This window comes from Leucopleurus acutus (genome assembly GCF_964270905.1).
Source record: "Leucopleurus acutus genome assembly, chromosome: 12".
In the NCBI taxonomy this organism is placed as follows: Eukaryota; Metazoa; Chordata; class Mammalia; order Artiodactyla; family Delphinidae; genus Leucopleurus; species Leucopleurus acutus.
The window spans coordinates 70,495,428-70,639,606 of NC_139154.1; positions in this window are offsets into that span (position 1 = coordinate 70,495,428).

Here is a 144,179-nt window from a genome sequence, read left to right on the forward strand (position 1 = left end):
CTGGTTAACAAGAATAAGAAAACAGAAAAGGAACTGCTTCATAGGGCTCAGAGCATTGTTTAGAAAAATACTGGAGTTTTGCTTTATAAGGAAGCTCTTAGTAGAATTAAATAAGACCCTTAACAGTTATTTGATGTCTAGATATACAAGGAAGTACATAACAAACTTAACTCAATAAAAATGAAACAGAAGTAATTTACCTCTCATTTTATTTGATAAGTAAACAGAGTAAGATATTATTTGAGTATTGCTGCCATGGAAGTTGAGACATTTATGGTTAGAGGAGACCAAAGGATTACTCTATTTCTTAATTTGTTATTATAATATTCTCTGTACAAATGAGTTCATGAATTATAATTTTATTTAGACGTTTTATTCTGCTTTCTACATTGTTTCTGCTGCAATAATTTCTTTTGTTTTTTTCCAACTTCTTTATTGGTGTCTGTCTTTTATCATGGAGGCTTTCCTCAAAATTTCAAGTTCTCCTTGGCTTTTGATTCATTTTTAACAAATTAAGGTACTGAGAAAATTATTGGAAGCTTTTGTCCAGAGACCTTCACTGAGGATCACTGAGTGAGTAACATGGTTTAATTGGTGTATCTCTAAATGACTTTGTACTTTTTTCCTTGGGATTGTAAATTAATTTAAAGAGAAATCTTTCCCTTTTCTTCCAGGTGCTGAGGGGGAGGATACCAGCAATCTGGGGCTGAATTGGAGTGGAGGATGGAGGTCACAGTTCAGTTTGGCTTTTAATATAATCCCCTTACTAAGTGCTTGTTCCCGTCATCTTCTACTGTCTGGTGTTCATGAGCATAGAGTATCTCTCTGGTTCAATGTTCCAGTGGTAAACCTCCAGGCTCCCCTTCACCTGGGATGGGGATTGGGAGGTGAGCAGTAGCCTGGTGGCGTAGGCTTTGAAATAATGTCTGGGACACCTTACTACTCCTGATACAGAATTTAATCCAATACTCCAGTGTTAAATTCCTCCCCTCAAGATACCTTGTGCCTCCAACACTCTCTATGTTGTGTGTTAGCTTGTTTCTTTTATTTTTCTAGGTTAAGTATTCGGGTTTTAATTTTATCCATTCTGTCAATTCAGATTTTATTTATCCATCTTCTAAGATGCTCTCTCTTCTCCCATTCTCTTTATTCGTGTAAGTGTATATCTTTTTTAATTCATCTAATTTCAATTTAGCGAGCTTTGAGAGAGTAGAGGTAAGATGTGTTCAGTTTTCCAACCAGTTTATTAACTGGTCCAATGTGCATTTTTTTTCCATACCACAAACCAATTAACTCAATTCTGACATGATCCACCTGAAGGTTAAGGGCTCAGTCCCATATGACTGCCCCCTGACTTTAGATGCCAGTCACCAAGTCCATGTTGTCACCTCTACTTTTGACCAGCTATAAATTGGAGGTTCCCATGACCCCCTCCTTGGATTTGATTGATTGGTTAGAGTATTTCACAAAACTCAGGAAAAGTTTACTTACTAGATTATTGGTTTATTATAACAGGATTAAACTCAGGAACAGCTAGAAGGAAGAGATGCATAGGACAAATTATGAGGAAAGGCATGCAGAGCTTCCTTGCTCTCTCAGAGCATGCCATAATCCCAAGACCTCTACACGTCCACCAACCTGGAAACTCTCCAAACCTAGTCCTTTTGGGCTTTTATGAAGGCTTCACTACAGAGGCATGATTCATTAGCCATTGGCAATTCATTTAACCTCCAGCTCCTTTCCCCTCCCTGGAGGTCAGGAAGGCGGGACTGAAAGCTCCAACTCTCTAATCACAGGTTTGGTTCCTCTGGCAACCAGACCCATACTTAACATGCTTTCCAAAAGTCACTTTGTTAACATAAACTCAGGTGTGATTAAAAGGAATTTGTTATGAATACCAAGACATCTTTATCACTCTTACCACCTAGGGAGTTCCAAGGGTTTTAGGAGCTCTGTGCCAGAAAGGAGGACAAAGACCAGATACATATTTCTTATTATAAATCACAATATTAAAACTAGAAAGCACCAGGTTGCCCTCCCATTCTTATCTTCTGGCTCCTCACCCATGATTGTCATTCTTAAGTCATTTTCCCAAGCTCACTGAACTCAAACCTTTTTCTATTTCTTAATTTTTGCTCAGCCTCTCTCTCTCATCCTTAACTAGAAGACCTTTTCCCCTTTTGTTAAAGATAAACTGAGGCATATTAAAAATTTTAAGCGTCTATTAGAGCAAAAATCAGTTCAAACCAGGAAGCACCAAACCGAAAGTGGTTAGGAACGTTCTACCTATGGGAGGCAAGACATTTATAGGAAAGATGTGGAAGCAAAGCAAGAAAATTATTTGATTGGCTATAGCTTAAGTGGTTGCCTGGAAGTCTTAGTTGGCTGTTTGTGATTGGTTGTCCTTAGGTTTTGATTTCTTAACATTGAGGCATTTACAGGCTTAGGTTTTGGTTTGCTTAAGTAGGCTCCTAAGGCACCTCAATTTAATACCACCTCCTTGTTCAATTTAACACTTTGAAATGCCTTTTCTTCCCATATAATCAATGTTTTGTCCACACGTCAAAGCCAAACCATATCTGGCATTTTTTGAAGTCATTCATCTGCACATCTTGAATTAATTTCCCCTTCTTTTATGTAGCCCTCAATTGTATTTCTACTATAAAACCAATATTATTCTGTCTTGAAAATGGAACTTGTTCATCTCAGTCATCTCTGTATACTCTGTCTACAGTATAATGTCTATAAATATTGTTTAAATGCATGTTTGTTGAATTAAAGCAAATGTGACTCTAAAACTTTATGAGGTACAGTATTTACTCTGCTTTATTTTTCTTTCTCTTTTTACTTCCTCCTAGGAGCCCAAAGCTTAAGTATTAAGTATCCAGTATTAACACTCAGAACCACATCTCCATTTCTGCTTTTAATAAAATCAAACAAATATTTATTGAGCACTTCCCACTGCATGAAATTAAACTAAGTATTATGTGAAAATGCCTACCTTATGCTTGCTATTCTTTTTGGAGTTGAGAGAGCCATATAATTAGTGTAAAGTTTTGAAACTGCTTTATTCAGCTTTAATGTAGTTAAGGAAACAGACCCCAAAATATGAAACAATATAAAATTCAAAGGAGTATAGAAGAAAGGGCTAGATTGTGGGTTCTGTGAGGGCCCAAACAAAGGAAGAAAATTGTGTGGGTATAATCTTTCCTGGAGAATGGATAAGAATTCCAAAGAAAGAGAAAAAAAAAAGAGTGAAAATTTAAAGTGAAAGAACAGACTTTTTGCAATCTCAGAGAAACTCTAAGATATCATAAGGAGATTGTTCTGAATGGAGCAACAGTAGATCAATTTTAGGGAGCTGTGGAGAATTCAATTGGCTAGGGATATTTGCACTATCACTAGCTTGAAAATAGAGGCATTCATAAAAAAGGAAAAAAAGAACCACTAATCAGAGGGATATGATGATGGATATGACACTTTCGAAAATTTATGTCAAACATCCTGAAGAATGGCTATGTGGGGAGAGAGTAATTGGAAATCAGAATCAGCCCAGGAATTCCAGATCATAGAATCTTAATCCCAGGAATACAATATTGGTGGGATAATCAAGAGCATGAATGAGAGACATATTGTACTGGACAAAGTTCACTACATCTCTGGCTATTTTCAGTTGTTCATTCCAACTAGTTGTTTTGTTTTTCCTGTTAAGGAGCCATGCTCTAGAGTTGCTTGCTGAAATTCTGATGAAGTTGTGTAGGACAGACTCAAAGAGTCCAGTTTAAGGACAGTTGATAGACTCTAATTCTCAAGTGATGAAGGCCTGGGCTAGGTAATAATTCTAAATAAAAAGTGAACGTGCCCTGTCAGGGGTGAAGACACTTCTAGTTTTAGATAAGTATTAGTTAAGAGACAGCATGATGTAATCTCTTGTGCTTAGACTCTATTTTTTTTAAATTTAGTTTCTTACTTTCATTTCTTTTGCCTAATATATTTGATTTCCAAATTAAATGGTATGATTTTTATGTGAAATTTTATCTCATTTACAATATTAAGAATCTGGAGATGCTGGTTCTCATCTTCATATGTCTTATTAACAAGAATAATTAATATTTGGTTTTTTTCCATACCAGGCTATGCCTTATGAATGAGTGATTATTCATCCGATGTGAGGCAGCTTATGTAGGGTTTATCTGAGTAAAGCTTATGTCTCTCACAGGCATGTTGCTTCTCAGATTTCTAGGAGGTCAGATATTTTTCTCTTCTTAAGGCTCTACCTTTTGTTTCCATGAAAATGGTCTGGGAGTTGTGATAGATTTCAACCTGACTTTAACTATCTAAGGGTAGGTCTTTTTGGAGTACAGGTTTTAATGGGAGAATGGTAGTGAAAGAAAGGAAACAAAAAGGGCTGGAGGCTTGGGGAATTGGCAAAGCACCCGAAGAAGAGAGAAAACGAGTATACAAAGTGGAATGATGGAGATATTACTGCCAAAGACCAACTTTCTTCAATTTAAAATTCCATGTAGGTCCAGTCAGAGGTGAATTATGAACCCAGATATTAATCCAGAATAATGGTAGCATTTTTTCAGGTACATCTTCTTGAACCAAAAGATCCACAAGTTGATGGTCTTATCATTAGTTTCCTTTTCTGTCATCCTTGACTTCAATTGGATAATTGTCATATGATACTTCCAGGGGCTATAGGGCTAAAGCACCTCCTGATATCACTGCCTCCCTCAGGGATTCATGGTCAACTCTTTAGTTAAGAATGAGACACTGTGCCAATTATAAAGTTCAAGTAAAGAGTTTCACCTCTAAATGTATTTCAGAAGATGTTTTGATATTTGGAATATAATGTATCCTGAGATGGCTGCTTTTAATGTTTATTCCCCTGCCTTTATCCCTATTCCCTTTATCTTTTATCAGTGAAGGAGTCACACTGTGGAATAAGGATTGTTGGGTTGGAGGTCATAATCAAGTGAACCCTTATACATCTTTAGTTTGGAATTATGTTTCTCTAAATATCGCTATAAGGAAAAAAATCAATGGGTATAAATAGAAAATGCTCAAGTATGAGAAAAATAGACTTTGAGGTGAAGTATTTGAAAAATATGGTTCATAAAGAAAAACATCCAAAAGGCACATAATTCTGCTTCTGGGGACTGAAAAAGATGAGCCATAAAGTGTAATTGCTTTATATTAACAATTTCCATCTTCTTACATTCATAATTGATTTAGCTAATGTAAAAGTTAAGATCTTAATATGATTAGACATTTGTTTGGGTGAACTGGAAAATGTTATATAAAGAAATGATAACACGAGGGTGCCAGAAATGTACCACTTTAGAAAAGGCAGCAAGAGTTATATATTCCAGTGGTGCTGGGTCCCATGGTTCTTAATTTGCATATGAATAATTAATATGCATACCCCAATAATGCCAGCTTCTGAGCATTACATTCAGTATGAATTATGCAGAATCACTTCAAAAATGGCTTTAATAGGCAAGGGAATTACCACCCTCTAAGGTATGTAGAAAATAAAAATCATTTATTTGAAAAATGAAATAAAAAGAGGAGATCTGATTCAAAGCATTCAGGAAAAGGAAACTGTCTTTTTTTAAAACTAATTAATTAATTTGGTTGCATTGGATATTAGTTGCCACAGGCGGGCTCCTTAGTTGTGGCTCACTGGCTCCTTAGTTGTGGCATGTGAACTCCTAGTTGCAGCATGCATGTGGGATCTAGTTCTCTGGATAAACCCAGGCCCCCTGCACTGGGAGCGTGGAGTCTTAACCACTGTGCCACCAGGGAAGTCCCAGGAAAGGAAAGTTTCTAGATCAACTATCGACTACCTTGTTTGTTTATTTTTTTGAATGTGTGCTTTATCTTCTAGGAATTATAAAATTGTGATAGCCTTCAGGAATACAAAGGTGCATATGAGTCCCTGGAAAAAGAACATCACGAAATTACACAAGTACCCAGACTACAGAACAAACAGTAAGTAGTATGGGGCAAACCCTGTGAGTTAGCTCCATAGAAAAGTCACCTGAACTGAAAGAAGAAAGAGAAGTAAGTACCTTGAGGGAGGAGGAAATTCATGGTTTTTTTTAAGCTCTATATCAAAGAATAGAGATAATGATTCAAAATGTGTTTGGAAGATTTGTTGGATAAGAGGATTTATGTACGCTACACTTACAATCATAAAAATGTCAGTATACGCCAAGACTAGGGCTACTTTGTGGCTTGACCAACATGTGGTAAGAGTTTTCCCCTTCTGTTAGGCAGGAATGATTGCCCCTGATCAAGCTGGTCTAGAACTGGGAAAGAGGCATAAGAATGCTCACTGAGGTTCAAATAAGTCATTTCATTTGAGGAGTTTCATGGGACCAATGTCAATGGCATTCATGAACCGCTCATTGCTTTGAAGTTTTAAAGAGATGAGACTCCTTGAATTACCTCACTATTGTTCTTCTATTATTTTACACTTCATTGAGTGGGCTTTGCTGAAACATAGCCCTCTTGGTCTGCAAGAAAATACAGGAACATAGTCCCTAGTTACACAACAATATACATTCTTGCTGGGGCAAAACTGCTAGTTACAAAGAGCTCCAGGGAACTGAGAAAAATCCAGGCGGTCGAGCATAGTGGTTAATTTGGGGGAAGCTCTAGAACCATATTACCTAGATCTAAATTTTGAAACCACAGCCTACTAAGTATCTGACTTTGGACAAATTACTTAAATTCTCTTTACCTTAGTTTCCTCATCGATAAAATGGAAATAATAATACTACCTATCTCCACAGGGTTATTGTAAGGATTGAACGTAAATCACTTAGAATTAAACCAGCACATACTAAATAGCTCTATAAATGTTGGCTAATATTGTGTATCATAAAGATCCAGAGTTTAAACTCTGGGTTCAGACTATTATCTTGATTTCACTTCATACTGGCCATGAGACCTTTCTAACTCTTGGCTGGCTTCCTATTCAAGTAGCATCTACTTCAAAAGTTGTTAGGTATCATGCTTTACAAACTACCCAGTTCTCAATGTGTTAGCAGTTAAAAACACTACCATTGTTATTCTTGACATTTTATATGATTTTTAATAACTATTATAAAATCATGTTTTGATGCATAGACATAATAGCTGTAAGATGTTATTCAGAGTAATAAAAAATATTTAAACATTTTTATCTAATACCTGCAATGTCTTCCCAGCCATGCAGACTTCAAACTCTTTAGAAGACCCAGAAAAGTGACAGGCTACTTTATTATATTTACTAGTGAACTGTACTTATTTTTAGCATGCAGAACTAAATTTTCATATCCTAAAAAATTTCCATCCCGAAGCTTTGTCTGGCATAAACATACAATTGGGAAAATATGCATTTGTATTAATGAACTAAATATGAATATAAAGAGATACTTCAGGAAAAAGTTATTCTACTTACAATAGCTATGTATCTGTTTTGTTGAAAGCAACTATCTAAATATAGTACTTTGGGACTTCCCTGGTGGCACAGTGGTTAAGAATCCACCTGCCAATGCAGGGGACACAGGTTCAATCCCTGGTCCAGGAAGATCCCCCATGCCACAGAGCATCTAAGCGCATGCACCACAACTTACTGAGCCTGCGTGCCACAGCTACTGAAGCCTGCTCACCTAGAGCCTGTGCTCCGCAACAAGAGAAGCCACCACAATGAAAAGCCTGTGCACTGCAATGAAGAGTAGGACCCGCTCGCCATAACTAGAGAAAGCCCGTGTGCAGCAATGAAGACCCAACGCAGCCAAAAATAAAAATAAATAAAATAAATTTATTTTAAAAATATATAGTACTTTGACAGACATGCAGAATGATGAGGTATTCTCTTCTGTCTATTGTAGTAAAGATTGAGCTTAGTTGATCCATTACACTTATGCCTGGATACAGCCTGCCAGAAATAGATCAATTTTAACATATGGAGACAAAATCATATCAAGAATGTGTTCTTCTGAGTTTTATCTGGTAAATTAATGGTAATGGATGAGGTGCCAGTAAATGATTCATAACAAGAAGATCAACCCACTGTATTCTCATCTTGCAAAAAGTTGTAGTAGAGTCAAGAAGAGCTTCAATACAAAAAAGATAGGTAGAGATATGATATAAGATTCCTGGTTGTGCTGTAACCTATACTTCCCTCCTGGATATCTTCACTGTTTTCCTAGGTTATATAATATATTTATCCCCAGTAATTACTATCTAGAGGACACACTATCTAATCATCAGTTAATTAATGGAAGTTAGTGACTGGTCATGGAATCACCTGACAAAATCCAAAATTGATCAATATTTATAGGTATATCAATACTAAGATCACATTTGTTCCCTTCACTAGTATGGACTTTCCTATTGCATTGTCAGAATAATAATGTCAACTCAGCAGCTTCCTTTTTTTAAAATTATTTATTTATTTATTTATTTTTGGCTGTGTTGGGTCTTGGTTGCTGCACGCGGGCTTTCTCTAGTCGCCGCGAGCGGGGGCTACTTTTCGTTGCGGTGCATGGGCTTCTCATCGCGGTGGCTTCTCTTGCTGTGGAGCACGGGCACTAGGCCCGCAGGCTTCAGCAGTTGTGGCTCGTGGGCTCTAGGGCACAGGCTCAGTAGTAGTAGTAGTACTCCAATGAAAAAAAAAAGAACAGGTTTAAAAAAAATTAAGCCTCATGTAATCATTGTATTCAGTTGGTCAATTTCCTAGCTTTTCTGGCTTATTCCCCCACTATTCCAAAATACTGATATTCAAAGGCTTTGTCTTAGGCTTTTCCCTACCTCCCCACCCTCTTTTCTTGATTTTAGTCTAAATTCAGATTATACTTTAAAAATAAATTCTATAGTTTATGTTGGCAAGAAATTAAAATCGGTATATGACATTCAAACTAAAATTAGAGAGAAAATTTTTCTGTAGAGAGACAAACCAGTATTTCAAGAGCCTGGATGCCTAACAATTGCAACTATATATTTCTTCCAATTTGTGAATTCGTATGTCAGAATTATTTTCTAGCAAATCAGCTTCTATAGGAGAAATACTCTCTCTATATAGTATATATATGCTATATCTATATCTAAAGGAGTATCAGGTGTTGATTTTTTTTTTTTTTTTTTTGGGGCTGTGTTGGGTCTTCGTTTCTGTGCGAGGGCTTTCTCTAGTTGCGGCAAGCGGGGTCCACTCTTCATCGCGGTGCGCGGGCCTCTCACTGTCGCGGCCTCTCTTGTTGCGGAGCACAGGCTCCAGATGCTCAGGCTCAGTAGTTGTGGCTCACGGGCCTAGTTGCCCCGTGGCATGTGGGATCTTCCCAGACCAGGGCTCGAACCCGTGTCCCTTGCATTGGCAGGCAGATTCCCAACCACTGCGCCACCAGGGAAGCCCTCAGGTGTTGATTTTAATAAGCAATGTATTAGTTATAAAAGTCAGGAGTAGGTCTCCCCCCGCCTCGGACTTGTTTTCTCTTACACACACACATTATATTTCTTCATTGCAATAAGCAAAGTTTGATTAACTATGGAAAACTTGAGCTCCTGACACTTTATTTACCAAATATCATCAAGAAATGAGATAAAGATCAAAGGTCCAGAGTGAAGTTAGAAAGTTCTCAAATGAGAAACCACACTGAGAGAAAGCTGATCCTCCTACACCATATCTTTCCTGGCCTATTAGGCTCTTAGAATATGTGGAGAGCTGCTAGCACCAGCTGACCAGGGCCTTTTATCTTTATTTAGAGGACAGAGTTCACTGTCTTACGGGGATTATGCAAAGTGGTCTTAACTGCTCAAGAATTCTGAAACGGAATTGAATAAGTCTAGAAATTTAAAGAGAAAAACTATCAGAGCGCATTAAACATTATCTGAGCAATCTTTTCCAAACATGCTTGCATACCTAAACTAAGACTTTGACTATCTCTGAAGATATAAGATATATCTCTGAAGATATAAGGAGGGCAAATACATGTTCTTCTCAGAGCCATTATTTCCTCATTTGTAAAATCAGGAAGAGAACATCTATTTTGTTGGGTGGATTCAGTGAGACAGTATTTATTAAGTACCTGTCCAACAGTAGGGGCTCAAGAAGGGTAGATATAAACTTTAAGATCTTGTAATTGTTTACAATGGAAACATTTAAAATACATTTAAAATACATTTAATACATTTAAAAATGTATTAAATACTTTACTGCCTTCTTAAACCAAATGTGCTGGATGAAACAACTTCCTTGGTCACTTTCTTGCATGTTCTAAGAGGATTGCCACTAAGGTGTTGGAAATTTCTATAGGGCACTTTTCCAACATCTTGGCTCAGAGCTCTGTCCAGAAGTTTTAAGTTGCCAGAAATCTAACTTCCACATAGAGTAACTCTAAATTTCCTTCTTAATGTTGATGACACATTTAGAAATTGATAAGGAAAAACCATTTCCATTCAAAGGCCTAAATAGCAAAATATATTTTATTCGGATAACTCCAGTACAAGGTAAAAAGTGACCTACAATGGGAATAGAGAAACAATCATATAGAAATAATTACAGTCCAAAAAAGAATTCTGAAATCCTGAGTTTTAATAAAAATGTGGATCAACCTGGGAAATAAGAGATAGCCAGGAGCAAGTGATATTGTTTAGCACATGAGGTTAACTGAGAAAAAAATAGAGGTGGGCAAAGCATCTCAGTTAATGGCAGATGATTTCAACCCTTCAGAAAGCCTTTCAGACAAGAAATCCATAGCTAGAGGGACAATGCGTCAGAGGAATTTAAAGCTCATCCTAGACTCAAAGGCTAAAGCCCTCCAAAATATGTATTTTGAGCAAACCTTGGGAAACTGGAAATTTATTAGTTTGGGGAAGAAATTGAAGACAGGTACCCAGACAACATCAGAATTAAGTAAGATATCACACCAGCTAAAACAAATTAACCCTGTAGTCAGGTTTCACATACCTGGCATATACCTGTATGTGATCTCACTGCCTAATGCGGAGATAAGAGAGCCATGAAAAAAGGGGAGCACGGAGTTCACATTTCAGCGGGAGGCCAGAGATAAAAACGTCACAAAGAGTTTGGAGTTTCCCAGTTGTTAAGGAAGAGGTCAGCTGGATTCAGGACAAGGTTAAAGAGAGGACCATTCTCTGTAGATGGCTGCAATAAGTTTACGCTGTCTGATTACCTATCAAGAAAAATGTGTTTATTTTTGGAAGCTGGTGGCAAAATAACTGATACAATTGTAAATAATGGGATATGCCATGCTGATCTAGAGCTTTGTATTAAAGACAACTTGTACTAAAGCAACTTTGTATTAAAAACAACTTGAAGAAACCATTAAAAATAACCACAATTAGCATATATGTTACAACGGGTGCTTGGAGGCGGATGTAGAAGCCAGCAGCAAGCAAATGCTTGATTGGATTTCATGCTGGATGAAGTTAGGGAACAAATGAAATCTTGAATAGGTAAAATGCTCAGGCTACGATTTATAATAATTAGAGAGAAAGCAAGTTCTTGGTGCTTAGATTGTGAGTATTTTCATCTTCTTTAGTCTACAACATGTTTTTCAGTTAGCATAAGTAATTTAAGTTCTCATTGGTATACTCTTCTACATTATTCAGGGAGAGTCTCTATCAACCAACAGTTATTTCGAAAACATTGTTTATGTGCCTAGTGCCAAGATAAATAATACGAAAAGTAAGAGAGAACTGTGAGATACCAACTGCTGCCTTTGAGTAGTGAATAGTCTAGCTGGGGAGTCAAAAATGGTGTTATAAAATTATTGGAGTGCACTGAATGATAGCAAATAAACTCTAGTGTATAACATAAAACGAGAAGGAATATAAGCAGGAGTGCTCAGGGGAGATAAGGGTAGACAAGGAGGGAAACCTACTTACATCGAAGGGGTAGACTTTCACTGGAGTGTTGTCAGCAGAAGTGTTCTAGGAGAAGTTCGTTGGAAATACCAAGTGAAGAGAGGTGACATGTTAAAAAGCCCACAGGCAAAACAGGAATGTAATGAAAATTGAACACTATTATTCTGACAATATGACATCCTGGAAAAGGCAAACCTATGGATATAATAAAAAAGATCAATGGTTTTGGAGGGGTTGGGTGGAGAGATAAATAGGCAGAGCAAAGAGGATTTTTAGGGCAGTGATAATACTCTGTATGATATTATAATGATGGATATGTCATTATACATTTGTCTAAACCAATAGAATGTGCAACAGCAAGAGTGAACCCTAAAGTAAACTATAGACCTTGGGTGATTATAATGTGTTAATGTAGGATCATCCTTTATAAAAAATGTACCATTCTAGTGAATGATGTTGGTAACGAGAGAGGCTGTGCATGTGTAGGGGCAGGGGGTATATGGGAAAATCTCTGAATCTCAATTTTGTCGTAAACCCAAAACTGCTCTAAAAATTAAAGTACTTTTTTTAAAAAGGGTTATATAGGAAAATTGTTCCCATTTTGCTACAAAATCATTAGGGGAAAAAGGGAAAGAGTGAGAGAGGGAGGGAGGGAGAGAGACACACACAGAGAGAGGGAAATTTCAGCTGCTCAACTGAGCAAATGGATTTCAGAAAATGTGTGGCCCTTCTGGTTGAGGAAGGGGGAAAGAGGATGTGTAAATAACTTTTATTTTTCCTCAAGAAGTATGCCCAATGTAAATGACTGCTTCTATATTTGACAATGAAGAAGCATCACATGGTTTCAAAATAGTCATGTGGGTCTGGGATGACCTCGGTTGGGATGAGGAAGGGCTGGTAGTCCTACTTCACATTCTTCCTCTATCACAGAAGCACATAGAGACTTCCTGAAGTCCTGTCAGAGGAGACGAGGAAGATGAATATTGTTCTGCAATCCATGAAAAGTATAAAGGTGAAAAAGAAAAAAAAAAAAACTTATAGTTTCCAGTGCTTTTTTATTTTCCTTTCACTTAATTTAAAGCTGTTACTTATTAGGAAACCATTTAGTGCCCTCCGACTAAATGGAAAATTCAAGCCCGTAGCACCCCAGTAGAGTTTATTGTTCCAAACAAGTAACTGCATCCTTTCAGGGGCTATTTTACTTCTCTGGAATGGAGCCAAGCAAGTTTGCTGTTTTGAGACTTCTTGTAAGGATGGGATTGAGAGGTAGGGGTGGATTGGCTAGACTTTTAGCCTCTGGCTCTTAACAGAGTCCACAATCCATGCTGTGTTCTTTCCTTGAGGACTCACCAGCCTAAATTCCTTTGCTTTCATAAGTTTGAAGCAACATATTAGTGGCATTGCAATGATGTTTTTTCCAGGGGTTTAATGCACTATTAGTTCCATCTCAGATGCCTTTAACTAAATGCATCAGCAAATAATTGTTTTAGAGGATAACCAGTTGTATTGACAACTATTGGGCCAGGCTTTCAACAGATAGAGCATCATTAAATGTGGGGTTTGTAAAGCTACCAGAGTTAGGCTTTGAAAGTGCATATAGTATTCAAGTCTATGACTGATATGGTCTCTTGCTAAGTGGCTTATTATTTCAACTACTCTAGACACAGGGATTAGATCACCTCCTTGGTTATCTAAACCTCTTGGTTTATACCCTCATTATAATGGCATCATCTAGCCCTACCATGGCTAATTTCCTGGGTTTCTGTTTCTCTATTTGCTGCGGGAATTTCTGCTAAAAATTCCGTTTCTTTTGGAAGTGGGGCAGTTATGAATATATTCATCTTGAGACTCTTGTATAAGTGGCTTTTAAGGAAACATAAGAATCAACTCTAAGGAAAAAAACATCTCACTCTGTGCTTATGGCATTTCCAGTGACAACTGTGCTAACATCACCAACAGAGCAATTCTTCTGTTAATAAAGAGCATGACTTGTAAAAGTGCATTCTGATAGATATGCTTTTACTTGAGCTAAAAGATAGAAGTCTAAAGATGGCATCTAGAAAGACGATTGTCACTGCTGTTCTTCCTCCTTTCTGTCCAGGTGGGGCAAGACTTCCCCCGTGACATCCACAGTCCTATAAAGGGAGTGCTCCTGCCTTACTAGAGGCAACCAAGGGCAGCCACACCATGGAGCAGTCTTTTCTTCAGCTGGGCTAGCATGTCAGCAAATCCAGGGTGGTCTATGCTTAAGACAAGGCCAATGTTATCTCCTTTTCAGCAGCTCTTGGCCCACCCTGAGGAGCAAGGAGGTACTCTTAAATCACTATGTCTGTCATTTTGGGGGAAACAATAATAATGATAACAACAGCAATAACAGTGGTAGTAGTAGAAATAGCAATTGTGGGCTTGGGACTGGAGTAACCCTGGCCTTCCAGTTCCACTGGAGGGACATTAGCTGATACTGGAGGCCTTTCTCCCTGACTCACACACAGTCCTCCTCAGGAAAACAGGATAGTCTCATCTGAATGGAGAGTTTGGAAGAAGGAGCTGAGTAGGTATGACTGGGAAGCATGTGAGCTCTCTTCTTCAGAGCCAACCTATTCACAGAACGAATATATTCTGGTTCCAACTCTGCTGTGTGGGAGGAGACTGCCCCTTTTGGGGAGCCATTGGCTGTCCACTGTTCCAAGAGGGACTCAAAATAATTCAGGAACAAAATATTATCATACTTTCTTAGCTGTGAATGTAAAGGCACGTTTTCCAATCACTTTATCAGTAATATTCATATCTCCATCTGAACCTGTGCTTACCTTTTAATTGATTCTGGCCTAAGGAACGGAACAAGGATATTACTTACGGGCATCTATAAACTTATCAGCGAGAGCATCCAAAACTAATATTTATAGGCCATTCACTGAGTTCTGGGTACCATACTGAATACTCAGTATTTAGCTTAGTGGCTAACCACTCAGACTCTGGAAACAGAAAAGCTGGGTTCAAATCTCATACATCTTGTGTTCTATAACTTGGAAATATTACATAACCTCTTTTTCCTCATTTTTCTCATCTAAAAATTAGAAATTATACTAGCTCTTACTTCACAGGATTATTGTGAAAATTCAATGGATTACATGTCATAAGCTTAGGAAAAGGCCCAGAACATAATACATGCCTAATGATAGTTAACTAACTTTCCTTACTACAATCCAGCAAAGTAGCTATTTAATTTGTCTTAATTTTATAGATGCAGGAACTAAGACTCAGAAAAGTTAAATGTGTTTCTCAGGAAGTGCTCACAGTTGGCCAACGGAAGAGCTAGGATTTGAAACCAGATCTAGCTAACTGTAGTGCTTCGGTTCCAGCCTCTGCATTTTGTTCCCAGAAGGGATATTTATTAAGATAGAACTCTATGAATTAAAAGAAAAGGGGGAGGAGGAAGACAATATCCCTTCCTCTATCTTATTTTTTCATAAAATTTTCCATAAACGTCCACTGTTTCACATTGTAGCAGTCTTCCTTGCATGACCTTTAATCAATATTGTCCTTTCTTAGTATCTGTATACAATCAAATAGCCACAAACATGTTTTAAAAATTGCTCACATTAAGGCTGTTACTAAAGTTATATCTAAACTGTCATTCAGATATTTGTAAAAAGTTTCCATTCTTAAAACAAATATCCTTACCCCTCCTCTCTTCCATCAATTTGAGAAAAATCTTAGGTATATTGAAAGGTATTATTTATAGTTGGAACATTGCAAGTATAGCATTGCTATTTTTTTAAACAACAACCACAAAAAACTGTTAAGTAATTTAATATGTCTCAGTAAGTTCATTTATTGAATTTTCTCTGTACACTCAAAGCCCCCATTTGGGTCAGATTCCTTGGAAATCAGAACATTTTTCTATCCAGTCTTACTTTTTGGTGGAATATTGTTTCCAGTACAGTGGTATGTTTTAAGGCCAAAAATAGTTTTAAATGAAGGGAAATGGCATAGGATTATGGAAAATAGTCTTACCACAGAGGTGATTCTCTCACTATAAACTCACTGTATCCAGTCCTAATTCACAAAGAATGGATTGATCCAATTTACTTTCTTTCAAACTATTGGACTGTAGAGGCAAGAAAGAGAATTATGGAAGGCTAAATGAAGGCAGCAATTTTGTCATCCAGCACTCAGGAAAAAAATCTAGGTGAGGCTGGAAGAAAACATAGGTCTACTTGAATCTGAAGATGACTCTGAGGGACCACAGGGAACCATATACAGACAATATGGTAAACTCAGTTTAAAAAGTAGAGATATTCAACAGCAACCCAGCTGTCCAATCTAGTTGCTTGACCGACCTCTGAGGAGACCTTGACAAGCTGTACATGATTTACTCTCGATCTGGTGTGATTTTTTGCCAGTTTATATACCTGTGCATGTGAGAAACTTCACTTTTCCTATGACATTTCCAATAGTTGCTATATGGTCCTCTTCAATATACAGAAGAATGGGGAGAACAAAGTTGCTTAGCTAAGGAAGAGTTTTGACAGAAAGCAGCAGCTCTCCTAACTCTTGATGCCAGTCTTCACTCGCATGAAGGCTTAAGCCTTTGACTCTGAGGCCGAAAGTAAAAGGTTGTCACCAAGACAGGTGGCTTGTCCAAGCTTATTAAATATGTCTATATCTGACAGTAATTGTTTCTATTATTTATCCTTACCTGAATGATAAGAACTTCTTAATTAGTGACTGAGAAAGTAAACGAGGATTTAATTGACAGAAACAGTGTTCATGGTTTTGCTATAATGAAGTCAGTCATGTAATGAAGCATAAGTCAGTTTATTACTCTACCCAAACACAAACCACTAAATTGTTACAATAGACACTTTCTGAATTTCATCCCTCATCATTATAAACAATGTGGCAAGGCAACAGTCATACTATGTAAGAAATTTCCTTGACGCATTCTTAATTTCAGCTTGTACATTCTTTTAATAAAGTTTTCTACAAGGATAACTCTGAAAAACCTAGATGAATAAGGAGAGGTTGACATTCCTGCTTCTAAAAGGATTATGGTTCATACTTGAGGAAATGCAGCAGGCAAGCCAAGTCATTCTGCGAAGTTATGAAAGACTAAGCCATGTTTATGAGGAAAGCAAGGGAAAAAGTAATAAAACCAAAAAAGAAGCCACAGGAGAAAGAGAAATATTTAAAGAAAAGACTAATTTTGAGGTCTTTTTTTTCTTTTTTCATTCTATGGGGCTTTCCTTTCAATGACAGAATTCTCTACTCTTAACCTTCTTAATAGAAAACAGATTATCTCTGGTAGATTCTTGCAAGCTCTGGTTATATAGCCCTCAGCCCTGCAAGACTTATAATAGGGATAAGAAACATAAACAGTACTCATTTGTCTTTATCTTCATGATTTACTCCTAAGGCTCAGTGGGCATCTGCCCCTGGGCATACCAGCATATGTTTCTAGCTCCCTTTTCCACCTATTGATTGTAATAACCTTGTATCTTATCCTATTCTCTCATCTATATCATAACACAAAATACCATTTTAAATTCTATTATTTCATGAGTGGTTCCTCATCGATATGGCAATATGATTTCTATCCAAATTTATTATTAATTCTTTCTATTAATTTAGTTTACATTTCTGTTGTACCACCACATATACAGGGCATGTATTTTTTTTTTTTTTTTTTTTTGTGGTACGCGGGCCTCTCACTGCTGTGGCCTCTCCCGTTGCAGAGCACAGGCTCCAGACGCGCAGGCTCAGCGGCCATGGCTCACGGGCCCAGCCGCTCCGTGGCATGTGGGATCTTCCCGGACTGGGGCGTGAACCCATGTCCCCTGCATCAGCAGGCGGACTCTCAACCACAGAGCCACCAGGGAAGCCCCAGGGCATGTATTAGCTGAGCCCATAAAAAGCCTATTAAAAAAGGTGTAGGTTGATTATGTGATATGTGTTCAACAATCTGAAGGTAAGGGCTCACAACTTGTCTGCTTTACAAAGAGTTGATATTTCTCTCATTCTAAGTGCTGCTAATGTGAAGAACAAAATATTTGATGCAATTAAATCTAAAAATATCCAGATGCTTTTCCTAATATGATAGTTTTCAGAATTTTAGATCCAGAGGGCATCTTACAAATTGTAGTCTAGTTAGCTCAGTCTTCTCTTTTTTTTTATATGAAGAGTCTACAAATCAGATATTTAGTGATTTGACCAAGATTGCAAATTTTAGCTGAAGATCCAGAATTAGTACCTCAACCTTCTTAATACATATGGCTAATATAGAACTCTGTCATCTTATAATAATAATATTTCTCTCATATTATAAAACATATTTTTTACAATTTAGAGATTTTAAAATAGTTTGAGAAATAAAGTAAGTCATAAGTTGGAGATAATCACATCTTTCAGATACAAACAACATTTTTGGTCTATATTGCTCTGGTATTTTCCTTATATAAATATATACATATTATAGTTTAGTGTTTTGTCAAGTTGAGTCTTCTTGATCGCATGAAGTGGATTGTCTTGACCGTGACAAAGTTGAATGCAAGAGAAAGACTTTGGCTTATTTTGATGAACCTAAAGTTATTTTACAGAAATATTATTTAAGAATATTTAAATTATATTAAGCCATGTAACTTTTTCTTATGTGGAAGCCCAAAATAATCTGAGCAGGAATGGGAAGGCTTGACCTTCACCCATTGTTCCTTCTCACACTGGGCTTCAAAAACATCTGACTGACTCTAGGGCTCTGGGAACTTGATTTAAAAACCATTACTACGGAGGGGGGCATCTCCAGTTGATGCATGTTGGTGATTCTTTCAGTCCCTGTTCTGGCCCTTTTTATAAAAGTTCCATTCTTTCACTATACCTGCTTTGCATGGAAAGGTGATGCTAAAACCAAGCTTGGCTTGTAACCACAGACAGCTTTCTCTTGTCAAGGATAATGAGGCAGTTTCTCCCACAGGGTGTGTGACAGTTACAGGACAGAAAAAATATAGAGTCTGTGAAAGCAAATCCTTCTTAGATCAAAGCTGGCAAATTCCATAATTTTATCTTATTTTGCCATGACATTCCAATAAGACAAATAAAACAAAATGCAACGTTTCACACTCACTTCTGTCTGATCTTGAAAAGATGTGGCCCTAAAATGTATCATGGGACAAAATTTTAAATTATACTATTGATTCATTATATCTTAAACCAACTGCTTTTAATGGACAGAATCTGCCTTCCATAGGATTATTTAGAATGTTTGCAGAAACTAATAAAAAGCTATTTTAAACAGTAGTTAAAGCTTGCTCTCTTGCTCCCATGTCTAATTGTTACTTTAACATCTTTCCCATGAACCACCAATACCTGATAAATATTATTAAATCCACATGTAATTAAAAGGGAAGCAATATTACAAAGTTAGACCACCAAATTCCTGCATTCTCATGGGCATTAATCAAAGTAAAACTAATAAGACTGATAATATGTAAAAATTAAAATCAACAAACAACTCTATTAGGAATATGTATTCTATAGATTTGAGAGGTAAGTAGAAATATGTAACCAAGGAACCAATCACTCAGTTTAGGTCAACCAGAGAGTATCCATATCTCAGGATCAAAGCATATATTTTCATGTAGCATTTAGATTAGGAAATAAAGGGGAAAAATTGTGTTCTGTAAAGGTTCTGTGGCTGACACATCCTATGTACATATATTATGACTTTCTCCTGGAAGAGTAAACACTTTGCTAACTTTATCTCAAACATAGCCCTAGACCAGAGAGGAAAGATGCCTATCAGATGAAGAAACTAGTCCCTGAAAAGACTCTAGAATATAAACCATGGATATTGAATCCCAATTCATTCTCCATATTTCTTCATACCACCAAAGCCATCTAAACATACTGAATCTAAAGAAAGCAATCTACGAGGACCTTCAAGATGGCAGATGAGTAAGACATGGAGATAACCTTCTTCCCTGCAAATACATCAAAAATACATCTACATGTGGAACAACTACTGAACACCTACTGAACACTGGCAGAAGACCTCAGACTTCCCAAAAGGCAAGAAACTCCCTGGGTACATGGGCAGAGCAAAAGAAAAAAGAAAAAAGAGACAAAAGAATAGAGATGGGGCCCGTACCTTGGGGAGGGAGCTGTGAAGGAGGAAAAGCTTCCATGCACTAGGAAGCCCCTTCACTGGTGGAAATGGGGGTTAGGCAGGGGGGAAGCTTCAAAGCCACAGATGAGAGTGCAGCAACAGAGGAGCAGAGGGCAAAGCGGAGAGATTCCTGCACAGAGTATCGGTGCCAACCAGCACTCATCAGCCTGAGAGGCTTGTCTGCTCACCCACTGGGGCAGGTGGGGGCTGGGAGCTGAGGCTCAGGCTTCGGAGGTCGGATTCCAGGGAGAGGACTGGGGTTGGCTGCATGAACACAGCCTGACAGGGGCTAGTGCACCACAGCTAACCAGGAGCGAGTCCGGGAAAAAGTCTGGAACTGCCTAAGAGTCAAGAGGACATTCATTGTTTCAGAGTGTGCGAGGAGAGGAGTTTCAGAATACTACCTAAACAAGCAGAGACTGGCATGAGCCATTGCTATCAGCATGGACACCAGAGATAAGCATGAGATGCTAAGGCTGCTGCTGCAGCCACCAAGAAGCCTGTGTGCCAGCACAGGTCGCTATCGACACCTCCCCTTCTGAGAGCCTATGACTCTGCCAGGATCCTGTGATCCAGGGACAACTTCCCCTGTAGAACACACAGCGCACCTCAGGCTGTTGTAATGTCATGCTGGCCTCTGCCGCCGCAGGCTCGCCCCTCATTCCATACCCCTCCCTACCCTCGGCCTGAGAGAGCCAGAGCCCCCTAATCAGCTGCTCCTTTAATGGCTGTCTCCTGCCTGGGTGAAGAACAGATGCCAGAGGGCGACCTACATGCAGAGGCGGGGCCAAATCCAAAGCTGAACCCCAGGAGCTGTGTGAACAAAGAAGAGAAAGGGAAATCTCTGCATGTAGCCTCAGGAGCAGCGGATTAAATCCCCACAATCAACTTGATGTACACTGCATCTGTGGAAACCTGAATAGACAACAAATCATTCCAAAATTGAGGCAGTGGACTTTGGGAGCAACTGTAGGCTTGGGGTTTGCTGTATGTGACCTACTAGTTTCTGATTTTTATGTTTATCTTAGTATAGTTTTTAGTGCTTGTTATTATTGGTGGATTTGTTTATTAGTTTGGTTGTTCTCTACTTTTTTAAATTACTTTTTAATTTTTTATATTAATAACATTTTTTTAATTTTAATAACTTTATTTTTATTTATTTATTTTTTTCTCTCTTTTCTTCTGAGCCATGTGGCTGACAGGGCCTTGGTGCTCTGGCCTGGTGTCAGGCCTGAGCCTATGAGGTGGGAGAGCTGAGTTCAGGACATTGGTCCACCTCCTGGCCCCACGTAATATCAACTGGCGAGAGCTCTCCCAGAGATCACCGTCTCAACGCTAAGACCCAGCTCCACTCAACAACCAGTAAGCTCCAGTGCTGGACACCCCATGCCAAACAACTAGCAAGACAGGAACACAACTCCACCATTAGCAGAGAGGCTGCCTAACATCATAATAAGTTCACAGACACCCCCAAAACACACCACTGGACGCAGTCCTGCCCACCAGAAGGACAAGGTCCAGCCTCATTCACCACCAGAACACAGGCACCAGTCCCTTCCACCAGGAAGCCTTCACAACTCACTGAACCAACCTTAGCCACTGGGGGCAGACACCAAAAACAACAGGAATTACGAACATGCAGACTGCAAAAAGGAGACCCCAAACACTGTAAGTTAAGCAAAATGAGAAGACACAGAAAGATGCAGCAGATGAAGGAGCAAGGTAAAAACCCACCAGACCAAACACATGAAGAGGAAATAGGCATGGAGGAATCAGGCTCCCGGAGATCAGACTATACTACAAAGTTACAGTAATCAAGACAGTATGGGAATGGCACAAAAACAGAAATATAGATCAATGGAACAGGATAGAAAGCCCAGAGATAAACCCACGCACATATGGTCACCTTATCTTTGATAAAGGAGGCAAGAATATATAATGGAGAAAAGACAGCCTCTTCAATAAGTGGTGCTGGGAAACTGGACAGCTAGCTACATGTAAAAGAATGAAATTAGAACACTCCTAACACCATACACAAAAATAAACTCAAAATGGATTACAGACCTAAATGTAAGGCCACACACTATAAAACTCTTAGAGAAAAACATAGGCAGTACACTCTATGACATAAATCACAGTAAGATCATTTTTGACCCACATCCTAGAGAATGGGAAATAAAAACAAAAATAAACAAATGGGACCTAATGAAACTTAAAAGCTTTTTCCCAGCAAAGGAAACCATAAACAAGACCAAAAGACAACCCTCAGAATGGGAGAAAATATTTGAAAACGAAGCAACTGACAAAGGATTCATCTCCAAAATATACAAACAGCTCAATATCAAAAAAAACACAACCCAATCCAAAACTGGGCAGAAGACCTAAATAGACATTTCTCCAAAGAAGATATACAGATTGCCAGCAAACACATGAAAGGATGCTCAACATCACTAATCATTAGAGAAATGCAAATCAAAACTACAATGAAGTATCACCTCACACCAGTCAGAATGGCCATCATCAACACTATACAAACAATAATGCTGGAGAGGGTGTGGAGAAAAGGGAACTCTCTTGCACTGTTGGTGGAAATGTAAAATTGATACAGCCACTATGGGGAACAGTATGGAGGTTCTTCAAAAAACTAAAAATAGAACTACCATACGACGTACTAATCCCACTACTGGGCATATACCCTGAGAAAACCATAATTCAAAAAGAGTCATGTACCACAATGTTCATTGCAGCACTATTTACAATAGCCAGGACATGGAAGCAACCTAAGTGTCCATCGACAGATGAATGGATAAAGAAGATGTGGCACATATATACAATGGAATATTACTCAGCCATAAAAAGAAACAAAATTGAGTTATTTGTAGTGAGGTAGATGGACCTAGCATCTGTCATACAGAGTGAAGTAAGTCAGAAAGAGAAAAACAAATACCGTACGCCAACACATATGTATGGAATCTAAAAATAATAATAAAAAAAAGGTTCTGAAGAACCTAGGGGCAGGACAGGAATAAAGATGCAAATGTAGAGAATGGACTTGAGGACACGGGGAGGGGGAAGGGTAAGCTGGGATGAAGTGAGAGAGTAGCATGGACATATGTACACTACCAAATGTAAAATAGATAGCTAGTGGGAAGCAGCCACATGGTACAGGGAAATCAGCTCTGTGCTTTGTGTTCACCTAGAGGGGTGGAATAAGGAGGGTGGGAGGGAGACACAAGAGGGAGGGGATATGGAGATATATGTATATGTATAGCTGATTCCCTTTGTTATACAGCAGAAACTAACACACCATTGTAAAGCAATTATACTCCAATAAAGATGTTTAAAAAAATAAAAATAAAAAAAAGAAAGCTATCTATTCAAAAGCAGCTGGCTCATAATGTCAATGAAAAACCATTTCTCTTTCTAATAATGTTTCTTTAATATTAGAAAATTCTGATTATTCTTGGCAATTTTTTAAAAATATAAAAAATAAGTTACTGGTAATCATGCTCAATAGAATGACTGTGATCAAAATAACAGATAATAAGAATTGTTGGCAAGGATGTGGAGAAATTTGAACTCTCATACACTGCTGGTGGGAACATAAAATGGCGCAAGTGCTTTAGAAAATAATTTGGTAGTTCCTTGAAATGTAAAACAGTGTCACCAGAGGACTCAATAATTCCATTCTGAGATATATACTCAGGAGAAATAAAAACATATTTATAAAATATCTTATACACAAATGTTCATGGCATCATTACTCATAATATCCAAAAAGCAAAATACAATCCAACTATATATCAACTAAAGTGGAATATCCATACAATAGAATATTATTCAGCCATAAAAAGAGATGAAGTACTGATATGTGCTACAACACGAATGAATTTTTAAAACACTACGCTAAGTGAAAGAATTCAGTTACAAAAGAACACATATTATATGAAGCAATTTATATGAAATATCCAGAATAGGAAATTCTATAGAGACAGACAATAGATTAGTGGTTGCCTAGGCCTGGAGGGCTTAGAGGAAAAAAGGAAGTGATAGCTAATGGGTATAGGGTTTCTTCTGAGCCCTAAAATTGATTGTGGTGATGATTGTACAACTCTGAATATATGAAAAACCACTGAACTGCACATTTTAAGTGGATGAATTCTGTGGTATGTAAATTATATCTCATAAAGCTTTTGAAAAAGTAGTTGATGTTATCAAAGTAAATGCCCACTTCTTCCACAAGTTTTAACTTTATGGGAAAACAACAAACTCAGAAGTCATTAACTACATCACTGAAATCAGAGACTCTTTAAATGGACAGTTACATTTTCTTCATATTATCTCTAGTTAATAGCATAACTGGGATTAAAAATCAAAATAATTTTATCAGCCACCTAGATTGCCCCAGAAATTAAGATATTTAGCATCATGAAGACAGAATGGAAAAGAAAACTGAAAGATTGCGTGGGTAGTTTGGTATATTCCAGTGACTAGATCACTTTTATCATAGGAAAGTAACATGACTTTTTGTGGGGAGGAATTTTAACATGGATTTTTGGTTCCAGCCTAACTTCAGAATCTGACATTATATATATCTCATAAGATTTGGAGATTTTTCCTCCCAGAGTTCTCAAAGAAATAAAAAACAATAAGAAGGAGAATAGAGTTATTTTTTTGGATGTCTGGTTAATTTGTTTCTTTATAACCTTTAGACCATCTCCAAGGCTACAAATTTGCAACATAAAGTCCAACTGCTATTTGTGAAAAGATAGGCACATTTCCATCCAGGAATAAAAGTGACTGACATATCTACAGCTTATTGAAAATTTACTTTAAATAACTGGAATATTAGACTTCATTAGCATTTCTACAGGAAGAATGAGCACCACAATCCTTTCAGAAAATATATAGTTATAGGTTGAAACAACAAAGACAACAATTATATGCAGGTTGTTTTCTAAATATTTAAAACCCATAAATACCCTTGCTCAGCATGAATTTGAAAGTTAGAAACAGTCAAAATATATTTTTCTATTGGATTGAATAAAATAAATACATGTAATTGTTGAGAGGTAGTAAGTTTTATACTTAAAAAAAGACTGAGAGATGCAAAAATAAAACCACAGGATTTGAATATCAATTTTTGCCTATATGACCTTGGACAAAGTATTTAATTTTTACCTGTTCTTCACCTGCAAAATTGGATTAGTATTATTATTTACCTTAAAAGCATCTGATAAACTGCCAGATAAAACTAAATAGTCAACATTAAACCCTATATAATGGTCGCTAAAATGAGCAGAGCCTCCATTCAAATTATGCTAACAGTATTGAGACCAGTGTTTGCTTTTCTCTTCATGCCAACAGCAGAGGTATGACATCCAGCTAGAGTAATAAAGATACTCTTAATAGTGTGAGATTAATATGAAATGGCAAGGCTTGCAATATTCATAAAGATATTGGCCAAAGGGTAGATGAACCTCCATCGGAGGTTCAAAAAGATGACATGGCAAAGAGTTCCTTTAACAAGAGATTTAAACTCTATCCAATCCTTGGGGTGCCACTTTGAATGTCAGCTGAGTTATAAAAGGAAGATCTGTGGTTAGAGAGCATGAACCTCGATAAAAGTTAATTTCAAAGTCAAGGTTAGTATTAAATAGAACAACTCAAAATAACATGATGCCTCATACTTGTGTATATTTTTATTAAATAAGAAGTGTCAATATCTTCATTATAGAAGGAAGGCTTTATAAAGCCATAATTTATAAGTTTAATTTAAAAAAATTAACAAAGAAAAAATTATGAAACAAATTCAAAGGTACAAATTATTTCCCTTTTTATAAAATCTTCAAGTACATTTTTGCTGAGGAAAATGTCAAATGATACTTGATAAAAATAGAAACCCTTATATCATCATCAAAATGAAGTGTCAGATCATATTGTAGGGTTATATATTTAGAATAAAATATAGATATATATTACTTGATGTAAAGGTAGAAAAATTTTAAGCAGGAAAACAAAGGGAAAAATCACTTTAAAAAACAAAAATTGCACTATACAGGGCATACTTCATTTTGTTCTACTTCACAGATATTGTATTTTTTACAAAATGAAGGTTTGGGGGAACCATGCATCAAGCAATTCTATTGGTGCCATCTTTCCAACAGCATTTGTTCATTTTGTGTCTCTGTGTCACATTTTGGTAATTCTCAAAATATTTCAAACCCTTTTATTATTATTATATTTGTTATGGTGATCTGTGATCAGTGATTTTTGATGGTACTACTATGACTCGCTGAAGGCTCAGATGATGGCTAGAAGTTTTTAGCAATAAAGTATTTTTTAATTAAAGTATGCACATTGTTTTTTAGGCATAATGCTATTGAACATTTAACAGACTACAGTACAGTGTAAACATGACTTCTATATGCACTGGGAAACCAAAAATATGTGTGACTTGCTTTATTGCAGTGGTCTGGAACTGAACCCACAATATCTTCAAGTACGCTTATAGTAACTTCTATAATTTAAAAAATACCCCATAAAAATTACTAGGCAAATACAAATATGCAGAAAATTATTTCCAACATATGTCACAGAATATGGGTTAATATCGCAAATGTACTGAGCTTTTATGAATCAGTTAATAATAATCAAATAACCAATTATAGAAAATGGTTAAAGAAAAAAGTCACAGAAATAAAATACAAATGGTTAATACATAAAATATTTACTGATCAATAACAAAGTCTTAAACTGAAATGAAATCTGCTGTACAATTAGCAAAGATATATTTTTAAATAAAAATTCATATAATTAAAAATGGTGTGAGGGGCTTCCCTGGTGGCACAGTGGTTGAGAGTCCGCCTGCCAGTGCAGGGGACACAGGTTCGTGTCCCGGTCCGGGAAGATCCCACATGCTGCACAGCGGATAGGCCTGTGAGCCATGGCAGCTGAGCCTGCGCGTCCGGAGCCTGTGCTCCGCAACGGGAGAGGCCACAACAGTGAGAGGCCCGCGTACCGCAAAAAAAAAAAAAAAAAAATGGTGTGAGAAAGTAGTTATGGGCTAAATTTTTTTAACAGCTTTATAGAAATGTAATTCACATTCCATACAATTCACCCATTTAAAGCATGCAATTAAATAGTTTTTAGTATATTCAGAGATATGTGCAACCATCACCACAGTCAGTTTTAGAACATTTTCATCATGTCTAGTACCTTTTAGCTATACCCACATATCTGCTATTCCCATCCCCAAGACTTAATCAACCCTTAAACTTCTTCCTGTCTTTATAAATTTCCCTATTCTGGACTTTTATATGATTGGAATCATGTAGTATGTGGTCTTTTGTGATTGGCTTCTTTCACGTAGCATAATGTTTTCAAGGTTCACCCATTTGTAGCATGTATCAGTACTTCATTCCTTTGTATGCCTGGATAATATTCCGCTGTGTGGGTATACTGCATTTTGTTTACACATTTACCTGTTGCTAAATATTTTTGAATATTGTCTCCTTTAATTCTATATAGAATCCTAAGAGGTTTACCCATTTCAATCACAGGAAAATTGTGGTAACTTATTACATCATATTGGATTAGTAAATGGAGCTCCTTAGATTTCATTGCACACTGTCTGTCTGTAGAGCTTGCAGTCTGTAACTCTATTTTCTGTCACCTAAGCATGTTTATCATAGGTGGACCAATAATTCTACTTCCAGAAATTATTCAGAAGTGAATAATCAGATACAGAAATGTTAATATACATCAATTATTTATTGCATCATTTATTGAAGTGAAAATTTGAGCATGACTTACTGTATAATAGCTGTGGTCTTGTTAAATTATGGTACATCAATACTGTTGAATATTATACAGCTATACAAAATAAATGGAGTTTTCAAAAAAATAATTAATGATATAGAAAAGTGAAGAGACCATAGTCTTAAATGTAAGGAATGATTGTGAAACACTATGTATAGTTATATACAGTAGACATCAATGTTTACATGTTCATCATTTATAAAGTAGGTGTAATATTAATACCAACGTTTTGGGGCTGTTGGGAGGATCGAATGTGTTAATATATGCAATGTCTTTAGAGTAGTATACATGTACATTTATCTAACTGTTAGACACACACACACAAATACCAAAGGATAAATGGACACTCACAAAAATTCTGAGTGGAAATTGTGGGTGATCTTGATATTTTTAAATTTTTCTCTGCTTTATTCCATCTATTCCACAAGAAATAACAAAAGGCTAAAGTGTGTGGAAAGAAATGCCTTAAAATAGTGAAGCAACAAAACAAAGAGAAACATTTTGTTCAATTTTGTTTCCACAAGATTGAGGGGTAGTTTGAGCCTGAGTAACCACTTAGGTTCATCCTGGAATGTGAGGCCTGCAATGTAAAAATCATTCCACCTAGGAATATCTAGCCTATATTCCTAAATGTGAAAAGGGGATTTCTGTTTATAGACCTAGGCCTGTTTTGAAAAGGAGATTACCAAAAAGATCCAAGCGAAAAACAGATGCTTAGCAGTCTTGAAATGAATGGTCGGGTATGTGGCAGGATATTTTTGCCACTGTCAGATGTTTCTTATTAACCCCCCACCTAGATAAGCGCAGTAAGACTGGGGAAGAGCCTGCGAAACTACTTTCTTCCCAGGAGACAGTTTGTTGACATGTCAGTAGGCAGAGGAAAGTTTTCCTAAATCACTCAAACCATTTTCTTTTTAATAGCCCATGCTTAATTAACACTCTTCCTCCCTCAATTTCAAACCAATATAAGACAGCTGTCAAAAGCTGATTTAACTTGCCCTAAGTAATATTTCATTAGAAACTAAAAGCTTTTAGATCACTTTTGCATCCTGCAGACACAGAAGGGAAAAAAAAAAGCCGCGTATCAGCTGACACACCAGCACCATCAAAGGAGGCACTGTAATCATTCAGACTTAGGGGGCCAGATTCCACTTCTTTTTCTAAGTATATTTTTATAGTGTATTCTTCTCTGATTATAACACTAATACAGGTATACAATTCCTTATCTGAAATTCCCCCCCCCAAAAAAGATTAAGTGAATCATCATATGTGAAATCAGTACAGTCCTAAAAAATAAGTGCATGATAAATATTAGTTGAGTTGGAATAAAAATGAGTTCTCATGATTCTATTAATGTACACAATAAATATTTTTGTGTGCTTACTTATTATTGTTCTAGGATTCATCTACTTTGATTCTGTTGTCTAAAACACACTTGGAGAAATACAGGTTTTGTTCAAATTGCTGCTCTGCCATTTAATGACCTGTCCATTCTTTAAGTTCCTCACTTGGCAAGGTGAAGATTTTTAATGCCTACTTCAAAAAGTAGTTGTAAAAATTAAATGGTGTAATGCATTAAAGCACTAAGGGTGGTGCACATACTGCTCAACCATCTTGAGAGTGTTGGTGGCAAGTAGTCAAATGTCCCACCCCACTGCCTTACACAGAGCTGTAGCCATTCAATATCAATTTACTTCCCTTTTACTTTTTCTCACTGACTCATGATCAAAAGTAACATTACTTCCCTGGCCAGTCACTGCATGAGTGCAGGACCCACTAGAAAACCTGAAGGACAAGATGAGAATTAATCAGCTAAACCAATCTCCACCCACCTCCCCACCCAAAACATAACAAAACAAACAAAAAAACCCACATGTATCTTACTGAGAACAATCCATACCTTAATAATGCAAATAGTGAAAATATGAAAAATAATGAAATATAAAGAGACTATGATGGAATGTGTCATGACTACCAGAAAACCCCAAATAGAAACTTCACTGAAGAAATAAAACAATTATTTTTAAAATAGCTACTCTTCTCACTTAACAGGAAAGGAATTTTAAAAGCCTATACTTCCAATAAAGTACTTTTCTCTCCAAGGGAAATGTAAGATTCATAATTACATAATTGTAATTTTTTAAAAAGATACAAATTTATTCTAAGTTAATAATGTTCAAACCCATTAATTTTAAAATGATGAATTTTTATAGTGTTGTTTCTTATTCCTAATGACTGCTTATTTGCCAACTATCATTTTATACTCTAAAACCATAGTCATTGATATTTAAAGAGCCATGACTATATCATCAAATAAAGCACATATTTGCTCAATTACCTGGTAAGCTTGAGTGCACAATGACATTCAATCTAAATCATTAAAGCAAAAGAACAGTAAAGTGATTCCAGCTTTCAAATGTCTTTAAAGTTTGGGTTAGCTATCTGCATGGAAAGAAGCAAAGCCCCAATTTATTTATGGAAATATTGCCCTTGAAAAGGTCAGGGGCCAATCCTGAGGAATCATTTGCTCAACTAGTCCAATAAATTGTTTTCACCCTTTTACTTTCTCGTTCTGACCCACAATGGGACCGGTTCATAAGACAAAAAGGCACTAACAAGCACTGTCTCTACAGCTTTAACAGAAGAGAGACAGGTGACTGAACAGGCAGAAGAGGCGTAATGAGCATTAGCCAAACTCCTCTGTAAGCTGTGCTCTTAGTTTCAAGAATTCTTCTTGAGAGAGAAAGAGGTGCAGTTTTTTGAAAACAAAAATCTCTGGTTTACCTTAGTAGAGGTGGTCTCACCTGATCTCCTGACATTTTGGCATTCGGATTTGCTCATACTTCAGGCATATGATTGCCAGTTGTGTGAAAAATGTATTCTGAATAATTGCAGGGTGTGAAAAACAGCTTCAGTATTTGAAGACTGCTAACAATTTAAGGTGCAAGTTCTCAATTCTTTCATCTAAGAGATCAATATGCAAGATGCTGCCATGTAGTTGTGGCTAAATAATAGCATAAAATAGTGGCTAAATAATAGCATTTTTATTTTATGAATTTGACTTTTATATTAAAACCTCTTCCCAAGTGTTACAGAAGAATTTTGAAGCATGTTGTGAATTTAATGATTCAGGAAGAATTTGAGTGCTTGTTAATATCTAATAGATAAATAAGGGAGTTTAGACATAGAAAAGTTATATAACCAAAGCAACAATATATTCTAAAACTTTTCCTAATGTGAATTTAGAATATTCAGCCCTAACTTGTTTTACTTGAGATCATTAGACTTATTCATAGCATCTAAATTGTTAGGAATTCAGATTAGGTTTAACTGAGTTAACTCCACTTCTAATACTATCCACCACTTCTAATAATGTCCCTTTATCTATAATAACTATAGATAGAAGGAAGGACAAGAAAATGGGCTTAAAGGTCTAGCCAGTTTGAGAAGCCGTTGACTGTGCAAGCAGCATCACTGTGAGTGAAGACTTGCAGATTCCGTAGGAGGAAGACACATGACGGGAGCAGGCTCAAAGATGGAGTCAAAAGATCTTAGCACCATTGAGTCAGTGGGAATGGTCCAGTACCCTGAAGAGTCAAGACAGGTGTTGCTTTCTTGAGATCTGAAAACCTGACCCTAGCAACTTCCATAATTTATTTGTTTGCATCAGTGTTTTAATTTTTATGGGATGGAAGGAATCCCCTACCTTCAACTCCCTGAGCCACATTTTTACTATTCACTGCAAGCATGTGATTACTGTTTTGCCTGATGTTACCAAGTAATAGAGTTCTGAAGTCAGCTACTGGTTGTATCACAGGCAGCAGGGAAAATCTGGGATTGGCTGCTGCTGCCATTTGCAACATCAGCTGATATCAGGGACCAACCAATGTAGATAGACAGAATAACCACAAATAGAATGGTTTAGTAACAACAAAAAATCCTTTTTGCTGAGACATTTACACAGAGAACCAGAACCATTTATTTTCTAGTGTATATATCGCCCTAGCCACTTAGAATGAGCAGATGAGAAGATCTGTTTCTGTAGCTTTATGTGTGAGCTAATTGTTTGAAAGAGATCGTGTAAAGCTGTGATTGCCAAATTTGAATAATTATCAGAATTCAAGTTGATCAATCAGCTATAGTATGAATTACCAATGTTTCAGATGACATGACCCTTTGATAATTTGATCACAGATGAAATTAATCTGGATGGATATAAAAATGCATAGAATATTATATATATCAAACAACCCAATTAAAAAATGGGCAAAGGACCTGAGTAGACATTTTTCCAGAGACATACAAATGGCCAACAGGTATATGAAAAAGTGTTCAACATCACTAATCATCAAGGAAATATAAATCAAAAGGATAATGAGATATCACCTCACATCTGTTAAGATGACTGTTATCAAAAAATAAAAGATGACTATTGCTGAAGATGTGGAGAAAAGAGAACTCTTGTGCACAGCTGGGGAGAATGTAAACTAATATAGCTATTATGAAAAACAGTATGGAGGTTCCTCAAAAAACTGAAAATAGAACTACCTCAGTAGTCCCTCTTTTGGGTATATACTCAAAGGAAATAAAATTATAGGAGATAGCTGTGCTCTCATGTTCATTAAAGCAATATTCACAGTAGCCAAATATGGAAACCACCTAAGTATTCATCAACAGATGAATGGATGAAGAAATTATGATTTTCATATATATATAAAATGTAATTCAGCCTTTAAAAAAGAGATCTTGCCATTTGCAACAGTATGGATGAAACTAGAAGACATGCTAAGTGAAATTAACCAGACACATAAAGAAGAAATCTGCAGGATCCCACTTTTTATGCAGAATCTAAAAAAATTGAATACATAGAAGCAGAAAATAGAAGGGTGTTTACCAGGGGTGGGGGTAGGAATTGGAGATATTGGCCAAGGGGAACAAAGTTGCAGTTATGTAGGATGAATAAGTCTAGACATCTAATATATGGCATGATGACTATAGTTAATATTACTGTATTGAATACTGGAAATATGCTAAGATTTGATTTTACATACACACACAAAATGGTTACTATGTTAGAAGATATGTTAATTAGATTGACCGTAACTATAGTAATCATTTCACTCTGTATATGTATATCAAATCCTCATGTTGTAAATCTAAAATATATACAATTTTTATTTTAAAAAATTTAGACAGGGTTGTATCTCACATCTCTTATTCCTCATTTCACAATCTTCAAATCACAGTCCCCTATTCTGAATAATGTATACTTCCTTTGACATAAAATATATAAGGAATTCCTAGCCCCAGCAGCTATCAAGCTCCTTTGTTGTGTACAGTCCTTACTTGTCTTTCTTATAATTTATTGTTAACCAGTCTTCTGGCTCATATTTCTAACCCATTATTCCTCAATTTGCTTCCCTGGGATTTAGATCCCTACTCACCTAGGCTATTTCTTGATAATTTGTCTGAATTTTTCAATCTAGTCTTCTTAGCTTTGCTTTTACTTTGAAGGAAATTTAAGATTTACTTACTAGATGAAAGAATGGAAAAAGGAGGTTTATCAACAGCACCTTCCCATGATTGGTTTCCATGAGGTTTCCATGCACTTGTTGCAAAACTCAAAATAAGAATGGAGATTTTTAAATAGACTTGGGTGGGAGAACATGAGCTTAGATTTTGCTGATATGTTTCAACTGAACCTTGGAATTTGAAGATAATAAGAGATCAAAAATTTCCTAAGACAGCCTATAGCTTTTACATCTTCCTAATACCATAAATATCTAGTCTGTCAATCAGATGACATGAGCAAATTAGAGAGTGTTACTTAATTCTCTTTTGTTATGATTTTCTCAAAGGCAATTGAAATGGAGATTTATAAAAAAAAATCCTGCTGAAAAGAACTCAAGTACTCTTTAAAGTCTTTGTGCTTAAAATGAAAGAAAATCTCACTAGGGTTTAGGTCAAAAGCTGAAGAACACTTGAAGAGAAATTAAAACAAAGTATTTTTCTTCTTCTTTAAACAAAATAATTGTTAAGCACACAGACACACACACAGATACACAAACACACCTTTTCATTAAGCTTCTGCCTCCTTGTATTCAATATGTGGCCTATTTTTGGCTTTCTGTTATATTTCCTTTATACAGCTCTTTTATTTCTTGATTGTACATTAGGTGAAAACAAAATAAATGCAAATAGCAAGTTATCATGTTACCTCATTTAACAGAATAGTAGAAGGCAACAAAGAATATCAACTGGCACAGAGATGATTTTATAAATCACTCTCAAACACGAAATTCTGGGAATTGTATCTGGATTAAAATCCAGAAGCATTAAGTCTACACCCTGGATAAAAGTTATATATTCCTTTAAATAAGTGGGGTTTGGGGATGTTCTACAGGAACATCTTTTTACTTCTGAAATCAAATATTTCCTTTTCCAAAACACCTTGCTCTTAACCTCATAGTTTCATTTTCAAAGAAGAACATCCTTCTCCCGGTCGCCCAGGATTAAAGCTACAGACTCAGATTTGACTGCTCAGATTTGCAACTTATTTGCCCCTGAATAAGTTGTCAAGTCTAGTCAATTCTACCTATATAATATGACTTTATGCTATCTCCTCCTTTCTATTTGTAATACACTATTTCAGATGCCCCAAGATCCTCAGAATAGTGTGTAAAATCTGACATATAATATTTTTGTTCTTTCAGTCCTGCCTTTCCAACCTATTTAGGGAGCAAATTTCTTTCATCTGGCCCTTTGCTTTTCCTTCTGCCTGAATACCTACCTCTATCTTTTTCCATTTGTCCAGCCCTCATTCACCCCTGAGATGGCAGTATACAAATGCCTCTATGCCGGAAGGTCTTCTGTTTCCACAAATGAAATGACAATCATCATTCCCTCCTCTGAATTCCTAAGCACTTATGTTCTCTTTCCTTCTCTCTCTCTGTCTCTCTCTCTCTCTCATTCTCTACCACCCCTCTCTCTTCCTCTATTATCTATTTTTTCCTAGTAGAATATAACATCCTTCAAGGTAGAAACAATGATCAATTTGACTTCATTTTTTCCATCATCTTCTGGAACGTAAATAGATATTCAATACATTTAGGTAAAAAAAAAAAAGTAACATTTTAGTTACATAACACTTTTTTTAAAATAAATTTATTTGTTTATTTATTTATTTACTTATTTTTGGCTGTGCTGGGTCTTCCCTGCTGCGCGCGAGCTTTCTCTAGTTGCAGCGAGCGGGGGCTACTCTTGGTCGTGGTGCACAGGCTTCTCATTGCAGTGGCTTCTCTTGCTGTGGAGCGTGGGCTCTAGACCGCAGACTTCAGTAGTTGTGGCGCATGGGCTTAGTTGCTCCGCGGCATGTGGGATCTTCCTGGAGCAGAGCTCGAACCCATGTCCCCTGCAGTGGCAGGTGGATTCTTAACCACTGCGCCACCAGGGAATCGCCTAGTTACATAACACTTTAATAGATAAATTGGTCATTGATGCTGTCTAAGTAATAAATAGATCCATATGGGAAGGGAATTAATTAGCATATTCAGATGATGGGATTTTTACCCTATTTTACATTATTGCCATTTACCTAGTCACCTTTGTCATAAATTCTCCTGGCTCTACTACGAATGGATCAGAAAGATGTAAAATCCCTCCTTTGAAAAGGGACATTAAAAGGGATCTGGAGTGGCATAAGATTCAAATAGGGTAAGGTGGCAAGGAAGAAGGCTTATTTCTTGTTTCACAAGTCTAGTCAATATGACAGCCTCACTGATGCATTAAGTTAGCCTGAAACTGCTTTTTCAAGTGCAATGTTATTCACTGTAGACCTTCCAAATCAGTATTCAGGTAGTCTGTTCACACACCTGGTTCACACCTGATGCAACTTTCTTACTCCCTCAGAAATGACCAGCCAACCCGGCAGTGAATTAATAAACTGAAAGTTTCTTTTAACAGATTTTTGCATTCATTTGCAAGTTCAATGAAAACTGAAAAATCAATTACAGAAAAGGAATTTAAACCAAAGTTGAGAGAAAAGGGAAGAATATAAAATGGTGCACTTTTGATTAAATATAACATAAAAGTAGGAGGAATTTTAAAAAGTAAACTCTTCTCACTTGGCAAGAGCTGTTCCTCCGGTAGCATTGCATTCTCAATCAGAGAACTGCCAATGGCTATTTGAAGAAGAAAAACAGGAAAAGGAGCTTTTTAACAAGAAAAAATAATATTTGTCAAGGACAGTTTATTAAGGAATATCATTTCCAGATGAATCCCTTGTACAGAGTAATAAATATGATTTTAAAAATTAAACAGAACCCTTGCAGATAAATATAAGACTTTTCTGTGAAGCCAGACTATCAGGAACAAGAGTTCACCTTCAGTCAAGGATTTGAGCTAGAGGAAAATAAAAGCCATAGAAAGAACATAAAGGCCAGTGATATTCAGTGGCAAACACTGAAACTTTAACTGGAAGTATGTTTATCATATTAATGAATCAATAATGATCTCTGAGTCTTGCTTATATTCATACACCTCTGTGTTAGCATCCTACGCCAGAACTTTCAAATCAGGGAAAATCATAAACTTCGAAAAAGATTTTTATTATCTTGAAAGCCAAGCATCAACCAAGAGACAAGAAGGAAAGGAAAGAGAGAGGGGCGGCGGGGCAGGGGTGGGGAGAGACTGTAAACTCTAGCAGGAACCCAAATGCTCTTTGGCCAAAAAAATAATGGTTTGCTTGCAAAACAGAGAAGGAAGAAACTACAAAGTAATAAGTTATCTGCTGGAAGGACTGAGAGAACTTCAGGTCGAATAAACTTAACCCAGGTGGATGGACAAAATTGTGCCCCTGCCCTGCAGTTCATATGTTGAAGCCCTAACCCCCAATGTGACTGTATTTGGAGATAAGGTCTGTGATGAGGTGATAAAAAGTAAATGAGGTCTTTAAACATGGGGCCCTTATCCAGTAGGATCGGAGGCCTTATAAGAAGAATGTGGTCTCCCTCCCTCCTCTCTCTCTCTGTCTGTCTCCCTCTCTCTGTTTTCTGTCTCTTTCTCTCCTTCCCTCCCTCCCTCCCTCTTCCTCTTTCTCTTCCACTATGTGAGGACACAAGGAAAATGTGGCCATCTGCAAGCCAGGAAGAGAGCTCTCACCAAATTGCCTGGCACCCTGATCTTGGACTTCCCAGCCCCCAGAACTGTGAGAAATAAATTTCTGTTGTTTAAGCCACCCAGTCTATGGTACTCTGTTATGGCATTCCGAGCTGACCAATGTATCCAGATAAATTGTCAACTTGCTGCTAACCATAAGAAGGGAGAAATTAAAGATTCTTCCATCCATCCTTCAATAAATAAATCTTTATCAAGCCTATGTATTGTTAGTCATTGTGCTAGGTGCTAGGGTTTCACTGATAAACCAAAAAGCCAGGTACCCTCTCTTTGGAAGCACAGAGCCTAGTTGGGGAAAAAATATATTATTTTAAAAATCACAGGGCTTCCCTGGTGGTGCAGTGGTTGAGAGTCCGCCTGCCGATGCAGGGGACATGGGTTCGTGCCCCGGTCCGGGAAGATCCCACATGCCGCAGAGCGGCTGAGCCCGTGAGCCATGGCTGCTGAGCCTACGCGTCCGGAGCCTGTGCTCCGCAACGGGAGAGGCCACAACAGTGAGAGGCCCGCGTACCGCAAAAAAAAAATTAAAAAATCACAAAAATATGTAATTACCAACTTTGATAAATGCTTCGAAGAAGAACTGAGGGGAGCTATGGGCAGGAAAAGCAGTCGGGCCTAATCCAGTCTGAGTGGCCAGGGCAGGCTTCTCTGAAGAAGTGACGTTTGAGCCTAGAGGGAAACAGTCAGTGTGAGTTGATGTGGCTGAAGAAAGAGAGAAAGGCAAGAGAGGGCTGGCGCAAAGGGAGAGCTGGCTAAGCTGGGGAAATGGCCCATGCAAAGCCCGCTCGGAGGGAGTGATGCATTTGAGGCTGTTCTGTCATTGCTCATCTTCATGGATTTTATAACTGAGTATTGTGAATCGAAGTATGTGAAATCGACATATATACACTACCAAATGTAAAATAGTTGGCTGGTGGGAAACAGCAGCATAGCACAGGGAGATCGGCTCAGTGCTTTGCAGCGACCTAGAGGGGTGGGATAGGGAGGGTGGGAGGGAGGCTCAAGAGGGAGGAGATATGGGGACATGTGTATGCATATGGCTGATTCGCTTTGTTGTGCAACAGAAACTAACATGGTATTGTGAAGCAGTTATACTCCAATATAGAGCTAAACAACAACAAAAAAAGCTTCTGAGAAAGTAAAAGTGCTTTTTGTGTCAGGAAAAACAAAGTGCCTTCTCTTAATGGGGAAGCAAATAAAAATGATCTTAAATTCATCACACGTATCCTAAGGACTCAAGGATGGTGTGACCTATGAGACAGTCAGTAGCATCTGAAAAGCATGCCAAGTGGACACAAAAACAAAATGGATTCCCTCAAGTTTCATTGCTCTATCTGAGCTTCTTACCCAAAGTGGCCTGTGTTGTTGCCATGGGAACAGATCTCAGCAAGAGAAATCAATGAGTTAAAAATAAGAGTGAGAACAATGATAGCAAACTTGACTTGCCCCAGCATCCAACCTCTCTAGAACATGACTCAGTATTGCTGAGGGGAATGAGAGAAGAAATGAAGGGTCCTCCCCAGAGAGAATCTGCTTGGCCCAACTCTTTCTACTATGCCAGGCTACACAATTAATTGTTACTACCAAGTTAATAAATGAAGCCTTGGAGCATTTCCTTCTCAGGGCCCAATTGGCTGAGATTTCGGGGAGTGGAATGAAGTCATGCAATGATTTCTGTAGTGAATGAGGAAGATTTCGCTAGGAAGAGGTGTCAGGGAAAGCAATGGTCCAAATCTAGTACAGTTTTACACAAAGACAGACATGTGTGATCTTAGGGACCTTTTTATTTTGCCAAATAAAGATTAAAATATAGCTCTGAATATACCACTAAAGCATCATTCATCTTGAGGTTTTATCTATCGATTCAAGTTCAGATTTACCAGTTAGGGATGACATTGAAAGTTGAATTAGTCATTTAAACCTAATGTGAGGTAGTTTCTTAGATTTTTTTTCCTGAGATTTTCATGAGAGTAGGGTAATTTACAGGGCACATGGCTAATGAGGTTTAAAGGTATAAAGTAAAAGAAGGCTGAGGAGGTGTAGATTGTCTTCATGCACTCAATAATTTTGAATATAGGCAGGCCTGATTCCATCCCCCAATATCCTCAGCTTTATCCTCTCCCAGTCCTGACCCTCCTGATGTATTCTTTAAAATCAACTGCAAAGAAGTTTTCGTAGCTGATGCTTTGTTCATAGACCTACTTTGGAACGTTAATTTATTTTCAGGATCAAAACTACAGTTCCCTTTTAAAAAAGTCAAAACAGTCCTTACTGAAGACTCTAGTGCCTCTGAATCTGAAGCATCCAAAGAAAGAAGTGGTCTGGGGACAAATCAAGTTGCAACAGTTTTATTTGCAGTTTATTTATTAAAAGCAAAAAACAGAGGTAAGATGGGGCCCTGTATCTGAAAACGGACACCCAAGAAAGCCGAGACTGAGAGCATGTTCAATAATGCAGAGTAGCAGCAGTGCATGGCAAGTCCATTCCATAGCCCACTCATTTCTGTCTGCACTTCCTAGATTGAAAGAAACGAACATTCCGTCTCAACCCAATGACCAGAAGATATTCACAAAGGCCTCTGCATTAGCATCAATGTATTTAGTACTTGAAAAATAGGTCACTAAGGTAAAGCAAATCAGCAAATGGAATGACATGAAAAACACAGATGAAAAGTGAGAATTTAATGTATTTTGTGCCTGATTTCTTATTAACACTAAAATAATTCACTTCTTGTGAAAAGTCCTCAGCAGCCTACTAATAAGGATTAAGGAGAATCACCTGATCATTTTGCTTGGCTCAGCCCAGATGCCCTTGCATTCAATAAAGCTCTGAATAGCCTTCCCCTGCCCTGTCTTCAGGCAGAAAAAAAATGTGTAAACTAAAATCAAGCAGGCAACTAAGACTTCCCTGCCATCTGGGCTGCTGAGCTTCTCCTATTATCCACTTAGAATCTATTATGAGATATCTAATATTATGAAATATCATCCTTTAAAAGTGATATTTCATTAAGGCCTAGCTAATTCTTATCATACTAGCTATATCTGCACCCTTTAGAAAAATCACTCTGAGCCTCTGACGTTTAGGGTTTTTACCTGAAAAAATGATGTAGATAATGTCTCAGTGTCCTAGAGCTCTCTAATCATGTAAGGGGAACATATTTGTTCAATCATAATAAAAGGCTGACTGCGATGCGATAAGTGCAGAAGCAGCTAACAGTTACAGAGCTATTAGTGGGTTTGCTGCAAAAACCTTGTGAGAGGGTCATCTTATCCTTATTTGACAGATGAGGACAGTGAGGCTCAGAGATATCAAGTGACTTATCCACAGCTGCACAGCTGCTCAGAGGAATAATCAGAACACAATTTGCTTTTATCGATTTCCACAGTCTGTATTCCTAAAGAAGAATAGGGAGCTGCTTAATGGAATTAGAGCTATACTATAAAGCATAAATTTGGATTTAGGCATGCAGAGATGGTTAAAGGAACAGTTTCTAGTATTTCCTCAATTTTAACATGATGGAAAGTGAACTGGCTTTGGAAATAGGAATTCTGCATTCAAGTTTCAGCTTTGCAGCAACCTTTTTCAGGAAAGGTAAAAGACGAGAAAGAAAAATACATTTCATTTCCTTTCATACACCAACAACTAAAGCAGGATATAGGAAACAAATGTTGTGCCAGGCATTGGATGAAGCACTGGAAGGTTCTAGAAAAGATAATATTCAGACAGCCAATTCCTAGAGTTTGGGCTTTAGAATGAAGCAGTATCCACTCACTTGCATTTGGGTCACAGAAAAGAAGGGGATGGTAGGTGGATGGTGTTGAGTCTAGTTTGTGCTCACCCAAGCTTTTTGTGCATTGTGTGATTCTTACTGTCAGAATCTACTCTGAGCCAAGCTTCTAATTTTTTTTTTTTTTTTAATATTTGCCAGTATAGTGTCTCAAATATTTTATGTTGGCTCGTTTTCTTCTTTCTTTGAACAGCAATAAACATTCACTTGCACTAACCCTAAAGAAGATGGTATTAGGGATTAATTTCCAGGAATTGCATATTGAATCCCTCTATGAATATCATTAATATTTGTAGTAATTTCTCTTTTCTTCTCTTTGGCTTCTCTGATTCTGAAAATGTGAAGAAAAACAAGGTTAAGTGAGGTACCAAGCATGGACACTTCCTTTATTTCTTCTCCAGAAAAAGGATTTCTAGGAGAGAAAATAATTTATCCATTAGAAATAGAATTATTATTCTAGAGAGAGTGTGATGAGATTCTGTTTAAACATGCCACCTTTTCCCTTCAAAGAGAGGAAAAGGACTTGATGGCTAGTGAGAGACAAGAAAAAAAAATGAAATTCCCTTTATATTTCCTTTCTAAATAAATTAATTTGGACATAAAAGGGAGATTTCATAGTAACCAGGTAAAAAGAAGACACATAAATTTTATTTTATAACTATGAATGTTCCAGTTCTAAGATAGAATAGACACATGCCGCCCTGTCCCTCCCAGCGAATGCAACTGTCTGCCGACTCTGACGTGCAAATTAGGAAGGGAAATTGAGGAATGAACTGAGAATTCAAATTACAGAAAATCTGGCAGTGAATCTGTATTTCTCTTTTCCTCCTATATTTCTCAGCCTATATTCAAAGGCAGTGCACATCTCAGAACTTTGCACAGAGTGCAGACAGAAAGACCTCCGGGGTAATCCCTTTTCTCTCTGCTCTATGGGGGAGGGGAGACCACAAAGAGCAGGGGAAATTCCCTGTTATTTTTTTTTCCTTTTCTCTTCAGTTCCTGTTATGGGAAGTACACAGCAGAGTGGGGATACTAAATCTCCAGTGTTCTAGCCAAAGGACCAAGAAGGGAGAGGAGGACTTGGACTTAGAACATGTTCATAAAGGAGTAAAGAAGGGGAGGCTTGAGAAAGGGATCCCATAAAATTGTGTATGAACTCATGGGCTCTCTCCTGAGCCCATGTATGCATGGATCTGACCTTAAACAAGTATACTGAAGGCTTGGAGAAAAACCTACAGGGTAGATCACAACCTAGGTCTAAGATTGGCCCCCAGGCTGCATACATGTTGGGACAGATACAAATAGCACTGCAAAGGCTTTGAAAACAACTAACATTGAAATCAATATCCACATAATTCAATTTGAAACTTCTGGCTAAAACCTAACTTGGTTAAGTACTTACCGTAAAAATAACCACTTTATTCTCCACAGGATTTAAACAAGATCTGCATCTCATAGCATAATATTAAACATATTCAGTATACAATCAAAAAGTAATCAAGGTGCAAAGAACCAGAAGTCTGACAAACTCTCAAGGGAAAAGACAATCAACAGAAGCCAGCCCCAAATCTGCCACAATGTTAGACTTAAGAGACAAAGACTTTAAAGCATCTCTCCTAATCATTCTATAAAAGCTAAGGGCAAACAATTCTGAAACAAATGGAAAGACAGAAAGTCTCTGTAGATACATGAGAGGTCTTTTTTAAACAATCATTTTTAGAACTGGAAATTATATAAGTGAAAAAACACAATAAACAAAATAAGAACATTCACTGGATGGGCTCAATGTTAAAACTAACCAGTCAGTGTCCTCAAGATAGAACAATAAAAATAATCTAATCTGATCAACAGAGAAAAAATTTGAAAAACAAAAGATGAACGGCACCTCAGGTACCTGTGGGACAATATAACAAGGTCAAAATTTGGTGTCCTACAGGTGCCAGAAAGGCAGGAGAAAGAGTGTGGGGTAGAAAAATATTGAAGAAATAAAGGTGGAAATCATCCCAAATTGGTAAAAGGTGTAAATTTAGAGATTTGAGAGACTCAGCAAAACCCAACCAGAAAACATTCAAAGAACTGTATATCCAGATGTACAGTAATTAAACTGCTGAAAATCAAAGCTAAAGAAAACCTTAAAAGCAGTCTAAAAAATGACATAGTGTAAAGGAGAACAAGTATTTGAATTATTACTGATTTCTTAGAGGCAACTATAGAGACCAGAAGGTAATGGAACATTTTTAAAGTGCTATGAGAAAAGAATGACAACATAAAATAATATATACTGTGTAAACGTTCCTTAGGATTAAAGACAAAATGAAGGCATCCTTATCTTCAGATGAAGGAAAACTAAGAAAAGTTTTCACCAGCATATCTAATATGAAAGAAATGCTAAAGCAAGTCCTTCAGAAAAAGGAAATGATACAAAAAGGAAACTTGGAAATTTTAGAATGCAGGAAAAGTAACAGAAATTCTAAATATCTGGGTAGATATAATAGATTATCCACCCCCATCTTAAATTCTTTAAAATATACATATCAGCAGAAAACAAAAATTGTATCATTGTGTGGCAGAATGTGTATGAATTACATATATGTAATTCTTTACAACTAGAATTTAAAAGAGTAAAGAGACATATGGTTTTAGGTTATCTACATTCCACTTGAAGAGGTAAATTATTAATTCTAAATAGATTATGAAAAGTTTAATGCCTATTGTAAACCCTAGAGCAGTTGCCCCCTAAATTACACAAAGATATTGTCCAAAAAAGAAAAAACAACAACAAATAAACAATACACCAAACAATGTTACTTTTATGGCACATTACTGTCTTTTAAAAGTAAATAAGTACACACATGCACGGACCTTTGTGCGCCACAAGAATTTTAGGTTGAGGAAAAGTTCTATATCTTGAATATAATGGTGGTTATATGGGTTATTATTCAAAACTCATTGAACTGTACTCTTAAATGGATGCATTTTATCGTATACTAATTATACCTCAATAAAGTTGATTTTACAAATAAAAGCAAGAGTACACACCAAGAAAAAGATAGCTGTGGCTCTAAACAGCACATTAATTTCAGCCACATGAAAAATAACACCTAAAATTATCATTTGTGAATTATTAGTTACTCAAATTTTAGGCATAATTTCATCTATAAATATGTTATAGATTTTAGAAAATAAACACAATAAATTGTTTTGTACTCCCAGTAGAAGCTCCAAAAGTGTTCTTTATCTTCCGTGAGTATGATTTCTTCAGTTAGGAGCGTTAGGTACATTCAAACGTGTTTGAGTGTCTATGAGTTGCGAAACACAATGTTTTGAGCAATCTACAAAGTATTAAAATTGGTGCTTACCTTAAGAAGCCTGCAATTAACTTGAGAGTCATGATATATGCACATTGGACATAAAAATAACAATTAAAATATTAAATAACAAATGAACTGAGTGGTATAGGCAGTAAGTATACAATAGTGTTGTTTAGGACAGTGGTGCCCAACCCCTGGGCCACGGACTGGTACCGGTCTGTGGCCTGTTAGGAACTGGGCCACACAGCAGGAGCTGAGTGGCGGGTATCCAAGTGAAGCTTCACCTGTATTTACAGCCGCTCCCCACTGCTCGCATTACCACCTGAGCTCCGCCTCCTGTCAGATCAGCGGTGGCATTAGATTCTCAGAGGAGCGTGAACCCTACTGTGAACTGCGCATGTGAGGGATCTAGGTTGTGGGCTCCTTATGAGAATCAAATGCCTGATGATCTGAGGTGGAGCTAAGGAGGTGACGCTAGTGCTGGGGAGCTGCTCCAGATACAGATTATCGTTAGCAGAGAGGTTTGACTGCACAGAGACCATAATAAATCAATTGCTTGCAGTCTCATATCAAAACCCTATCAGTGAGTGACAAGCAAAAACAAGCTCAGGGCTCCCACTGATTCTGCATTATGGTGAGTTGTATAATAATTTTATTATATATTACAGTGTAATAGTAATAGAAATAAAGTGCACAATAAATGTAATGCACTTGAATCATCCCGAAACCATCCCCCAACCCCGGTCCGTGGAAAAATTGTCTTTCATGAAACCAGTCCCTGGTGCCAAAAAGGTTGGGGAACCCTGGTTTAGGAAGAAAAAATCAACAATCAGTGAGTTTAGAATGGCGGAACCAGAAAGCTCCATGGAGGTATGTGTATACAGACCAAGTACCAAAGACTACATAGGGTGTTTTCAAGCTCTGGGAACAACTATGACTATGAGTGAGCATACAGAGTTTCCCAAAATGAAAGAAAAGGAAAGGTAGCTCACTTTTAGTTTAGCAAAGGGAATCAAAATGACATTCAATCCAGCTAAACCATATTCCCTGTGCTTAGAAATTGAAACACACATACCGTTAACTAAAGGTGATGACAAAGAGCCAAAATAAATTCAAAAAATTTTTATTAGATTTTATTCTGTTACTTACTTTAGTACCTCAGGGACTGAAAAGAGAGTCTTTTTTTTAGTATTTCCTGGAAAAACAAACAAACCCTGTTTTCTAATGCTACAATGCATAATGCAAAGGATGGAGATTATTTCAGGTTTCTTTTACTCTCGTGCACTACAAAACAATTTCACAATATTAGCAAATGAATAATTTATTTATTGTAAATGTACACACCTGTTCTTAGAGAGATGCTTACACTTTCATTTATTTTGGGAAGAAAGGTTTATAAAATAAATCTCCATGGATATCTATAGACCATAGACTTTTTTATTGTTTTCTTAACTGACAAAATCTCTTCATCCATCAGCTTACTATAAAAAAATAGCATAATATAATATTCCTGGTATGTAAAATTTTTAAAAAGTAATGTAATAAGAATAAGGGGTAAAAACTGTTAAGAACTTCTGAGGAAGGACGTCCTTCCCCCCAAAAAATAGTACCCTTCTTTACCATTTAGTTTCTAAACACATTGAGAAGTAAAACAGAGTGGCATGTTGAGACCAAAATACTACTTCTTTTACTTTAATGCTAAGTTAAAGGTCATAGCTTTGTTCTAAGAACTAAATGGACTCCTAACACCAAACCTCCAAATTAGGCAGACTTATCCATCCAGTGTCTGTCATGGTCAGAAGGAAGAGAAACTACCTCTGAAAAAAAACAACCAACCTGAGTTTCTAGAGAGTAGCTAACTTCAGTGAATTCTAAGAGGAAGAGATAGTAGATCTGAGCTGAGCAAATAAACGGCAGGTCAGCCTATTTTTTCTTCCCAATTTTACCAATCAGATATGTCACTCCACTGCCCCAGGGTTGAGGTCAATAAAGGGACAGTTAGATTCTGAGTTTCTTTTACAGGCAGGAAACCTGAAGAGGGAGGATTAAGTGCTCCCCATAAAATTCTCTCCCTTTTTTCTTCAGAACCCTTTAAACTTTTTCAGAAAGCCTGTAGTCAAGCAGGAGTGCATCCTTTTAGGGAAAGGGGACCAGTGGTCTATCAGGGAAACGTTGACCCAACCTTCATTAGGCTGCCTCTCCATTACCAACCACTGCTCTTTGGGAATCATCCTGGGACCACTGGTAGCTGTTTTAGATTTTGCTAAAATTAATGGGAACAATGCATTATCCAAATCAGCTCCAAGACCACTCTGTACCCAAGAGTAAAAATCCATTTCCTATTCAGTTTGCCATCCCAAATTACAACCAACCACTCTACCCACACAGCATTCCAGAAATTCTTCAGGGGCCTTAAACACATTCAAATAATTAAAATATCCACAATATAGGGACATCTCAATGTGAATAAAAAACACTCTCCCCTTATCAAATTCCAAGGGAGAATGGTTAAATCCTCTTGCAAGTTAAAATCACCAAATATTAATATCCCTTAATATCTGGACTCAAATTATTTTGCCAATTTGAGTATAAAGTCCAAACCTCATCTTTTTCAGCAAAATCTTGGCCATGTGGAATTGAGTTCTTTAAGCATTCTTAGAAAAGGAGTGTTATTCCTTTGGGATCACAAATTGCAATGTCAATTCGCTGATATATTTCAAGCACCCCAATGAATGAACAAGCATATATGACTATTAAGCACTGACCCCACAATCGCCATATTGAGAAAGGAAGCCACACCCAGGCCCTAGAGCCTTTAGGTCCGGCAAAACGCTGTTCCCAGAACCCAGTACTTAGTGTTGAAAAGGCCATAGTGAAGGGAAGTGGAGGGCTTGACACTTTCTGCCTCGCTGAGATGCCAGTCACTGGTCGATGCCAAAATGTCTAGAATCCCAAACCGGGGAACATAAAAATGATTGGAGAGGCCAAACGTCCCCGCAGACAGCTGTCATTGGGAGTGGACCACTGCTGCCACCATGAATGCACGTCCCCGCCGGGGCTCCAACTCGCCACCCCCCACCCGTCAGCAGGAGCCCTACCGCCACTGTGCCTGTCCATGACCTACTACTTGGACCGCGACGCTGTGGCTTTGAAGAGCTTTGCCAGCATTTTCTTCACCAGCCCTATGAGGTGAGAGAACACGCTGAAAAACCGTTGAAACTGTAGATCAAGGAGGTGGCCGAATCTTCCTTCAGGTTAGGGAGGAGCCAGAGCACGGAGACTGGGACGGAGTCCGCCTCACCCTTAGAAACTAGTGTGAATCAGTCACTACTGGAACTGCACAAACTGGCCACCGACAAAAACGACGTCTACACGTGTGACTTGTTGGAGATTCGTGGCCTGAACGAGCGGGTAGGTGAAAGCCAGCAAAGAATTGGGTGGCCTTGTAACCAACCTGCGTGAGACAGAAGCTCCCCCTCCCTGCCACCCTCCAGTCCCTGCTGGTCCTCCTGCCCCCGGTCCAGCCCCTGCCTCCACTCTGGAACGTGGCGTGGCTGCGTCCGTGACAAGTGCACCCTGAAAGACGGTGATATCTAGAGCTAAGCCTAGAGTGGCTTTCCCATAGCCATGGGGTGACCGTCCGTGGTCACCAATGCAGTGCGTGTTTTTCAGGTTTACATTCTCCCTTTCTGTAAGTTGTAGAACATCTACTTATGTTCTGTTATTTGTACCATTCCTTCAAATGAAATAACTTAATACCCCTCCTCCCTCCCCAATGAATGTAGAAAAATCTCCCAGAATGTGATTTATTTTGCCTCTCTCTATATATACATATTTGGGGGAAAGAAGAGCCCATCTTTCCCAAAAATATGCAGTATACATTTCTTAAATTTCTTAATGTCCTCTTAGAGCCACATGACTTTTGAATTCTGGTACTTGAGTAAGTGTGAACTAAATCTATTGACATACTGTTTTTTAATTTATTACTTTTTTTTTTCTGTTCTGTTTTTTTTCCTTTTCAGTTATTGTCACTACCTCTTGTGATTGATACTTAAACCTAGGACTTTCACCATATCTTCACATTTGGCTTAACTGAAAATCACTCTAAGCAAATTACTCTGTATAGAAATTATAGAAGCTTGTACGTAGGAAAGTGGTTATCAAAGTACAGTCCCTGGACCACCAGCATCAGTATCATTGGGAATTTTCTAGAAATGGGATAACAGGAACATCTGAATCAGAAACTTTGAACGTAAAGCCTAACAATCTGTATGCTAACAAGTCCTACAGGTAATTCTGGTGCACGCTCAAGTTTGAGAATCACTGCCCTCTTCTCGGTGGGGTTGACAAACTTTTCTATAAAAAGCCAGTGGACCATATGATCTCACCATGCTACTTAACTCTGGCAATGTGGAGAGAAAGGCATCTTGGACTAATGGGTGTGGCTGTGTCCCAATAAAACTTTATTTATAAAAATAGCTGGCAGCATGATTTGGCCGGTTGAGTATAGTGTGATAACCCTACCCTAGAGGATTAGAAAAGATCAAGACTTCTACCTTGTGTCCCTCAACACACTATCTTTCTTCTACTTTTCAATTCCACATACTTGTGAAACATGTTCTCTTAGGGCACAGGCATGCCACACATAACAATTGCATCATCTTGAAATATATCCACTAATTCCTTGAGAATTATTCATTCTTATGTTTATAAAAAAGCTGCATTAAATATAAAATTAATTCCTCCAACAGCATCTCCTTGGCCATGAATAGATGATAAAATTTGGAGCAGTCATCTGGCAATGCCTATCTGGCTGGCACTAAGACTTTAAACTAGCTTCTGTGAACTATAAATCATAGAACTATAGAAATTTGTCTTCCTTAATGTTTAAATGCAGCAAATATTTTACACCCACCAATACCAAGGAAACATGTAAAGATTCTGTTTTTCCTATAATATAATCTTTTCTATTATGAACAGCCCAGCCTATGAATTAAACTGTAGTCACACACAGCTATTAGAAACCCATCCAGGCCACTTGTAGCATAGCTAAGAAACTTTGCCCAGTCAGTTTTGTGGTTCCCATGTGCCTTTGCTGAGGATACCCATGTGAGCCATGTACTTCTGCTGGGATTCTCTTGCTTTTGTCAGGACTTTTTGTGTCCTTGCTTAAGGCCTGCACAGCTTTATAAAATTAAGCCAGCCATTGTTTTGATGAACAGAAACTTTCATTTTGATTGTTAGCATTTCATCAATTCTTTTTTTCTTTTCCTAGTTATTACTCTCTGCCTTATTTAAGAAACCTTCTTAAGCACATGCCATGAAAGTATTCTCTTATGTTTGCTCCCTGAAGATTAATACTTTTAACTTATTCATTTGGGTCACTGATCCATCCCAAATTAGTGTTTTTGTATGGTGTAAGGTAGACATCACAAGGATATAGATATGTAATTGTTCAAGTATCATTTGTTGAAGAGGCTTTCCTTCCCTTTCCCCATTAAATCATTTTCACACCTTTGCCTAAAATCAATTATCGGATTCATGTAAATTTATTTTTTGCTTCCCCATTCTGTTCCATTTATCTCTTTGTTTATTTTTACATCAGCAATATGCTATCTTAATTAGCATAGTTTTATAATAATTCTTGAAATCAGGTAATGTAGATCCTCTAACTTTGATCTTTATTTTCAAGCTTTTTTTGATTATACAAGTCCTTTGCATTTCAATATATATTTTCAGAATTAGCTTGTCCATTTCTACCAAAAAAAAAAAAAATGGTCTGGGTTTCTGATTGGGATTTAATAATATCTGTAAATCAATTTGGAGAATATTAACTTTTTATCAGTTTTGAGTTTTGGAAACCATAAATGTGGCAAAACTTTTCACTTAGTTACACTTTATTTAATATCTCTTAGAAACAATGTTTTGCAGTTTTCAGTGAAGTTTGCACAACTTAGATTAAATTTATCCTTGCATATTTTATGATTTTCCATGCTGCTGTAAATCATACTGATTCATCATTTTAACTGTTTGTGACTCATATATAAAAAGCCAAATGATCTTTGCATTTTGACATTTATTCCTTAAACTTGTTAAATTCATTTATTAGTTCTAGTAGTTTTCTCTCTCTCTCTTTTTTTTTTTTGGTAGATTACTTAAGATTTTCTGTAGAGACAATCATGTTGTCAGCATATAGAATTGGTTTTATTTCTCCCTTTCTCATCTCTATGCCTTCTATTTATTTTACCTGCCTTTTAATGATGAATAAAAGTGATAGTGGCCAGTCTTTCTTGTTTCCAAATTTTCCAATTTTAAAGTAAAAACTTTAAGGCTTCCCTGGTGGCGCAGTGGTTGAGAGTCCGCCTGCCGATGCAGGGGACACGGGTTCATGCCCCGGTCCGGGAGGATGCCACATGCCGTGGAGAAGCTAGGCCCGTGAGCCGTGGCCGCTGAGCCTGCGCTTCCGAAGCCTGTGCTCTGCAACGGGAGAGGCCACAACAGTGGGAGACCCACGTATTGCAAAAAAAAAAAAACACTTTACATTTTTCACCATTAAATTTGATGTTAAGTCTAAGTTTTCCATAGATGCCTTATTTCATTTTGTGGAAATTCACTTACATTTGTAGTTTGTTGGGAGTTTGTATCATAAAGTGCATCTATTGAGATAATCTTTATATTATGTTAAATAAATACTTCCCTTAGAATAGTTGTGAGGAAAAGAAATTCAGCTTTATTATTTGTCTGCCATATTTTGGTAGGTTTTATTTTTTTCTAAATTGAGTTTTGGGACCTCTTGCATTTAAATGGAACTGGTTGGAAAAATTAAAAGCTTAAGATTTGGAGTAGCCAAAGAAAATTAGAATGAGAAAGCAAAGTAGTGAAATATTGACAGTTTAAATGGAACAAATGACTAATCTTTGAAACAACCTATATTTTCAATGTCAATTGAAGTCACCAATAGTCAGTCATTCCTTCCTTCATTTCCTCAAGAAAAATCTGTCAGATACTTACTACATTTTAGGAATAAATAAATGTATTTGCGCATTCATATACATACACATAGAGAAAAGATTGCCAGAATGTGCATCAAAAGGATAACCAGTAGCTGTCACTAGGTAGTGTGATTGGATATGGCTTATTTTCTTCTCTAAATAATTGTATGTTGTGAATTCTATTCAAAAGGATGTCTCAATTCTTTACAACTTGAAGAAAGTTATTATTTTTAAATTATTCTGAGATGAAGATAATACAGCCTGTGAATCTTAACAATCCTCACCTGTGACAGCAGTTCATCTGGTAAGAGCCTGGCAAATTGCCATGTGCGAATGCATAGTCTCTTCAGTCTCTAGTTCAGTGTTATCAGGAGCATGTTTGTGCTGGAGATTACACAATAGTTTTATTTCAGCTTTATACCATTATATCCATAGTAAATTAAACGTTCAGCATATGACAAAAACAGAATGAAAGGAAGTATACATCTGTTTCTAATGCCCAAGCTCAGTTTCACTACATATTTATCAATAAATGTATTCAATTTTATACATCCCTGAGCCAAATGGACTTTCAGTAGGAAAAAACACAATGCTTATTTACTAATGTCTGACTTTTCTAAACAGATTGTTCTTTATTCCTTAGAGCCCTACTCATCAGTTCAGTCTGTTGGATCGAATGGTAGTATCAGAAGCACCAAAAACATGTGGCAACTATTCATTCCTTCAACAAGGAGTTAATAATTTCCTGGCAATATTCTAAGCATCGTGGATATACTAGTGAACAGCATAGACAAGACTCTTGCTTCCACAGTTACCGTTCTAGTAAAAAGGGGGAGCTAGAAAATAAACAAAGGAGTAAATGGCAGTGTGCTATAAGTGCTAAAAAGAAATAAAGCACTTGCCAGAAAGTACTGTCCACTCAAGATGGGGTGATCAGGAAAGGCATATGTGGTGAAATTTAAGCTCAATGAAAAGATTCAAGCATGGAAAAATCTGGGTGAGGGTATCATGGACGAAAGAAACATTAAGTACATAAGCACTGAGGTGGGAAAGAACTCAGTGTGTCAAGACACAGAACAGCTGGTGAGGTTTTAAAAGATAAAGGACAGGAAAGAACAGGATGAAATGTGTTTTAAGAGTCAGACAAGGGTGGTCCCTAAATGAATTCTGAAATTGCTACAGATCATGACAAATCTCTCATTTCCCTTTCTAGCTTTTAAGATTCTTTAAGGAAGTGATCTCTCTCACACCTTCTAAACGTAAACGTAATGCTAATTCTGGGAATAATTATACAATGGTACAAAAAACAACAAAGCATTATATTAATTCTAAGGTGACTTAGAAATAAAGAGCAAATAATATTTGAGATTCCATATGTTTGTTTCATTTCTCTCCACTCTCAGTTTTAGACTGCACTCTACTGGATCATGAATGTGAGTTTTTGAACTTCTATACCTTCAATTTCCTCATCAGTTAAACGTAGATAGTAATCCCTGTAATAGCAACTGGGCAGCCATGGTGTGAGAGTTTTTAGTGAGATAATGGATGTGAAAGAACTTTAAAGAGCAAGAAGCACTAAGACTAGAGTGAGGAAATGGAATTTAAGTGGAAAACGCTAATCTATAAAAGACCAGCAAAACAGGAACTAGGCTTCGTTCCCTTTCCCATTGTTAGGAGACTGTTCAAGCTATCAGTGAAGTCGCCACATGTATTAGTTTCCTATTGCTGCCACAACAGATTACCACAAGTTTCGTGGCTTAAAACAACGCAACACCAATTTATTTTCTAATAATTCTGGAGGTTAGAAGTCAGAAATGAATCTCACCAAGCTAAAATCACTGCATTGACAGGGCTGCATTCCTTCTGGAGGCCTTAAGGGGGAAGTTATTTCTTTTCCTTTTCCAGCTTGCAGAGGCTGCCTGCCTTCCTTGACTCATGGGGCTATTCCTCCATCTTCAAAGCAAGCAACATTGGGCTGAGTCTTTCCCACGCTACCATCTCTCTGGTATCCTCTCTGCTATTTATAACTGTTCTTATGAGGACATTTGACCCACCCAGATAATCCAGGATCAACTTTCCATCTCAAGATCAGCTGATTAGCAACCTTAATTCTAGCTCCAATACTAATTCCTCCTTGCCCTGTAATCTATTTGCAGTTTTGGGGATAAGGATGTAGATATCTTTGGGGGACCATTATTCTGCATGTCACACCACCCTAGAATGGTTTATTAAGGAATTCTTAACTAGGCAATCATAGATAACATACTGAGGGTTTTAAAGTGGAAGTGAGAGTGTAGCTAGAGTTTTGGTGCTTAAGGCAAGAGAATATTTGTTGTAAGTCTGGCACATTCACACAAGGAAAGACTATGTCTCGAGGTGAAAAGGAAACAGGTCCCCATGGGTTCTAGCTCAATCGATAAAAGAATAGCACAAACCTTCTAGTGCTTAGGCCCTCCTAAGAAAGGACATATAAAGTAAGAATAGAAAAACCTGGATTCCACCAATGAGAGGTTTATGTTTACAGCATTTTCAGTACAAGATTCTTTTAGACAATTGCCCTCTAACTTGTACTCAGTCAAGCTCTTTTGTTTTTGTAAATATCTTATTTAGTCAAGAATCCTTTCAGCTGGCTTTTATTTAATAGTTCATTGAAAGAAAATTATTTTGGACCAAAATATCTACAGTTGCTTTGCCTATGTTAACATGTAGTTATGACAAATAAAAAAATTCTCTAATGACAAACTGTGACAGACCAGGAACTTAAGTGTAGCATATGGTCTATGAATAACTAAAATTTATTAAAATCATCAGCATCAAATATTAATCATGAGCATACTAACCACAGGGCTGTCTATATTAGGCAATGAAGACAAATAATTATGAGATATGGTTTCTGCTCTTAAAGGCCTGACAAGCTCTTTGGGGTGACCAGATCCATACATAAAATGGTAGGTAAAAACTCAGGGCAAAATGCCAAGAGAGTGGTTGAGGCAATGAGTGTTACAGAATTTCAGAGAAGGAAAAAAAAAAAAAATAACTGAAAGAGAGAACATTTATTGCAGGCTTTATGGAGCTTGAATTCAGTTTGTCTTATGCAAGTATAGAGAAGCAAATAGATCATTCCAGACAAGGAGGATACAGTTATAGGAGCAAAGTTGCATAGGTAAAATCATACATGACTTTTCTGACGGACAGTGAGAAATCTATCTTGACTGGCATAGGTGATATGTGTAGAGAATAGAAGGAAGTACTTGAACCTGGACTGCACAAAGCTCTGTATCAAGGTGACTAGGTTGATCCTTAAGCTTAGGCAAGAGGAGAGTTTTCATTAAAGGGATATCAGTGTGAAGAACCAGTTCAGGAAAAAACTAGCAGAATGCATTAGTGATAGAGTACTATTTAGTGCTGTGTCTCTGATTATATCAGTATCCGTATCATTATCTCTATCTCTACTTCTATATCTATACCTGTGTCTGTACCTACAAACAGACATATATTTGTATAATTTTACCTATTTCCCACATTAAATAATAGGCCATTTGGTCCAAAGGATGATGCTGTTTTGTTTTTATGAAGCTGAACCATGGCCACAATGAGGTAATAAAATAAAACATTAGCCTTCAGTGTGTTTGTATATTGTGTAATATTGCTGCAGTTGAAAACTGTAAAAACAATGCCTTCTTAAGCTGACTGCTTTCCTGAAGAAAACAAATACTTCTCCAGTGAATACATTTCAGTGAACACCTGTCTCCTGAGAACAAGCAGAAAAACCATATCCTTAGTACCAGGTTTCAATTGGCTACCTGACACACTCGAATCCTCTGAATTTATGCCCCTGCCATCTTCCTAATGCTGATGCAGTTGTGTGGGTATGTGAATGTGGGTTTTAATACCACAGAAATGCCTTCAGCTCCGGTGGTTTGGCTCCAGAAAAGTAAGGAACATGGCTCAAAGAAATGAATTCAGTAAGAATCAATCTAACACTCAAAGTGGTTGAAAACACACCCTGAAAGTTAATGGATATTGTGAATAAACAAACAGACAATGAAAAAAACTAAAGCATTTCCATTGCCTCTGAGTTTGTCTTTGCCTTCAAATTGGAGGACAATTATTTTTTTCTTACATGTAGTTCCTCTCACCAGTACTGAAAGCAAAATATATACATAAAATTAAAGAAACAGCAAGTGCACTAATGAAAATATTAAAATAAGAGACATTTCATTTCCAGTTCGAAACAGAAGTTCTTATGCTTTGCACTTGTAAATAAAATATAGATTTTTAAATAGTCTACACAGGTTATTTTCTATATGCCTAAAATCAGCAAAATAGACCTGTGGGTTACAGTGAAGATTTCATCAGCTTTCATTTATGAATGAGAAAAACATTCACAAAGAGACTCAATGACTCACCAAGGTCATGCAGTCATTTAATAAAATTATATTAAAACAGGTAAGCACACCAGACTCTGAATTTTAACATATCTCTGTAGGATTACTTTCTCAGTCCCTTTCTAGCCAGGAAATGTTCTAACTTAAACTCACCAAATCTCAGTTTCTTCATATCTAAAGTGGGAATAATACCTAACATAAATTTTGGTGAAGATTTACTGAGGTAATGAATTCAAAGTTTCCAGCACAGTATCAGGCACCTAATGATCCCTCAGTTTATGAAATTTTTTTTTTTTTTTTTTTTTTTGCGGTATGCGGGCCTCTCGCTGCTGTGGCCTCTCCCGTTGCGGAGCACAGGCTCCGGACGCGCAGGCTCAGCGGCCATGGCTCACGGGCCCAGCCGCTCCACGGCATGTGGGATCCTCCCGGACTGGGGCACGAACCCGTGTCCCCTGCATCGGCAGGCGGGCTCTCAACCACTGCGCCACCAGGGAAGCCCCTATGAAAATATTTTGGTTTGCTGTTAAACTGCATAACAAAATACCCCCAATCCAGTAACTTACAACAACAAAAATCACTTTTTATTCCTCAGGCGTCTGTAGGTTGACTGTGATCACCTGGGTGCTTCTGCGTCAGTCTCCCCAAGCTTTGGCTGGTTGGAAAGTCCAAGATTGCTTGCTCGCTCGACTGGCAGGTGATGTTGGTGTGTTAGCTCGGGGCTCTTCCGGGGCCGTCAAGCAGGCCACCTCGGCTCCCTTGCATGTGATCTCTCTGTGTGATCTGGGCTTCTCTCTACATGTTGAGAGAGAAAATATTCACAGTGTACAAAAGCAGAGGCTGAAGATCTCTGAAGTTAAACAAAATCATTTCCTTCTCATTTTATTGGTCAAATAAAGTAATAAGATCAGCCAGTTTCAAGAGGAGGAAAGAATAAACTATACCTCCTACTGAGAGGTGTGGCAAACAATTTATAGTCACTTTTAATTTACCATAGTTCTCCCCCTGGCTACAAATTATTTACATCTTTCCCACAGGCAAAAATACATATGCCCCATAGTCATTGCCTAGGTCTGCCATAAAAAATACCACAAACTGGGTGGCTGAACACAGCAGGAATTTATTGTCTCACAGTAGTTCTTGAGACTAGAAGCAAAAAGTCAAGGTGTCAGCAGGACCATGCTGCCTCTGAAACCTTAGGAGGAGCACCCTTTATTGCCTCTTCTAGCTCTTGGAGTTTGCTAGAAATCCTTGGTGTTCCTTGGCTTGCAGATGCTTCACTATAATCTCCGTCTCAATCATCACATGGACATTTTCCCTCTGTTGTGTCTCTTCATACCAGTTACATTGGATAAGGGCCCACCCACCCTACTCCACTGTGACCTCATCTTAACTAATTTCATTTACAACAACCTTATTTCCAAACAAGGTCATATTTCTGAGGTACTCGTGGTTAGGACTTCAACATATCTTTGGGAGGACACAATACAACCCATAACACACCCCTGCATATAATAAAACATTGCCTCCAATGTCTTATTCCATTTCAGTGTCAGACTCAGGCTCAACATAGAGGATTATATACATCAGGTCCAGATTCCTGTGGTTTGTGTCCTTAGGTGCCATTCCACCAGTATGGTTCTACTCATTCTGAAGACCTGGAAACTAAATGGACATGTTATTCCACCCACACATTCCTAATATATTCAGTGCACAGTAAGAAGATGGGGAAAGGATAACCACACTAGACACTCCTGTTCAAATAAGGGAGGGAAATTCCCTGGCGGTGTAGTGATTAGGACTGCGTGCTTTCGTTGCCAAGGGTCTGGCAGTTCAATCCCTGGTCAGGGAACAAATATCCCACAAGCTGTGTGGGGCAACCAAAAAACAAAAAACAAAAACAAAAATGGGAGGCCCAGAGTAGTCACTAGTTCACATCAATTGGGAAATTAACTGGGCATTTGCCATCATTCTCTCCTGCTTTGGGGACAGGAAATGTTCCTCATTTGGGGTCTGTTTTGTTCACTAAGGGTATTTTTCACTGGTTCTTGGCTCCATCCTCTGTCATGTTTGCAACTGAGTAGGGTTCTCAACGTTTTCCCTTTCATCTTGAATTTTCTCTGTCAGTTTTAATGTAAGCTAATACAATCCCTTTAAAAAGACTGTAGGTTTTCTATAAACGAACTTATGACCCACTCCATGAGGCAAAGGCATTTCTACAAAAAATCTGCTTTGAAACAGCCTCCTCTCTTTAGGAACTATAAATCAGGGTGTTGTGAGACAACATCCATCTGAGTCTTAGAGGCACTTTAGCTGAGAGGGCCTATGAGGCTCTGCCTTAAACATTGCCAAAGTCTTACAGACCCACCCTGGTTTTGATCTTGATCTCATGGCCATATTTTACTGGCACTGCCCTGGATTGGATGTTTGTGCTGAGGATTTTTTTGAGGAACTTGCTGGTTAGAGATACTGTCCTAGAATCTCTATCTTTCCATTACATTCTGACTGAAAATTATATAATTCTTTCCTTTATCTGTCTCCCTGTTCTTATCATAAATAGCTAAAAGAAATCAGTTAGGACTTTTAACATTCTGCTTCAAAATCTTCTTCACTAGATCCAGAGCTTATTAGGTACATTTTCTATCTTCCATGTACCCACATGAAACATTTTTCCATGAAACATTTTTCCATCAGTACATAACTATCTCACTATGCATAAAGAATAGAAAAGTGAATTAATTATCTACTTAATTTGCTATCACAAACTGATATGGGAAAATGATGGGTTTATACTTAATCTAAATGCCCAGCTTTTAAATAAAAAAGATGCCAAGTAAAATTCCTCCTCTATAAACTGATCATGTGATCTGGGTTATTTTCTTTAAATCATCCTTTACTTCCTAATAAAAAATGTTTGAGGATACCGACTGAATGAGGCACTTTCAAGGCCAATAATGCTAATGAGGATATTTCAATTAAAAAACACATGAAACCAAGTATTAATCATGCTATTTCAAGAGTAAAATATTAGGAATAACCCAAATATTAATTAAACTATATCCATTCAAAAACATTTTAGGTAGCCATTTTAAAATTATGGCTCTAAACCTAAGAAATTCTATGAAAATTAGCTATGTTTGGTAAGTTTGAAAAAGATGGAATATAAATTTTTATATTCATTGATTACGGAAATTTTTTAAATCTATGGGAAAATAGATTGGAAAGGATCATAAAATACAGGCAGCAAGGGACTTAACTTGCTTTTTTATTAAAATACGTTTTAATCACATTTATAAGGTAAAATGTATACACAATGAATATGGTGGGTATGAAGGAACACTGTTTTTTTAATTGTTTTTCTTATTTATTTTTAATTTTTATTTTATATTAGAGTATAGTTGATTAACAATGTTGTGTTAGTTTCAGGTGTACAGCAAAGTGATTCAGTTATACATATACAGGTATCTATTCTTTTTCAAATTCTTTTCCCATTTAGGTTATTACAGAGTATTGAGCAGAGTTCCCTGTGCTATACAGTAGGTCCTTGTTGGTCATCTATTTTATATATAGCAGTGTGCACGTGTAAGTCCCAAACTCCCAATATATCCCTCCCCCCGACCCTTCCCCCCAGTAACCATAAGTTTGTTCTCTAAGTCTGTGAGTCAGTTTTTGTTTTTGTTAATAAGTTCATTTGTATCATTATTTTTTTTTAGATTCTGCATACAAGTGATATCATATATTTGTCTTTCTCTGTCTGACTTCACTTAGTATGATAATCTCCAGGTCCAATCATGTTGCTGCAAATGGCATTATTATATTCTTTTTAATGGCTGAGTAATATTCCATTGCATATACATACCACATTTTCTTTTTTTTTTTTTAACATCTTTATTGGGGTATAATTGCTTTATAATGGTGTGTTAGTTTCTGCTTTATAACAAAGTGAATCAGTTATACATATATATATGTTCCCATATCTCTTCCCTCTTGCGTCTCCCTCCCTCCCACCCTCCCTATCCCACCCCTCCAGGTGGTCACAAAGCACCGAGCTGATATCCCTGTGCCATGCGGCTGCTTCCCACTAGCTATCTACCTTACATTTGTTAGTGTATATATGTCCATGCCTCTCTCTCGCCCTGTCACAGCTCTCCCTTCCCCCTCCCCATATCCTCAAGTCCGTTCTCCAGTAAGTCTGTGTCTTTATTCCTGTCTTACCCTTAGGTTCTTCATGACATTTTTTTTTCTTAAATTCCATATATATGTGTTAGCATACGGTATTTGTCTTTTTCTTTCTGACTTACTTCACTCTGTATGACAGATTCTAGGTCTATCCACCTCATTACAAATAGCTCAATTTCGTTTCTTTTTATGGCTGAGTAATATTCCATTGTATATATGTGCCACATCTTCTTTATCCATTCATGCATTATCAGTGGATATTTAAGTTGCTTCCTTGTCTTGGCTATTGTAAACAGTGCTGCAATGAACATTGGGGTGCATGTATCCTTTTGAATCATGTTCTTCTCTAGATATATGCCCAGGAGTGGGATTGCAGGGTCATATGGTAGTCCTATGTTTAGTTTTTTAAGGAACTTCCGTACTGTTCTCGATAGTGGTTGTAGCAATTTACATTCCCTCCAACAGTGTAGGAGGGTTCCCTTTTCTCCACACTGGAACACTGTTATCTTCACCTCTTAAAAGGCACTGCTTCTCATTTATTGCAGTAGCATAAACTTTAAAATATTAAGGATATTAAACTCTATTATAAAACAAAAATTTCAAAGATGGTATGGATTGGAAGAAGGAATTTTAATAGAAAGTTATAAAGAGATTCCATATAAAAATATAATGTGATATATGAAGTATCACAAAATAATGTAAAGGAAACACAGGTAGCTTTTTGTATTAGAGTTAAGAATTTTTAAAGTGCAAAATGTAAGAATTATGTAAATGCAGATATTCAATGAAATAAAGAATGTATTTTGAACTTTTGACAAATTCAATGTAGAATTTATTTTTCAAGTATTTTAGGAATACATCTTTCCCCTACATTTTGCCTGTCACAATATTTGTACTATTTTCTTCTTTATTCTTTATAAATTTGCCATCACTGTAAGGGATTCCAGTATTGTGGGATATAATTTTTCTGGTCTAGAGACATGAACTTAGATAAGCTGACTTAATTGCTTTTCTTCTAACCTGAACTTCATTTTCTTCCTGTTAATGTTTATTCTACACTTAACAACATTTTCTATTTAATTAAAAAAATTAATGTCACCAACAGAGGCTAAGTCAAAATAGATCTGTTTTTGTTGTTGTTGTTTTGGTGTGGCCATTGCTCATAAGTTTTGGGTTTTAATTTTTTTCATTGTTTAAATATTTTTTTTATTAAATCTCAAAAGGCATCAGTTTGTATAATGAGTAATTACAAAATAGACCTTCTTTCTTTGTAGTTTCTAAACTTCCTACAAGGTAGGACTCCGACATTGATAATAAGATTTTTAAAACTTATTAAACAAGAACACCATGGAGTATTGTTCAGTTACTGAATGATTACCAATTATTGCCTAAAAGTTGGATCTGTGCTATGATGACAACTCCATAAAATAATGTATGGGTATAGACAAGATTTTGAAGAAGGTATTTTGAGTATGACTGTTCTTATTCCGGAACTGGCAACCAGTAGTAAGTAACAAGAGGGGATAAATTCCCAACAATCTACAGTTGGGTCTAAATGTTTCTCTCAGAGCCCATTAATAAGTTGCTCAACAGATCTGGTAACCCCAATCACTGCCTAGCCAATTCTTGCCTAGTTTCTTCAAAAATACTGGAAAGCAGAAAGAGAGGAATGGATGGAGTTTTAAGACATATGATCTTCTTGATTAAGAGAATTCCCCCCATCCTAATTGGAAGTACCTGTAAAATGAGAAGGCACACTTTCCACACCTAGGGGGCAGGTCACTGAAGGTAGATTTACAGGCCCACCTTGGAGTTGCTCTTGGCACAGCCATGGGAGTACAGTGATAAACAGTGATAATGCATTGGAAGAACTTGACAGGTGTTCCCAGAAATTTAGGGTCATATATGAAGACAGGGGGTGGAATCTCTTACTCACCTGGAGATTTATAAGGATGGGAGGCTTGAGGGAATAGACTTCTGCCTAGGGCCAATAAGGGATTATAATATAGTGGACCCAGGGAAAAGTGTTCCCCATTTCCCTTGGAGAGCATAGAAGAGGAACTTAGTGACTGCCATGGTTCCATGTAAAGGAGCACTGAGTTTGGGGAGATGAAGGTAATATGGTAGGCGCTGTTGGATGTCCAACAAAATATGCCTCCCATTTGTCCATACCATGAGTTGAGGCTCGAATATGGTTGTCAGATAATGATTGAATTTACTAACTCCCTTTGAAGGTAGCCAGATAACTAAGGTCATGTCAATAAATGTAAGCCAAAGTGATGTGCACTTCTGCCTCACTTCCTTAAGAGGAAATTTCTTAGACTAGTCCTCGATTTGTCCCCTTCTCTGATGGCAGTATGGCAGTGAACATGAACATGTGAACCTTAATCATGTGTTGATGGCATATCAACCTATAGTCTAAATGACTGTTCAGAGCTGATTTGTAACACACACAGTGTTCCATACAGGACCACTGTGCGAGAGGGAAATAAACTTTTGTTTTGTTTGAACTATTAAATTTTAAAGTTTTTTTATTACAGCACTTTTTATCACATATCCTCTCTAATCCAGACAGCATAAACTTTGGGCCAAAGATCTGATAGGATAATCGGACTACCAGCAGGACACAAAGACAACATAACTAGTTATTCAAGTACATATGTACTTTGGTGCTTCTAGCAAAGTGAATCCACCTATGAAAACAAATAACTGAGATACACATATTCTTTATTTTTAATTATTTATTTTTATTATTTATTATTTTATTTTTGGCTGTGTTGGGTCTTCGTTGCTGTGTGTGGGCTTTCTCTAGTTGTGACGAGCGGGGGCTAGAGCGGTGCATGGGCTTCTCACTGCGGTGGCTTCTCTTTTTGCAGAGTATGGGCTCTAGGCGAATGGGCTTCAGTAGTTGTGGTGCACGGGCTCAGTAGTTGTGGCTCATGGTCTCTAGAGCGCAGGCTTAGTAGTTGTGGAGCACAGGCTTAATTGCTCCACAGCATGTGGGATCTTCCCGGACCACGGTTTGAACCCGTGTCCACTGGACCACCAGGGAAGTCCCACACATATTCTTTTGAATAGTGAAATAGTCTTTTGACTCCAGTTGACAAGATTATTGTAAACTATCTGAAACTCTCGACTTGTTTTGCTCCACAAGGTTATGGAGAATTCCAGGAACAGAGTAGGGAGAAGAATGAAAATCTCCAGGGAGGATACCAGTCATTAAACTGAGATTTTGTGTTTGCAGAGCCAAGACGTAGCTATGGGGGAACACCAGCGAGGAACATTAAAGAAACATCAAGCTGACTAATAATAAGAATTTCCACCCAAATCCATCTACCAAATCAGGTGAATCTGCAATAAATATAAACCCACATGCAGTAGTCTCTCTCCAGGGAAATCTAGCATATTCCCACCAGACAGGATTGTTCTGCACAGCAGGCTTTTTACAGGGAAGGATGACAGCTTGTCTGTCTTTGCCTGCTCGGATCAGATCAGAATGTCAGCTATGCTACTAGTCAAGGCTCCGTTTCAGACTAACAGAGGTGCCAATTTGCCAAAAGGAAACATTCTTTCAGCCATACCATCCAAGGACAGGACAGTAAGAATAAGTTCAGACAACACAAATGAGATAGGAAATCTCTCAATATATATATAGGAAACTTTTAAAATCCAAAGTTCCAAAGAAGTATATAATGTCAAGGGTCTTTAGTAACAAGATATCCTGAATAGACATAGTAATTTCTTTAGGAATACTTTGTGTTCTTATTACTTAGAGATAGTGAGCCAGAAATTCAGCTGTAACTAACTTCCTGAAGCCTTACAGGTTTGAAATTGTTTCATACCTTCAGCCAGGAGTCTCTTTTTGTCTAATATAGTAGTAATAATAATAGTAGTAATTATTATGATGTTTGGGAATTAATTGTTATTGAAATGAAGATGGATGGCTCAATTGGTTCTTTATATTATTCACATCCACAGAACGGTTCCTCTCTGTGAGTATCCTGAGAATAATACATTTTAAGTTTTCTAGATTCAACATTTCAATAAAACATTGATATTGTCATATATTGTGTGTCAATACCCAAAAGCCTTGTACTTTTGTTCAATATTTCAGTGAATAAAATTTTAAAAATACAATACAATGCAATACAATACAATACAATACAATAGAATACAATAAAGCTTTCTCTGGAAATCCCTTTCATCTAACTTACATCATGTATCCAGGTAAAATATTCATTTAGGAGGAAACCAAATTACATTGATGTACTTCCAGCAACACTGGTACAAAGTTATTAGATTGTGATTCTATGTAGATTCTTAACTTGTTACAGAGAAGTACACATCCCATATGAACTTGAACTAGCATTACTACTCAGTTTTGAATGTTTTTATTGTGTTTTGTTTTTTGTAATCTTGGATGAGATGTTCATCTTATGCAAGAGCAAACATGACTCTCCTTCAAGTAATAGAAAATCACCCATCATATATATTTTTCTGTAAGTAATATACTATTAAGCAAAACCATTTTTACTAACATTTTGCATCCACTGGGTACTGAGAATTTATCAATTCCCCCCAAAACACTGAGTTGTGTTCTTATTGATTAAGTGAGGATGTGTGTAAAAAGTTACACCTCAAGAAGAGGCCTAGCACACCAAAGATTACATATAAGGAAAACTACATTTCATTCTGGAGAAATATATCAGTATATGTCAATATGCAACACCAAGGTGTTAGCCACAGAAATATTCAGAATGTTATTACATATTTTTTTAAAAATTAGCAATTTTACTAAAAACAGCAAGGAGCAAGATCAGAATTTTTCAAAACTGATTAAAAAAACTTAAGGGGATGATTTGATAATTTATAAGGTTATAATATTTTACATGCATTAATGCTATCCTTAGTTGTATATTTTCTCCTCTGTCATTTGATAATGTTAAAGCATTCAGGGTGAGTGAATGCTCACTAAAATGAAGGAGAAAAAAGAAGAAAAATATAGGCAAAAGCACAACAAGAAGAACAAAAAGGAACTTAAATTTGCCTATATTTTTTCCTCATTCAAGGTTTTGCAGATACAAATATAACTAAGCATTCTGTTCTTAATATTTCATCTTCATAAAACTTCTAAAAAAACCTTAATATATAAGACTGGTTTACATAGTTTTAAGCTTTTCTTTATTTTTTTACTGAAGTACAAAAAATTTTGAAAAAATATTAAAAATAAGTAATATATAAACTATACACCATCTCTAATACCATCATCCACTTTAATTATTAAGATTTATGCTTGAACTCTCAGTTAAAAGGGAAGCTTTTCTCGTTCTCCTGGTTTTCTAGAGGAGTGATTTACCCAGCACACTCTTCTGTCCTCTCTCTAGACGTTCCTGCACTCCATCTCTGAAGTAGAATGATTGGTAAATATAAGTAGAATAAGTTGGCATGTTTGCCTCAGATCTTCCCACGTCCAGTTATTTCTGCCCATCTTAGGAGGGATAATGATGCTTCCCACTCTAGTGAGTAAATCTGCTTAATCATGGGGTTCAGTTCACAGGTCCAAGGACTCTGACACTAAGCCACACCCTCCCACTGGATCATTGTCAACACAGAAAGAGCCGCCATCGACTGCTCCCAGGTTTGTTTCTCAACTTGTTCAGAGCCCTGGAAGACTATAGGGGTGCCATTTATTTGGTCTACTAAGAGACCTGAACTCTTCTAATTTTTATAATAATAGAGACCATCAAAAAGTAACATAAAAATGTAAAAGCTGGTCATAACAGCCCAGAACTTTATAATTAACCCTGCTCTCCTTCTTTATATAGGAGTTGGTAAAGTGTTTCTATAAAGAGCCAAACAGTACAGTTTAGTATATTTTAGACTTTTTAGGCTACAGAGTCTTTGTCACAACTACTCACCTCTGTCTTTTTAGTGAGAAAGCAGCCATAGACAATATTTAAATCAGTGGGTGTTGCTATGTTCCAATAAAAATTTATATAAGTAGGTGGCCTCCATATTTGGCTGCAGATTCTTAAATAAAACTGTTACTCTATCCCTGAATTTTCAGTGTTCTTTTTTAAAGTTATATTATTTTTAATGAAGTAGCTGAGTGAAATGTGATATATGAGGTCTAAGAAATTATATTCCATAACGTGCAAGGTCCTTTCACTTCAAGAAAAGTGAAATAACCTGATTAAGGCTGTAAAGCTGTCTTATAAATAGTTCTGGATCTAGCTGAGAGGTCCAAGTCCATGAGGTAGTTTGCTGTCTGCTCTGTTTATAGGGCAATTTTGGGTCTAGGAGGGCTGACATTTCCAGGACAGTGTTAATAATTCCAGAAATCTCTCTTGCTGGCATTTACTCTAAGAATATTGGATCTGATAATACGGGTGAAATGGGCAAATCTTCACTGCCCTAGATAAGACTATCTACTGTTTCTTGACCAGAGAAGTCTTCCATTCCAAGGCCTGTTCCCATTCTCTGTGGAATATACCTCAAGCTCACCCTGGTTTAAAGTGGAGGCTGGGCAGATGCTGGGAGCTATCAAAGAAAAATTTCATTGGACAGTGTTAAATAGGCAAGGAAGACTATTCAAGACCATTGCAACAGAGGAGAGAGATTGAACTCAACACCACTGAAATAAAAGGTAGAAAGATTTTTAAGTGCTGGGGTGAGCTAGTAGGAAAGTACTGAAGGACCTTAGTGGGAAGGATGATCAGTGGGATAGGCTGAGCACATTGGGTTATTCCTAAGTTTGCAAATGTTTTTCTCTATGATTAATCTATCTGTGTTTGCTAACTGGTGCCCATTGAAGTTAGATTCCTACTCTCCTACACACACTAGGGCCCTATTTTTCTTGATGTTTCTACTTCAGAGGGACAGCTGCCAGGTTGTTCAGAAAGACATTCCTGGGTTATAAAACTGATATAAGTCTGGGAGATTTATATACATTTTCAAAGGGGTGCAGGAAAGAATTTGCAATTACAAGTTTTTTAAAGTAAATGCTCTAAGAAAAAGGAGGTAAGGGCCTTTGAAAGAACCCTGTCTAAAGTTTAGTTAAGCTAAAGGGAACCTTAATCCTGTCTTGGCTGGAGCCAGTCGATACCACCTGTATATTTAAATCTCCATTACCACAGAGGGAGTTATTAAAGATTTTTAATATATACATAACTGCCAATGGTGAGATTTTGTATTTGTTTCTTATTTATATAAACAAAAGTTCGACAAATAAATTTCACATTTATTTCTGACAATAATCCAGTAAGTTGGTATGATCATCTCCATTTTCCAAAAGAAGAAACTGAGAAAGATCTGGGAATATCCTGAGGCTACAGAGATAATAAGTGGAAGAATCAAAATTCTAACCCAGATCTAATTATATATCTTCTCTCTTCACTATACCAGGCTGTTTCTCAAAGAAACAGAACAAAACAAAAAAAAAAAACAAAACAAAACAAACAAAGCAAAACAAAAAAAAAAAAAACCTTGGGTTCTTCTAGAAAACAAAGGAAAACAATACTCATGGTTTTGTAAAATCAATATTTTTCGACTATTCTAAGGAGAATTTAGAGCTGTTGGTTTAGAGCTGGGTTTCTCAGCCATGGTGCTATTGACATTTTGGGTCAGATAATTCTTAGTTGCGGAGCTGTCCTGTCCTGTGCACTGTAGGATGTTTAACAGGATCACTGACTTCTACCAACTAGATGCCTATAGCACTCCCAAGTTGTGACAACCAAAATATATCATTGACATTATCAGATGTCCCCTGGGGGCAAAATAGCCCCTGTGGGGACTCACTGACTTAGAGGAATGTTCTTGGATAATATTTTTAGCAGTGGAACTCTTTGAACAATGAAATATTTTGTAGAACACTGATTTTTAAAAATTGGTTAAAATAAGGGAGGTTCCCTAGGAGATAGAACTCTACCCACATGACTTTGTCCTTCCCTCCCTTCATCAACTTCCTGAGACGTCTGCATCCATCCTAGGATTCCAACATGACTGTGTAGAAACAGCTGCTCAAATAGAACTTATATCTTTCTCTTGAGATGTTGCCAAACATGGTCTACAAAACATTCTATGTACCCTTCATCACATTAAACATAGATGTGCCAGTTGTCCTTTTGGCAAGGTAGATAAGCTGAGCTATTATCAGGTTTTTTGTTTTTAAAACCTCATTCAGACCAGCAAAATGACTCCAACTGTTCAGGTAAATGGCTGTTAGATCCACTTGGGTGATTCAAGAAACTCATTTGCCACAGAGCTATCTCCAACAGTGATGCTCCCAGCATGCAATTGATCTGGCTCAGATTTCATTAAGAGCAAGATGGATCCTTGGCTCAGCTGGTCCCAATGTTAGTCTACACGTTATAAGAATTCTAGATGGAACATATCTTTTCTTCGTGGTTACTGTTCTGTAATGACTTTTTCTGTTGTTACAATTGAAATATTCCATCAGTCCTGGTTTTACAGTTGGGAAAAATTTATAGTGTAAGTTGGTCCCTATGGAGAGTCTGTTTTCCACTTCACCAAATCTTCAGGCATATTGGTATAAATTAAATTTCATGCTGACTGGCTAAAGCCAGAAGGGTCAAAAGTATTTGGTATTTTGACCAATTTTGTCCAGAGTTTATTCACATTATTAGACCCGTGTTGAATTTCCCTGTTGTAAAAATAGATTATTTAAATGTACCTTGTACAGACCAAAGAGTATTTCAAGCTTTGTGTAGACCAGAGAGTGAATATTGTGAGTACACAGACGAGAGAGTGTATACTACACAAAATAAAATGAAGTTTATATGATGTAACTTGGAAGTTAATGAAATGTGTATGTTGCCCCCCGCCAAAAACAGCTGACACTGAACTGCTAGGGTACTTGAAACCCCACTGTTAATGATTAAAGAGCTCTTTTCCTAGAAGGGACAATACCTTTAGTCACGAACAATTCAGAGTGAATGAATACATTAATTTTGTTTTTATTTTCCATTTATCAAAGACTTGATATCATGGAACAGAGTTTAAAAAACAGGTTAATTGTTTGTTTTGGCAATACAGGCACATTTTAAAAGTTCCTACCAAAGTCCTAAACACTAGTCTTTGATAAAATTTAAAATTCTATAAACTTTTCTTCTAAATTCAGAAAAATTAAAGACTTTCACCTATTTTTCCTTATTTTTTTATGAAAAACTAATGCCAATTCTTAAAACAAATATGCTGAAATTTGAGTCACATTGAGAATCCTTAAGTATTATACTGTCTTTGTTGTTCTTATTAACCTAGAAAAGGGAGACAGAGTGAAAGCAACAGTGAAAGCAAGAGGATGATGTTCATCTGAATTTAGGACTGCAAAGCACAAAATGTAAATTTGATATTATTTTTCTGTAACTACTTTTTCCTGCAGGTTTGTGTTGAGTTGTTATTGTTTCTGTTTGTTTAAATGCAGATTTCAAACTGTCAGTGAAATATCTCCTACTCATAACAGTAGAATCAACCATTGATTTGATTTATAATAATAAAGCAGACTTTTGTGAGACCAATTCAGACACACAGTCGAGTCAAAATTTCCATTTTCCCTATCAACCTCTGCATTTTTCATCTGTTAAACAACAACTTAGAGTATAATCATGATTCTCATATAACATCAAACAGTTTATTTACCTCATTAATTAAGGAGTGAATCAATAAAATGTTACAGCTGATTCAAAGACGAATTCAAAGTACCACAATATATTAGCAGATAAGAATGAATCTAAAATAGATAGTAAACTGATATATTACATAGTAGGAGAAGGAGAGGTGTTAATTATAATTCCACCAAACAAAATTTATTTATATGTCTATCAACAAGAATTGTTTGTATTCATATCAGTTATTTGCAACTTATGAAGTTGTAACATTGCTCAAAGATAATGAAAGGCATAGAGATTTGTAAAATCAGATAACCTGGAAGAGTGTTCCTAGAGAACACTGAATTTTCTTAGAAGAAAACTAATAGTGATTTTGGCCTGTTTCAAATTGTTTCACAGTTTTCTCCTATATAAACATCTTTTCTCATTTTCCTAGACTAGAATGATGATAAATGAAATGAATGTTCTCCTTCAGTGTATTTTATGAAGGAAGTAGCTGGGTTAAGCAATTAAATGCCTTGCCAGCAACTAGTATTAAAGGGTTAGAATAAGGTGAGAAAGACTATTTTTTCATCTGGAACCACTAAAAGAATTTATGATTTTGTCAATGACTGTTTCCCATTTCTTACCTACCCAGAAGACAGACACATACTTTTCATATTTTAAAATTCTGGTTGACAACCACTGACCTAAGTGTGCAGCCAAGTTTAAGAACCATTGGTCTAAGTCATTTGTGGTATCAAGTTCCTCCTTTTATCAAATAGCATTGAATCTAGAGTTGACCACATGGTCCACTTCTGGTCAATGAGACATAAAGTCAATTTTTTTAAGAGAATGATTATGGGAAAGCTTTTACTTCTCTCTTCGAGGATACCAGACATGGTTGGCATTGTTTCTTAGTCTCTTTCTTCTGCCTTAAATGCAGATGTAATGGCTGAAGCTGTTGTAGCCATCTGGCTACTGTGATGAGACAAGCACAAGGATAAAAACTGACAATCTAAGCATAGCAAAGCAGAAAAATAGAATCAGGGGCCCTGATAGCATTGTTCAGTAGTTAAATCAATGCCAGAAACAACTGACGACATTCAGATATTTTCTTTAAGCAGACGTCTCTTTAAGTCATATTTATTCTGTTTCAAACCTCTGTTACCTGCGGCTGAGAGCGTTTCTAGGTGATACATGTCATTTTCCACAAAATGTAGCTTTCTGTACTCATTCTTGTCTGATAAAATCTAAATCTACAACCTGTAATTGCCAATGATAACATTCTTTCAATTTGGTCTCTCTCCTCTCTCTCCCTCTCTCTTCTCATATATATATACACACACACAATGAGAGAGAAATCATATTGATAAATCATACTATAGATGCTGTCTTAGACTTATTTTTTTAACCTTATATTTAACATTTTCCTTATATTCCTCTAAACTCTAAAACATAACTCTTAGCAATTCTTGGTATTGTATTATATAGATTAATTTTAGAGATTAGCCAAACTCCTATGGGAGCTTTGTTTCCAATTTTTTTTTATCATTATTGGTGTGAAGCTCTATCTTGTATTTAATCTTCATGAGCATCTCTGATTATTTTTCTTAGAATAATGTTTTAGAAGTGTAATTACTAGAAGAAAGGATAGTCATGATTTTGAACCTATTGATACCAGTTATCAAATTTAATTCCAAAAAGTTAAGAATAGTATTATAAAAGATTTCCATATTCTCTTCATCCTCACCCATAGTGAGTAATATTTTCTCATCATTTTATGGTTGAATTATCATTCTATTACATACTTTTTTAAAACCTGACATAACAAAAATCCCTATTTATTTATTGAAATTCATTAAAAATGGTTTAATTTGGATGCAGTTTACATCTTTACAATATTTAATCTAAATGAAATCTGGGAACATGTCTATTTGTCTTTTTTTTTTTTTTTGATATGAACACTGTTTTCTCAGCTGTCTATTTTCAAGAAATGGCCTAAGTTTGCCCACTCACTGCCAGTGGAGGTACTTACCTAATTCTCCCCTCAGATCGTAAGAGAGAGAATTGATAATGTAAATTCAAGATGACCCTGCTAGCTGATAGCATTTGCATGCACAAGTAATCTCAGCAGAATAACTCCCACTGCTTGTTTTCCTCCATGACTGGTCATTCCTTTTTTCCTCTCTGTAATAAAACATGTTATGCTTGAAAATATTTTTAAATCAGTTTGTTTGAGCCCTACTAAAGTGTCTGTATTCCTAAGGATGTGTCCAAATGCTAATCTCTGTAGATTAGGATAATATATTACAACCTAAGTTTTGTTTTTAGAAATATAAGGGTACACTCTTAACACCGGAGGTTGAATTGGAAAAGCTTGTTGACTTACTTTCTACTTCAAATCTCTACAAGTTTTCAAAAATTTGCCTATCTTCGGGCTCAACTCTGTATACTCTTTCCACATGCTAAGTAGTTTCTTTTAATTTAGGTGTCATCTTTAGTATTATTGATGGAAGTGTGCTCTCAAAATGAGCCCTCATGAATATTTAGCATGGCTGGCACTGTAATGTAAATTGGCTCTTCTGCCTCTTCATTGGCTTACCAGGACTCATTTTAGGGCATTCCTTTAAGTACACAACTCTTCATTAGCATTATAATAGGTCATTTGTATTGATCTCTGTAATAGAGGTGTTTTTTGTTTTTCCTGACTGATTTGAAACCAAAGCTAAGAGGTTTTGTTTGTTGGTTTGGTTATTGGTTTTGGGTTTTTCTCAAGTAATATTTAGATAGTTATTGAAGATTTCCGAGCAATGGATTTGAGTAAGTCAACGACACGGTAAAATTATGGAAAATGGGTTCTCTGCGGCAATGAGGACTTGTAGTAGGCAGTGAAAATTTAAGGAAGGAGTGGGCAGAAGATATGTGAAGCCTGCAGTCCTCAAGACAAAGGATAATCAGTTGGATGAACTACGTTGAGCTGCAGATAATAAATGTTTTAATTTTCACAATAGTTTATATCAAAAGTTTCCATTAAATCAAACTGATCAAACTGTGGTTAAAAGTGGACGTAATTGGAACTTTTCCTAACAGTGTCTCTATAATTTTGGGTCAGACGATTTTATGATAATTCTTTAATCATCTGTTTTAGATCCCAAGCAGTTATTACTACATTTTTATTCATTATTTTGGAAAGCATGAAAAACTAAAATATTAATTCCAAGAATATGGAGTTTTTAAATCATGAACCTATCCATATTTCAAATTTGATGCTTCTGTTTTGAAGACTTCTGCAACTTGATTTTTTTTTAACCTAAAATGGATCCATTTTAATACTGCTGACAACTAAAAACTGGCACTTGCCATCTGCCTCTACAAGGATTAAGTCATTAGCCGCTGCAGTCGCTGACCTTCAACACATCCTGAAAGGAGTTCAGGGTGCAGATCAGGAATGAGGCCCTCTGTGCTCTGGGAAAAACTGGCAGAACAGGCCTTCAGATAGTTAGATATTTTGTAATTGTATTGTGGAAGAGAGTATTTTGTTTAGCTAACATTAAATATTTCATTTATAAGGAGAAATAAAGCAGAGATGGGTTGTGGGAAAGATAGGGAAGAAGTTGAGGCTGACTAGCAGATATCCAGGAAGGCAAGAGAGGTCTGGAGTTCTGCACTACATAAGCATAGGCAGAAGTGGGAGGAATGTGGTTGAACATGCCAGAAAGTTAAAAACCAACACCAGCTGTGTGAAGTCTGTGAGGTAAACTTGCTTCTGAAACACAGCTCTGGGCCATCAAATGCTTCTTAGATGTTTACTGTTAAAGTAGAAACCAAATCCATGTTGTTAGAAAGAGGTTTCCAGGACTTCCCTGGTGGTTCAGTGGTTAGGACTCCGAGCTTCCACTGCAGAGGGTGAGGGTTTGATCCCTGTTTGGGGAACTAAGATCCCCTCATGCTGCGCAGCGTGGCCAAAAAAAGAAGAAAAAAGCAGTTTCCTGCATATATCTACTTGGAAAGATGATACAACTATGGGAATTCACCAAATTTATTGAGCTTTTATTGTGTGCAAGGTATGATACTGTGCAAAATTGTTATGAGGAAGCATTTGTCCACAAGAAGCTTATAATCTAGCAGGAAAAGAATCAGGCACTTCAGTTATTGTAGGAAGCCACAGCATGCTCATAACTCAGTGGGGAAGGGAAGTGAACCAACTGAGGGCCTAGCAGGTACAAGGCAATGGGCCAAATGTCCACGTGGAATCTCCACAGCAAGTGAAGTAGAGATTATTGTCCTATTTAGAAATGAAAAGCATGCTTTAAAAGGCTATAAAATTTCCCAGAACATGCAGTTACTAAGTGTCAGAGCCAAAATGAGCTGAAGTCTGCTTGATACCAAAACCTGCCTTTATCCCCTAATGTGAGCTGCCTCAAATCAAGTAGAATGTAAATATCTGCAATAAAAAGAAGAAACCTAATTTTTCTTATATTCCTTCTAGTATAGTTTGAAGAATGCTGTGAGGAAGTTTCTGGACGGAAGGGGACTCCAGCTGCAGAGATTTGTGTAAAGAAAAGCTAACTGGCTGCCTGCCCAAACCCTCAACAGGTGGCATTTATCTTGGTCAGTATACTATGGTCCTGGCTCTTCGAAACTGGCTCAAGAAAACTGATTCACTCTTAGCATGCTCAGGAGACATTGATGTAAAAGCCAAAATGACAAATTTTAAATTTATGGCAGACCATTAATCAGATGAGATATTCACTTCTGATGTAGATACATTCTTTTCTCACACAAAAAAATTACAGGGAAATCAAGCAGAAAGTTCTTGTTGACAGGAGCTAGCAGATGGATGAATTAAGTGGCTAATAATATCAAGATAAATTGCGTTCATTTATTATAGAATTACGGAACAAATTGATATGAACTATTATATTTAAACACTGTGTTAGACCTTGAAGAACAGCAGGGAATCAAAAGATCAAAAGTCAAAATCACTGTCAAAATAGTCAAAAATAGTTAAAAATAGTCAAAATAGATGGCTACAAAACAATTGATAAAAGCTTTCAGAGGCAGGCATTCATTCAATTATGGAGAGACCATTATTCAAGATGCGGGTCAGGTGGGGGAAGCTACAGAGGCCGCCTAGAGTAGGCAACACCTGAGTTACATCATGAATAATGAGCAGAAGTTCCCTGAAGGAAGCAGGAAGTGGATAAGAGGAGGAGGAGGTTTCAGACAGAAGTAACAGCTCAGGCGAAGACCAGAGACAAAGGATGGCTTGGAATTTTCAAACTGTAAGTAGTTATATTTGTGAAGAACAGTCTAAGTCTAGTCTTGGGTGTAATGAGATGAGGCTGGGCCATTTTACAAAGAACACATTACATTCGTGTTCACATTGTGGGGTATTTGTGGAAGAAGAGCAGAATTGAGTCTGCTTGTAAGGGGTTCCTTTTGGCAGTTTTTGCCTTGGGTTCTTTGTCACGGTATGATAGATATGAACATTGGTCATTCGAGCTTTATATTTCTTTCATTAATTTTTTAATGCTTTTTCTTACAATTTTTCTGTTTCAACTAAGTTTTATATTGATATAAAGTTGTTAATAGCCTTTTTATTCACTGCAGTTATAATGTTGTATATAATGTTGATATTTGTGATAATTTTTTTGGTTGTTGCTTTGAAATTTCATTGTATTATGTCTAGATGTGGGCGTTTTTCAAAGTTATTCCTCTTTGCTAAACTGAGTGTAAATTGTGGCTTTAAAAATAGTTCCAGGGCTTCCCTGGTGGCGCCGTGGTTGAGAGTCCGCCTGCCGATGCGGGGGATATGGTTTGTGCCCCGGTCTGGGAGGATCCCGCATGCCGCGGAGCGGCTGGGTCCGTGAGCCGTGGCCGCTGGGCCTGCGCGTCCGGAGCCTGTGCTCCACAATGGGAGAGGCCACAACAGTGAGAGGCCCGCGGACCGCAAAAAAAAAAAAAAAAAAAGTTCCAGGGGGCTTCCCTGGTGGTGCAGTGCTTGAGAGTCCGCCTGCCTCTGCAGGGCACAGGGGTTCGTGCCGCGGTCCGGGAAGATCCCACATGCCGCGGAGTGGCTGGGCCCGTGTGCCATGGCCGCTGAGCCTCCGCGTCCGGAGCCTGTGCTCCGCAACGGGAGAGGCCACAACAGTGAGAGGCCCGCGTACCACAAAAAAAAAAAAAAAAATAGTTCCAGGAACTTTATCAGCCATTATCTTATTTCATTCCAAAACTTAGGTACTTGGTAGGCCACTTTCCTCCATCCATGTTTTGTTCATATTTTCTGTCTTGTTTTTCTACAGTGACTTCTGCATAGTTTTAGATGAGTTTTCCAGTTTTCTAACACTTTTTCTCCCACCTCTTAAATGCTCATTGAGTATTAATTTCAGTTATTATAATTTTTATTATGAAATGCTCTTTGGTTCCTTTTCAAAACTGTTTTGGCAATCTTACATGCTCATTCTTATTTTCAGGCCCCTATTTTATTTCTTGAAGCATATTAAGCATTAATTTTAAATTTGGCAATAAATCTAACATCTGTGCCTTTATAGTTTTGATTATAATGGTTGTGGTTTCTGCTGGCTTTGCTCATGCCACGTCATTTCATTATGAGTTTTGTGATTATCGAGTGTATGTATATCCCTGGCAAGTTTATTGATTGGGATCTTTTGACATCTGGGTTAAAAGATGGTGCTTCACAGTGTATTTTCTACTGCCTTTGATAAGTACCTCAGATTATTACCTTCCTGGGATCAGCTTGAACTAAATTCTGGGATTAAGGGTTACAACTACCTACCATCAGGAGGACCAGCTGTGGTATGCATTTTCAGGGGAGGTTTCTTTTTTCCCAGCCCAGTGCCAAGATTTGAGACAGGTGCTTTCCATGCTTTCCCCTTGAGAAGGGACAGAGATTTATTTCTGGCCATCATTACTAAACTGATAGGTGTTGTGGGGTACCAGTTAACTGTGGGGGGTCTTCTGATAGACGCTCCACTTTAGTAGATTCCTCAACTATGTCTCTTTCCACTGCCACCTCTCCACCTGCACTCATAGAACATAAAAGCTAAAAATCAGTCGGAGCTGGCAAAGACTCTAAAGCAAAAGCCAACATCAGTGCTCTGTTTACCTCTTTGGGTTCTGTTTTTACCAAGATTTTGGTCTCAAAGGAGTCTTTTTATTCTTGTAGATGAATAAGTGCACTTTAAAAGATGTTTGAAAATACTGTAATCAAGACATTTTAAGTTCTCAGTGGGAGCATTGTACCTAGCCCAATATATTGTCATCAGTAGAACCCCATACCTCTTTAACTGTGGTAGCTGATGGAAGTTTTTGGTTTGGTAGAGCTGGCATTGTCAGAGTTCCCATTTTCTTAAAGGCATCAACATACGATTGAAATTTTACTCATCAGAAAGAATTTAACAGGTACCTCCCTCTCCTTTCCTGTCGTTGATGAATACTGTGACATCAAACTGAGACTGGAAATAAGTGAGAGAAGGCAGCACTCTGATAACAGGTAGAGAAGCTGGCTTACATTGAAAGTAAGGAGGAAATAAACTCTGGCATGGAGTTACTGCTCATTGAGTACTCATATAACAAAAGCATCCAAATAAGCTGAATGTATTAATATTAGAATTTATTAATAATAGAATACCTGAAGGTATTACTTTTCTGCTAGATAAAGAAGTTCTTGGTGGTCAGCTTTAAGAAATAATCAAAAAACCTAAGAAAAAGGAGAGTTGGTCAGTCCTTTTCCAGGGACCTGTCATCCATGTAGACACTGCATGCATAGTGTGATTAGGAATGAGGGAGCAGCGGGCAGAAAGGCAGAGACTTCTTATTCTATGGATGAGCCAACAGGCCACAGTCTCCTACTGGAAAATTAAAGTCATTCAATTTGCCCATTTTACCCTGTGGGATTCCACAGAAACAATTCAAAGCACAACAGTGCCGATATTATTGCTGACATCGTAGAGATCCAGCAGAACTACAAGGAGAAAAAAAAAAAGAAAAGAAAAAAGAACTGTACCTCTTTAGAATTACAAATTAAATGTGTGTGAAATATCCCTACCCTAGCTTTACTGCCTCCTCAAATCTGGCTCAGGGGATATTTGAAAAATATAGATTTGACAAGTGAAACATAAATAACCTATTTAGTTTCTTGGTAGCTGAATATATTTTTGTCATTAGCCTAGAGAGATGGCAAAAGAGAAAATCAACTATTTAAGTACCCTGTGGGTAGCCTGCTCCAGAAAGTGATGAAACAAAACAAATGGTTGTTTTCATATTGCTCCCTCGTGCAGCTGGCACGGAGCGGTGTTATTTCTTGAGTCTGAGGTAAATGCTGGATTTCTAGATTGCTAGATTGTATATGTGTATTTCAGGATATTAGTTTTTCCACAATGTTCTCAGGAAAATTAACGAAAAATAACTATAGGATGTACAAAATCTGTGTTTCAAATAAGTGACCTTAGGGGAAAGAAAGAGAGAGATACCATATATTTGGGAATTAAAATTGCAATCATCACAGATTTTTTTTTTTTTTTTTTTGCGGTACACGGGCCTCTCACTGCTGTGGCCTCTCCCGTTGTGGAGCACAGGTTCCGATGCCAGGCCCAGTGGCCATGGCTCACAGGCCCAGCCACTCCGCGGTATGTGGGATCCTCCCGGACCGGGGCACGAACCCATGTCCCCTGCACCGGCAGGCGGACTCTCAACCACTGCGCCACCAGGGAAGCCCCACAGATTTTTTTTTTAAACAGTATTACATGAAACTTTTAAATGCACTCTATTTTTTCTTCTCCTTAAAACAGCAAATATCTGGATCAGCTATGTAGTTAACAGCTAATAAAATGAAGTGTCATGAAATTACAGTTTCCTGTAGAACAGAATATATTTGCAGACAGCAAGCACTGGAAATAGTAGTAGAATAGTCACCTATTATAAGGTGATTTCATCTCTAAAAAAATCCAATTGCATGAATGGTTCCCGCTTCGGCAGTACATATACCAGTTGCATGAATGGCATTGTAGTAGTCTATACTTTCCTTGGTTGGAGGATTTTGAACTTGGTTTTTACTAAGATTAAAGACTCTAATAATTATAGAAAGTATTATGCTCAAATAAAACACTGGATCTATTTTCAGAAGAAAACTTTTGTTACCTGGTTTCTTTGATTTGCTCACACAAAGCTTAATAAAATCTAGTTAATCGGTGTATAGCTTTTATGGTTGACATAGAATAAACCTTGGAGCTAAATTGCAAGAAGTAGAAGAAGGACTAAAAGTGTAGAAACCTGGTTTTTAGCTGTAGTTCTGCAAATAACTAGATGGACCATCTCCCAATTTTCAAAACTTCTTTGGACCTTAGATTCTTGATCTATGGACTGAGGAGCTTGCATCAGAGGCCTGTTCTAGTCTAAACTTTATAAAGATTAAGAAGTATATTATTAGCCAGGATGATTCAGTTGCAAAAAATAAAAACCCAACTCAATGTGGCTTTTACTGTAAAGGGGATTAATTTATGGGTTAACTTGGAGGAAGGTCTGGAGGTAGATCACTTCCAGCAGTGGTTGGGTCCAAGGGCTTGATGAGTACCTCAACAGTCAATTTTTCTGTGTCCTCTTACCTTGTAATTGCTTTCCTTTGCTGCTTTTTTAGGCCAATCGTTTACATGAAGTAATTATGAATTTCCTGCCTTAGTTATTCTACATATAACAATGCCAGAGAAAGAAAACATCTCCTTTCTAATAGTTCCAGCAAGGTCCCAAAACTGATGCTGGCTTGTCCATCCCTATTCCGTGGTTGAGGGAGTAGACTTCTCTCATTCCTCAGGCATGGGCTATGTTTCTGTTCTTAGGTTGAGGGGAGGGAATGCCCCTCCTCCTCAAACTACGTGAACAGCATTGTGTGGCTTCCATAAAAGAAAACTTAGGCTCTACTACCTGAAATGGAAAAGGGAAAAAAAAAGGTATACCAAGAAGACAAAACTAACAGATGCTCAGCACAGCTCTTCCTTGCTTGATGAAAAAAATCAGTCATATTCATTTCTTCATATTTTGTTGACATTGAAAATATATTTTACTATGTTGCTATAGCTTAAAATAAGTCATTTTCAAAAACAAGCATAGAAACAAATATTTTTTAAATCAGTATTTTGTAACCTTCAATGTAATAATTTATTCAAAGATAGTCATCAGCATAAGCTAAAGGAAATTTAACCACCAAATGCCATGTGGAAATTTAATTGGATCGTGTATTTTTTTTAAATGTTATAAAATAACTTCTGGAGTAATAGGAGAAGTTTTAATATGGGCTATATGTTAGTGATACTAGTGATGTTTTGTTTTGATAATGGTGTTATTGTAGTTATGTGGGAGCATGGCCTTTATTCTTAGGATACCCAAGTTGAAGCATTTTGGGGATAGATGGGTGGGATCTGCAACTTAATTGAAATGGTTCAGTAAAATAAACACACACACAACACACATACGTGTGTGTATATATTTATGTATGTATATATTTGTATGATACATAGATATATATCTCTATCTGTCAAAGAGATATAAAGCAAAAAAATTCCTAACTGCTATTTCATTTTTCTAAACAACTTGGAATTGATTGTGTAATTTTTTTAAGTATCCACAATAAATGATACACTTTTGGAATGCCATTATGAGTCACATCACTCCAATATTTATATCTTTTTCCATTCCTCCATCCTATCATATTCCCTCATCCAGAGAATAACAAATGGTGCTCAGAGATCACTGATCATGTGTAAATATTCCTTGTTGTCAATTCTTACCCATTTCTTAGCCATGCCAGTTACTGTTAAAAAGTAGCCAGTTATTTGCAGCTTCTGTTCCTCTCTTCCTGACCCAACAAAGGTTGGTAGTTTCTCACTCCTACAGTCAGTGGAATTTGGAATGATCCTCTCTGCTGCTCTGTAACACTAATATTTATAATTTTTGAGCACTTATGATATGGCAACTTAGCGTTAGCTGATATAATGACTAAAAGCCCCGTATGATTTAGGCAAACTATTGTTCCAATCCCTACCTGAGTCAAACCACAACCAACTATCTTTTGCCTGAATTACCACTCTAGGCTCCCAACAATTTGACCTTGTTCCTATGTAAATGATCTTCTGCAAGGCGGCTGGAGGGACATTCCATAGGTCAGACACAGGAATTTTTGTTGGTAGCTGCACAGTCCTCAGCTTAGATCAATGCCTGGCACACCAGTGGTACTATATAATTAACAAATGAATGAAGGGATGCCATTTATCTCCTAAAACATTTTAATGGCTTACCTTTGCAGTTCAAATAATATGCAAACCCCTTACCTTGGTTCACAAGGCCTTCCATGGGCTTTCGTCTGCCTACCTTTCTTATCTCCGGTACTATACTCTTCCCCCTTATTCACATTAGTCTTCTTTCCCCAACTGTGCCAAGTTTACTCCTGCCTTCAGGTTTTCATGCTCTTTTTGGAGGGGAAGGGGGGTCATATCCTCTGCCTGGAATCTTCTGCCTCCAAATCTTCCTTTGATTGGCTCTGTCTTTTCAGGCACATCTCAAGTCAAATATCACTTCCTTAGACTTTCTTGATGGCCACCCAATCTTAACTAGTCCCTCTAGCCAGACACTGTTGATTACATCACCTCCATTTGTTTTGTTCACAGTCCTAAGCAATATCTAAATTTACCTTTTCCATGTATTAGTCTATTTTCTGTTGTCCACCACTAAAATGCAATCTCCACATGTCCAAGGACTTGATCTGATAAAGGTTTAACAAAGAATTTCTAGCTCTTAGGGCAATTCTTGGCACAAAGTAAGTTTGAAATGAATGCACTTATTTTGAAAGAATGAGGAAATCTGGAAATTGAGGCTTAGAGAGGTCAATATTGAACTCAAATATATGTGAAGTTCATGCTTGTATTTGTGAACGTGTAAATATAATGTATATATTCATTTTCTATATGAATCTAGACTCTTCCAACCAAAGTCAAAACTGGGCATATTTTTCTCTGGGTATTTTCTGTTTATTGGGTATACTTTTCCCTCTGTTGTAGATTCAGGTGGAGCAATTGTAGAGAAAAATATTCTTAGCTTTTTTTTTTTACATCAAACTACTACTTTTTAAGAATTTGGTCTTTCAGGCTGACCTGTCTATACCTTCTTTTGTTTTTTCTTGGAAACAATGAGAAACCAAAACTAGGAATGAAGATAATTCACTCTAGAGCTTTAACTGTAATGGATAACTCCTAGCAAAGCTCCTTTTAGAGATGGACTAAACTGGTCCCCAAAAAATTCTGTCAGGTTACATGTGTTTGAATCACTTTTTCTTTCTGTTAATTCAGGTACACGAAATTATTTACATCATGCACCTTTAAATAAAAAGCAGTACAGTTGTTTTTCTCACACAAATAAAGTTGAATATGTTCATTTGATAAATCCTGACGTTTGTAACATTTAAAGTATTTTCACCTACGTTATCTCATGTTAACTTTGAAACAGTCCGAGGAGATGGGTATGTCATAAAACAGCCCTCTTTAACGGATGGGCACATTGAGGAATAGCATGGCAAGGAGCACATCTATATAACAATGGACAACAAACTAGAAGAGTCACAACTAAAAGTTAAGTCTCTTGCTTTTTTGTCCAGGACTGATCTTTTCATGTGAGACAAGATACAGATAATGGTATCAATAGGTAAATGTTATTAGAAAGATGTCACAACAAATGAGAATATTTTTAAAAGAATAAAAAATCAGACTTTTAGATGGCTTATAGCATCAATGTTTTGAATAAGACACAGAGAATGAATTGTCATTGTCTTTAAGCACCTAAAATGAACAATGGAAATGGCCATATTAGGCATTGGAAAAGAAGCCATTAAGGCAGAATGCTTATCAGATTAAAGGCCTGTATTGAATCTCATTTTCAACACAGGAAAACTGTACCTTTCCTGAGCGTCAGCTAAAATACCTTTATTTCTTGCTTGGCTGAAATCATAATTTAGACATATGTGATAATTGAATCTGAATAGAAGCAAGTTTTACTTAGTTTGGCTCCTCTTACAAATGATATATGTGGATGAAAACGTGTACATTTAGCTAATTATCTAAACAATGTTTCCCTTATAATGTTAAATGTTGCACTGAAGGTAACAAATAGAAAGATGAATTTATTATAAGTTAGGGTCCCATTAGGAAAAGGTAGCACACTCAGAATTACTCCAAAAGGGTTTATTTTCAAGGGTGTGAGGAGGATATAGGATGATCTTTCCTCTGACCTCCTTTTAGAGCTCCTTGTTGGTGGACTCAAACCTGAAGCCAGAGGCAAGGTCAGCCTCTGAGGGCAAAGGGCAGGACAGGGCAGGGTGGAAATAGATCTGGAGGTGCAAAATGAAGGTATCTGGCAGAGTTATACTAGTGATGAAGGTGATACTGGTTAGAAAGCTAGCATTTATTATTTACTGTCTATCCATATTTGTACTTAGCATTCATTGACTCACTTAATTTTCCCAAATAGCCTATGAATTCAGTAGTCCCTCTGTGTCACAGGTGAAGAAACTGAAGTTTTGAGAGATTACGTGCTCTCAAGTGAATTTCTTAAAGGTGCATTCGTGATTATCCTTCTACTTGGGGACAAAGTCAATGAGGAAAAAGGAAAGCCAATGTCAGCCTATGGCAAGGAGAATTTGCCACAGAATACTGTTTTGATTATTTCCCTTGGAAAAATTTTAAAAAGCTGATATATTTTTGCTTAGGTATATATTTTGATTAATAATATGTAATATAGTACAGCTAAGTTTTTTTCTAGCTATCTAGACCTAACAAGAAAAATATTCTGATAGAAAAATTTTCCAGTGTTTTCTCACTGGATAAAGTTAAGAAGGTATACTAATAAAGATTAGTCTCCCAGCACACTCCCAGTCTTCTGATAAGCTTTAGGAAGAAATAAGCCAGGGAGACATAACTGTTAGATACATGTTTTCACTTTCTTCTTTGCTTTCACTATTCAACAAACAGGCTTTCCCTACCTATTTTGTAAATGACTGGTGTAAACACTTTGTAAATGAAAGCTGAAACATGAGGTTCATCTTGGATCTCAGTTGGAAGGTTAGAAAACATCTGGATGAGATAGCACATAAACCTTTCTGTGGTACTTTCCCAGGACCATGAGCTAATAAATACTGAAAATGGATCTTGTACCCAGGTGTGCTTTCAAAGTCTGCCTCCCTACCACTTTGCCATATTGCTCTCTTGACCTTTCCTCTGTAACTACACAAGGGGAACAAAGTACAATGAACACATTGGTATTTTGCATAGATTGGTATGAAAACTGGTTACTCTTTGTTTCATATTCCACCACATTCTACGAGGATACCTAAAATCAGTGCCAAAAAGTAGTTCCATAGGGCACAAGACTGAATGATTTAGAAAGAAGAGAGGAAAAGACCACAATACTAAGACAGGTAGCACTAACTCACCTCTCAGGAGAGTTTATCAGAGGTCTCTTTAGAGTCTCCATGAGTTGCTTATAATGAATGTAGGAGTATCATATTTGACCAGAAAGTATGACCAATGTAGACAGACCCAAGTATCTCAAGCCTGATACTCAAGTACTGTGAAGATTCATGACTCAAAACTAACAAAATCACATCAATCTTTTCTGTACCTGTGCCAGTCAAACTCTTGCCTCTGTCTAACTTTACATCTTCTGTATAAAATGGGCATAGAAGTCTTTACGGATTTTTCTGGAGGTTGATGAAGTAATTTGTAGAAGATACTTTTAAATCCCCAGAGATTCTTGCAACCAATTCATTGCAGGTATTTTTCCATGGTTTATTTTACCAGCTGAAAATTTGCAGGCCATATTACCACATAAATATTTGTTCTAGTTTAGTGCTTGAGAGGTGGAATGGTGTTTCTTGCATGCTATTTTATTGATAGAAGAGTTTAGTTGAACTCCATGGAAAAATACAGACCATGGAAGAATTGATTGCTTTGCTAGAATTACACTTCAGAGATCTGCGCCACTTTATGGACCTCTTAGATGTTACCAGATAACACAGCAAACTCTCCCTCCCCTTTTAAAAAGAATTTGGACACTATTAATACAATAGAACAGACACATAGAATTAATTTTCTTTTTCCCCACTTTTCAGATTTTTAAAGTACTTGCTACTAACAGCTCTGAATTCTTTAAAAGCTTAATGTTGACCATGCTGTCTTAAACCATCTCTACAGGATGTGTTGGCATCCTCTATAGTATATACTCTGTCTTCCACGTACCCCAATGAATCCGCTTGGATAGCACAAGGAGATCAGCTCGGTGCTTTGTGGCCACCTAGGGGGTGGGATAGGGAGGGTGAGAGGGAGGCGCGAGAGGGAAGGGATATGGGGATATATGTATACATATAGCTGATTCACTTTGTTATACAGCAGAAACTAACATAACATTGTAAGGCAATTATACTCCAATAAAGATGTTAAAAAAAAATCAAAACAACTCACTGAGTGGTAAACTGATGGCTGATATCCAGCTTTCCTTGCTGGCTATAGTCAGTGCCATGAAGCATTACCCACAGGATGGGCTTTCTTCCTGGCATTATTTTCCTTCACATTTCAGCTCCTGAGCCTGTGAATATGGATCAGAGCTTGAAAAAAAATCTGTGATTTGCTTGGAAAAAGATTGCATGAAGTGCATCAGTGCTTTCCCGGCTGAAAACATCTGTTAGGAGACACAAATTTAGCTTCTCATTGTTTGCTTCCTGAGTATCAGACAGAGTTTATTATTTAACTGATGACTGGGAGAAACGGCCTCCTGCAACAATCTGGCCACAAACTGAAGAAGGTTTTTACATTTGTCATTTAAATTACCTTGAGAGGAAAGGATTTGGGAATGAAATGTTGACATTTAATCCTTGCTGGCTAAGAAATCAACTCTTAAGAGTGTTTTCAGAAGTGAATATGTTCATACATATATATTGGTGTGTGTCTGTGTCTGTGTGTGTATATATATATATATGTATATATATATATGTATGTATGCTTAAATTGTAAGCTTTAGGAAGCCACTTTGCTTAAGAACAGGAAAAAAGATTTTAAAATATATAAGGTAACTTGAATTTAGCAAAGATGAAAGGAGGGAATTGCTTGAGGGATTTTATGAGATTATATTGAAATGAAATTTAATCAAATTGCAGCTAATAAATACCCCAGTACACCAGAATGGAAGCTAGTAGACACCATCTCATGTAGTATAATATATCAGTTACTAAGGGAGCTTTCCAAAAATTAATTTGTTTCCTCACCTAAATGTTTGAAGAAGCTAGAATGGAGAATAACTTATCATCATCTTCCATACAATTGGAATAGATATGAATGTTCTTGAATTTATTATTTCATTACATTCTGTAGATGCTGTACTTTCAACCATGTGATCCTATGTCTGCAGATTGTTTACTGTTTTCTGCTCTTCCAGTCAGTTGAGTAGGTTTGGTGAGATGGCTCTCAAACCTGACTGCTCATTATATCACCTGGGAAGAATTTTTAGTAGATACTTGTGCCCAGACTCCCATCTAAACCAAATGAGTCAGAATTTCTTAGATTGTAATAGAGACCTGAATGAGTGGCTGTGCAATTGTAGACTTAGGTGACTTGTTTTGACTTCTTTAGCTGAACCATGAAGTGAATAGACAAATGCTAAATCCCATCAAGGGACACAAAATCAGGGTTACCACTTCTTTTAAATACTCAGTTTGAAGCCAGGACTCAACATTCAGTGTCTTGTCACAACTTTTTGAGGTCTGTATTATCTGTGTTTTAGAGATGATGGCAGAGAGGGTCACTGAAGTTAAGAACATTTCCGTAGGACATATCACTTAACACATCGTAGAGTAAGGATTTAAATCCAGGTGGATTTAAATGGAATTAAAGTCAAATTCTTAGCTTCTTCATCAGTGGTTTTCATTCCTTGATTCAACCTCATTTTTTATAACAAATATTTTGAACCTCCCTATACTATCTTGAAATTCTATTCATAATATCTCTTTCAAAAAAGTAAAAATAAATCCCTAACTGTAATGAAATAAAAGATAAATAAAAGGAAAGTAATTTAAACTAAAAATAATAACCAGCACATTATTTCTTTGTCTAAACACCCAGGTACTACCACACTAGAAGCTTAATATAGCCAGCTGCTTGTACCTATAATTAACCTTAGAATCAATGCCACAGCTTCACATGGACGTTGACACAGATGTGTAGGCAACTTGTGTACTGTGAGCAGCATTGTAGTCAAGGACACAAGTTTTTCCAAGAGTGAAACTCTTGATACGCTTATGAACAAAACAGCATAATTTTCCCCTTGACTTATAATGTAGATGAAATCTTGGAAAATTCAGTGTGTAATTAAAACTTTGTGAAAGTTATCTTGTATCTATGTAAAATGGACTTAGATTCTGGGCTCTGATAATTATAAACAGGTTTTTCACTTATGTGGCTGTTTGGAAATTCAAAAGCCATACAGAATGCTTTACCGTACTTTGTATGGGACTCTCTGGTGAATTTCAGAAATATAAGACTCTCTAGCCCTTACCCATTAAATGCCAGTAGAACCCTCGAACCTTCTTCCCCCCAAAACTATATTGGTTAGCTGGGTAACTAGAAACCCAGGTCTGCTATTATGTGCTTAGTCAAGGAGCATCTTCTCTGAAGCTTTCTGTATTTAAAGTAGTGTTTCTTATAGATATTAATGACACAGAGCAAAAGGTGAAGCAACAGAAGAAATGTGATACTGATGTCATTCCATTACTTTCAAGATGGGAACAAACTGACACATAAAGATGCTGTAGAAGAAAAAAAAATTATTATTTTTCTCAAATTTATTTGTCTAAGATGTTCTTGTGACACTTCAGAAATTCGTAACAGGAATCTGTCATTGACTCTACTCTGGCCCACAGTGAAGCTAAGAATAGCTTTTGCTCCAGGCATTTTTTCCTTTAAGCCACAATAGAGAGAGAATGACAGGTGTTTCACTTCAATCACTTAGATTTTGGTCAGATTTTGTTTCCTAAACCTTAGCCACCAACTTGGTCTGATTTGAATGAAAACTCTAAAAACTGAATGAGCTGGGCATTCATTCATCCTTAACATCTTTTTTCACCATTTACTTCTTATTATAACTAGGTATATTTAATAAGATATTTACTTTTTCATTCTCAAAATTTCTAGCATACTTAGGATTTAGGATTTTTCAAGGAAACTGTTTTTTTTTATAATGGAGTACAGTTGTTTTACAATGTTGTGTTTCAGGTGTATGGCAAAGTGATTCAGTTATAGATACACGTATATCTATTCTTTTTCAGATTCTTTTCCCATATAGGTTATTACAGAGTACTGAGTAGAGTTCCCTGTGCTATACAGTAGGTCCTTGTCGACTATTTTATATATAGTGGTGTATATATGTTAATCCCAGTCTCCTAATTTATCCCTCTCCTCTGCCTTTCCTCTTTGGTAACCAAGAGTTTGTTTTCTACATCTGTGAGTCTGTTTCTGTTTTGTATATACGTTCATTTGCATCATTTAAAAAAATTCTACATATAAGCAATGTCATATGATACTTCTCTTTGACTTACTTCACTTAGTATGATAATCTCTAGGTCCATCCATATTGCTACAAATTGCATTATTTCATTCTTTTTTATGGCTGAGTAATATTCCTTTGTATATATGTACCACATCTTCTTTATCCATTCATCTGTCAATGGACATTTAGGTTGCTTCCATGTCTTGGCTATTGTGAACAGTGCTTCAGTGAACATTGGGGTGCATGTATCTTTTCAAATGATGGTTTCCTCTGAATATATGCCCAGAAGTGGGATTGCAGGATCATATGGTAGCTCTATTTTTAGATTTTTAAGGAACCTCCATACTGTTCTCCATAGTGGCTCTGTACCAATTTACATTCCCACCAACAGTGTAGGAGGGTTCCCTTTTCCTCACTCAAATGGGTAGTTGAAATTCCCAAAGAAAGGTCAAAACAACACATGGCCATGAACAATGTAAAAGAATGTTTCCTTCCTTTGACAGGAGCAAACATCAACTACCTATTTAATTGAGGACAGGTGCTATCAACATTATTAACTTTCAAGAGAAAGCTGATGACAGAAAGTCTGCATGTCTTAAAATGAGTCTAGGCTAGACTAGAGATTACTTCCTAGCTGATTAAAGTTCTTGATGTGGATTAAAGTTCTTGATGTGGGTTAAGTGTTTAAAGGATAGGATGGGAGAAAATTTTCCCCACCTGGGGAAAATGTTGAAATGTTTTCTGTTCAAACATCATCTCTCTTCATACCAATGACAGGTAATTTTCACAGATTGAAAATTGCACTTCCTCTCTTTTTTCAATCTAATATCCCTTTGAAAAATAGTTTTTGGTTTGAAAAATGGATATTTTCCTCAAGTAAAAATAATACTTGCCAACTGATGCAAGCAACTTATCTCAGGTTGGGTTGAATTAGGGACAGGTTTACATTTTCAGTGGTTGATAAAGGCTAGAGTTTTCTCTCGTAAATTGGTAATTTTTTATTGTAGTTGAGAAAAATAAAATTGGACTGAGAACGAAATAAGAAATTAATACCCCAATCCTTTATTTAAACATTAACTGCTTTCTATGCTAAGTCTCAAATAGATCCAAATTTCCCTTCTCCCATAATTCTCTAAAAAATACCAAATACCAAATACAAAAAATTAACGAAGCCAAAGTGCTATTAAACTCTTAGCAGCTGACTCCCTCATGTGTGAGTGACCAAGAGACATATTTCTCAATGACAATAATGGAAATGAGTTGAGAGGGCTAAAACAAATGGATTATTTTGGAATTAAGCATTTACCCACTGTGGGGTTTTTAAAATATATCAGAACCTTGGGTACTCCTCCCTTCAAGAGATGGAGGCTCCCTTGAGTATAGGCTGGAGTTAGTGATGCTTCTAATGAACAAACTAAAGCATAAGTTATGATGTGTGGAGACTGGGGCAGAAAAACAACACAGTGGCTTCTATCTTGGGTGCTCTTCGTTTTGGATCACTTTCTCAGGGGAAGGTCAGCTGCCTTATTATGAGGACATTCAAGCAGCCCTATGGAGAGGCCCATGTAGCCAGAAACGGAGGCCTCTTGTCAACAGTCAAGTGGCTGAGGCCGTCTTGGGAGCCAATCCTCTGTTCCCAGTCAAGCTTTCAGATGACTCCTACTTCAGTTGGAACCCTGACCCAGAACTCCTGGAGCAGGCCCCTCTTGAATTCCTGACCCACGGAAACTGTTAGACAGTAAATGTTTGTTGTTTAAGCCACTAATTTTAGAATAATTTTCATATAGCAGTAGATAACTAAAACACCAATAATATGTCTTTGATATTCATTTATATTTAAAATATTCACATATCTTCCATTTTGTCATATTGCAAGCCCAAAGGATATACTAGCTTCTTAATATGTCAACTAAAATATGTAGGGAGGTGAGGCTATTATTAGATTTAGTTTTAGTAGATCTTGCATGATTTTTCCAATTTATATTGTACTTTTACCATGTATTTTTTCAGATTTATGAATAGATTTTCTGTAGCTAGTTTATGGACATAACTCCATCTTTCTTGTGATTGAATAAAAATTGATGCGCTGCCAGGCCTATAAGTAGTAGTAAACTCCAGGGATAAGTGCAGGACCTCTGGAGTCAGGCTGTTTGAGTTCAAATTCTGGCTTCACTACTAACCAGCTGTGTGACTTCAGACCAGTCACTGGTATCTCTGTGCCTCAATTTCTTCCTATGTGAAACAGACATAATAATAGAACCTTCTTCATAAGAGTTTCCAAATGTTTAAGCTGGTTGGTTTGACATCTCAAAATCAGTCAATGTAATTTACCACATTAATGAATGAAGGAGAAAAATCACATAATTCATTTTAATATATACAGAAAAAGCATTTAATAAATGCTACATCAATTAACAATTTAAGAAAACAACCCTCAAACTAGGAATAGAAGAGAAGCAAACACCTTTAATTTGTCAAAGGGCATCTATTAAACATTTAAAAATCTTATATTTAATCCTGAGATGTTGAAAGTTTTTCTTTTTGTTTGTTTTTTATTTACTTTTTCCTTTTTTAAACTTTTTATTTTATATTGGAGTATAGCCAGTTAACAATGTTGTGATGGCTTCAGGTGCACAGCAAAGCGACTCGACATGTAAACATACATATATAGATGTATACATATACATGTATCCATTCTCCCCCCAACACCTCTCCCAGCCAGGCTGTCACATAACATTGATCACAGTTCCCTGTGCTATATAGTAGGTCCTTGTTGGTTATCCATTTTAAATATAGCAGTGTATAAATGTCAATCCCAAACTCCCTAACTGTCCCTTCCCTCCATACTTCACCCCTGGTAACCATAAGTTTGCTCTCTAAGTCTGTGAGTCTGTTTCTGTTTTGTAAATAAGTTCATTTGTTTCATTCCTTTTTAGATTCTGCATATAGGTGATATCATGATGGTATTTCTCTTTCTCTGTCTGACATACTTGACTCAGTCTGATAATCTCTAGGTCCATCCATGTTGCTGCAAATGCTATTATTTCATTCTTTTCTATGGCTGAGTAATATTCCATTGTATATATGTACCACATCTTCTTTGTCCATTCCTCCATCGATGGACATTTAGGTTGCTTCCATGCCTTGGCTATTGTAAACAGTACTGCAATGAACATTGGGCTGCATGTATCCTTTGAGACCATGTTTTTCTCCAGATACATGCCCAGGAGTGGGATTACAGTGTCATATGGTAGCTTTATTTTTAGTTTTTTAAGGAACCTCCATACTGTTTTCCATAGTGGTTGTACCAATTTACATTCCGACCAACAGTGTAGGAGGGTTCCCTTCTCTTCACACCCTCTCCAGCATTTATTGTTTGTAGATTTTTTGATGGCCATTCTGACCAGTGTGAGGTGATACCTCATTGTAGTTTTGATTTGCATTTCTCTAATAATTAGCAACGTTGAACATCTTTTCATGTGCCTTTTGGCCATCTGTATGTCTTCTTTGGAGAAATGTCTATTTAGGTCTTCTGCCCATTTTTTGATTGGGTTTTTGTTTCGATGACATTAAGCCTCATGAGCTATTTATAAATTTCGGAGACTAATCCTTTGTCAGTCACATCATTTGCAAATAATTTCTCCCATTTTGTGGGTGGATTTTTCATTTTGTTTATGGTTTCCTTTGCTGTGCAAAAGCTTTTGAGTTTAATTAGGTCCCATTTGTTTATTTTTGTTTTTTTTTCCCATATTCTGGGAGATGGATTGAAAAAGATTCTGAGATTTATGTCAGAGTTTGTTCTGCCTAGGTTTTCCTCTAGGAGTTTTATAATGTCTGGTCTCACATTTAGGTCTTTAATCCATTTTGAGCTTATTTTTACATACAGTGTTAAAGAATGATCTAATTTCATTTTTTTTTTTTTTTTTTTTTTTTTTGGCGGTACACTGGCTTCTCACTGTTGTGGCCTCTCCCGTTGCGGAGCACAGGCTCCGGACGTGCAGGCCCAGCAGCCGTGGCTCACGGGCCCAGCTGCTTCGCAGCATGCGGGACCCTCCCGGACCGGGGCATGAACCCGTGTCCCCTGCATTGGCAGGTGGACTTTCAACCACTGCACCACCAGGGAAGCCCCTAATTTCATTTTTTTACATGTAGCTGTCCAGCTTTCCCAGCACTATTTGTTGAAAGAATGTCTTTCCACCATTGTGTAGTCTTGCTTCCTTTGTCATAGATTAATTGACCGTATGTGCGTGGGCTTATTTCTGGGCTTTCTATCCTGTTCTATTGATCTATATTTCTATTTTTGTGTCAGTACCATACTGTCTTGATTACTGTAGCTTTGTAGTATAGTCTGAAGTCAGGGAACCTGATTCCTCCAGCTCCGTTTATCTTTCTCAAGATTGCTTTGGCAGTTCAGGGTCTTTTGTGTTTCCATACAAATTGTAAAATTTTTTGTTCTAGTTCAGAAAAATGCCATTGATAATTTGATAGGGCTTGCACTGAATCTGTAGATTGTGTTGGGTAGTGTAGTCATTTTCACAATATTGATTCTTCCAATCCATGAACACGGTATCTTTCCATCTGTTTGTGTCTTCTTCGTTTTCTTTCATCAGCATCTTATAGTTTTCGGAGTACAGATATTTTGTCTCCGTAGGTAGGTTTATTCCTAGGTAAGTTATTCTTTTTGATGTGATGGTAAATGGGATTATTTCTTGAATTTTTCTTTCTGATCTTTGGTTGTTAATATAGAGAAATGCAACAGATTTTTTGTATTAATTTTGTAACCTGCTACTTTACCAGATTCATCGATGAGCTCTAGTAGTTTTCTGGTGGCATCTTCAGGATTCTCTATGTATAGTATCATGTCATCTGCAAACAATGACAGTTTAACTTCCTCTTTTCTAATTTGGATTCCTTTTATTTTTTTCTTCTCTGACTGCCATTAGCTAGAACTTCCAAAACTATGTTGAATAAAAGTGGTGAGAGTGGGGAACCTTGTCTTGTTCCTGATCTTGGAGGAAATGCTTTAAGCTTTTCACTGTTGAGAATGAGATTAGCTGTAGGTTTGTCATATATGGCCTTTATTATGTTGAGGTATGTTCCCTCTATGCCCACTTTCTGGAGAGTTTTTGTCATAAATGGTGCTGAATTTTGTCAAAAGCTTTTTCTGCATCTATTGAGATGATCATATGGTTTTTATTAAGTTTGATATGGTGTATCTCATATTGATTTGCAGATATGGAGAAATCCTTACATCCCTGGGATAAATCCCACTTGTTAATGGTGTATGATCCTTTTAATGTATTGTTGGATTCAGATTGCTAGTATTTTGTTGAGGATTTTTGCTTCTATGTTCATCAATGATAATGGCCTGTAATTTTCTTTTTCTGTGGTATCTTTGTCTGGTTTTGGTATCAGGTTGATCGTGGCCTCATAGAATGAGTTTGGGAGTTTCCTTCCTCTGCAATTTTTCGAAGAATTTCAGATGGATAGGTGTTAGCTCTTCTCTAAATGTTTGATAGAATTTGCCTGTGAAGCCATCAGGTCCTGGACTTTCTTTTGTTGGCAGTTTTTAAATTACAGTTTCGATTTCAGTGCTTGTGTTTGGTCTGTTTATATTTTCTATTTTTTCCTGGTTCAGTCTTGAGAGACTGTACCTTTCTAAGAATTTGTCCATTTCTTCCAGGTTGTCCATTTTATTGGCATACAGTTGCTTGTAGTAGTCTTTTATCATTTATATTTATGTGGTGTCAGTTGTAACCTCCTTTTTCATTTCTAATTTTATTGATTTGAGTCCTCTCTCTTTTTCTCTTGATGAGTCAGAATAAAGGTTTATCAATTGTATCTTTTCAAAGAACTACCTTTTAGTTGCATTGATCTTTGCTATTGTTTTCTTTGTCTCTGTTTTGTTTATTTCTGCTCTGGTCTTTGATTTCTTTCCTTCTACTAACTTTAGGTTTTGTTTGTTCTTCTTTCTCTATTTGCTTTAGGTGGAAGGTTAGGTTGTTGAGATTTTTATTTTTTCCTGAGGTAAAATTTGATTGCTATAAACTTCCCTCTTGGAACTGCTTTTGCTGCATCCCATAGGTTTTGGATCATTGTGCTTTCATTTTCATTTGTCTCTAGGTATTTTTTTTATTTCCTCTTTGATTTTTTCAGTGATCCATTGTTTGTTTAGTAACATTGTTTAGCCTTCACATGTTTGGTTTTTTTTTAATAGTGTTTTTCTAGTAATTTATTTCTAGTCTCATAGTGTTGTGATCAGAAAAGATGCTTGATATGATTTCAATTTTCTTAAATTTACTGAGGCTGGCATTGTGACCCAGCATGTGATCAACCCTAGAGAATGTTCAGTGTGCACTTGAGAAGAATGTGTATTCTGCTGCTTTTGGATGGAATGCTCTATAAATATCAATTAAGTCCATGTGGTCTAATATGTCTTTTAAGGCCTGTTTCCTTATTGATTTCTGTCTGGATGATCTCTCCATTGATGAAAGTGGTGTGTTAAAGTCCCCCACCATTACTGCGTTACTGTCAATTTCTCCCTTTATGGCTTAGTATTTGCCTTATATATTGAGGTGCTCCTATGGTGGGTGCATATATATTTACTGTTGTTATATCTTCTTCTTAGATTGATCCCTTAATCATTATTTAGGGTCCTTCCTTGTCTCTTATAACAATCTTTATTTTAAAGTTTATTTTGTCTTATATGAGTATTGTGAGTCCAGCTTTCTTTTGATTTCCATTTGCATGGACTACCTTCTTCCATTACCTCACTTTCAGTCTGTATGTGTCCCTAGGTCTGAGGTGGGTCTCTTGTAACAATATATATATGGGCCTTGTTTTTGTATCCACTCAGCCAGTCTATTTCTTTTGGTTGGAGCATTTAATCCATTTACATTTAAGGTAATTATCGATATGTATGTTCCTATTACCATTTTCTTATTTGTTTGGGGTTTGTTTTTGTAGGTCTATTTTCTTACCTTCATCTTTTGTTCTCTTACAGTTTGATGACCATTTTTAGTGTTGTGTTTGGGTTGATTTTTTCTTCTTTGTGTATCTATTGCAGTTTTGGGGTTTGCTATTCCCATGATGTTTTGATATGGCAGTCTATATATGTTCAAAGTTTTTATTTCTTGTTTTATTTTTTGAAGTTGCTAGTTTCTTTCCCACCTAGAGGAGTTCCTTTAGCATTTGTTGCAAAGCTGGTCTGGTGGTGTTGAATTCTCTTAGCTTTTTCTTCTCTGTGAAGCTTTTGATTTCTTTGAGTCTGAACGAGAGTCTTGCTGTGTAGAGTATTCTTGGTTGTATGTTCTTCCCTTTCATCACTTTAAATATATCATGCCACTCTCTTCTGGCTTGCAGATTTTCTGCTGAGAAATCAGCTTATAACCTCATGGGAGTTCCCTTTTATTTGTTTCTTTTCCCTTGTTGCTTTTAATATTTTTTCTTTGTCTTTAGTTTTTGTCAGTTTGATTACTATGTGTCTCAGCATGTTTCTCCTTGAGTTTATCCTGCCTGGGACTCTCTGTGCTTCCTGGACTTGGTTGACTGTTTCCTTTCCTATATCAGGGAAGTTTTTGACTATAATCTCTTCAAATATTTTCTCAGGTCCTTTCTCTCTCTCTTCTCCTTCTGGAACCCCTATATTGTTGCATTTAATATTTTCCCAGAGGTCTTTTAGGCTGTCTTCATTTCTTTTCATTCTTTCTTCTTCTTTTCCATGGCAGTGATTTCCATCATTATGTCTTCCAGGTCACTTATCTGTTCTTCTGCCTCACTTACTCTGCTATTGATTCCTTCTAGTGTATTTTTCATTTCAGTTATTGTATTGTTCATCTGTTTATTCTTTAGTTCTTGTAGGTCTTTGTTAAACATATCTTGGATCTTAATCTTTGCCTCCATTCTTTTTCTGAGATCCTGGATCACCTTCACTATCAGTATTCTGAATTCTTTTTCTAGAAGGTTGCCTATCTCCACTTCATTTAGTTGTTTTACTGGGGTTTTATCTTGTTGCTTCATCTGGGACATAATCCTCAGCCTTTTCATTTTTTCTAACTTTCTGTGATTGTGATTTTCATTCTGAAGACTGCAGGATTGTAGTACTTTTTGCTTCTGCTGTCTTCCCTCTGGTGGATGAGGCTTGCATAAGCTTCCTGATCGAAAGTTTTCCCTTTTGAGTTTAGAAACATTAAGAAAAAATTCTGTTTCTTACTTTGTGTTACTGGTATCTAGAAATGGAACTAAATTTCACATTGGTTGGTTCTAAAACCACTTTCCTCAGTCTACTTACTAATACTGCTAATTTATCTGTAGAGTGTTTATTTCTTCACCTGGGTGATGGTGTTTTGACACAGGGTGAAAAAGATGATGGAACACAGAATGGCTCTTCAACAACTGCTCAGAAGTGGTGTACATCACTTGTCATATTTTATTGGCCAAAGCAAGAACCAAGGCTGATATCAATGGGGCAGGGAAATGTTATCACTCCAGAAGGAGAGGCAGAGAATATTGGGAATAATTATAAAATTCATTGCACAGATTTGTATATCATGCCATTTGTAAACAAGGCAGGGAATCTTACCTAAAAGCTAATCCCTAATTGTAAAATTACACAAGGATGGGGGCCTTATTAGTGAATATGATGACTTAAATTAGAGTCTGTTAGGTCTTTATCTTGACACTCACATGCAGAAAGTCATCTATTAATCAGAAACTTTTCTTTGATATTTTAGGTCTTGGTATCCAAGATTTCTAAATTTTGGAAATTATGTGTGCCTATGGAATAAACTACAATAAAATAATACCCTATATTTGTATAATCCTTTACAGTTTACAGGGATATTTTGGTATTATTTCATATAAAACAATGAAATAGAGTTGGATATTTTAATTGCCTGTTAATCAGTCTTGTTCCCCAATAGACAGAAAAATACAAATGAAAGTTTGGGCAGTCTTGTACTCATTTCCCTATCCTCAGAATCTAACACAGTATCTGACACAAAGAGGGCTCATTTACAGAATGAAATGAGACTTGTTCAAGGTCATGATGCTAACAATTTTGGGAGCAAAGATTGAATGCAGGCCTTCTGGCCCCAACAGCAGTGTTTGCTCCTCTACACCACTGCCAGCCCAATAGTATCTGCCTATATAAGGGCAGAGAAACTAGAAAACCAGAGAAAAATTAACCTGTTTGTATTTTCTCTGAAACTGACCAACATTTCCACTTTCAACATGCTGGCAGGTAAACAGATGAAGAAGATAAAGCATGGGTCAATAGGAAGGCAACTGCTGAGAAGGCCCTGCCCATAAAATACCATCAATGTGCCCATCTGTCCCATATTTAGATACACATTTTTCAAAATTAACATATTTACACCCATTTAAGTGAAGAACATATGTTCAGAAAGGTATTAGAAAGTGCTGCTAAAGACTGGTGAGAAAGCCTGAGGTCTAAGAGAACATCAATCACTAGGATTTCCTTACAATGGAAAGAGCCATGGAAGCTAGTAGAGAAGTTCCCAAAGGGGGAAGGTCCCCAGTGTTGGCTAAAGGGGTAAATTTGGCCTGTGTAATTTTATTTGCCAGGGTCTCTGAACACAAGCAGCATTCATCAGTTGCTTTTTACTCTAAATAAATGGGTATTAGAATTGAAATGATTTCCCCAAGTCAGTCTGATGTTGTATTTTGAGAAGAGCATAATCACCACTAAGCAGAATAAAACATTTTCTCAATGGCCCTCTGTACGATGTTTCAAATTTCCTGATTTCAAACTTCTTTATTTTCTGCATTATCTCTCCATGTTACCAGTCAGTCAGTAACCATATTTCCAATTTTATTTTGAACATCTAGGTGCTCTGGGTGATAGAATCACAAGTAACCATGTCTGTCTTTACCTTCCTGAAACTAGCAATCTAGATATAATATAGGAGAACATACAAAGGGATTTCATGCTATGAACAAATCAGAAATCATTAAATTAGCACCTGTTTTGGGTCAGCGTATTGTGGGAAGCACAAAGAATTGAATCCATAGTCTTTGCTGGAAAATAACTATATAAAATATGAAATGGTAACTATATGAAAAAACTGAACTCAAAGCAAAACTAAATAAAAGTATATGATACTGTAAAATACATAATCTTATTGCTTATATATAATCTATATTCTATAATATAAAGGATATATTGAATAAAGTTGTACTGTAAAAATATGTAATCTTATTGTTAAGTGATCACACAGATTTTAAATACTGTGAGTTTTAGTAGAGGCAGAGCTATGAGCTGCAGTAAATGGGAAATTCCATGAAGGAAGAAAAAACTTGAGGTATGCCTTGATATGAAGAAAGAGTACAATCTTGAGGAAATATAAAGTAAAAGAATGATCCAGGTTTTAAAGAGAGTTCATCAGGTGGTAATTCCAAAGCAGATTGAAGTTTTAATTCTATTTTAGAAGAAAAAAGGGGATAATATTTGGAGGAAAAGATAAGAAAGCAGTAAGATAGGATTCATGTTAAGAGCAAGGAGCAGAAAACAGTGTGCTGGTCCCTGCCACTTCAATATATTCTTCAGAAATAATTGAGGTTAAAGCTTTTCTCAGATGTTTTCATCCTAGACTAGAGATCACCACTGTAAAAACTGGGCATAAAGCAAATAAATACACAAGGAGGTGAGGCTATGGGGCAGGACAACTCCTTTTAGAGTCTCCAGTGTACTTCCTCTTCAACTTTCTGGCTTTAAGATTCGTAAGAGAAATTCCCTACTCTTTCCAAACAGCAGTCACTTACCTTAATTAGATATTATATTGGGTAAGTTCAGAAAAATGCTGAATGTGTTGGTAATAGATGTCTCTTTTGTACTGCTCCTACATTAACTCTAATAGCTGTGTCTTTAAAAGGAAGCAGGATGGACCCTGACCATGTGGGTATAGCTGTACTGATGCTGTAGATGAACAGCAATGACCTCTTTTCCAATGGCTGCCAAGGTTCTTTTTTGTTTTTTAAATCTTCTCAGACTGCATGAGTTCCCAGATATCTTAGTATTTCTGCCTTATTTTGCAGTGCAGTTCCTCACAATCAGGTGTGTACTTAGTTTCCAACTTCCTCTTCAAGAACATATTCATCATGAAATAATCTACTTGAAACAGAACTTCAGTGCATCTTTCTGCGTAATACTGGTCAGCTCAGATAACCAACATTCTGCAGAGCAGTGTGATGTCAGACCACCCGTCCTCTTGAGGGTTTGGATGTTCAGAAGCCTCAAAACTACAGTGCGCATTTGTACATCCGTCATTACTTTAAAGTCATTTTGTCTGCTTCAGACAAAATGACGAATACTTGTCCTACCTTCCTCTAGTCATTTTTATATAATCTACTGGCAATTTCTGAATCCAAAATTCAGGGACTACAGAAAACATCCACTTAATGTGAGTCACTCATTTGCCTTTTACTGTTACAGAACAGATCAGCAGTCCAGTGACTCATTAAAAAAGAGGGACATTTTTCTATCATTCATTTCTCCTCTAGTAATGTTGTCTGTGGTCTGAAGATACACGAGGTCGATTCACACAGAGAGGTCACCAATGCGCCTTAGCTCGTTTCTCACTGAAAATGAAAGTATATGGCATCTTATTGGAAGGAAGGAGTCTGGTATACATCTACTGACCTAGAAACAGCTTAATCCAGGTATATTTACTGAGGAAACCAGAGGAAAGTGATTACAACTGCTGCCACTACATTCACTGTGCTAGATATGGAGAAGGAGAGTGAAGGAATTGTCCTTAAGGAATTCAAGTTTAAGAAAGAATAAACACATACATGAACAAAAATGGTATAACAAGGTAGGTACACTATCAGTGGTATGTGACACAGAACAGCGCTGGGCATCTCAGTAAAAGCTCAATACATGGCAGTGTCATCATTAGAACTCTTCATTCAGTATAATGTTATGATGGAGGGGAAGGTGATTAAGTCAGATTCGTTACATAAAGGAAGGTTTCCCTTCAGTTACTATTGTTTTAACTATTTGTAATAATCATATGAAATAAGCATACTTAACTTTGGTTTTTATAATGGAAGAAATGGAGATTGAGTAGTTAATGTTCCTCAGATCGCATGGCTATCAGGTGGTACAGTTCAGGTTTGTCTTTAGAATTGCCTCATGTCCAAGACTATCTTCTTCCCAGCATACTGACTCTTTCCACTTTACTACCATCTAGGCCTCGTAGAGGTTGCAAACACATACGTTGTTCATACTCTGTATCCTTAAGGAGTGTGTAAACCTGTTTAAAATACCTCTCTACTCAAAAATATAAAACAAAAACACAGCGTGTAACAGAAAATTCCATTGGTCAAGAGGAGATAGCTTCAGCAGTTTCAAACCAGGTCATTCTTAGAACTTCCTGAAGATGGGTGTGGTTACAGTCAATCTCTACACCACTTCTAGTAGCATGTTTAGTACAGATATCGGGCTTCAGTGAATAACAAACCTGGCTTCAAAGGAAAAAGGAAATAGTTATGACTAGTGCCATGTCTCTTTTGGGTATGGAGGTATTCCAAAAGAAAAATAGACTAGTCTGACTTGCAGAAACAGGTAATTAATTCAAAAATGGACGTTCTGTTGCAGTTTGGGGGAGGAGTATTTTTTAAAACTTTAAAAAATTGCATATTTGATGGTGCTTTAAATGCTTTGTATTCATAAAGCCTCATGACCTAGATACAAAGTATCGCTAAAATTGTATGATATTTTTTATCATTCTGATAGACTGGTTTACTTCCGTGAAGATCAGGTAAGATGAGCATAATGAGTTCTGGGTATTTTTCTGGGGAGCAGGTCTTACTGCCAGAAAGATAATGAAGATCTCATAGGGCTGTGTCTGTGGACAAAACAATGGTAAATGATCCTCTCACTCTTGAGCTACCTAAGTCTGTAAGAAAGATGTTAATAAAGTATTTCAATCTGAAGTGTTAATGATCAATTAATTAGTTCAACAGTCAACATTCAATACACAGTTATAGATTATGCACTAGGTGCATGCACTTCGCTCTTGAGGCCTGTGGAGAATGCAAAAAAGAGAAAAAATATATAAAAGTTCCTGTCCTAAAGGAGATTAAAAGCAATAACAATGAAAATGAGATGCTGGTTGATTCTTTCAAAGATTAAGTGTATGCTAGGCACAGGACTAGGCCTTACAGATACACTGGTACTTGAGATGGACAGAATGCCTTCTCTCATGGAGATTATATTATCTTAGGAGACTCAGGCAACACATTCCTAAATAAATAAATAAACTGGATCATGGGTAATGAGAAGCACTACAAAGAAAATAAAACAGATCAAAGAAAGTCTCTTGGCAGAGGTAATACTTGTGTCAGCCACACAAACATCTGAGGCCAGTGTGTTCTTGTAGCGACAAACTGCAAATACAACCATTGGGAAGTAGGAGCAAACATGTAGCAAGCAAACTTCAAAAAGTACCAAAGTCAGCCACTGGGCCCTGAGGGTTCTGGGGAATAGTTTGAATTTTAATCCTGTTGCCAAGGGAAGCTGGTCAAGGGTTTTTTCAGAGGGATGCAAAATGACACACACACATAATTATAATATACACATAATAGGATACTCTTCATCCAAAGGGTACACCTTACGTGCTGTGATTGTTGAGAGGCTGGACAATTAGGTTTTTTACTCAGAAATTTAAGGATGACTCCATGGAGCAGTTTGCCTTTGAGCTGAGTTCTGAAGTGTTCATGAAACTTAATGTGCCCAGGGAATGGTATGAACAAAGCTCTCAGGCTAGAAATCCTAAGATGTTGACAACTTACACATTCATGACACAGATACATTTGCCTCCTAAGAAGGGAAGCTACTTGAGCTCAAAGAAATGACTGTTTACTATGAAATGGTAGGTGCCAGAGCAGGCTGAAATGTCTGGGGAGTGAGACGTTGCGGGGATGAGAGTGGTGGACTTTAGCCCTCAAGCTACAGCAGTGGAGCTGTTTACTCTGACACCCGGGAAGCTGACCCTCTTGTTGTGCTTTGACATCCTGAAAGACAACATGATGTAGTAAATGTCATGATAAAGGTGTTATGTTCAGGAATCTGCTGAGGTCACAGGGAAAGGTCTACATCCTCAGAGTAGAAGAGATTCTCACTCGTGAATATGAATGGGCTGCCCTCTGCTGCCTTTTATGTTTCTCTTAGTGATTATGCAATAGTGCAGTCTGTATCTAGAAAGGGGATTCAAGGGCTTGAGAAAAGGGACTGGAAGGCCAGTTCCTGGCTTTGGGTTATGGTAACTCCTCAGAAGCAATTGAGGACAACTTTGGTAGCTCTGTCTCAAAGGGGATGGTGTGCTCCACGCCACTAATGCAGGTTAACATGCAGTGCTGGAATTATTTGGAGGTCTTCATTTTAATGTGGGGTATTTTCATTATGCTGCTTTCCTAACTTGGCAAGACTTGGTCAGACGAACAAATTTGCCTAGCAATGCCTATTACCTGTTGAATAATGCAAAGGCAGAGGTCAGTAGAATTTTTATGTGAAGAACCAGGTGGTAAATGTTTTTGGGCCAACAAGCAAAATCAAGGGTATTAGAGGCAGTTATATAACCAGAAAGAAAAGAATCCACAGTTTTTCACTGATGAATTTGTAATACCAATTACAACTTTTTGTAATACAAGTCTACTAATAAATGGAATTTTTCTTTGGGAAATAGGATTTCCCTGAATTGGGGGTTCAAAATTAGTGTTCTTCATCATCAAATCAATTGCAGATATTCATCTATAAAAAGCATTCTTAGCTCCCAAGCTGTACCAAAGCAGGCATTGGGGCTGAATTGGCCTAATGGATATAATCTACTGACTGCTGCCCTAAAGTCTGTATACCTTAACTTGTCACATGTACATATCAATTAATAATCAAAATATTGATAGCTTATCTTCCTATAACAGTCCTTTTCATATCATATATAATAGACAAGTAGTTAAGAGCACGTATTTCAGAATTAGAATAATCCAGATACAATGCTTGGCCTCACTCCTTTCTAGCTATATGACTTTAGGAATGTCACCTAATATCCCGAAAGTCATATATTTGATGATGAAGAACACTACCTTTGAACCCCAATTAAGTGAAATCCTATTCCCTCAGACTCGACGTTCTCATCTGTAATATAATGATAATATTAGTATCCCTTCAATCCCATTTTGAAGAGAAATAAGTAAGATAGTCTTAGTATAGTGTCTAACATGTAATGAACAGTAAATAATAGCTGTTAATATTTTCTCATATGATATCTCCAATAATTCATTGGAGGTATGTAATACAAGGATTAATTTTTCCCTATTGCTATTATTCCTCATTGGGGAAAAATGAGACAGAGATCAAGGAACCTACCCAATATTTGTGATGACACTACAGCTAAAACTCAGTTCTCTTATCTCATTGATTCATTTAGTAATTATATATTAAGTAATTATTTATTAAGTATGTATGTATGTGGTAGGAAGAATTCTAAGATGACCATGAAACCTGTCAGTGGTGTATACACCCTCTGTAATCCCCTTTGCTTGAGGGGATTGGGTGGGACCAATTGTGGGTTTGGGTGGAACCTGTGGGTGCCAGGGATAGTAACTAACTTGATTAGATTACATTATATGGCATAGTCCCTCCTACGGTATGTTACATTGTATATGAATCCATGATAGCAGACTGGAGGGAGATTCTCTGGCTGGCCTTGAAATAAAATAGCTATGACATGAGACAGACAAGTGGATAGGACTTTAGGGAAGCCTATAGGATCTGGGAGCGACCTCCCAACCAACAGCCAGTAAGAAAATGAGGACTTCAGTCTCACAACTGCAAGAAAGTAAATTCTGACAACTTGAATGAGCTTGGAAGCCTCCAAGCTCCAAATGATAACACAGTCCAGTCGACATTTTGGTTTCAGTCTTGTGAGACCCTGAGCAGAGAACTCAGCTGTGTCATGCCAGGACTTCTGCCCTGCAGAAACTGTGAGGTAATAAGGGTGTGTTTTATGAAACAGCTAAATTTGTGGTAATTTGCTACAGAGCAAAAAATGTCTACTACACTGTGTCAGGTAGTTTGCTAAGTGATGAGAATAGAGTGGTGAAGAAAAATAGACTTGATTCTTGTCCTGTTGGATTTATGGTTTGGAGAACAAGGAGACTACTTTAACACAGTACATTTCTATGATAAAAGTAAAAAGAGGATGTCATGAGAGAAGGAAGGAGGTCATCTAGCCATGTGACGATTGGGTGACAGGGAAAGTTTTCTGGAGATAGGTTAAGAATGGAAAATTTAGTAGGTTTAGTCAGGGAAATGGAGGGCTAGGGTGGGGGCAGGTGAAAAGAGTATTTCAACCTGGGAAGTAGATGCACAAAGATTCTGGAGGAGGGTGAGAGCCCAGGGTAGCCAATGAATTACAAATCACTCACTGAGCTGTAGGGAGAGTTGGAGAGATGAGGCTGAGTAAGCAGCTGCTAGTTCATGAAGGGCTTCTATAGAGTTTGGACTTTCTGTTGAGGGAAATGGGGAGCCAGTGAAGGGTTTAGAGTGCAGGAGTGGCAGCTTTGGATTTGTCCTCTTTGCATTCTGCATTTAACTGCAGAATAAAGGACGAGAGACTTGCTGAGGGGTGGAGCTATGTACAGGTGACAGATTGTAGTAGTTGGAACTAGGACCATGGCAGTTAGGGTGAAACGAAAGTGTTCAGGGCCTCCTACGTTTCCACAGCATGGATATTGAGTTGCCTTAGCTTCTGACAAGATAGATGTGATGGTTTATAAAGCCATAGCTAGAAATGTAAAAACTCACTCTCCCACTAACACCTTTTTAAAAATAGGTTATACGACCAGAATGTCCAGACTGTGGGAACGGAAGATTCAATCAAGTGTTCTCATTATCGTCTCCAAAAGAGGAAGAAACTTTCCATTGGTTCCCAATGGTGATTTTTTTTTCAGGAAAAATGCTTTCAGAAGAGTGGCCACTCACAGCTGTTTATTGATCCTTCCCATGATTGAGAAATAATAAAATACTCCGACCTTTTTAATCCTATTGCATCCCTCTGGCATTTTGATGAAAAGCAATTAGCCACTTCTCTTTTCCGGTGATAGCAGTTTCAAATCCAGATCAAGCTCCCTAATGAGAAGATCATAAGCTAGGATGGAAAAGCAAATGGTCACCTGACAAGCCAGAGTAAGATAAATGTTGGTGCTTTATGCAGGGGCCACTGGGCAGCAGCTGAGAAGGTTCACTGCAAGAGAGTTTAAAATTAATCCTGACCTGCAGAATGGTATGGATGTCATCATGAATCTGTTGTTAATCCTTTAAGTGCTGAGGTGCAAGGTAGTTTGTTTATGGTAGCAAAGGGGATGTAAAACTTACGATTATTTGATTGATGAAAAATAATGTCATGGATTTTGTATCCTATCATGGAGAGAGCTTTGGGGTGGTTACTATGAGTTTTGGTTCCACTGAAGGTACATTACAGACGCTTATTCTTTATCCCCTAAATAGGGTTTAGAATGATTCTCTTTAGCCCTGAATAGGAGAATTGTTGCAGCATTGAGCTTCTTGTACAGCTATTTTGGTAAATGACAGAGGCAGAGCCTCCAACAAGCATATCTGAAATAAGAGGAAGTTTGACAGCCCAGGAAGGCTTTGATCATGTGATAAACGAGTCAATGGGAAGAAATCTCTCAGGTGAGAGAGCTATAGTTCTATCAATTATGTTCTATAAATCTGGAGAATTGGGGAAAGAGTGTGAGGTTGCCTTTCAGCTCCTGCCAGATGGATTTCTAGGAGAAAAGCTCAGCTGCATTCCAGAACTTGTCTGTATGGCAGATGAACTCTCAGCTGAAGTATTTTAATGTAGATAGGAATAATATGAAAGTACTGACTTATTTCCTCAATCTTCTATATAACACAGTCTGTGGTGGGGAGCTGCTTCTGATGTAGACCGAATAAAACAAATAAGGACCCTTGGGTACAAACCCTCTCCTTTCAATGTTAATTTAAAATCCAGGGTGAAACTTTCAAACATGTTTTATTTAGCAGTCCTCAAATTGGTCACTCTGATAAAGGTTGACTGTAAGGGACCTGATATTCCTGAAGCGTGGTGTCTCTCATGGGGACACTCTCCTTAACTCTGTGTGTACTTTATTGCTGAAATGAAAAGCTGATAAAGTGACCCTATAGTGAACACAGGAAAAGTGGCACAGGGGTCGCTGTTTCTCATTTTTCCTGGATAGGTGGATTCCCAAGGTCAAGCTTCAAGGTCTAGGAAATCTCTTAGGGACAGTTTATCTTATAAGATTTCCAACACCAAGATCAATCTAAGTAAACTCTCCCTGAGCATTTTCAATATGGAAAGCTAAAGTGCTACAAAACGAGCTTCTGGTTTTCTGAGAATAGAGCACATTCGCTGATATATGATGACCATCAGCTTCACACCCATCCCTGGGGACACTAGGAAGGAATCAGTTCTAAGATGCTGAAGGAAACATTTAGTCTCTGGATCTTTGTGATGTTTATGAATGTTAATGTCCCCCACCTGCACTACCTCCAGGCCCTGACAATACAGTTGACTCTTGAACAACTCAGGTTTCAGCTGCACATGTCCACTTATACACTAATTTCTTTCAGTAGTAAATACTACAGTGCTAAATGGTCCACAGTTGGTTGAAACTGCAGATGGGGAACTGTGGATATGGAGGAACTGTGTATAAGGAGAGCCAACTATATGTTATATAAGGATTTTTGACTGTGTGGAGGGTTGCGCCTCTAACTCGCGCATTGTTCAAGGGTCAACTGTATATTTTTATTTCTTAGATCTAAATAGTTATATATTGTAAATGAATTGGTGGTAGGAGTCATATAAAGAAGGGACCAAGTCTTCCAAAATACTCTCACCAGCACTCAACTAACCTAATACCTCAGGTCAATGAGCATGTTATGAAATCTGATCTTAAATCACTATATTACGCTGACCTCTTAGAACCATCCGCATTTGATGTCCATTGATAAAGAGAAGGAGATTAAAGGGATCTGGCTTTGGATCAGTTAGACATGCATGTTGTTGGCAGTTACAGAAAACTATTTTGGCTTATAGAAATATTCTTATATTTCTCCTGTGATCTGTTGTCAGTTCAACATCTTTGCCTCTCTTTTATTTTATTTTTTTATTGAAGTATAGTTGATGTACAATGCTATGTTAGTTTCAGATGTATAGCAAAGTGATTCAGTTTATATATATATATATATTATACACACACACACACACACACACACACACACACACACACACATATGTTCTTTTTCAGATTCTTTTCCCTTATAGGTCATTACAAAATATTGAGTATAGTTCTCTGTGCTATACAATAGGTCCTTGTTGGTACTGTGTATATGTTAATCCCAAACTCCTAATTTATGCCTCCCTACTGCTTCCCCTTGGAAACCATAAGTTTGTTTTCTATGTCTGTGGGTCTATTTCTGTTTTGTATGTAAGTTTATTTGTATCATTTTTTTTAAAATTCCACATATAAGCAATATCGTATGATATTTGTCTTTCTCTGTCTGGCACAAGGCCTCTTGCACCAAACAATTAGCTAAGCTGTGAATGCAAAGGAAAAGTTCTTGAAGGAAATGAAAAGTGCTACTCCAGTGAACAAATGAGTGATAAAGCGAAACAGCCTTACTGCTGATAAGGAGAAAGTTTTAGTGTTCTGGCTAGATCAAACCAGCCACAACATTCCCTTAAGCTAAAGCTTAATCCAGAACAATCCCTAACTCTATTCAATTCTTTGAAGGATGAGAATGGTGAGGAAGATGCAGAAGAAAAGTTTGAAGCTAGCAGAGTTTGGTTCATGAGGTTAAGGATAGAAGTTCTTTCCATAACATCAAAGCATGAGGTAAAGCAGCAAGTGCTGATGTAGAAGCTGCAGCAAGTTATCTAGAAGATCCAGCAATGATAATTAATGGCTACACTAAAATAACAGATTTTCAATGTAGATGAACTAGCCTTCTATTGGAAGAAGATGCCATCTAAGACTTTCATAGCTAGAGAGAAGAAGTCAATGCCTAGCTTCAAAGGACTGGCTGACTCTCTTTTTAGGGGCTAATGAGCTGGTGAAACCAGTGTTTATTTAGCATTCCAAAAATCCTAGGACCCTTAAGAATTCTTCTAAATGTACTCTACCTGTGCTCCATAAATGGAACAAATAAAGCCTGGATGACAGCACCTGTTTACAACATGTTTTACTGAATATTTTAAGTCTTCTGTTGAGACCTATTGTTCAGAAAAAGATTCAAAATATTCCTGCTCATTGACAATGCACCTGGTGACCCAAGAGCTCTGATGGAAATGTTCAATGAGATTAATGTTGTTTCATGCCTCCTATCACAACATGCATTCTGCAGCCCATGAATCAAGGAGTAATTTAAACTTTCAAGTCTTATTATGTAAGAAATGCATTTCATAAGGCTATAGCTGCCATAGATAATGATTATTCTGAAAAATCTGGTCAAAGTTAATTGAAAACCTTTTGGAAAGCAGTCACCATTCTAGATGCCATTAAGAACATTTATGACTCATGGGAAGAGGTCAAATATCAATATTAACAGGAGTTGGGAAATAGTTGGTTCCAACCCTCATGGATGACTTTGAAGGGTTCAAGACTTCAGTGGAAGAAGTCACTGCAGATGTGGTAGAAATAGCAAGAGAACAGGAATTAGTAGTGGAGCCTGAAGAAGTGCCCAAATTGCTGCAATCTCATGATAAAACTTGAACCAATGAGGAGTTGCTTCTTATGGATGAGCAAACAAAGTGGTTTCCTGAGGTGAAATCTACTCCTGGTGAAGATGCTGTGAAGATTGTTGAAATGACAGCAAAGGATTTAGAATATTACTTAAACTTACTTGATAAACTGTGGTAGAGTTTGAGAAGATTGACTCCAATTTTGAAAGAAGTTCTGTGGGTAAAATGCTATCAAATAGCATCGCCTGCTACAAAGAAATCCACTGTGAAAGGAAGAGTCAATTGATACAGTGAACTTCGTTGTTTTATTTTAAGAAAATGCCAGAGTCACCTCAACTGTCAGCAGCCAGCACCCAGATAAGTCAGTAGCCATCGACATCCAGGCAAGACCCTTCACCAGCAAAAAGATTATGACTCACTAAAGGCTCAAATGGGGGTTGGCATTTTTTAGTAATAAAATATTTTTAATTAATATATGTAATTTGGAGGATATAATGAGATTGCACACTTAATAGATGACAGTATAGTATAAAAACAACTTTTACATGCACTAGGAAACCAAAAAATTCACATGATGTACTTTATTGCAGTGGTCTGGAACAGAGCCTGCATTTTCTCCTATAAATTTAAGTCTTTATGATGCCGTTCTGAAGGAGATTTCCATTTTAAGCTTTACTTTATAATGAAAGGCTTTGCTCACAGTTCAAGGGATTTCAGGCACTGGTGCACAAATGAGGGAGATCTAGGGTCAGAACAACTATTCTAGTGCCCCAGAAATCTCACTGAATTAGTGACAGACTTTATACATGGCTACGTACTCCACTTAGGAGGCTGGCACTGAATATTGCCTTGAACAAGGGCAGCCCTAGAATATTAAATCTAGATTAGGTCATTGTACTTGTTTTTTTTTTTTATTACAGTGTAACAAATTAGCACAAATATAGCAGCTTGAAACAGCACCCACTTTATTATTTTACTCTTCAGTGGGTGAGAAATCTATTGTGGATTTGTCTGGGTTCTCTGTTTAGGACCTCACAAGACTGAAGTCAAGATGTCTGCCGGTTTGCACACTTATCTGGAGGATCTAAGAAAGAGTCTCTTTGCAAGCTTGCTGGTTGTAATGAGAATTCATTTCTTTGTTCTCATTTTCTTGCTGGCTGTTACCTGGGGGTATACTCAGCTCCTAGAGGACACTCTTAGGTCTTGCTTTGTGGCCCCCACCATCTTCAAGACAGTTTTGAATCTCCCTTGTGCTTCAACCTCTGACTTCCTCTTCTGCTACCAGCCTGAGAAAACTCTGCTTTTAAGGGGCTCATATAATGAGATTATGCCCGGTAATATTCCTAATCAAAGGAATAATTAATCCAAATTAATCAAATAGTTAATCCAAATTACATTTGAAAAATCCTTTTTGCCATGTAAAGTAACATAATCAGAAGAGTAACGTCAGGGGACAGAGATAATGGGGTTGGTGGGGGGCATCTTAGAATTCTCCTCACCACTGTTATCTCTGGCTGACGGCATGTCCATGAAAAAGTAGAATTCTGCCTTATACTTTTTTGGGGGACTCTTGATGAGTAAGGCAGAAGAACTAAAACAGCACTGTACACAGACTTGGCCAACCCAGTGGCTTATCTCAGGAATGAGTCTTTTGAGATAGCCATGCCATATGGAAGAGCAAGGAGGGGAGTTAGAGAACTTTAAACTGTATGAAAAGAGAAATGGAACTTTGCTTTCATATTCCCAGTGTGTAATCTAGTATGTCATGGAGTAAGCACTCAGTGTGTGTTAAATGAATGAATGATTAGACTGTGTATTAGTCACCTTTTGTTAACAAACACCACCCCCCCCAATCTTTTTCTCTTAAGAGAACACAAGTTTTATTTCTAATTTTCTTTTCTCCTGATGGATCATGGTAAAAGAGACCAATACAAAGGACACAAGTATGTTAAAACCTCTCAGATGGAGGTAAATCACATTAAGTCACGTAGTCAATCCCATAGCCGTAGAATGGAAAAAGTTGATCCATCTACTGAAAGGCACTGTGACATCACACGATAAAGGATAGGATCTATTATCCTAATACAGGGAGAGGGCAGCATATATGGCCTCAATGATGCAATCTATCACAGTCTATCCAAAGTTTACTGGCCAATAATTATCCCTGCTTCTGTGTTAGCAGACTCTAAGGTTTGGCATAGAGGGAGAATATTTAGGTGGGAAGGATAGCTGGGGTTTTTCTACTCTATCACCCTAAGCTTTCTCTCCTTCTGAGTTCTCTTATACTCCTTTGTGGACAACATAATATGCATCAAACAAAATTCAGTAAGGACACTTGAATGACTCATTTAACCAGCCTCACTGCAACACCTACAGGTCCTCCATTCTAGGACTTTGTCTTAAGAAAACAATTTCACTGATTTTTTTCATATTCTCCAGGGATCCCCAGATTACCTAATCCATGATTTTTACATGGAAGATTTGATTTCTCGCTGTTTAAATGTATTTCAAGCCTAACCCTGTTGGAATAATCACATTCATCTTACCTCAAAGATTTTAAGTATTGTTTTGTAAAGGAAATGTGTATGTATCTCAGTCTCTTTCCTCAGAGAATTGTATATCCTTTCCCTTCCTGTGTTCAGGCAACATTAGTCTTAAATTATAGCAACATACAGTGAAAAAATATTGTTCTCTTTCCTTTAATGGATGTTCATTTCCCAAACTTACAGGAAAAGTTGTGGAAATAACATTTTAGTCAATAAATTTCTAACATTATATTATACGTCTTGCACCTTGGGTAATGTAATGTATGGAAAATTATTTAGCTATTAGTCTTCTGTGGAAGCCAAATGAATAATGAGAATTGGTAATTAATCTTATTTTCAAGGATTTTCAACACTGTCTGTGTCCTTGGGGCCACTTCCGCAGATGTTATACTTTACTGTTTCCTGATCCAAAGCGACAGGAGGCTTTTTTTTAAGTCTAAGATTTAAAAGAGTATTGAGGCTTGTCTGAGCTATGCATCCATAAAGACAGGCAGGCAGAAACATAACCATTTGTTTGTATTTTTTCCCAAACATGCCAACTGGAACAATGGCTGTATTTTCCCCTTCATGTGAAGTTTCCAAAGCACCTGAACAGCTGCAGTCGTTCTATTAAATAAAAAGCTGAATGCCAGACTCACATTTCACTTTTACCCTTGTTCTTGTTGACCACCTCCTGCCATGAAGGGAAAAAGTAAAAATGCTCACCATCCTCCTATTTCTCTGTTGGAAACCAATAGGTTTTTCTGGTAGTTGGTGATACTGAGAGTCTCCTTAAATCCTTATTTGATAAATAAATAACATATTAATGTGATGGTTGGGGGAACGTTCATATAAATGTTTATCAGAAGAGAGTCAGAAGCATGTGGTTCTTCTGGCTGTCACACCTATCCTCATGGTGTCACAGTTACCTCCAGAATTTTTTAAAAACTGGTCCCTTGATGTCTCCAGTCAGTTTTTATCTGCCTTTTGGGTTTATTGCAGTTAGTGGAATCTTTCTTATTCTTAAAAAGATCAAACCAAAGGGCATAGGGGGACCTGAATTATGCAGTAGAATTGTGTAGCAAAACTAGCTAGCTGCTTACCAAACCTTATTCTGCTTCTTCCTGAGCCCACAAACCACATTTCCCAGACTTGCTTACAATTAGGTGCGAATACTGAGTTGCAGCAGGTGAAATATGAACAAAAATTAAGTGAGCCACTTTCCAGGAACATGCCATAAAACTCCCATGAGCGATCCTTCCCTGGTTGGATGCAGATGTTGGTGAAGACAGTTGGTGAAGTTGGATGGCGATCTTGGAAATTATGTGGTGAAAATGGTTATAAGATGAAAGGACTTTGAATACCGGAATCACTTTTGGAGTGGTGTCTTCTGCTGATCAAGAATTCCTATTTTGGACTTGCTTTGAGTGAGAATAAACTTTCACTGTTTTGAGCCATTATGTGTTTTGGACTTTGTTATTGCATCTACTATTTTTTAACTAATGCATATACAATTTTGTGTCCTGAAATTTTAGAACAGCGTAAAAAGATGACCTGTTAAATTCTTACACTGTGCCTGGATTTCTTTTATGTCCTTAGTGAATTTTGAAATATACAAATCATTTGATTTGTGCATGTCCTTAAAGAATATGGAGAGGGGAACGGGACATATGAAGAAGAGTGAGTGATTGTTATCGAGTATTTGTATTCCTAAATCTGAACTCTAACCAGAGTTATTTAGCATGGTGGAGTCTACATTGCTACCCACTGAGGTCTGGAAATTTTTAATCAGTAGATTTACTTAATCCTTGAGAGGACTACAAACCTGACCATCTTTGATTGCAAAGGCATTTCACTATCCTGAACACAGATGCCTGATCCACAGAAATTGAGATAGTAAATATTGTTGTTTTAAACTACTAATTTTGGGGTAATTTGTTACAATCTGTAGTAGTTTTTAATTACTTTATCTACTAGAGCTAAATGTATATTTCCTAGCCCTCAGAATTTCCACTCTTAACCATCAGATATGCATACATGTTCACAAAAGACATGAATAGGAGTGTTCACAGGAGCACTATTCATATAGCCCACACTGGAAACTTGCTGAATGTCCAATACACTAAATGTTCCCCAGATGTAATGGATAAGTAAATTGTGGCATATTCACAAAATGGAAAACTACATAGCTTTGAAAATGATTAATTAATCTACAACAATGTAGATTTCACAAAGAAGCTGGGTACAAAAGAGAACCTAACTTGTCACTTAATTTATGTAAAGTATTCTGTTTTCTAATCAGTATAATGTCAGTATAATGATTACCCTTCTGGGGGAGTACGACTGGAAAGGGGGTTCAAAATGGGCCTTGTGTTATAGGTAATATTCTGTTTCTTGGAATGGGTGCTATACATGGTGTGCTGTCTTTGTGGAAATTCATCCGGGTTTACACTTTGATGTATTTACATTTCTGTATGAGTATTAAATTTAAAATTTTTTTAAAGTTTAAAAAATGTTCATGCCTTTGTGATAGACATCTATCTTAATGATATTGTCAAACACATATAAAAATCTCCGTGTGTTTGTGTGTACGTACGTGCTATGAATTAAAATTTGGAGAGAGCCCTCATATCCATTAAGATGATTGGTTAAATAAATTGCGGAGCATTCATCAAACTGTTTGCTGTAGTTCTATTAGGATGAATATGGCAATCTGTTTGATAGAGAAAGATGCTCACTATATACTTCTCAATGAGAATAATAGGTCATAGGCATGCAAGGGACTGGCAGAAACACAGTGGGTTAGACAGATAGAAAGATACTTACCAAAACATTAATAATGAGTTACCTGGGTGGTAATTTCATGGCTGACTGTTTTTTCCTTTTGGCTTATCTATATATTTAATGTATCAGTGAGTTTGGTATGATTTTATGTTTTTGTATTTAATTTGATTTTAATATCTTAGAAGCCAGAAGTCATGCTTTTTATTCAACAACACTCATTGTACACACATTTATCACATTGAACCATAGACCTTGTAGAAAGTCAGAACTCAATAAATATTCACTTACTGCCTGACTAAATAATAAGCCATAATAAGAGATAATCTGTCATCCTCATCCATATATTATGTCTTAAAGAAGGACATCTGTGTTCTAGCAGGTTGTATAGAGACAACTACTAAACGTGTATTTGTGTGTGTGCACTTTGTGTAAGAGAGTTATACATTAGAGCCTGCCTTAAAGGCATTTTGGACATTAATTTAAATGAGAAGGAGAGATGCAATTGAGAAGGGACAATAAAGGTGATGCCTCCAGTTGGTTAATAGTCTGTGGACATTTCAAGCCTATTGAATAACGTGTTGATTTCATTAGACATTTTATCTGATGTGTAGGCTCCTTGTCTGATTTTGCAAAGGTCGCATAAATCCTGGCTCATTCAGTGAGGAAACAACCTTCCAGGGCCTTCACAGCCCAGGCAGGTGGTTGTTAATGGGATGCCGAGTCATCTGAAGCCTAGAATTGTAATTGGTTGCTGATTGTGTATGCAAGGCTTAAGTTCTGGATTTTGTATTTCCTGTTGGGAATGACTTTACAAAAAGAAGAAATACTAGGAAACTCCATAGTACTTTTGAGCAATTCTTTCTTTTTCGTTTCATTTGTGCATCTGTATGGTGGTATGCCCTAGACTAAACACCAGCAGCTCTTATTATTTTGTTGCAAAACAATACTGACGACTATCCACTGAAATGTAATAATACCAACTCAGCTGTCTCAATGGAAACAAAACTGTTCACAAATGGCAAAATGTAAATAGAGATGAGGGAGGGTACAGAGGAAGAAGGGAGCAAAGAGAGGATTAAAAATATTTTTTTCCAAGACATAAAAACAGGACTTTGCCTATCACAAAACTAGCAGTTTGATATTAATTTATATAATAAGAATAATTTAGTTTTGGCACAGGGGCTAGATGGATTGAATAACAAAATGGAAAGACACAGTAAATGATTACTCTCTAGAAAATGGATTATCCAGGCTTTTACTTTCTCTTCTCCTTTCTCCGAGTCCTTTGGGCATTCACCACATAACTACAAGAATTTAGACAAAATTTTTAAAAATGATGCTTAAATCGGTTTCATTTATCTGCTTGCTGGAATCTATTTTAGAAAGTGAAGCGAGGGATATCTCAAAGCAGTTGAAATAATTGGAGAATTATCCATAGATCTGTAATTTAGTTTTTTTTGCTATTCACAGTCCCATTTACCATAAGTGTAGTTTTAAAAATCATTATATGAAAAAGGTGATCAGTTATTTACCATTTGTTACTCCAAGTTTTATAGCTCAGTGGGGATAAAACGGGCATGGGGTGGATTTAGCTTAATGAAGTAGTCTTAGAAAAGGAAGTAAGTGGCATGGAGGTACATTGGTTGAATGAGACAGTAGATGGATTAGGCAATGAGCTTACTGCAAGTTTAGGTAACAGGTGATGCTAGGCCCTACTGCTAGGGTAGAGTGTATTCCACTGGGCACACTCACAGAACTCTGAGGTATATGCTGGTAAGCATTCTAAGGGGCTTATAAATACCTAATTATGATTCAGAAATAACCAACCCACATGATAGATAGTACCATATCTCATCTGGCAGTAGAACTTTGATACAGAGATCCAGGTATACAGGCAATTAAAGTGAGCGCTCTTAGGTTTCTTGTTGCAGACCTACAGTTTAGGAAAAGGACTGAAGTAGCCATGACAGTCCTGGCATTACATAATATGGCATGATAAAAGATGAAATGCTGGGCTTCCCTGGTGGCGCAGTGGTTGAGAGTCCGCCTGCCAATGCAGGGGACACGGGTTCGTGCCCCGGTCCGGGAAGATCCCACATGCCGCGGAGCGTCTGGGCCCGTGAGCCATGGCCACTGAGCCTGCGCGTCCGGAGCCTGTGATCCACAACGGGAGAGGCCACAACAGTGAGAGGCCCGCGTACCGCAAAAAAAAAAAAAAAAAAAAAAAAAAGATGAAATGCTGAGTTGTTAGTATTTAACATATTACTCTCTCTTCCTACTCCTTATTGTACCCTTTCTTAGACAAAAAATTCTTATTCTTTTTCACCAGGTTAACATTCTGGACTTTTTTCCATGTCATGTAGAATCTGTGTCTTGAAAAATAGGGAAATATAATCTAAAGAGGCTAAATTGATCTAAATAGTGAAAAGCTGAGATGGGAGAGAAGGGGACAGAAGCAGCAAATATCTTTGAAAATTGAGTCTGACAGAAAAGTTAGGAGAGAAGTTTAAAGAACATTGGAATGAAAGAATGTGGATCATGCGTGTCTAAGAACAGTTGAAAATGAGAGAGATGGAAAAATGTTTCAGAAGTTTGGAGATTAAAAGAATTATTAGATGGTTTTGAACCTGCTGGTAAGGCGATTATTGGGACCCAGATGTATGGAAACTGAATTAGAGGGGGGTTCAACAAATGACATGTAGGCAAATAGCTTATACAACATGACTATATGAAAATTCTGGAATTTTGAGGGAAAAAACATAGAATATTCAATGTATTATAGGGAAAGAAGCATGAAAATGTAGTTTTGAATTGTACATGTGTGCTTATGATCATGTGAAATTAGGGCAATACACTTAACTCCTGCGACTACCAGCTTTCTCATCAGTTAAGTGAGATAAGTTGTGCTAACATGAAAACAGGCACACTAGCACAGTGCCTGATATATACTGGTTTAAACAAAAGGAGGAAAAAGAAAAAGCTAGAAGCTTGCCCACACATAAGAATTTTGAGATAATTCATCAAATCCTCCTTTATAGGATTGTAAACCTTCATTTTGGTTCAATGACTTCTATAATCTATAGCTAATAGGTAAATATTAAAACATTAAAACAGTGTTGCCTGACACTGTGACATTTATAGAATGTTGTATAGTAATTTTTCGGTCAGAAATAATCTGTACTACATACCAGAGCCTCTATAAAGCTACCTTTTAATGGTTTACCAGACCATTAAAAGGACCAGGTTTTTAGCCACTGTAGTTTTGCAAATAAAAGACATCATTTGATTCTTTAAATATTTTTGGCCCCATCCCTCTTCCATGTACCTATTTTCTAATCTGAGTTGATTAGTAACTTAAGTTTTAGAGCTCTTAGTTTTATGAGTCACAGAAAAGCTGGTGTTGGACAATATTCTAGCCCAGAAAGCATTGTCAAAGACCAGTTGTCAGAATTCACAGCCTGAATGTAAGTGTTATGAAGTCAGGGGCATTTTTCTGATTTTTCCTCCTGATTTTTTTCAGTGCCTAAAACACAAAGCTTATCCACAAATGGGTAATTGATAAATATTTGTTAAAAGAATTAAAGAATAAATGGATTAATCATGAAATTACCATGGATATTGACCAATTGGGTTATCCTGTAGGTAATCCATATTTTTCAAAATTTAGCTCTTTGTAGAGCAGCACTGTCTAACAGAAATACAATGTGAGTTATTTACACAATTTGATATTTTCTATAGCCACATTAAAAAATAAAATTAAACTGGTTAAATTAATAGTAATAATGTATCTTATTTATTCCAATATATCCAAAGTAACATTTTAACAGGTAATCAATATAATTATTTATTAGGTATCTTACATTTTGTAGTATCTTTTAAATCCTTTTGTTTTACACTTACAACATGGCACGTTCAGATGAGCTTCATCTTAAGCATTCAGTGTGTCACTAGCATATTGGACAGTGCACTTATAGAGCAGTCAAAAGCTGATTTGAATGAGATAAAATTAAACCGAGTCTTAGATTTAAAATAAGATGAGCAGTTTATGGAGAAGAGCATGGAATTCAGTTAGGCAGAGCTAGTTTTGAATCCCATTAACTAGCTGTGAGACTTTGAACAGGACAATCCAATGAGTCTGATTCTTTATGTGTAAAATGTAAATAATATCCAGACCTTGATGAATTGTTGATTATCTTAGAGACAACATTTATAAAAGGTCTTCTATAGGGTCTGACACATATTAGGTCCTCAAAGAAGATTCTGAATAGTTGTCATTATTGTGTTCATTGTAAATATTGAATATATATTTTGTGCTTCTCAGTAGTTTGTGATTAAAAAATGAGATTACACTTCCTTTTTAAATGGAAACAAGTAAGGCATGAACCCCATTACTAGGTTATATACCAGGAATTAGCCCCTGTCAAATTTTCTCCAGTTATTCCTGAGTGTTTGTCACAGGATAAACTCATGTATATTCCATACAAAGTCCTGAGATGCTTTACATATCACTGCCATGGGGCTTCTCAATGACTAAGGGGTCCCCTGGGTTTCCTGCTCTCCTGGAACAGTTCTCTGCTAGTGTTTTGCCTCTGTGACTATTCTGATACCTCCATTTCAGAGAAAGGATATGTCTTTAGGACCACAAAAACAATCCAAATGTTTTCCACACATGAGAGAAAAAAAATACATTTCTAGTATCTAGAAATTTACTATCCACTAGTTTCTCTGAAAATTGTTACTCATAATGTTCTCCAGCCAAGACTGAGTGATACTTTGAGAAAAACACAATATACAAAAAGTGATTAGCAAATTAAAAGGCCATGAAATTAAAGTTCCATTGTTACATAAGGGTTTAAAAATAGACCCATAATTCATAGACAATAGTACAAATTTCTCTTTAAAAATCAGTAAATTATAACTAGCAGAATTGGAGGGTTTGTATAAGAAGAAAATAAGTAAAAGTGAGGTAATGGTCAATCTGTGTCAAAAGAAGAAGGGGCTCTAGATAATGATTACTTTTTGACATTAAATGAAACTGTTCGCAAATGTTAGCTATAAATTTAAATATAAACACTAGTAGAACATAAATAAAAACTAAAACATCCAATATAGCAGATGACAAAACAAATAATACATGATTAACATGGACAATAATAAATTGAAAAAAAGCAAATTGTAGACATTGAAAAATAAGATGGCTATACTAGAATCTCACCAGAATCCATGTCTTACTCTTCTTCCTGGGCATATCACTGGACCACATTTTCCATATTCCTGTGCAGTTTGATATACTCATGTGATGTCTAAACAGTATAGCATAAGAAAAAGTTGTCACTTCCAGGGCTGGTCTCCGAAGTCCCCTCATGAGGACTCCTTGGTATGTTTCCTCCGACTGGATGGATATGACTAGGGTAATCAAACTTGGACTTGATTCACTGAAGATGGCAAAACATCTATTCATGTGAGTCCTTCAGTGATTGTATGGAGCAGCCTACTGTTCCTTTCCACCTTGGACCAGTCAAGGCTATTACAGGAGAAATCAACTTCTATTACACTTAAGTCATTATACAATGCTCTTATGTCTATTTCATATACAGCTAATATTTACCTCACTAATATTGTGGCTGAAATAAAATCAAATATAGTCATGATTACAATAAATATGAATGGTTTCAATTTCCCAAATAAGCCAGATTTAGGAAAATGTTCTGTTGCTTAATATGATTGACTTTCCTGGGTCAGGGAGACGAGACCACATCTTGAAGATATATTTATGTGTGAGGGAGGGTGGCAGGTTTTCTCTGAAGGAAGTGTATACTTCTATCAATAATCTTGTGGCACAAAGTAATGTAGGACTAGACCTAATGGAAGGCAGGGCTTTTTTCCCTTTTTTCTTCTTGTTTCTATCCTTTTGATTGATATTGGATTGTATTTCTTGAATCTGCATTTCATGTATGTTTTTACATGGAACTTTGGGAATATCTTTTGGTTTCTAGTGCTGTCCTTTTATCTTCAGTTGAATCAATTTTACCAATTATTATTTTGATTTATTATCATTTTTCTGAAGTCATGTTTTTAATTTCCAAGAACTCTGCTCTTACAGCAAGAAGTTATTGTTTTATAGATCTTTCTGAGGATACCAATTTTAATTATCTTAACGTTTATGTTTGTTTCCTACATATATCCTCTTGCCTGGAGAGTCAGCCTTGGTGTTTTTTTTTTCATTATGCCTTTCTTTCATGCTATCGTTTTCTTTAAATGTTTTATGGAAAATCTTGGTTATCTGTTCATTGTGTAAGGTTCTTGATAGAGTGGTGTATTTTTCTGGCATGTGTTTTCACATCGCCAGCAAATATCCTCTGTTTTCTTGGCAACAAATTCCGATTCTGATAGAACTTTGGGCTTCTGTGAAAGAACAAGGTGCGAACATGTAATTAGGGTGCCTTTCTTCCTGGATATGAGGTAAACTTGCCTCCTCAATTTGAGACTTCCTTTAGCTTCGATTTGGCTCCAACATTTGCTTAGGCAATACCCAACAGCAGATTCACTACTTTATTCAGAAATCTATTCTTGTGCATTTAGCTTGATGGAAAAATCAGAACCAGGATCACTGAGAGTAGGAGACTGTTGCAGTTATTGCACAGACTTTAATGAACTATCTCACTGACCGTCCAGCTCTGGCTGCCAGCCTCTGGTGCATCTGATTGGGATAATTTCAGGTTTCTGTTAGGACAACGTTTTTTAAGTGATTCTGTGTTTAATTATTTTGTGTTGAAGTTTTTCACCCCAGTTGGGATTCACTTTTGACATAATTTCCTCTGCTTTATATTATCTATAAAGTCCTCAACATTCTGTTCTAATTGTGGCATTGTTCTTTGTTTCCCTGTGAACTTACTTTTATTTTATATATATTCTATCATTTTAAAATGATTGAGAGGGATGGAAGGTAATCAAAAATGCTCATTTGCCTTTATTTTCACCATAGAATTCAGGTATTTCTTGCATTAAAAGTTAGTTTTCAACTTCAAAATGCTTAAATTACTTTTTCTTGCAATATATTGTAAGGGGTAAATGACACTTATGCCGGTAATTTTTTTCTTTGAAAAGAGTCATATTGATTTAACTAGTGAATACTGACTGACTACGCTTATATGCCTACTACTGAATTGACATGCAGCTAGCTTATTGACAGATATAGCTCCAATTTTGAAGACATTTAACCCAAATGAAACCTACATTATTTACTTTAGGAATGCTTTTCTCATTAGATTCTCTGGGAAAAACTACTATCATCAGCTCTAAAATTCTCTAGTTGTCTCCTCCTTGTTCTCCTTCACCTTCTTCTCTTCCTCTTCACCTTTCTCTTTCTCATTTTCTTTCTCCATTTCCTTTGTCTTCCTCTTCTAATTCTTGAGGTAGGTAGAAAACATAGGAAAAAAGTTCCTAGATAATGGGTCTTGACAATGATTTTTTGGATATGACACCAAAAGCACAAGCAGCAGACGCAAAAACCAACAAGTGACACTGCATCAAACTTAAAAGCTACTGCACAGCAAAAGAAACAATCAACGAAATGAAAAGACAGCCTACAGAATGGAGCAAAACATTTGCAAACCATCTATCTGAAAAGGTTAGTATCTAAAATGTATAAGAACTCATAACTCCGTAGCAATAATTATAATAATTATCATCCAATTAAAAACGGGCAAAGGACCTGAAGAGAGATTTTTCCAAGAAAGACATACAAATTGCCAACAGGTACATGAAAAGATGCTCAATATCAGGGAAGTGTAAATCAAAACCATAATGAGATACCACCTCACACCTGTTAGAATAGATATTATCAAAGAGACAAGAGCAAGTGTTGGCAAGGATGTGGAGAAAAGAGAACCCTTGTGCATTGTTGGTGGGAATGTATTGGTACAGCCACTATGGAGAATAGTATGGAGGCTCCTCAAAAAAAAAAAAAAAGACAATAAAATTACCATATGTTCCAGCATTTTCACTTCTGGGTATGTAGCCAAAAAAAATGAAAAATAACTTGAAGGATTTTGAAGAGATATTTGCACCTCCAGGTTCGTTACAGCCTTTTAACAAGAGCCAAGGTATGGAAACAACCTAAGTGTCCATCTATGGAAGAATAAAGAAGATATGAGATACACACAAACGTATTATTCAGCAATGAGAAAGAAAGGAGGAAGTCCTGCCATTCGTGACAACATGGATAGTAATTGAATGCGTTATGCTAAGTGAAATAAGTCAGACAAAGACAAATACTGTATGGTATCACTTCTACGTGGAATCCAAAAAAGTCAAACTCATAGAAACAGAGTGGAATGGTGGTTGCCAGAGGCTGAGGACTGGGAGAGTTTGGGAAGAAGTCGCTCAAAGAGTACAAACTCCTAGTTATAGGATGAATAAGTTCTAGAGATGTAATGTACAGTATGGTAACATTACATAGTTAACAATATAGTGTTATACATTTGAAAGATGCTAAGAGTAGATCTTAAATGTTCTCATCACAAAAAAGAAATGGTATGTGAGGTGATGGAGGTATTAACTAACCCTGTTGTGGTAATCATTTCACAATATATAAGTGAAACAATTTATATTGCAAATCTTAAACTTACACAATGTTATATGTCAATTATTTTTCAATAAAGTTGGGGAAAACAAAGTTAAATTAAAAAAAAACCCTTAAAATTAGTGGTTAGGGCACACTAGCCCTGCCAAATATTAAAACATGTTGTTGGAACGTAAAAAGAATCATGGAACTGAATACGAAACTCAGACCAAAATGCAAATTGGGATAGAATAAAAATGCATATTAAATCAGTGGGGAAAAATAAAGATTTTAATGATAAAATGAAAAGATAAAATTGAATCCATACTTCTTTCCATATACCAGAGTTCTAAACATAAAAAAATGAAAGCCACTTCAGAGCAACTATAAAGTTGAGAAAGGGAAGTTTCTCTTTGTGCTGTATCATTCTATTTTCAACTTGGTTAATCTGAGAACTGTGCTTCCAAGAATTCCCTTCCCCAGTTGGCCAAAAAAGGAATTTGCATGTGATATGGGAGATGAAAAACATAAATATAAAATTTCAGGCTTCTAGCACTTTCCTTCTTTTGTCTTAATCAATTTCTCTCAGAAATTGTGTTAGTGTTCATATGTTATTGCAATTATTCCTACTTAATTGATGAGAAAACTGTTGGTTACAGAACTTAAATATTTACCTCAATTCACACGGTGAATAATTAGCAGATGCAGAATTCAAAACCACATATTTCATGTTTCTTTCCCTATATCATGCTAAGAATTCCACACACGTGTGTATAATTTTTTTCACATTAATTTAGGCAGTTGCTAGTATCACTACTGAGAATGTTTTTCTAGTTTATGAGTTCCTTGGATAAGGGGATAATTAAATCCTCCATTTTCAGAGGTGTGTGCCTTATCATGTAAGGACTATGAGAATATCTTCCCAAGCATTCACTTTTTAAATTTTGGGGGACTTCCCTGGCAGTCCAGGGGTTAAGACTTCACGCTTCCACTGCAGGGGGCACTAGTTCAGTCCCTGGTCAGGGTGAGTTGACCAGTAGACACAGCTCACAGGTTGGTAACTCCTGCAATAAAATAAACTAGTATGTGAATGTAGAAGAAAGTAATTATCCACCAGGTAAGTTGATGACTTGCAGTCATAAAAGTAAGAAATAATAACAGATAGTTTTTGACAAATTGATTGAAAATAAATTTCTGTGTGCATAGACACTGTGTGTGACTGATTTCAATCCAGGACAAATCTGTATGGTTGAATTATAACACTTTGGAATTATGAGTTAGTGTGGCTTTTACATTCCCTGGCTTATATCACTATATCTCAGCCATATAACTATCGAATAGTAAAATATTTATTACAGTATGCCATAATGAAAACTTATTTACATTCTTAACATATGGGTCTATTTCACATTGTGACAGGAGAAGGAGAGTACATAAAGACGTGTTATTTACCCACGTCACTTTTAATCTAAAAGCAAAATAAAGAGGTGAAAAAAATTCATGTAGGGTTTCCCTGGTGGCGCAGTGGTTGAGAGTCCGCCTGCCGGTGCAGGGGACACGGGTTCGTGCCCCGGTCCGGGAGGATCCCACGTGCCGCGGAGCGGCTGGGCCCGTGAGCCGTGGCCACTGAGCCTGCGCGTCCGGAGAGGCCACAGCAGTGAGAGACCCGTGTACTGCAAAAAAAAAAAAAAAAAAAAATTCATGTATTTCAAGTAGATGATTAATGATTTTAGTTTTTAAGTAACAATGATAGGCGCCCAATTTTATTAATATAATTTAGATATTTGGCAATTAAAGTAGGTACGTCTATCCCTCCTATGCAAGCATGTGTGTCCTATCAAAGAAAAACATGGATCATCATAGGCAAGTGAATTCTCTGTATTTAGACATGTTATCTTCTCCCTGTTTCACATGTTGTCATAGCAACAATTGACTTCATATGGCCTGACTCAGCTACTCAGCAACCAAAGAGAAAAGAAATGTCCTGTTTTCTGTAATCTGCTGTTAGAGGTGATGTCTTTAGATTGTGCAGTAACAAAAGGTAATATTTAAACCTACTGGGTTTTCTTTTGTGATTGCAACAAAAGCAATAATTATGTTCTAGATACAGGAAAGTTGTCATTTTGCAGTTTGGGTGGTAATTTCTATAGGAGAAGAAAAGAAGCATTTTAATATCTCAGGGTTTTTTGAAGAAAATATGAAGCAGGATACCCGTTAAGTATTTATTTGTCTAAACATCTTAATGTATAACTTAGAAATGAACAAAGACATAGAGAATATGAAGTTTTTAAACAGAACTGTTGTAAGAACACAGAAAACTCAATTCTATTTTTCCGTACCCTTTTGTTTTGCAAAATTTCACAGTCCTGTATTGTATTGAAATAGTTCTTTTCTCTGTGAAATAAATTTATAAAAATTGTTTGCCAAAATACGGGGAAAAGAATACCTATTTCAAACTGAGTGTTGAGTATCCAGTATTAATGCCTTTCAAAATAGCATAGTAATGAAATAGTAAAAATTTGCTAGTCATAGACTTGCACAGTTTTGCATGCGGACTGTGTTGAAAAGATACAAATTAAGCTGAATAAAATCACAAATAAGACTTCATTTTTTATGACCTTGGTCAGATTGAAAAATAACAATAACAACAAACAAAGCTTTAAAGAATTGACTTAAATTGTTCTAATTTCAGTTATTCAGTTTCTAATTTCCAAATGAAATGGGTTTAGATGTCTGGTTTTTCAGGTGATTTCCACTTAGTGTACTGCACTGCTGTATATACAGCTTTTTGTCTCTTCAGGGAATATTAGCAGGGCCTGATGGTGGTGCGTATATGGGAAAACATGGAAAAAGACATCTTTTTTGTTTAATTTTTCATTTCTCTATTATAACTATATTTATTACTTTATCTAGAAAATGTGATGCTTTTGAATATAAAGAGTAGCCCAATAAGGAGTGCAATGATAAATAGAAACAGGAATTGGATTTAATGTATGGGTGACATCTATGTGGCGTATGTATTGCAGTACCTCATCCTCTGCCTGTGGCTGTCCTATCACATACACGAAGGCACCCTTACCTCTGAATGCAGGTTTGGCCAAACAATTTCAAAAAGTGGTCCTGGCAACCACTTCGGAGATCTTCCTGCTATATCATGTTATTTTTATTTTATTTAGTGAAAAATAGCTAGGGAGAGAAATTAAACACCTAAAAATCTGAAGTGTGGTGAACCCCCGCCCTCTACACCATCATCTTGATCATATTTTCAGTCTTCCTCCAGTCATTCACCTCACTCAGGTGATTTGGTTTATCCATTAGAGATGATCTTAAAGATTTAGCCACTTCACTGTCAACTGTCTCAGTTCCGTCATCTGAGTTCTGTGTTTCAAGAATACTGAATCAGATTAGTGTAACGTCAAATGCTTGGACCTTCTTGGAAAAATGACCCTACATTAATACAAAGCAATGCTATTCAACTTTTTTTTTTTAACATCTTTTTTGGGGTATAATTGCTTTACAATGGTGTGTTAGTTTCTGCTTTATAACAAAGTGAATCAGTTATACATATACTATATGTTACCATATCTCTTCCCTCTTGCGTCTCCCTCCCTCCCACCCTCCCTATCCCACCCCTCCAGGTGGTCACAAAGCACCGAGCCGATATCCCTGTGCCATGCGGATGCTTCCCACTAGCTATCTACCTTACGTTTGTTAGTGTATATATGTCCATGCCTCTCTCTCGCCCTGTCACAGCTCACCCTTCCCCCTCCCCATATCCTCAGGTCCGTTCTCCAGTAAGTCTAATGCTATTCAACTTTAAAAAAAAAAAAAAAGACTCAGTCCCTATGGATCTTTGTTACTCCTCTAAAAATTTGGAATGTTGAAAGTCACACTGTTGATCTTGACTCAAAGACTGGCCCTGAATTTATCAAACTGGTTTCGAAGCAAGTTAGGCTGTTAACAGTGCCAAACAAATCTGAAATTAAATATTTTCTTTAACTTCATTGCATTGTCCAAAGAGAGTATCCTCAGTATTTCCTCCACTGTTCTGCATCTTTGGATGTTCTACTAATGGTGAAATTCAGAGACATGATTGTAGCATCTGTCATATCACCTTCTAAAGATGAAATGTTCCCAAACTTGTGTCCTTTTTATTTTATTTGGCCTCACATTTTATTGCATCTAGACCATTAGCAGAACTTGTTGCCCGTATCTAGTAGAGCACAAGGTTAAACAATTCTGGGCCTCAGCCCCAATATCGGAGTTGCTCTACCCCTTTCCCCCTCTAGTTCCCCTATCTTCCAATATAGAAAGGATCCTTTTTTTAAAAAAAAATCATAATCTTCTCCCTACCTCCTTGATGTCAGTAATTGCTTTCAATATTAATTTCTTTTAACTAATGAGGGATGGGCCAGTGGCAGTTAGCAGGGAATTCATCTTTGCCTGGGGCTGCACTGCAGTCTCCTGAAATTCTTCTAAGGTAATTGAAGCCACATGGGACTTGCTTCACAAAGAGGATATCTGTTCCCTAGGTTCGTGGAGGGAGAGCACTTTGCTCAGTGGCTCACAGCCGTTGGAGGAAGGGAAGTACTTCCTGTATCTGAGTCAATTCCAAACAGTCTTTCAAACCCCACCAATCCTTTAGTTCACTGAGACCATGTCAGAACGAAGAGGTGGAACTGAATTTTACAAGTATCCTGTGTGACTCTCATGTTCTACCCTTCTATTCCTTGCCACTGAACTAAGAAGGACACTGTGTAGGCCTTTATTAACTAGTTAGCTATTCCTTACTCACCTGTCATGGCAAGTGGATATAGGCTTACGTGTGTATATGCAACACGAGTGTTTGTCTTTCCTTTTTTTTTTTTTTTTTTTTTGCGGTACGTAGGCCTCTCCTGTTGCGGAGCACAAGCTCCGGACGCGCAGGCCCAGCGGCCATGGCTCACAGGCCCAGCCGCTCCCCGGCATGTGGGATCCCCCCGGACCGCGGCACAAACCCGCGTCCCCCGCATCGGCAGGCGGACTCCCAACCACTGCGCCACCAGGGAAGCCCCTGTCTTTCTTTTACTAGAGAGAAATGAAATGGTAAGAGCATCGGCTTTAGAATGTACCAGTTGAGGTTGCAGCTGTGGATAAATAACACATAGTCTTTTCCCCGTTTCACAAATGAAGACAATTTTATGATTGTGGCATTAAACATAGTAGCATACTATTAAATACCTGGAATAGGGCATGACATAGTAAGCAGTCAATAAGTGCTAGGTTCTCCCCTAGCCCCCATATCTGGGAAAGATAACTTTTTGGTAACTTGATCTATGCTTACTGCATTAATTAGCTATTGTTGCATTACAGAGCACTTCGAAGTCTTTAAATAATTAAAATTTTTATTTCTCACGAAGATAGAGCTACGCAAAAAAAAAAAAAAAAAAGCTGGTTCGTTCTGCTAATCTTGGCTAGGCTTAGCTAATCTCACTTGGGCTTAATCATGAGATCAATGATGTGACTTGGGCAGGGGTAGGGAGTTGGGACAGTTTAAGTTTAGGTTGACCTTGGGTATGATGACTGAGCTTTGCTGGAGGTCTCTCTCCTATCCCTTCAGCAATTTAGCCCGGAGGCAGGGATTCAAGAGCAAGAAAACCCAGTTCTGGAAGGAGGCAAGGAAAAATGAACATGTGCTTTTCAAGTTTGGATCACATTTGCTAATATCTCATTGGTCAATGAAAATCACACAGATGAGCCCAGAATCAGAGTGTGGAGGGACTGTAAAGTTACAGGACAGAGGGTATGAATGATCAGGGCCATCAGTACAATTCACCTACCACCCCCTACAAAGCTTTTATTGCAGACCCTTTTAATCAGGCATGGTTTGATCAGAGAAGCAGAACCCTTACAAGTCGTCAGCCGTTGTAGAATAAGGGATTTATTTTAGGAGTTAAACTTTACATAATTGTGAGACCTATTGGATCCAGCTCTAGGCTTCTCTGTCTAGTGTGAATTCTGAAGCCGTTTTGGTCAGCCAGACTGGCACTCAGGAAGAAAAACAGGATGCGGAAAAAGTCAGTAACTAGAACTCATGAGTATATCTGGGACCCAGGTGTGTCTCTCATCACCTGTAACCTTGGCTTGGTGGATCACCTGGGGGAGAAGGTAGGGCTCTTCACCACAGGGACACACGTGTTGGCTCCAAAATCAAAAGAACTGAAGGGGAGGATGTAGACGGGAGATGGAGGATGCTGGTCTAGTTATTGCCCTAATTCATTCCTGAGCTACTACATGTGCCTGATGCTCTACATCAACCTTCACAGCATAAAAATGGGTGGCTACTGCTTCACATTCATCATCTGAATCTCATAAAAATGTCTCTTGTGGCCAACACCCATCTGGGATTAAACAGGGAGGGGAATTCTGGGAAACGTATTTCTTGGTCTCATCTGCTGTTGTGTTGAAGTCTCCTCTTGGGTCTTATCACTTTATATTTGGTTATGCTGAACTCATCTTTTCAAGTATCCTCACATTCAACCCCTCTCCCTAAAAACATTTAGATTACTAATTCACTCAGTGTGGCAGAAATGATGCCAAATCCACTTATATGATAGCATCTGAATACTTGACACTTTTTAGCTAATTTCCAATCTCATAATTCTTGATAAAATACTCCTGTGATTTCCACTTTGCTTCCAGATTAGAATACGTTTAGAACATACTTTTCCAACCGCAATAGTAGAAGATGTTTTAGGGAATTCCCTGGCGGTCTAGTGGTTATGGCTGTGTGCTTTCACTGCTATGGCCTGGGTTCAATCCCTGGTAGGTGAACTAAAATCTTGCAAGCTGTGTGTCATGGTCACAATTAAAAAAAAAAAAAATTATAAATGCAAAGATTGAGACTGAGAATTTAATTTCTAAAATAATGATCACAACTCTAAGGAAACAAGGGTACAGATAAACCAACCAAGTATATTAGGGATTTGTTATCATTTAAGAGGAGAAATTACTGCAATGGCTGATAATTAAGTTCTTTAATTAATGAAAAAATTTAGTGAAGCTCTTTGACTTTGGTGTAAATTCCCATCATCCAGTAAGTAGAACTAGTTCACAATAGGGAAATCATAGGCTTTCTAACCTCAAAGCAATGAGTAATCTAATAGTACTCCTATTGCTGTTTCTTATTAAAATATTTTATTGTAGAAATAGCCAAGACTAACTAATCAGTTCAAAAACTTCTTTCTCTCTTCCTCTTTCTTTCTCTCTCTTTCTCTCTCTCTCATCTTTTAATGAAAATACCTGGCTTGAGGAAGAGAACAGCCCAGTTTTCACAGGGAAATCTGCCACTATGATACAACTGGGTAATACTGAGAAAAGAGTTCAAATGTAATTGTTAATGAAGGTGAACTTCATGAGCAGTTAATTCTAAAGGTAATAACTTACCTTCAGATAGTTGCTATAGGTGTAATATAGGAAGAGAGAAATAAATTTCTTCTTTTAATCAGGATACATGCTTCATGATGATAAAACAGGATAAAATATAGATGACTATTTTTATTTTTAATCGTGGTTAAAAAACACATAACAAAATTTACCATTTTTATCATTTTTTAGTGTACAATTTAATAGTGTTAACCATATTCACATTGCAAAACAGATTTCTAGAGCTTTTTCATTTTGTAAAACTGAAACTCTGTGCCCATTGAACAACTTATTTCTAACTCCTTAGAGCCCCTGACAACCACTAATCCACTTTCTGTTTCTACTCATCTGACTACTTTAGAATTCTCAAATTAAGTGGAATCATAAAGTATTTGTCCTTATGACTGCCTTATATCACTTATAATGTTCTCAAGATTCATCCATGTTATAGCATGTAACAGAATTTCCTTCTTTTTCATGGCTGAATAATATTTCATTGTGTGTATACACCACACTTTATTTATCCATACATTTGTCAATGAATGTTTGGGTGGTTCCATATCATGGCTACTGAGAATAGCTGCAATAAATATGGATATGCATATACCTCTTTCATAACGTGCTTTCATTTCTTTTGGATATATAACCAAAAAAAAGAAGAGGGATTGCTAAATCATATGGTAGTTCTATTTTTACTTTTTTGAGGAAACTCCATATTGTTTTCCGTAGTGGCTGCACCATTTTACATTGCCTCCAATAGTGCACAGGGGTTTGAATTTTCTTCTTATCTTTGCTAACACTTGTCATTTTCTGTGTGTGTGTGTGTGTGTGTGTGTGTGTGTGTGTGAGAGAGAGAGAGAGAGAGAGAGAGAGAGAGAGAGTTTTAATAGTGGCCATCCTTATGGGTCTGAGGCGATATCTCACTGTGGTTTTGATTTGCATTTCTCTAGTGATCAGTACTATTATCACTAATCAAGGATTAGTTAAATATTTTTTAAATGCTTGTTGGATATTTGTATATGTTTTTCCAAGAAATGTCTATTCAAATTCTTTACCCATTTTTAAGTCAGGTTATTTTGTTGTTGTTGAGTTGTACGGGTTTTTGATATATTCTGGATATTAACCCCTTATCAGACACAAGATTTGCAAATGTTTCCTCCCATTCCCTAGGTTGCCTTTTCACTGTGTTGATTGTTTGTTTTGCTGCATAGAAGTTTTAAAGTTGGATGTCATCTCATTTGTCTATTTTTGCTTTTGCTGCCTGTAATTTTGGTGTCATATCTAAGAAATCCTTGCCAAGTCCAATGTCGTGAAGTTTTTTTCCCTATATTTTACCATAGGAATTTTATAGTTTTAGCCCTTATGTTTAGGTCTTTAATTCATTTTGAGTTAATTTTTGTGTATGTATGTTTGTGTATGTTGAGGATCCAACTTAATTCTTGGGCATGTGGATATCCAGTTTTCCCATTACCATTTGTTAGAGCCTATTCTTTCACCATAGCATGGTCTTGGCAACCTTACTGAAGATCAACTGATCATATATGTGAGGATTTATTTCTGAATCTCTAATTTGTTCCCTTGGTGTACATATCTGTTTTTATGCCAGTACTACACTGTTTTGATTACTATAGCTTTGTTATATGTTTTGAAATCAGGAAATGTTAAGACTTCAGGTTTGTTGTTGTTTTTAAAGATTGTTTTGGCTATTTGGGGTTTCTTGAGATTTCACATGAACTTTAGGATTTTTTTTTTTCTATTTTTGCCCCCAAATGGTGTTGGAATTTTGATAAGGATTTCATTGAATCTTTAGATTGCTTTGTGTGGTATTGATATCTTAACAATGCTGTCTTCCAATCCATGAACACAAAGTGTCTTTCCATTTATTTGTATCTTCTTTAATTTCTTTCAGCAGTTTTTGTAGTTTTCAACATACCAGTCTTTTCTATATTTGGTTAAGTTTATTTCTAAGTGTTTTATTCTTTTTGATGCTATTATACATGGAATTGTTTTCTTAATTTCCTTTTTGGATTGTTCATTTTTACTGTACAGGAATGCAATTAATTTTTGTATGTTGATTTTGTATCCTGTATATCTGCTGAATGCATTTGTTCTAACAGTTTTCATGTGTGTGAAATCTTTAGGGTTTTCTCAAAGAAGATCATATGTAAAATAAATAATTTTACTTCTAAATTTCCAACTTGTATACCTTTTATTTCTTTTTCTTGCCTAATGGTTCTGACTAGGACTTCTAATACTGTGTTGAAGAGAAATAGTGAGAGTGGACATTCTTGCCTCATTCCTCATATAAGAGAAATTATAGATGACTCTTCTTGAGAAGGAAATGTGTTTAATTCAGACAACAGCTCAGCGGTCATGTTCCTTGTCTGTCATATTCTCTAGTAGAATGTTCTGTGATCTTTGTTTCATTGTTTTGACTGTGTCCCTTAGTATTTTTTGTTGTTGTTTGTTTGTTTTCCAGCACTGCTTTCTGATTTACCGCATTATTTTAGGGTTTTGGGGACATTTTTTTTTTTATATTAAGTTTAAGTTTATTCCTGTTGCTTCTGTTTTTTCCTGGCTTCCCCTCATGAATCAATGTACTGCCTTTAGCTCTGTTATTTTGTTAATTATATAATTTGGTTTATGTAGTTCTGTGGTTTAATGAAGTATTCTCTCTACTCCCTTTCTCCATATGAACTCATTGGGGAAATATACGTGATAAATTTTTGTCTTAGTCTTAATTTTATTATTATTATTAAATATATAATTTTCCAGAACCGTCAATGTCATTGACTTTACTCAGACTACTTCACAGTATTGCTTTGGACACAAGTAGTAGATCACTATATTTTTATTGACTGAAAACAGCATGTGTTTGGTGCTTATTATTTGTCTTGTAATGCAGTCATTATTGTGGTAGAGATCATAGCAGACTCTTGAGGATATTTTATACAACATTTAGGAGATTTCTGGTCTCCTCCTTATTTGTCTGCCTCTACTATACACGTTTGGAAAGTGATACATTGACACATTTCTGACTCATGTATATGGGCAAATGATCTTAGTGATGCCTAGACTAGACAATGCAGAAACAGGGGTGCCTAGACCAGACAGTCTCTTCAAAAACTGGTGTTGGGAAAACTGGATATCCATATACAAAAGAATGAAGGGAAAGATTTAGATATTTTGATTAAAAATGGAGAAAGATAATTAATACTGTTTTTCTTCCTTCATTGAATGAAGTTGTAATGGTTGTGTCTATGCTTGTGAGCATGAGGAAAAGGCTAAGAGAACTGAAAAATGTCCCTGACGTGGTTAAGAAGATAAACAAATGCCAAATGCCAGTAATCTCCTATCTTCACATACCTGATAAGATGAGAAAATTAAATTCCTCTATGATTAAGCCATTTAAATTGTATATTCTGTTACTTGCAGCTAGTTTTTATCCTAAATGATACATAGACATAGACGTAAACATTAAATCATACAAAGTAGGAAGTCACATGTGACCAATGAAAACAAACAAGTTCAAAACAGATTGGAGTATTTGGAGAAGACATGAAAGAGGAGGTAGGGTTTGAGTTGGCCTTGAAAGAAATAAAAGAACCCCAAGACACTGTGGCTTAAAACAACTACAGTATTCTTTATGATTCTAAGTATCAGACATTTAGATGGGGCTTAGTAGGAATCGCTCATCTCTGCTCCACATGGTGTCACCTAGGATGGCTTTCATTGAGACTAGAGGATCCAAGATGGCCTCATTCTCATGTTTGGTGTCTCATTTGGGAAAGCCCAAAAGGCTGGGAGCTGTCTGGGGTGACTGGGCATCTTTCTTCTTGGGTTACCAGTGGGCTCAATCATGTGGGGCTTTAGTTCACTTCCATGTGGCCTTTTTCCCCTTATTTTCCAGGGCCTTTAGCTAGATAGCCCAAACTTCTTTATATGGCAGCTGTCATCCTAGAAGATAAAATTGGAGCTTCAAGGTCCTTAGTGTCCAAGAATCGGAAATCCTAGAATGTCATTTTTGTCACATTTTTGGGTCAAAGGAAGTCAAAGAGCCAGCTCAGATTCAAGGGGAGGGAAGAATGGATGGGAGCAGTAGCCAAGTCACACTGTAAAAAAAAAAAAAAAAGGGATTGCTGTAATAACTTCTGGAAATAATCTGCTGTCATGACCTTTTGTCCTGCTTTTAGAGTACTGCGTTATTCCTGTTGTTCTGGTATAATTATTACAGAGCATCTTTACTCTCCAGAATACACCTATTTGGATGGTCACCTTTATTCTGAGGTTATTACTATAAACATGTATTTTCTTTATAATACACAAATATAATTAGGCAGTATAAAACATTTGAAAGAGGATGGGTTTGAGGCTCCATCAGAACTTGGTAGCTTGTGTGACTTGGGGCAAGTCAAGAAATCTTTCAGTCTATTTCATCAATAGAAGTGGGAAAATAGAAAAGGAATACATAGATCATAGTTGTAGTAAGCACTGATTACAAAACAGAAGTGTAGCCTGTTACTGAAAGGAAGGCTGGCCTATAGTAGGAGCTCAGTCAAATTACTTTAATCCTGTAAATCATAGACAATGACAAAGCATGGGAATCACAGCAATATATAAATGAAGACAAACAACAGAAAAATGGTATTTTTATGAGTTCTAGCAAATATTTGGATTATCTGTTAAATGGTGTTACATAGTCCTTTTATTTCAATAGTAAACTCTGTGTGTGTGTGTGTGTGTGTGTGTGTGTGTGTGTGTGTTTGCAGGGCCTAGTTTTTCATTCTATTCAAATCACGTGCTTATCCCCACGTCACAGAGCTCGTACGTACTAATCTTGGTTTCTTTGCACTATATACAAATTATATTTTGCAGTGTGCTTTTACCTCTTACCATGTGCTACATTCTGCTTCTGGGCCCTTTCCTCATTACTTGTTCCTGACAATTATCTCCAGCTCATGGTCTCACTCTCTCCACTGGGACCTAATGCTAATTATTAATCTTCACCCATGCCCTTGACTCATTTTCTAAGCATGCTTAAGATTAGTGTTTCTGCTGACCATTCCTTGTTTATTTGGTTAATGAAAATGGGTCTTCCCCATGCAGTGAATTAGAGGACAAAGAGAAAGGATTCTATTTCTTCAGCTGTCCAGGAGCTCATATATTTGTTGTAATAAATCTTAAACACATAAAATGAAGCCACAGGGAGTAGTTTTTTTTTTAAGGAAAGAGAGTTACAATTTATTTTTTTCTGATTTATACTTAGGAATCAGTAAAGAGGCTATACCTAAATAGGTATAAGTATCTCAATATTTGAACAGGAGCTAATTAAGCACTGATTAAAATGATCAATAAATTCCATGTTTTTACAGTAATGGCAAAAATATCAAGTCAGCACTTTATATATTATCATGAATTTTCTCCCATGCCCTTGATTCTTTTTCTAAACATGCTTCCTATTGTTAGTTTTTCTAGCTACTTTAGATATGCTATCATTTAATCCCCATAATAACTCTGATATATGTTCTAATCTGCATTTTATAGGTAATGATTTTTCAACTTGTGGAGTAAAATAACTTGTTTAGGTTTACTTATGTTAAGTCATGGGTGGATTAAAGTTCAACTTTGCTAACTCAAAACCTGTGATTTTTTCCCTGCTTTACTTATTGCTTTGGTTGCCATTATGAGATAACCACACACATATGGGTGGTAAAGAGATTAGATTGCATTTCCTTTTCAAGAGATAGGTATTTATCACATTCCCATTCTAAATTTGAAGAATGGCTAAAGTGGAAGTAAATGTGATATGTCTAATACGTAGCCATGAGAAAATATCTGCGTTCGTAAATACAAGATTTCTCTTTTACCAGCATTTTTCTTTTAATTTTAGAATTATGTTAGAAAGGAGCTTGTTCTTATTGTTGAAAGGACTGAAAGGAGCACATAGCTTAGTGGGTTTTAGGACTGTCCAGGTAGGGAAAGACTGATGGGTGGGCAGGATAGTGTCTTTGAAAGAGCAAAGAGTTTTGTTTTGTTTTTTTAATTTTTATTGGAGTATAGTTGATTTACAATGTTGTGTTAGTTTCAGGTGTACAGCAAAGTGAATCAGTTAGACATATACATATATCCACTCTGTTTTAGATTCTTTTCCCATATAGGCCATTACAGAGTACTGAGTAGAGTTTCCTGTGCTACACAGTAGTTCCTTATTAGTTATCTATTTTATATATGGTAGTGTGTATATGTCAGTCCCAATCTTCCAATAAACTGGAAGAACAAAGAGTTTTGAATCAGGCACACTGGCTCTGCCACTTAACTGCCTGAATGACCCGAATTTATTTAAGCTCTCAGAACCTATATTTATTCCTATGTAAGATAGGGATAAGAACACCTACCTATTAGCATTATTATAAAAGTTACTTGAGATAATCAATGTAAATGCCTAAAATTATATCTCACACACATTAGACACCTAAGTCACTTTAGGTCTCTTTTCTACCTCAGTGCGGGGTGGGGGATCATGGAAGTTCAGCAAGTGGGAGTTGTTGCAGAACACAGCAAGAAGGCGATAGATAACATGCAGCTATCCAGCCAGAGTATGGTCAGCATCAGGGAGGACAGAATGAAGGTTGAAAACCTTAAGAAGAGCTGCTACTTAGACTGAGATATCGGATTGTTGTTTGGCTTCATAGGGAAAGGACAGAAGTGCATTTATTTTCATTGAAGAGTGAAACCAGTCCAAAACTATAAGCAAACATGCTTTGTTGCTGAGATACCCAAGCACTTAACTCGAGAACTTTTGAGTTAGTCTGAAGTTTTGATTGATTCCAGAGTCTGAAGTAGTATCTCAGAATGTGCTTTGAAAACTATGAATCCTCTGGAGGATTCATTTAAAAATACTGATTCATGGGCCTCAATCCACACCTTCCTTCTTGCCCTTGTTTACATTCTGTGCCTTAGAATACACTGTGATCTCACATCAGCCTGGCAAAATAGATTTATGGATTATACTCTCGGGTTTTAATTAAACTAACTCTCCTAAAATAAGTTTCGGCAAAGAAACTCTTAAAAAAAATGAAAGAACAATGCAAGTATAAGTAAACAAAAGGAAAATCACAGAGATTGCATTTCTACTGTTAGTATAGGAGTTCCTTGAAGCCAAATGATGAGTAAATAAGATGCTACTCTGATCAAGAAGGACACAGTCGTGCTTCCCTGGTGGTGCAATGGTTGAGAGTCCACCTGCCGGTGCAAGGGACGCGGGTTCGTGCCCCGGTCCGGGAGGATCCCGCATGTCGCGGAGCAGCTGGGCCCGTGAGCCATGGCTGCTGGGCCTGCGCATCCGGGGCCTGTGCTCCGCAACGGGAGAGGCCACAGCAGTGAGAGGCCTGCGTACCGCAAAAAAAAAAAAAAAAAAGAAGGACACAGTCGATCACATTGTTCACTCAAGATGTTCTTACCAACTGTAAGGACAAAACAACTTGTACCAATGATATATAAAAATCAAATATATATTTAAAATATTGTTTATTTCATGTTTATCAAATTCTTTAAATTTTTATTCTTGTTCTTTTTATAATGGTATGTTAAGAGTAATAAATGTATACAATTTATAAATAAATATAAACATATGAATTTGTAATTAGAATTGATTAGAGCTAAGGTACAAGAAAGGCCTAAGAGTAGGAAACCAGGCATGTCACTACCAATCATGCTATCAAAATATTTATATGAAAATTTGAATATAGTGTCATGTATTCAAATAATTTCTCTCTATAATGCCCAAGATAAGCATATTGATAAATATTGTAATATTTTGGTGCTATAAGACATGCCAGGGACTTCCCTGGTAGCACAGTGGTTGGGAATCCACCTGCCAATGCAGGGGACATGGGTTCGATCCGTGATCCGGGAAGATCCCACATGCCACAGAGCCATGAAGCCCATGTGCCACAACTACTGAACTTGCATGCCACAACTACTGAAGCTCATGCCTAGAGCCTGTGCCCTGCAACAAGAGAAGCCACCGCAAGGAAAAGCCCATGCACCGCAATGAAGAGTAGCCAAGTATCTCCCGCTCACCCCAACTAGAGAAAGCCCATGCACAACAGGGAAGACCCAGCACAGCCAAAAATAAATAAATAAATAAAATTTTAAAATGCTTTATTATATTTAAAAAAAAGACATACCATAGGCTTGTGCATCGTACATCATTATAATGAAGATAAAGAACCATCCTCTTAGTTTCTGAACTAAAAATCAAGCTATATCTTCACTGCCTTTTGAGAAAATGTGCACTGTTTCTTCTGTCATAGCAGCCAAGTACACCACATGCTAAATAACTTCTAAATGAATTGTACATTTATAGCTCTTCATTGAATAATTAAGAATAAAAGTAATTTTGCTGTTTGAAATAGAGATTTGGATTGTGATAGTTATAACTTTTAATAAGAATATCTAATGTATTTGTAAAAAATGTGCAATGTTAACACAAAAAAATCTAATAGACTAGTGCTGGAATTTTTCCATTGAATTAACATTATGGACTTTTAACAAATGCCCTAATTAAGTAGAATTTCTAATGGGAATGCAGCCTAAATTAAAATCAAGGAAAAATGCTCAATATGTTCAGTAATCCTCCAGGGGGAAGTTTGGAGGTCTCCTACAATCATACTTTCATAAAAACCTCAGTGTTTCTTGGTCTGCTTGCACCCAAATTTGTTGCTTTCTTATTAATCACTCTCTACTGCTGATTTTTCTCTTGAGTAAAGTGACATGATCCATAGAGATGATAGAGATGTAAAAGAGACAGATCCTGGAGAGGTAATGACTATACAATGTTTATTATCCTCTAAACTTGATATAACCTCCTTGCAAACAAGCAGTAGGATTTGAACATCCCTGTGTCTTGCATTATGCCTACCATGGAATATGAAGATAAAGTATACAGATGTAAAAAATGGAATTTTTACCTTTCATGGAATAAATTAGTATGTTTGAAAGCTTATTAATATGAATGTAGAAAAATATGCAGTTGTATCAGTTTTGTTTGGCTTTGCTCCGTGATAAATCAGCAAGCAACCAGAGTGGAATGGGACAGGATAAGGAGGGATTAGGGAACTATATTATTTGAGGTTATTTGAGAATGGCTAATGGAGGGGCTGTTTACCTTTTAAAAGTAAGGAATTATGAGAACTTTCCAATTATCTTCAAAAATTAGAAATTTATCAGTGTAGGTGAGGAGTAGTGCTTGTTGTTCTGGTAGGCAAGGGCTAATTGATATAAGTTAAAGGAAGACGGGATTTAACACAGCATAGGAAAAAGCTTTTTCACAATTAGCACATAGCTGTGCTTTTTCACAACAGGGCAAGGGCTACCATATGAATAGGGTAAAATAGTCCCTCAAAGTTTAGTATTTAAACAGAGAGCTTGATCATCGCCTGGGTTCAGGCAGGATTTGTGAACTATGGGGGAGATTAGATTTGGTAACTTCTAAAGTCTTTTCTAGTCTTAGAATGTTTTTTTCAGACATATACATCTTTACAGGGTTTTCATGGAGGAAGCAAATGTCTTTCCAAGAGTATTTTATTTTTCAATTAGAGCAGTTCTAATGTACACTCTTTTGCCAAATTTTAGCCAAGTCACATCTTCACTTCTGTGTATGTCAATGGGGTGGAATATCCTTATTTTCGTTAACATATTTAGATTCAAAGAACAGAGGCTTATTTGGGTTACCTCAAAAAAATGTGAATTTTCTCCCATGCTCACCCACTTGGGGGAAGAACAGAAAACCATTCTGTTCTGTTCTGACAACCCCCAAAGTTCCATTTGGGGAATTCCATGTATAAAGACTGAGCTGGCAAGGGTGGAGTATAAAAATATTATTTACAAAGAAGAAGAGGATACCTATTGCGACCTTAACCTTCAGACACCCTATCCCCAGGTCCCTTTTTGCTCTTTTAGAAAAAGCCCCTGAGAATGCATTTGGGTGCAGAACAAACCCTTCCACTGGAGGGGGCAGTCAAAACCCAACACGGAATAGGAAGCTCTAAGATTAACTGAGGAAGAGAGTGAATGGATAGCACCTCAGATCCTAAAGGGGGAGGGTGCTGCCCTCCATTACCCTGGAGTAAGCAGGCTGGCCAGCCAGCCTCTGTTTCCATAGGTCCCATGTAAACATTGACTTTCCTTCTGTATGTCCCTGCTCTTCCTGACTTCCTACAGAGCCTCCCTTGCTTCCACAGGAAGCACTTGGTTCCTCTATCTTTTCTTCCTTCCCTTCTAACCCTCCTCTGGAAGGAGTGGGGAAAAGATACATGCACCCCCAATGTTCCTAGAAGCATTATTTACAATTGACAAGATACGGAAGCAACCTAAGTGTCCATCAACAAATGAATGGATAAAGAAGATGTGGTGTATATATATGTATATATATATACCTCCCCACACACACAATGGAATACTGTTCAGCCATAAAAAAGAAGAAAATTTTGCCATTTGCAGCAACACGGATGGACTCGGAGGGCATTATGCTAAGTGAAATAAGTCAGAGAAAGACAAACTCTGTATGACATCACTTATATGTGGAATCTAAAACAACCAAACTAGTGAATATAACAAAAATGAAACAGATTCACAGATACAGAGAACTAGTGGTTACCAGTGGTGAGGGAGGGGCTGTATATGAGTGGAGGAGTGGGAGGTACAAACTATTGGGTGTAAGATGGGCTACAAGGATGTATTATACAACATGGGGAATATAACCGATATTTTGTGATAACTGTAAATGGAGTGTAACCTTTAAAAATTGTGTAAAAAATGTTTTTAAAATGTGAATTTATTTGGGAGAAAGACAGAAATCCTGTCTATGCAGCAATCCCTTATATAAACCTAAAAATTTCTCCACAGTCTCAGGAATATGAGATGGTCTGAAACTGTGAAGAGCAAGTTATTCTCGTAGTACAAGTATCTGGTTGTCTTCTCAATCCCAGAATCTTTCTGATTCTTAGTCTGTGCTCTCACTGAAAGGTCTTGACTAATCCCTGCAACTCAAGTTCTCTCTGTGTCCTTTGACTACAGCCACCACTCCTTTATGTTACCTGTCTCAAATTCAAAACGATCCAGACACAGGATCTGACTAACCAAATTAGTCACCATTCCTCCTTTTGCCAGAGCTTTTCCTCAAGACCACTTTATATAGAACTGGCCAAACTATGGTTTAGATAGACTGCCTCTGGACCAAAAGCCAATCCAAACCAATCGGCTTTGGCCATGTGTGTCCTCTAATTCCAATACAGCTACTGATTGAGACACATCTCTTAGAAGCTCTGAAAATGGCAAGCATACTGAAGTTGGAGCTGCCAAGAGTAATCTGTATCCTGTATTAAAGTCTTTGCTTTTATGTCTCATCTTCCTACTGGATATTATGCTCAAACAGGAAGAGAAGGAGGGCTAATTTATTTTATCTCCTCTTCACATGTAACAAGTTATTTTGCAGTTATCATGACATTATATAGGTTTAGACATTATATAGGTTTAGTCATTATATAGGTTAGACATTATATAGGTTTAAATTTATAAATTTAAATTATAAATTTATAATTTATTTAAATTATAAATCCTATAGGGTGTGAACAAATTCGACACTTTTTTATTTTTAATTTTTTTTAATTGAAATAAAGTCGATTTACAATGTTTTTAGTTTCAGGTGTACAGCAAAGTGATCCAGTTTTTATATATATATATATGTATATATATATACATATATATACTTTTTCAGATTCTTTTCCATTATAGGTTATTATAAGATATTGAATATAGTTCCCTGTACTATATAGTAGGTCCTTGAGTTTATATATTTTATATTATAGTAGAGTGTATCTGTTAAGCCCCAAATTCTAATTTATCCCCTCCCAACTTTCCCCTTTGGTAACTATAAGTTTGTTTTCTATGTCTGTGAGTATGTTTCTGTTTTGTAAAAAAGTTTATTTGTATCATTTTTTTAGATTCCACATACAAGTGATATTTGATATTTGGCTTTTCCTTTCTGATTTACTTCACTTAGTATGATAATCTCTAGGTCCATCCATGTTACTGCAAATGACATAATTTCATTCTTTTTTATGGCTGAGTAATACTCCATTCTGTATACATAGCACATCTTTATACATTCACATGTTGATGGACACTTAGGTTGCATTGATGTCTTGGCTACTATAAATAGTTCTTCTATGAACATTAGGGTGCACGTATCTTTTCAAATTAGAGTTTTTGTCTTTTCTGGATATGTGCTCAGAGGTGGGATTGCTGGATCATATGGTAACTTTATTTTTAGCTTAGGGGTTTTTTTTGTGTGTGTGTGTGGTACGCGGGCCTCTCACTGTTGTGGCTGCTCCCGTTGTGGAGCACAGGCTCCAGACGCACAGGCTCAGCGGCCATGGCTCACGGGCCCAGCCTCTCTGCAGCACGTGGGATCCTCCCGGACTAGGGCACGAACCCCTGGGCATGAACCTGTGTCCCCTGCATCGGCAGGCAGACTCTCAACCACTGTGCCACGAGGGAAGCCCTATTTTTAGTTTTTTAAGGAACCTCCAAACTGGTTTCCATAGTGGCTGCACCAATTTATATTCCCGCCAACAGTGTAGGAGGGTTCCCTTTTCTCCATACCCTCTAGCATTTGTATTTCTAGACTTTTTGATAATGGCCATTCTGAACAGTGTGAGGTGATACTGAAACAGAGCAGGGCCCAATGGTCCTTCCCCGCCACATCCTCAACCTGCCTATTTTCTGTGGAAAAAGTTTAGCCAAATAATAAGTTTAATCAGAAGTGAGAAAACACAGAAACAAAGGAAAACAGTCCAACAAGACTAAATAATAATATAGTCATTAAGCAAAGTCAAGGACCTTTAGTTCCTTCTCAAGGGCTGCAGATAATATTCTGAGCCATATCCTATGAGCTGTCTTGTAGGTACTGAAACCCCCACCAGGTGGAAGAAGTTAACTACATGATGACCACGCTGTAGCCATGCCATAAGCTGCCACAATTCCAAGAATTGGCCTCAAGGAAATGGAACTAACCCACCCTGAAACTGAAGACTAATTGTACCTAAAACAATCAAGATGACACTGGTCAGACCACCACATGACCAATTGCAAGATGACTGTCAGAGTTGACTGTGCTGTTTCTGCATGTAGCCCTCTCCCTCCTTCTATAAAAGCTCTTGCCCACTGGTTGTAGGACAGGGGGAATCGGCCTCTGGACAGGAGTCCACCCTCCATCCAGGCCCTTCCTCCCACACCCCCACCAGTTGCCGGCATCCAAAATAAAGCAAACTTTCCTTTCCACCAACCTTGCCTTTTTATTGGCTTTGAAGCGTCAAGCAGCCGGACCCCACTTTCAGTTACAATACCTCATTGTAGTTTTGATTTATATTTCTCTAATAATTAGCAATGTTGAACATCTTTTTATGTGCCTGTTGGCCATCTCTAAGTCTTCTTTGAAGAAATGTATATTTAGGTCTTCTGCCCAGTTTTTGATTAGTTTTTTTTTTTTTTTGATATTGAACTGTATGAGCTGTGTGTATAGTTTGGAAATTAATCCCTTGTCTGTTGCATCATTTGCAAATATTTCCTCCCATTCCATAGGTTGTCTTCTCATTCTGTTTAAGGTTTCCTTTGCTGTGCAAAAGCTTTAAAGTTTAAATAGGTCCCATTTGAAATAAACACTATTTTGTGTGCCTACTTTATGTCAGGTGCTGTGATAGATATTCTAATTTGATTTTATGAATTATTATTATAGTTTCAAATTCAGATTCAACTTATGTTAACTGAATGTTAACTACTACGACTTTGAATTCCTTTTTTTTTTCCTCATTATTCTTCCTCTCTATTCTAGGAATGATTTAGGATAGCTAAAATTTTTCATAAAATATAACAAGATAGTGTAGATTCAAAGTAAGACTACAGAAGAAAAATATGAATTGGTGCAAAGTGGAGACAGGATTGAAATGAAAATGAGAGTGGAAAACGTAGAGCCATAAAATGCTTCTAAACATTCTAGGAAGAATTTGCCAGTCAGACTACACTCAATGCCATGTTATTTAAACAAAACAATTACCAGTATAGAGTAAAACTGTTCTCAGAATTTAGAGTAGAGTTCTCAAAACAAATTCAAATAGTGTTCTCAACAACATCCTTACAACAGACATAACAGTGAGTTTCACATCTTTATTTTGTTCACT